Source organism: Clytia hemisphaerica, unplaced genomic scaffold, assembly GCF_902728285.1.
Source record: "Clytia hemisphaerica strain Z4C2 unplaced genomic scaffold, Clytia hemisphaerica genome assembly, whole genome shotgun sequence".
NCBI classification, from domain to species: Eukaryota; Metazoa; Cnidaria; class Hydrozoa; order Leptothecata; family Clytiidae; genus Clytia; species Clytia hemisphaerica.
Window position 1 is genome coordinate 299567 of NW_027103949.1, and position 121896 is coordinate 421462.

General features: G+C 35.0%; 10 protein-coding genes and 1 long non-coding RNA gene across 11 annotated transcripts; 4 read left to right on the plus strand and 7 right to left on the minus strand.

Annotated features, from left to right (window-relative positions):
• The first annotated feature begins 11450 nt into the window (after positions 1 to 11450).
• Positions 11451 to 14095, plus strand: LOC136810043 (uncharacterized). The gene has a single exon (XM_067066614.1). The coding sequence runs from the start codon at positions 12846 to 12848 to the stop codon at positions 13794 to 13796; it is 951 nt and encodes a 316-aa protein (XP_066922715.1). The 5' UTR covers positions 11451 to 12845; the 3' UTR covers positions 13797 to 14095.
• Positions 14096 to 14529: 434 nt separating this feature from the next.
• Positions 14530 to 17517, minus strand: LOC136810047 (uncharacterized). The gene is made up of 4 exons (XM_067066617.1): positions 16910 to 17517; positions 15748 to 15966; positions 15365 to 15430; positions 14530 to 14871 (listed from the first exon to the last, which is right to left on the minus strand). Exons 1-4 carry the CDS (start codon positions 17040 to 17042, stop codon positions 14672 to 14674), a joined length of 618 nt encoding a protein of 205 aa, XP_066922718.1. The 5' UTR covers positions 17043 to 17517; the 3' UTR covers positions 14530 to 14671.
• A 183-nt stretch (positions 17518 to 17700) lies between these two features.
• LOC136810045 (mevalonate kinase-like) lies at positions 17701 to 37396 on the minus strand. The gene is made up of 9 exons (XM_067066615.1): positions 37252 to 37396; positions 36418 to 36577; positions 36028 to 36181; positions 35186 to 35424; positions 34925 to 34976; positions 34318 to 34408; positions 20919 to 21003; positions 20594 to 20634; positions 17701 to 18437 (listed from the first exon to the last, which is right to left on the minus strand). The coding sequence occupies exons 1-9, from the start codon at positions 37321 to 37323 to the stop codon at positions 18156 to 18158; spliced, it is 1176 nt and encodes a 391-aa protein (XP_066922716.1). The 5' UTR covers positions 37324 to 37396; the 3' UTR covers positions 17701 to 18155.
• Positions 27712 to 29328, plus strand: LOC136810046 (fibrinogen-like protein A). The gene is made up of 2 exons (XM_067066616.1): positions 27712 to 28795; positions 29158 to 29328. The coding sequence occupies exon 1, from the start codon at positions 27819 to 27821 to the stop codon at positions 28773 to 28775; it is 957 nt and encodes a 318-aa protein (XP_066922717.1). The 5' UTR covers positions 27712 to 27818; the 3' UTR covers positions 28776 to 28795; positions 29158 to 29328.
• A 905-nt stretch (positions 37397 to 38301) lies between the features above and the next one.
• On the minus strand, positions 38302 to 38790 carry LOC136810073 (ribonuclease P/MRP protein subunit POP5-like). The gene has a single exon (XM_067066641.1). It carries the CDS (start codon positions 38788 to 38790, stop codon positions 38302 to 38304), a length of 489 nt encoding a protein of 162 aa, XP_066922742.1.
• Positions 38791 to 38996: 206 nt separating this feature from the next.
• On the minus strand, positions 38997 to 40571 carry LOC136810048 (glycogenin-1-like). Its single transcript, XM_067066619.1, has one exon. It carries the CDS (start codon positions 40518 to 40520, stop codon positions 39465 to 39467), a length of 1056 nt encoding a protein of 351 aa, XP_066922720.1. The 5' UTR covers positions 40521 to 40571; the 3' UTR covers positions 38997 to 39464.
• A 671-nt stretch (positions 40572 to 41242) lies between these two features.
• On the minus strand, positions 41243 to 42784 carry LOC136810049 (uncharacterized). The gene is made up of 4 exons (XM_067066620.1): positions 42452 to 42784; positions 42138 to 42191; positions 41946 to 42041; positions 41243 to 41776 (listed from the first exon to the last, which is right to left on the minus strand). The coding sequence occupies exons 1-4, from the start codon at positions 42713 to 42715 to the stop codon at positions 41729 to 41731; spliced, it is 462 nt and encodes a 153-aa protein (XP_066922721.1). The 5' UTR covers positions 42716 to 42784; the 3' UTR covers positions 41243 to 41728.
• A 15915-nt stretch (positions 42785 to 58699) lies between these two features.
• On the plus strand, positions 58700 to 63679 carry LOC136810050 (cyclin-Y-like protein 1). The gene is made up of 7 exons (XM_067066621.1): positions 58700 to 58998; positions 59486 to 59551; positions 59833 to 60206; positions 60670 to 60784; positions 61457 to 61508; positions 61840 to 62002; positions 62537 to 63679. The coding sequence occupies exons 1-7, from the start codon at positions 58854 to 58856 to the stop codon at positions 62648 to 62650; spliced, it is 1029 nt and encodes a 342-aa protein (XP_066922722.1). The 5' UTR covers positions 58700 to 58853; the 3' UTR covers positions 62651 to 63679.
• A 1453-nt stretch (positions 63680 to 65132) lies between these two features.
• LOC136810052 (uncharacterized) lies at positions 65133 to 102425 on the minus strand. The gene is made up of 3 exons (XR_010847050.1): positions 102123 to 102425; positions 82300 to 82391; positions 65133 to 65872 (listed from the first exon to the last, which is right to left on the minus strand). It is a non-coding gene; the product is annotated as an uncharacterized lncRNA (long non-coding RNA).
• LOC136810051 (protein Wnt-4-like) lies at positions 84235 to 89254 on the plus strand. Its single transcript, XM_067066622.1, has 4 exons — positions 84235 to 84717; positions 84986 to 85203; positions 87215 to 87531; positions 87925 to 89254. The coding sequence occupies exons 1-4, from the start codon at positions 84620 to 84622 to the stop codon at positions 88393 to 88395; spliced, it is 1104 nt and encodes a 367-aa protein (XP_066922723.1). The 5' UTR covers positions 84235 to 84619; the 3' UTR covers positions 88396 to 89254.
• Positions 102426 to 104209: 1784 nt separating the features above from the next.
• LOC136810053 (N-acetylneuraminate 9-O-acetyltransferase-like) lies at positions 104210 to 121535 on the minus strand. The gene is made up of 23 exons (XM_067066623.1): positions 121254 to 121535; positions 120942 to 121041; positions 118707 to 118827; positions 118036 to 118080; positions 117728 to 117790; positions 117168 to 117209; positions 116840 to 116885; positions 116039 to 116167; positions 115640 to 115730; positions 115193 to 115301; positions 114584 to 114708; positions 112659 to 112717; positions 111974 to 112109; positions 111417 to 111525; positions 110949 to 111038; positions 110695 to 110814; positions 110034 to 110190; positions 108125 to 108204; positions 107237 to 107341; positions 106810 to 106956; positions 106323 to 106400; positions 105968 to 106060; positions 104210 to 105547 (listed from the first exon to the last, which is right to left on the minus strand). Exons 1-23 carry the CDS (start codon positions 121495 to 121497, stop codon positions 105275 to 105277), a joined length of 2562 nt encoding a protein of 853 aa, XP_066922724.1. The 5' UTR covers positions 121498 to 121535; the 3' UTR covers positions 104210 to 105274.
• Positions 121536 to 121896: the final 361 nt, after the last annotated feature.

Here is a 121896-nt window from a genome sequence, read left to right on the forward strand (position 1 = left end):
ATCTTTTTCCTAAGGATTTTTGAAATTTTTGGATGCAATATTCTTTTTTCTTTTTTTTTTTTCTCCTAAAAGTGCCATACAGTGTGCTGGTGATTAAGGAAGCATTGATCACCAACAGTGTGAGTAAACAACAGTGCTTGATCACTAAAGAGGTACACGGCAAAAATATAAACCTTGTCTGCTTGAGCAGATTGATTTACATTCTCGACAAATAAAAGAAGTCGATAGAAAAACTATTGTCCGATATTTCAGGTTGACATATATTCTTGACAAAGAGGTCGATAGAATAAAGCATCTCTTCTTAAAGAAGTCATTGCCAAAAAAATGACAAAACGGTCACAATGCAATTGTTTGACCTTTGCCTTTATGATTCCAATAAAAACTGCTGATTTGGCCTATCCCATTTGTGCTGGTTTCCTTGATTTTTAACAAACTTAGCTTTACTGTTCTTTTGTTATACATTTTTTAATATACATTATATACATATATATATTAATATACATTTTGTGCTTAATCTGAGGTACATTCAGTGTAATTTTTAAAACACATGACTACAATAATATGCAACGTTCCTCACTTTGACATTTTCTTGTTATGAACCCTCGTTACGCTCTTTCTTTATAAGAACCATGAAATTTGAGTTAAGCCTAAGCTTGTTCTTATTTTTTCTATTGTCTAGAATAATAGACCTATTGTTTCAGTCTAAGCCTGATTGTTCTTATAAAAAAAGAGTGTATGCTGTTAACCCTTTCAGTACCGAGCCCTTTCTTCTATTTTTTTTAGCCTACACTTTTTTATAAGCGTATCGTAATCATTGAGTTTCAAGCCCGAAGGGCTAGAGGTTAATCTCTAACCTTTCTCAGGCAAGAAAAATTGAAGCCTTAAAATATGCGCCGTATTTTTGATGACGGATTGAATCTAGCAATTCCTTTGTTTTCGAGTGATATATTTTTCGAAATTAAGCGGTAAATTTTAGTTTCAATCTGTCATTTGTGTAAAAACCAGGCGGGTCGCTCATAGCCTGGGAATCCATGCTATGATTTCTTCTTTGATAAACTGATGTCGAAATGTATAGCATGGTATGGGTTGAGAGTTTGAATTTCACAGATCCTAATAACGGTTGAAAACATAGCCAATCAAATTTTGTTATTCTTTTACTGGTCACACTTTCTTAGAGAAAGCGCAACTTTCGAAATTTGGTTTTTATTTTAGTAAGTGAGGACAGCGCTAAATTCGAATTTCCCACTGTAAAAAATGTGAGTCCAATATTGGACTCACAGCTCGAACCTGTCTTGTGTACATCAAATTATAAAAAAACACACGACGGTTCTCCTGTCTAGGTCGCTCATGGCCGCGCAACTTTGGTAGGATTTGTTGGCTTCAAATCCTACCAAGGAGATTGACTTCTAGCCCTTCGGGCTTATACTTCATTGATCGTAATGCCCGAAGTTTTTATCATCTTATCCTGGAGATGAGCTTACTTTTTTAAATACAGTAGAGTCTCCATAACTCGAACCTCTACAATGCCGGACAAAAGGTTGTAGACAAATGAAATTTCAGTGAAAAATGATGAGAAATAGAGCAAAATGACTCTTCTATGTGTCTGAAAGGGGATGGAGGTTAAGAAAAACAATTTTGAAGTCGTTGCATTGCTTTTGAATTGCTTTTAAGGGAACCACAAGCAAAAAATCAGCGTTTTGATACTGGTGTAAGCCAGTTAATCAAGCCCTTGTGGTTTGCCCTTGCGGTTAGACTGCAGTGGGTGACTTTCAAAGACTTTTGGGAACTTGTTTTTGATCGATATTGAAGTATTTTGCAAATATTGCAGAAGTCTACCAACCTTTTGTCCAGCATTGTATTACTCGAACGTCTCCTTAACTCGAACAAATTCGTTGGCAGCATGAAAATCTACTAATAAACTCATATAAAAAAACCTCCATATATCGAATGTTCCCCTTTTTTGGCTCCATAACTCCAATTTTGTTTTCCTTTCCTGAACTTGAAAAATATAAGCAATCTGATTGGCTGAGAGACAAACCATATTTCTTTTTTGAAAATTTTGATTTTTGGGCCTTGGGTCGAGTTTTCATTTTTTTCAAAATCTTAAACTGCTACAATCAGACCTTTAAATAATAAATAATTCGAAAGTTACTGAAGTACGGCGCATTTTTAAGGCTTCACTTTTTCTTGCCTGAGAAAGGTTAGAGATTGAACTCTAGCCCTTCGGGCTTTAAACTCAATGAGTCCATCTGCAAGTGTAAGGGGGAAATATTTAGTCGCATTTGTGCGAATCTTGTTATACTAAAATCCATTTAATGCAGTACCTCTATCGTTTTTTTCCGAACTTCCGTTCGTGAAAGAAGGTTTTTTGTGAGAATTCTCCTTCATTCAACAGTTCATTATGGTATGCTTTTAGTATTGAGAGATTGGTATTCTTAATGATGGGTTGCTCTCAACTTGCTCGGTCCACTGCTTTCTGCATGTCCACGTTTGTAACTCAGTCAGAGAGTAAAAACTAAATTTGATCAATTTTCCGATTTCACGATGCTATGAAATTTTAATTACATAATCGGTTGTTTTCGGAAGCAAGGTTTGAATGATAATTTATTTGCTTTTACTTTAGTTAGTAACGAAGTGAATTAACTTTAGAAGAATGCCTTTATTTATCTTGCAGTGAAGAAACTTTGTATTTTGAATTTCCCGTGAAAATGAAAACCGCGTTAAATTCGGTTTGATGATAACAAAAAAAGTTTTGTAAACAGTGCTTCTAGCAGATCAAAATGTAAAAAGGTGTTGTCAAGTGACAGATATATGAAATTAGAGTCTATTGAGGGTTGCACGAGCGTTTGGTGTCGAATCAAGGTAAAGTTGGTTGATCTTAGAAATGTTTTGCTGATGAACTGGGTAGCTCAGAATAATTACACAAGCTGAGATGTTGGAAAAACCTTTGTGAACTCCTTTCTCACCAAAGTCATCCCAGGTAAGATCAAACGAATGACTTAAATCGGAAATTTTGTCGTCAAAAATCGACGGATAAATCGAAAATTTGGGTTTTTCGAATCCTTGTCCGACTTTTTCTGAAATTTAGCTATTTTAGGGACAGAAATCTATATTTTTCCGTTTTCTGTAGCCCTTTTTTTCTTTATAATATGGGTGACACAGTATACTAACGAACAAATAAAACGGTACACTAATGACAACAAAATAACCTCCCGCCTAGGCACTAAGTGATATCGCCAGAGGTGTGAGGCTACATAAAAGAAGGAAAACAACTGAAGTGACGATATCCACCTCACGAAGAGGGTGACAAAATGCGCCAAAAAATTTGAAATGAAATCCTAACCCTTTAGCTTAGAGCAGTGAAGTCAGTAAAATATATGGTCTGTACGCATATGTACTAATTAGCCTCGTTAGAGAAAATATGACAGCCCTAAGACAAATGTGTATTGTTAAACTCTCTATATAAATGGAAATAGGATTGATTTATAGATGTTATATAAAAAGTTTCGGTAATGGTAATACAAACATCCATTCATTAAGTTTGTAAGCTAAAGCTTCTCGTTTTAATTAACTTTTCATTAAAATTTGTCTATGTGACGAAAATATTTAATCCCATCTTAGCAAATGATTATTTGTTCTATGTTTGGGTGAGTTGGATCTTGTTAAGTGCCGGCAGAAGAGATTATATGTGACAAAGGAGTAAGATCAGAGTGTTGTCAAAGGGTGTCTGAAACTTTTTATAAAAACAGTGGAAATCTCCATAACTCGAATACGCACGGGGAACACAAATTTGTTTAATTTGCGGAAGTTTCAAGTTATGGAGTAAGGTTTGTAAGGCATTGTTAACTGAAGAAACGAGAAAACTTGCTCGAGTAAAGGAGATATTCGAGTTATAGAGGTATGCGTAAAGATGATAAATTTACTCTTGCGAATGGTTTATTTTTCAGAGACAGATGTTATATGATGTTATTCGATGATGCAAAATCCAGAAATTTCGTGAATACGATGATGCAGGAGTATTTCTTAATATTCATTCAATCGTTTATTCGTTTATAGTATTGTTTGAGATTGATGTCGCAGAGGGCTCAATGAAATCAGAGCCAAGTAAAATATTAAAAGATATCTTTCATCACAAAATAAAAAAGTACACTACTTCGAGTTTCGTGCTACTGCACTTTTCAAGAACAAAATAATTATCCGTTTATATGGAAATAACCGAAAACACTGTGCGTTCAACCGCATTCACGCAATTTCTGTTCACGCAAAGTTTCCCAGTCCACTCTCTTTTTGTGACTATGCATTCAAACAATTTTTTTTCAATTTCACGCATTCACGCAAGTGGGCCCCATGAATGAATTCATGAATTCAGAAATTTGTATCAACATCCTCAAAGTCTTCTTGTTGTTCTGGCAATCCCGATGAAAGGAGTTCGGTCTCCATAATGAGTTTTGTCGCTTCCTTTTGTCACATGCACAACATTACATGCCCAATTCTGGAGCGTTAAAAAAACGTGTTACTATATATTATGTCTGATACGAGAACTATAAGTAATTATATTAAAGTATTTAACCGCTTTAGGGGCCTTGTTTAGGAATCTACCCAGTTTGAAATAGAATTGATTAGAAAAGTCCCGTGTTTTTTGGACAAGTACTTTTATTCCCATTGTAGAATGTCAACAGTTCGAAGAGATTTTAGAGTTTAGCTATTTTGGCTTGTTCAATTTTCCAGCATGATCAAAGTAATATGGATATCATGCAGGAAATAATTGCAACTCTGGATCTCTGTAAAAAATTTTTAATCTTTTGGTGTTATTGGAACCCTTAGCGATGTGTTCGTTCAAAATTTGATGGGTTTTTTCCCATTTGCTCCAATTTCATTTTGAAATATTTAGAGGAAATTGAGCATGGGTACTTAGGGTTTTCAGGGTTTTTGAAACCCTAAGAGGCCTTTTAGACGTGTGCAAAAAAGGGTTTTTACCATTCTTATACATTCAGTTGCGCTTAACCCTTAGAAGCCAGAATACGTATATATACGTTTTGAAAAGGCCATTTTACCGATACACAGTCTTTTGGTCATAACTCCTGACCACTTGGGATTCAGAGAAAAAAATCGCTATTTTTTGTAGCTGAGAGAAGGAGCTTTCCAACGATACCAAAGTTGATACCTGAATTGTTTGTCCTGGTCGAGAAATTGCCTTTGAAAGAAAAAATTTCCAGAAAAAAATGATGAAATTTTTGGCCTTTTTCAAAAAAGTAAGCGGCTTTGAAAGGTTAACAAAATTTTTTTAAATCTTTAAAACTGGTTCAAACTGTCCAAAATGACTACTGATACTAAGAGAAAGTAGATAAAAGCATTTTAAATGAAAAATGAAAAACAATTGAGTCCATGTTAACCCTTAGAAGCCAGAATACGTATATATACGTTTTGAAAAGGCCATTTTACCGATACACAGTCTTTTGATCATAACTCCTGACCACTTGGGATTCAGAGAAAAAAAATCGCTATTTTTTGTAGCTGAGAGAAGGAGCTTTCCAACGATACCAAAGTTGATACCTGAATTGTTTGTCCTGGTCGAGAAATTGCCTTTGAAAGAAAAAATTTCCAGAAAAAAATGATGAAATGTTTGGCCTTTTTCAAAAAAGTACACGTTTTTTTTTTTTTAAGAAACACACTTTTAAGAAACATGAGGCTCAGAATGCCTAAAAACTAAGAAACATCTAAGAAACATGCTGAGGCTGAGAATGAGAAAATAGCATTTTTTAATTCGTTTTTTTAAGAACTTTCCAATCAAGGTTCCAGAAATATACATACATAACAGTTAGAAAAACTTGAGAAAGTCAGAAAATCTATATAGAAGATAGGCAAGTACCGTAGATTAGTCAATTAGACTATTGTATTATCGACATGCGTCCTTTAAGCTTGACAAAGTTTAGAAACATGTAAGAAACATTTAAGGCTCAAAAGGCCGATTTCTTAAGAAACATTGAGGCTGCTTGGTAAAACTAGTTTCTTAAAAAAAAAACGTGTAAGCGGCTTTGAAAGGTTAAGCACCCTTCCCCACATATTATCGACATGCGTCCTTTAAGCTTGACAAAGTTTAGAAACATGTAAGAAACATTTAAGGCTCAAAAGGCCGATTTCTTAAGAAACATTGAGGCTGCTTGGTAAAACTAGTTTCTTAAAAAAAAAAACGTGTAAGCGGCTTTGAAAGGTTAAGCACCCTTCCCCACAAGTCTGGGGGCTGATAAACGAAGAAGGAAGGACGTTGTCATTTTTAATCACATGTGACATGAGAACTTTATTAAATGGCTTTAGCGTGTTCATTCTAGTTTGAAAACAGTATGACTTTTAAAACTTAACCCTTCCGGTTTAAAAAACATAGCGTTTTTGATGCGATTAAATTTTGATACAAGCATAATCATGTTAAAGTTTGTTCGAAATTGTAGAATGGAGAGTTGGGAGTAGCGAACCTTTTTTCAATGAATGCAAAGTATACTGAATTTCTCCTACATCCTTTAAGTTAAAGTCAGCATCGAAGATTTGATAAACCTGTATCCCTCTTTGGTAGATACTTAGCTAAGCAGCAGTGCACTCTGAATGCATTTTGAAACTTTTGAATTTTTAATATTTTTAATATCAATTACATACGTTTAGAGTTAAATTCTGTAAACTTTTTATTTAATCGTGTGGAGCATATTTGTTTTTTCAGAAAATATTATCAAATATTTGAGAGTTTTCTGCTGATGGGTTATTGAAGGGATTGAAATTTTGACAGTTTGTGTCCAAATGAAATGTTGAAATATATTCAAGGTTTTGAAAAAGTATTTTTGTACAGAATAATTCATTTATTAATTTTTGATCAAATATTACCTAAAATTATTCGAATGGATGGAATTGGAATTGAATACATTGAGAAGCAATTAACTAAAATCATGGTCGAAACATATTGAGATTTTAGTGTATTTTGACGTTTTTCAGAATTTAAAGTTCGGGCGAGAATTGCTTTTTTAGCACTTCCACTTTCTTTCATCGAATATTTTGATTTTGGAGATGGTTCGGTTGCTTCCAGGCTATATCCCAAGCCTTATTGGAGCAAATTTGAGCTTTTAAATCCTAAGATCCTAAGGTCCTAACTTAAGTCTCATGTTAAAACTCAGAGTTAAAAATTTACTTCCCAAATTTCGCAGGGAAATCCCCTTTGTCTCAAATGTTTTGTCCATGATTGTACATAATCGACCGCCGGAGGCGGTTTCTTTCATAGTGGTACGCTAATCTCGTTTTGCCTTGGCTCATTACTTTGTCTACCATTTACTTTCGGTTTTTTTAACTAGATTACCCAGGTGTTTCTCTTTTTTTTCCCTGAATGTCTTTTATTCGGAATTGAATAATCGAGACATGAAAAATGACTATATTGTAATCTGTTTTCAATGAATAATCTAAAATGTACTGGAGATGACATGTTTATCTGGTACATGACATGTAAGCGTTAATAATGTGCGCGCGCTCTTTCGCGAGTGTGATGCGTGATTGCGTGATGGAAGGCGGTCGTTTCAGTGTGGTTTACATCCACACTGTGACCTAGTATTTATTAATTTCGCCTTAGCGAAAGTATTACGATAGGCATGGTGTGATATCGGACGAAAATTTAGAAAACGAAAGTACTTGATACGGTGGACAAACTCACTAAAATCAATTTACAAATTACACGCTCGTATAACCACGGAAGATCTTCGCAGGTTTTCTTTGGATTACGTCATTATATCTTTGCGTCTCTTTAGCTTCACAGTTTTGATTTTTCTTTATTTTCTTATAAGCATATACTTTATAAGAATCAAATCAATAACTCTTGATAGACGGTGATATACCTTTCGGTAATTAGTTCTTAGAAAGTAAACAAGGGATGGAGCACAATATGAGCATATTTATTTTTCTTATAAGCATATACTTTATAAGAATCAAATCAATAACTCTTGATAGACGGTGATATACCTTTCGGTAATTAGCTCTTACAAAGTAAACAAGAGATGGGGCACAATATGAGCATATTTATTTTTCTTATAAGCATTTACTTTATAAGAATCAAATCAATAACTCTTGATAGACGCTGATATACCTTCCGGTAATTAGTTCTTACAAAGTAAAAAAGGGTTGGTGTATAATGTGAGCATATTTATTTTTCTTATAAGCATATACTTTATAAGAATCAAATCAATAACTCTTGATATATGGTGACAAACCTTTCAGATTAGCTTCATCTACTTCTTGTTTTCCCATGTAGTTCAAATTCTAGGCGAAATTTTCGACTTCAAGTCGTCTTGTTGGAGTTTTGATTACCGTAGCTTGATTTGTACAGTAGATTGGGGAATCTTTTGAAATAAACTTACGAGATCTATATTGTTTACTCTCGACTCCTCGGATACAAAGCGAAAAGCGTTATTTAGAACGTATTGATTGTTGTTGAGGGGAGGGAGTTTGCAGTTGACGGAGCATTGAAATCGGACCTTTTTTCGAACAGAGTAGATTTAGACCTTGCGGAAAGAGGTCCAATTTCACAGATGGAAATTTGGCTGTTTTGTTAGTTCAGAAAATGAAATTTTGGAATTGGTGAGGAAAATTTTTGGCGAGGCTAGAAATTTCTGGTGGTGGGATTTGAGTACACGCTTTTTCTTTATAAGAATATGCTAAGAGTACCACCATCATGAAATTTGCAAACTAATTCTTTGCTTGAGTTAACCTAAGAATACTGTAAGAATATTTTGGGATGATTTCCCAAAAAGCTTAGAAATCCATGATGAAATTGAAAAACACCATTTTTATAAAAAAGCGTGTATGTTTCAATTTGGGTATACCAACGTATGACGAAAAAATGGACGAGATATGGTGGAAATTGATGAACTAGAACTAGAACTCCTTCTTTTTGAGTCTTGAAAGATAATCGGTGACGTGACAAAACAATGACTCCTCAAGACTTCAGACAGATTTAACACCTTTTAAAAACCAACAATCAGTCACTCGCATAAACAAGAAAACAAATATGACAATCAAACAAAGGATTTTCCCACTATGACAAATAAATAAAGAGAACCACCACGATACTTCCTCAAGAAATTTCTTATGAATCTCATGTTAGGACACGTTCCTCTTTAACGCTAAATTACTTACGAATTTTTGACTCTAAAACTTGAGATTTTCAACTACTTGCATGGAATAACACATTTTTGTGATTCTCACTTGATTTTTGTGACTTTTTGGGAAAATACTTTTCAATTTGAGAAAAATGGTTGGAAATTGGGTAAGCCGTGTTCGTACGCATACAGTATTCCAAAAGTGTGCCGTTTGTCGATCAAAGGAATAGTTTTTTTTTAAGAACTGTTAAGGAGTTGTTAAATTTGACGATAAGACTGCGTAGTAAAGATAGCTGGGAGACCCTGTTCTACTATGTTCGTGTGATTTCGAAGTATAGCATTAAGTTAAAACGAATAATAATATAAAAATAATAGAGTAGCCGGGTATTTTTGTAGATGCCAAATCTGGTCGCAGAATTCTATTGGCTGTTTTAACAACAATTGTTGAAATCACGTGACATTATTGTTTTGATTGGAAGTGCGCGAACCTGATTGGCTAATTTTATCAACGGCTTTTTTGGCATGAAATTCAAACCAAATGTAAACAAATTCAAGCTGGGTCAAAAATACCATACTCTCAATGAGTAGCTTCTGATGGGATTTTTGCTTATGCGGTGTAAGTTTGAATAGAGAGTATTTTAGACTATAGTAAAGAAGGCTTTGACATTTGAAATGTTATAAGCGGGGTTGAGTTCATCTGTGATGTAACTACATATGATGTTCACGCTTTCATCTTTAATTACTGGCTTTTTAGCGTAAGTCAGAAAACCGTAAGACGGTTCAGCACCGTAGTAATCAAAACATATGTATGACTTTTAAGAAGTTTTGAGAGTCACTCATAGGACGTTATACATATCACAGGACAAATTGACAGGAAATTACTGTGTATGGTGTGTGATCTTTTAATTAATAAAACGTTAAGATGACAAGTCTTTAAAAGTCTTATCAATAACATATAGCAACAGTGTTATATTTGAAAAAAAATATACACCTTTGCGGGGTATAGATTTCTTAAGAAACTTTTGTCATGTTCTAGAGCTTAAATTCGGATCAAGATAATTCAAGTTTGCCTTGAAATTGTTTTAAAAATAATCGAAATGAGATTAAAAGCCTAATTTAAATCGAGATTTTATGCTGTTATCTCAGTGTATTTTCAGATCAGCTCTATAATCTAAATTTTTAATCTTTGTGCTTAATATTAAACTTTGCTTCCTACTTAAAAATTTCTTAAAATGTACGTGAGAAATTTCCTGATAAAAAAAATTCATAAAAAAAGTCCTTTTCGCAAAATGACGCATCGATGACGTCACACAGTTGATTAGAATTACATTTCAAGGCAAAGTAGTAACGATTGAATAACAACAGATTCGTCACCACGATTAAGAAGAGTGTAGTAAGAGGGAAATATGTTACACACGGTAATAATCATTTCATTTCAAGGTTTGTTTTTCTTTGGGTGGCAAGGAAGTAAAGAACGACAATATCTTGATCGGAAAGTAATGAAATTTCAAAGATTGGTATCTAACGAATTCAGGAAAGATTTGAGAAATTGTGATTGGAAATTAATGGTTGCAAGATTGAAAATTTGTTGATTGATGTACGCTAGGTTTTGTTCTGTTGTATGGAATGTTCGTGGGTTTGTTGAGGTTAGTATGAAGAATTTTTTGAAAAAGAAAAAGTTCTAAAAAGTTGCTGGGTGGGCTACATGAGCAGAGCAAGAACAGAGAGGTCGGCAAAAGCAAATGAGTGGTAATTTATCGTTTTAATTTTCTAAAGGACAAATGAAAGCATGCTAATTTTTGAAAGTTGTGGGAAACTCTGTTACAATATCTGGAATTCTAAAAAAGCCTTTCTGTTTCATTCTGCTGTACTGAGTTAAATACTATGACTTATCTGATTGTTGACGTCAAAAAAATTGGAGAAAGTAATGAAATCCCAATGACTAAAGTTTTTTGTTTTAAGAGCCTGGATGTTATGATAGTCAGTATACAAGAAGAAGTACCCTCGCCAAAAGATTGACCATATAACAACAAATACTCATCACGTCATTTCTCATGACTGTGGTCACACTCACTTAACTTCTTCACTGAAGCCAAATCCCAGTCAAGTAGAAAATAACATCTCTTAGTGTGTCTGACCTCGGATCCGTGTTCTAACATGTAATATGTTTAGTCATCTATATTTGGTTTTATAAATGGAGAATTTCAATCTAAAAAACAAACACGCAAACAAAACATAAGATGCAATGAAAAGAACAACGAAAGATAAAGATATGGCATCATCTTGAACGTATGATATACGACAGGGTATTCTTAGTCTTAGCGTTTCAGGAGGCCCCAAGCAGTTTTGGTGATGACGTGATAGGGACTTTCTTCTAGCGTGATTACGTGGTTTGGAAATATTTTTTTCTTGATTGCGTGATGAGAGGTCAAAACGTGATCGTAATTTGAAAGATTTTTGAGCCGTGGTGCGTGATTTGGATATTTTCAAAGGGATGTGTGATTGTCCAAATTTTTTTCTGATTTTCGAGATCGTGATTGAAGACAAAAATTGCGTGGTATCGTAAAAAGACTTTACCGCTGGGGGGCCTCTTTCAGATTGAGAATATTGGTTAAGGTGGGCCGGCTGAAATTGTTATTGTCATCAAATTGTCCTTTACGTGAAGTATGTGAGGTATTTTGGAGATAAAAAGAACACCCATTGTCTCATCAAAATTATTCTAATAATTAACAGCATTTGTCTGGAATATCTGGAATATAGATTAAAATGTGGTTAAAATTATTTGAATATTTTTTTCTGTCGTTATCACGTAAGTTTAATTAATCCGAAATGTCTCAGGTCTGGATCATAGACGTTATAAATATTTGAAATGTGGGATTATTTTAACCGCTAGTGTTCCATGTTAACTTTCAGAGAGAATATATAGTTTACATGGTTAAAAGAGGTTTCAGTGAGTACCCGACATTCTTCAGAATATTGTCAGAATCTTAGGTAGGAACATGGTAGGAAACACTCAAAAGGTTAATCTCAAGGTATTACTTTTAAACATTAAATGAAACTTTACTTTCTATCTTTATCATTCCAGTGAAAAATACTTAAATCATCATCAAGAAGCTTGTTGAAAGCTCCACAGTGAAGTCACCTAGAGGTCACTGGCAATACCCCATCAAGTGTTAATCTTCAGAAATAACAAACAAAACTTCAGTGGAGAAGGTTTTACACTGGACAAAATCATAACCTCAAGAAGATTGTGAAAGCTGTACTAAAACTGATAAGCAGCAATCAACTTGAAGACTTTGAAAAGTAGTATAAACCTAATTGATTGAATAACAAAGGGTAGGGTTTTACTCTCACAAAATATAAAACCAAGAGCGTCATCAAAATCGCTACATCACGAACCTTACTTAAGAAATCGACTGTTTTTGTTGTTGTGAAAAAAGCCGTGGTTTTATGAGACGTAAGCTTTAAACCACTAAGTACTGATGTATGTGATAAGTTGTGTATAGAAATAGAAATTTGAACAAAAAATTGTGAAAACATTTTGAGAGATCACTTGTTACGGAAGAGTGGTTGGTTCACAAGACAGCTGGCAATATTTTGTTGAGTATTGAAAGTTTCAAATTTAACAGAAGCGACGAATTCATTAAAAGAGTTTAACCTGAAGTAGACAGAACAACAAAAAGAGCAAGAGAATTAAAAGAAAAGTATCGGAAAGCAACGATGCCCGGATCAAAACGATACAGTGTTTCAAAACAAGAGGAGATTCGAAACCGTCAAATGATGAGGTCGTGTTCCAAATCACGAAATCCGCCGTCACAAAACTCCACCACAAGTTTCTATCAAGTACTTTTCGTAAGCCTGCCCATCTTTGATGCTTTTGCCTTGATTACTACGCTTATAGTTTGTTATTTCAACACACGAAAAGCTGAACCATCGAGACTTTTATTCCCAAATGAATTGTCACGGACTGATCCAGAACGTATTGTATTCTCCATCGGGATTTCAATTAGCGCTTTTATATCCTTTCTAATCAGTTCACTAAAGTATAAGCAAATAACATCAATATTCGACGGTACGGTGAATCGCTTATCGTACATTTTTGGCATACTCGGCGCTCTATCACAATTCATATTAGCAAACATCCCTTTCGAAGGCAAGCTTGTGATCGTTAACATCGTAGCATCTGCTGGTTGTTTAATCTTTACCATCCTGTACTGTTGTTTACACGCGTACTTGACTCGCAACACACCTGTCATTTCAAGCAAACGTGTCTACATCACTCGTATCATTTTACTCGAATTCGCGCTCCTTTCCGGTGCCGTATTATCCGTCTTCCTCGTCCCAGACCTCTCCCATTGGAACCAATCACCGCAAAATATAGCTCAGATTGCTAGTTTCTGTTGTTTCTCATTCCTGGCAGCTTATAAACTGACTTTCATAAACGATTTAAAGCAAATGTATTTTCATATTCACATTTTGATTTCGTCATCACAAGCTGATGCACTTTACCGTGAGCCGATGAACCGACGTTTGTTGATCGATGATGACTCAGCATCTACCCGGATCTCAACCCGATCCAAAATAAGCCGGTCAAGTGTCAAATCAACCGGAACTATGTCGGAAACAAACACTGTTTTTAACTACCCGGCCACTCGGAAATCATCCGTTTGAATAATCAAATTTGCACAAGAACATTTTTATAATTTACACCAGAATATTTTAACATTAACATTTTTCATGTAAAATTTTCAATAGTTTTTTTCATTTCGTTTTTCGGAATATTATGTTTATTATTATTATTTATAAAATTGTGTTGATTAGAAATGTCAAAATATTTTGTTAGAATAAGAAAGTGTTCATAACCACAACCCATACCAAAATTCTTTGAAAGAGAACAATTGAATTACCTTGCACAAAAAGAGTAACGAGAAAAACGATCAAGATTTCGTGAATGAATCGAGATTTTCATATCATGGGTCTTCAACAAATTTGAGCAAAACTTCATGTGTCCGAAAAAAAAGAGAAATAGAGAAATAAAATCGAGATTTTACATAATGAACAAAAATCCCTAAATCTATAGATTTACCTTGTTTTAATTAACATTTTAAGCGAATGAACTTTAGGTTCAGTTACCAAATTTTATGATGATGTTTTCTTAGCATATTCTTCATTTTTTGGCCAATCTCGCCATTCATATTCTTACAGAGTACACTTTTTTTTATAAGAACATCCAAAATTTTTGAAGCCTTCGGATGTTTTTGACTTGTTCTTATTTCAACCATTTTGTGAATATTGTTGTCCATTTTTATAAGAAGTTTTTTGAGTCCATAAAGCCTTATAAAAAAACGTGTACTTCTCTAAGCTGCAAAAACCCTTTGAAAAACAAGTTGAACTTCCTGCAGGCTTACTGTTTTGTTCTAAATTGTTAATTTTTCATTCTACTCCCAATAAAATAATTGATTTATAGCGATTTTATTTCATACAAAGACTATACTGTTTTCCCCTGGACACACTATATACAAAGCCAGGGTGGAAAAATTGTTAGCTTAACCCCTGGGTCCAGCAGCTGCTTTAATGATTTCAAAAATAAAGTTGACGAAAACTTCAATCATTTTCTCTGTGACGTAGACGTAAGGCCAGAAAATGATTCTAAAGATCCGATACGTTGCGTTGGAAGCCACTTCGTTGATCTTGTTCAAAATTTCTTGAATCCTCGGGATCAAGTCAGGACGTTTTCTGTTAATATCTGTAGAAAGAAGTAGAAAACTTTTAATATTCTTCAGTCTTTTTTAATGTCGTTGGAGATCAAATAAGAGAACAGGGTATTTGAGCTTAATTGGTCAACTTGACAACAGATACAAAACAGTTGCACGTTTTTTATAAGAATAGTGTACTTTGGACGAGGGTCAAGTATTCTTAAGAAAGTGTTAAAATTGAGGGTGAAATATTCTTAACGCATTATTTCTTACTTTTTTAGACTTGACTTTTTTACAAATATGAGAAATGATCAATTTGAGAGTTTTGGACTTTTGAGTGAACATTTGGGTTAAAAATACATTTTTTTCCTCAAAGCTTCAAGCAGTTTTTTCTGTTAACCAAATACAAAATGACTGTATTCTTATCAAACTCTGTGAAATTCACCCTAGAGGGTATTCTTAGGGTATTCTTACGATTTGGCCAATTTTCACCCTGATATTCTTATAGAAGATATTCTTATAAAAAAAAGCGGGTATACTTACAATCAACAACTCTTTGTTTGAATTTCTCCAATCTGTTTTGCTTCGTTTTTTCATCAACATCTTCTTCTAAAAGCATAAAATACATATACACGCTGTTTTATAAGAATAAATAAGAACACGCTTTACGGACTCTAAAACCGCCAATCTCTTAGGACAATGGAGAAAAATACTCACAAAATGGTGAAATTAAGAACATGTTAAGAACATTTTCAGGCTTAAAACTCAAAATGTTAAGAATATCTTAAGGCTTCAAAAATTTTGTTATAATAAACGATCTTAAGGCGATTCTCTGACAAGATGGCAAAAGCCATGCTCTGTGACATTCTCTAAGTTATTTTTTTTTCTTGGAAAAAGGACCCCCATTATGAAAAAGTGAATTATACCTTGAAACTCGTCATAGAAAACATCATTGGCCATCATTTCATCATTTGCTTGTTGGCCAGTTTTCACCTTTTCGAACATTTCTCGGAAATTTTCTTTCACCTGTTCAAAATACTTCTTCAACTCTTGGACATCTTGTTTCTTTTCTTGTGCTTTTTTGATGATTGCTTCCTCGATACGTTTCAAGTTCTTCTGGAATTCGTAAAACGTTCCTTTGATATCTAGAAATAAACATTAATGAAGGTAAATAGGGCTCTTACGACAAAAAATTATAATAGTTAGGTCTTACATCAGATGGTGATAAAAACATGAAATTTGGCACAGATGATCCTTTGAGGGTCTAAAACTGAATTTTAAGCAGTAACACCAAATTTCGTCACCTGGCCAACTGCCAGATGTCGTCATCAGGTGACTGGGTAAAAAAATATTTTTTTGAAAATATTCAAAATCATATTGTACCAGCGGAAAGATCATGAAATTCTGATAAAAATTGAGGTATAAAACATGCCTTGAAAATCTTCCTATCAAAAGTTATTAGAGTTGAAAGTTTTGTGATGACTTCAAGACCCTCTAAGGATCATCTGTGCCATGGCTTTATCACCATCTGAAGTATTCTTACGTTTTTATGTACTAACAGACCTCGCATAAAGGAATAAAAATTCGTTTCAAAAAGTATAGGTATATAATACCTAAGGAAATTTAATTCTAATAGACATTTTTGATCACACTAAGTCCTGAAGAAGATATAAGTTATGTAAACTGAGTTTTAGGGGTGACTTCTTTGAAAATCTTTCAAACCAGCCCAGGAAGGGGGGGGTTTTCACTTTTACGGTACGACGGTATTGGGCCTTTTTTCCCCCGGTAAATCGGTATTACCAGAAAAAAACGACGGGATTACGGTATTTCATTTTCTACCGGTATCGGTATTTAGGTAATTAGGCTTCTTTTATCGACGGTATTACGGTATTTGACCCAAATTTTTGTCGGTATGACGGTATTTAAGACCCCTGAAACCCCCCCCCCAGGAACAATAAGAAACAAATGTCAGACCTTTTTGAAGTAAAACGTAACAGCAGCTTGACCAACAGTTTCTTACAGTCGCAAAGTTCAGATGACAATCTGAGCAAAAACAAAAAGTGTGAAACAGATATCTTTATTACTTACATGATTTCAAAGCCAGTTTCAGCAATTCAAGTCCAAAGTCCTTAGACTCGTCTTCATCTTGAGGCGAGACAGGGTTGGCAGAAACACTGATTGCCAACAAAGCAAAAGAAATTAACACAAAAGCTATCCTCATGTTGATGAAACAAAATGCAAGAACGATTTACTTCTCAACTTTCAGAAAAGAAGGCAGAAATAAAATGTTCGTTCAAGGTCCAACCCTTTATATTTGTAACTTTCATGACGTCATTTTACATACGGAAAGACCCAAAGAGACCGGGCGTTTGTTATTCCAGTCAAAATTTGTAGAAAACGATCAGCCTTTTCTGTGGACTGTCCATACATATTGAAGTCACGCTATGATGATTGGAAAGAAATTTTCAACAACACCTTGTTAAAAAGGGGGGTTTCATATTTTTAAAGGTCTAATATAAAGATAGCTCAAGGGCTACCCTTGTTCTCGAAGACTTACCCATATATTTATAAAGCCCGAAGGGCTAGATAGCGCACTTCAAGCTCTCCCAAGCAAAAAAAGTGAATATCGCAAAAAATATTGCTGCTATTGTTTTCGAAAACCTGCGAAGCTTCTGATTGGTCAAGCGCTGAAATTCTATTGTAGTTATTGTAATTTCACGTGACTTTGATAGGTTTTCCTACCTAACCTCAGCACACTTTTCAGCAAAAGCACTCTATCTAGCCCTTCGGGCTTTTATTAATCTATGGACTTACCCCCTGACAGTAACGACTGTTTTTTTTTAATGTATAAACCAAACAAATAATAGAACGGACAGAACGGTGTTTAATATATATTCAGGCTATGTCATGCTTACTGTGTTTGTACCATATAAATATCACCTGAAAATACTGAAAAGGCTAAAAAATTCATGTTAATACACCTTGCAATAAAACAACACAACACCTAGCAAATTATGTCGAATAAATCACGCGACTAGCCATAGAACCTTTACTGGGCCATTGGTTAAGTGTACAAGGCGATTATTTTTTGAAAAAAATATATATTGATATTTAGAAGAAAAACTAATCGTTTCTACAGTATTGCGATGTTATCTGAAAAAATGGATAATTTTTTTCGGACCAGCTACATCCGAACAATAGAGGGGAAATGTCATTGTATCACCTTTATAGAAATTCGGTTACCATTCAATAACTTTCAATAATCTTTAAGCGTTGGCAAGCCTCGCACTCTTCCCAGACCAAAACATTTCATACCTCCAACATAATTCACCTCCTACAGCCTCTTTGTCTCGTAGCTTTGCAGCTTGACTCCGTCTCCTCCTAGATAAGAAACCCAGGCTTCATAAGGGGAGTCATTGTTCATATTATCAACAAGCACCTTCAAATCATTTTCAGGGTAAGAAGGCGGAACCAGGGCAAAAAGACAGCCACCGCCACCCGCCCCAGTCAGTTTGGCGTGTAGATTGTGTGTTTTACATATTGAAACGATGTCTGTTATTGACGAATGGCCAACTCCGATTGAATCCAGTAAACTTTGGTTGATGTCGATTAATTCCTAAACGGATAGTTAAAATATTAAGTTTTTTTCTTTCGAGTATTTCTAGCAGGCTACAAGACAATAACAACGGAACTAAGTACTCTCGGGTACCTAATAGCCGGGGGGGGGGGGGTTGGGATAAGTGGGGGACTTGGAAAAAATCTCAAAACTTAATAAGCAGGGGGGATAGGAATAAAAATGTCCTGGGTGGAAAAATTAAAAAAACAAGTGATACTTTTATGGACCTACCTGGTTATGCATTTAACACATATATAATTGATATCTACGTGAGCGTGACCATTAAACAATCATTCAGAACACAAATAGTGACGATCAATTAAAATTAGTCGTTTGTTTCTTATAAAAAACCGTTTAGAAACCAAAATTTCATGCTCTATAAATATTCTTTCATATTCAAGACTTCGTGAGCAAAAAAAAACATCGATCTCATCAAAATATTGAGTAATTTGGCTAAGAACATTGATGTATGCTTATTAATAGTGATTCTTATAGATAAAGATGCGTTTTTTGAGCTGAAAAATTCGTTTTTTACAAAAATCTGCTTGAGCCATCTTTACCTATTTTCATTCAAAAAAATTAGAAAAAATTAATGATCCAATTTTTCACAAAGTCCAAAAAACCTGTTTTTTAGCCGTTTTTTGGCCCAAATTTGCCTAAAAAATTTTTTTTTCGAAAATCGGGCTCCGTCACATTCGAGGGTTTATAGTTATGCATCTTTGTGCAAAAAATCAGAAAAAACTAATGAGCCAATCTCGAGAAAAGCTGGTAACTAACGAACGGACGAACATACAACGGTTAATTTATAGGACCTCCACCGGGGTAGGTTCTCAAATTCCTAGCGAATTTTGTTTCATTTTGAGACTTCAGCCTCCCCACTTTAACGGTTGTTCCGCCGGGCCTGATAATTATCGACAGTCGAGTTTCTAGCCACCGAATTTATCCCTCATATGAGATTGGTTGAGCCATGCAAAAATACACTCACTTGTGAAGTGAATCACAACACTGAGTGGGAATCGAACTCCGATCACCTGTACGGTATTCATCAATGCTTACAAGACACTACAGCGCACTCTTTAGAGTACCAGAAACAAGCTAGATGCTGAATGGACCTACCTGATGATGAAAGTTAGATAGCAATAAGGAGAAAAATGAAAAAAATCAGTCAGAAAATATAGCGTTTAGCAAAAATGTATAACGCAATAAATTCATCATTGATTGTTGATGGGGGGACAGGGAAGGGTTGTAGGGAAAAAATAAATAGGAAGTTCTGGTCGCAAAAATCAGTTTTATTGACAATTGAATCATGCTTGATGGTGAGCATTGTTATCAATAATGTTTTTGCGTGAAAAACATAGAAATCTAAGGAAAAAGTCCAATGAAAATCTGCAAAAACGGCGATTTTCAACCGGGAAAATTTTTTTCTCAAAAATCGAACTCGGCCATGTTTTGAGCATTGCGAATACGCATCTTTCTGCAAAAAATGTCAAAAAACCGGTTTTTCTGGCATATCTTTTTTGAAAATCGGGCTCCGTCACATTTTAGGTATTGTCATTTTGCATCAGTGTGCAAAATTTCATAAAAAAATATAGAGTACAGCTCGAGAAATTCAAGAAATACTGTCTTTCCGGCGAAAATAGGTTATTCCGGCGATTTTTAAATAGTTCCGGCAATTTTATTGAAAATTGAAACATGTTCGATGGTGGGCATTGCTATTAATAATGTTTTTGAATGAAAGAACAACCAATTATAAGGAAAAAGTCCGATGAAAACCCAGAAAAACGGCGATTAACGGTATCTTTCAGGCATTTTCCGCCGGAAAAAAGTTTTTCTCAAAAATCGGACTCGGACATGTTTTAGGCATTGTTAATACGCTTCTTTGAGCAAAAAATTAGAAAAAACTAATGATAAATCCCCAAAAAAAGTCAAAAAATACAGGAGCCGGAAAATTTTTCGAAAATCGGGCTCCGTCGCAATTTGGGCATTGCCATTTTGCATCTTTGTGCCAAAAATCAGAAAAAACTAATGAGCCAATCTCGAGAAAAGCTGGTAACAGACGGACGAACGGACGAACGAACGAACGAACGGACGGACAAAGGTTAATTTATAGGACCTCCACCGGGGTACCCGGAGGTAGGTCCAATAAAAGTACCAACCTCAATATTTTGGTAGATTTCATCCCTTTCCTTGGCATTATCTGAAAGAGTAAAGTGAGATATTATCAAAATACAATTTATAATCAAACAAACCTTGGGCTTTAGTTTTCAAATTTCTTGAACTCTGGTAATTTTGGTATCTTGTCAATAACTTTATGAATGTAAAATAGATACCCGCCAAGACGTCACTGAACCTGATTTGTCAAGTAAAATATATGAAAATCACATTAAAAAACTTCAACAATTTATCACCTTCAAAATCAATCAGTATTGCAAAGTCCACGTATCAAAAATATATTTGTTTGCACAAAATTCATCTACTTACCACTTGAAAGCTCCATCAAATTGTGTTTGAATTTTTCTGTGACTTGTTCGATCGTATCCATAATATGAGGATAGATCTTCGGATACTGAAAAATAAAGATTGACAAATACAGCTCAAAGAACCTTAAGCAATTGTTTAATGTAAATAATCGATTTGGCATTAAACGAATTTATAAACACATAATCTCATTACAGATAGTCTATTCTACGCACACCACGCTATTCTCTAAAGAGGTGCAGTGAATTTATCGATTCAAAAACCGCCTTCAGCCAAAACAAAATCACGTTGCTTTTTTCCTGAAAGGGGAAGCGGCGGGGTTCTAATGCTTATGTTTACTTGACTTTTTCGCGATTCTTTTGCTCTGAATCGTGCCGCATTTAAAAGCTCATTTAATATTCATCTTGGTTAAAAAGTTATAGGCGATAATTTTTCCCAGGTCGCAAGTCCATCAAGAAATCGAGGCTTTTTGTTCACCGCCTTTTTTTTTCCTGTGTTGGTTAAAAAACTCTGTACTGGGATGGAGCACTTAGGCGAAAATGGGTGCGGGGAGGTGCTGTTGGGCACTATATTACGGTGGCCCATAAGGCTCACGAGACACTCCCAGTGTTCTTATAAAATTTGTGAACTGGAACTGTCTAGGCTCTCTATGGCGCAAAAGGCTCAACAGACACACGTGCATGTTTTAATTCATCCTAGGCTTTTAGGGGCGGTTCAGAACTGGGGGGGGGGGGGGCTTTCCTGTGCCACCCCTTAACTTTTGATCTAGTAGGTCTTTTTGGATGAAATTTGGCACAAAAGATCCTTGTCACATAAGGTAACTTTTGACAAAAAAATTTTTTGATGACGTCACTCATCATGCCCAAAGTGAGAAAAAACCGAAAGTTTCCTTTGTTCTTATAAATAGCTATTGTATTCTAACAAAGGCTTTAAAAAAGTTGCCTGAGTTTAAAATGCTTATTTTATCCTAAATAATCAATAAATTACGGTTTAAACGATATATTTGACATTAAAAATAACTTTGTATTGGAAAAGTGTCAATTTTTGTGACACCTTACTGTAAAAAATGTCATCATGCTCAAGGTGTGAAAATTTTTAGGTGTCAAATTTTATTTTATTTTGAAGGCAAATAAAAGTTAGAAATTTACAGAAAATTTTATGGCAAAAGCTTTCATCAGGAGTTATTACCAATAATTTGACCTCCGAACAGAAACAGCCCCCCCCCCTAGGCCGAATAGGGTTAAACTTTTAAACTTTCGGCGGCGAAATGAAAAATTTCAACTTTTGATTTTTAAAAGGAGAAAAATTTCAATTTTTGGTTAAAAATAGAACTTTCACCTTTATAAATTGCACTTCTCCTTCTCATCAAAAAGAAAGGAGAAATCTTGAACAATAAAATAAAATCGCTTTCAGAGCCATCGTACTACAATTGAATAAAAAATTACTTTCAAAAATGTTGAAAATCGAAAGAATGTCGACTTTTTTATCGTCTTACGATCGAGACGTCCCAGCCGGTTCACAGCACTGTTCAGGATTATCTACTGTGAAACGATTTAGGTATCCCATACTTTAAACCTATACTCATTTTTGCTCTCGAGTCAGTCATGTTGTCTTTTAGTGTATTTAGCAATTTATCGACCGCCAGAGGCGGTTTCTTTCATACTGGTACGCTAATCTCGTTTTGCCTTGGCTCATTACTTTTCGTTTTTTTAACTAGATTACCCAGGTGTTTCACTTTTTTTTCCCCTGAATGCCTTTTATTCGGAATTGAATAGTCGAGACATGAAAAATGACTATATTGTAATCTGTTTTCAATGAATAATCTAAAATGTACTGGAGATGACATGTAGGCGTTAATAATGTGCGCACGCTCTTTCGCGAGCCTGATGCGTGATGGAAGGCGGTCGTTTCAGTGTGGTTTACATCCACACTGTGATCTAGTATTTTTTATTTTGTAATTTCGTTTTCATTTTTTAGTCTGGATGGAAGAAAGAAAGTCTAGTAAATATTAAATAAATTAATTTTAAAAAGCTGACATGATTGGTGATTCTAATATTTAAAAACTGTACAACTATACTACGACAGGTCGAGCTTGGCATTTTTACAAAAATTAATTTCATTGGTGGATATTTATATAGTCTAAAAGCTAGAGTTCCAAGAAGCTAGTTTTACTATAAATGCCATATAACGGCTTCAGATTAAATCAGCTCTATTTTATGGTATAAACATACTAACATTTGAAATCAATATTAACTATTTGGTCTGCAATATGTGTTGGAACTCCTGTTAGAATATAAAACCTAAGAAAATCCAGGGGTATCGATCTATTCATTCTGCAGGCTATATTCTTATCATCGACGAAGTTTTTTCCGAGAAGTAGCCGTAAATTAAAAAACAAAGACCCCCGGTTCAATTAGGACATCCTAAAAGTATAAATCATTGAGAAAGAAGTTTAGTAAGATACACTTTCGATCGAAACGAAATTCGTCAGACATAAGCGAAGAATTCCTTTACGAGGAGAATGGAGATTTTTGTCTTGATATTCTATCTCCAATACTTGGTTTGTATTGGTGCAACGTCAAGTGCGTCTTCCAAGAGCGTGGGTAATTTGTTGGATCATTCTCTGGCAAATCTCAAACAAAGCGTAGAAGCTCTAAAGCAATCCAATCGAAAGCTGACAGCTGATTACCAAACACTTAAAAATCAAGTTGCGTTCTTGAAAAAACTTCACCCTAAGTGTGGTCCCTGCAGATCTTTTGGTGATAACAAATACTGTGATTGCACTGAAATTCAACCCAGACAGAATTGCTTGGAGTTTTACCAGGCTGGCTATAAAATCAGTGGAATTTATCGACTGCACGGATCTCGTTTCGGTGTACTGAATGTTTTTTGCGATCAGACCACGGACAACGGCGGCTGGATAACGTTTTTGAGAAGGACTGACGGCTCTGTTGACTTTACTCGCAACTGGAATGACTATAAACTTGGTTTTGGAAAGTTAACCGGTGAATTTTGGTTTGGGAATGAGAATGTTCATGACTTGACAAAGCCGGAAGTTGCACCAAAGAAATCCGAACTTTTGATTAACATGATCATGGTTGGACAAACAAAAATGGTTTATGCAAAATATGATATTTTTGAAGTCGGTGATGAAGCAAGCAAATATGTGTTGACAATCACTGGAGCTTCTGGAAATGTTACCACAAATCGATTTGATTATCACAATGGAAAGAAGTTTTCGACTCTGGACGCTGATAACGACAGATGGACTCCTAATTCATCTTCAGAAGATGGAAGTTGTGCAAAAGCATACGGCAAAGGTTGGTGGTATGGGCATTGTTATTATACTCTCCTGACTGGCGAATACAAATTCACTAAAGGCAAAACGATAGATGGAGAAATCACTTGGGATGACCAGCAAATTGACATGGATCCCGTCTTCGTAGAGATGAAGTTTCGAAGAAAGTTATAAATCAAGGTAAATGAAAGGTAATGAATATGTTTTTCTTTCTACATAGCCATGTTTACATGTTTCTAGCTGTACAAGAAATCGTTTTCTTTTTTCATCTTGATCGATAACTGAAAGTGAACCGACAAGAAGACGATGATTATCTCCCTGTAGACTTTATTCATTACCATTAAACCATGTACTAATGGACAAGCTGGTAGTTGGTATTTTCAAATTAAGGGGTCAAAATAAAAATTGTAAATCAAGGGCGAACAAAAAAACAAAGGGAAATTGAGAGTGTAAAAAGGGTGTTGGAAATTGCATCAAAATCATTATTTTCTTTCAAAATGTAGCCGATTATACAAGCCCGTTATGGTAATAAGTTTTGAGACCTCCGTAGGTAGATATAAGGATCAGTACAATTCATAAATTGATATTTTCCACAATTCTCTTATAGGTTTCATGAATCCAATTTGTTCATCTCAACGGAATCAGTGAAGAACAAGAAATGATTGGTAAATTGTTTTGTAATATCTTAAAATTGTAATTTCAAAACATTTTAAATTCTACTTTTCATTTACATGAACCTTAATTCAAACTTTAAAAAACAGTCTAGTTGAATTTCTTTCCCCTCCCTTCCCCTTGAAAAAATTAAGTACTCTTAAAGACCTAATAACTGAGACGTGCTGGGATAAATAGCTTAAAACAATTTAGACGAAAATGGGCTATTTAGGGCAAAATAATTAGAAACTCTTCTTTTACTTGAGAAACATGAAAGAACACTATGCATAACGAAGCTTCAACTGTTCCTGTTCCTGACCATAGTGAGAAGCTCGATTTTTGTAGTATTTAAAGAAAGCCTTTGTTTCGCATTTTGAACAAAATGCCTAAACATGAATATATAAAAGACCGGACGTCAATGTTTTTTTTGTATTTTTGTAAAAAGCTATGATAGCCTCGTTACCATCACGTTATAAAAATGTTCTTAACATGTTCTTATTTTCACCATTTATGAGAATCTTTCAAATTATGTTGATCTTATAACACAGGCTTTCAGCTTTGACAAGCCATTTTTTTCAAGCAAAAGAAAAATTTACTTTAGGCGTACAAACTTTTGCGAGCAGAAAATTTCGCGAGGTCAAAAAATCGCGAAATCTACGACATTTACTTTCGCGAATAAGACGAAAAAAATTTTTCGCGAGCATAAACTTTCGCAAATTAGGTATATTTTAAGTAGACTAGTAAACTAGTCGTTGAAAACAGACCCATATACAAAAAAATCAAGCTCCAAATAAAAAGAATCGAAGAGGTGAGGTTGCGTGTCTTTTCTGAATTTCAACGACTAGAAGCTTCTTCCCTCAAAAAACGTTGTTTAATTTTACAACCTTTTTTAGGTTTTTGAGACTCCATCCAACTTTTTTGACTAAATGATATTTCATAGTAACATTAAACATGGGAACATATAAATAAATGAGCATTTCCAAAAATGCAATAAACAGAAAGAAAAATAAATGCAATCCCGCGTATGTCTCTCCTTACGATTTTAGGTGAAGAAAAAAAGGCGTTGGAAGAAGCTTCTAGTCGGTTATTTTCCTTTTCTCTCACGCGCGCTGAATATTTAATTAGTGTTTACATTATTTGATTGACAGTTTTATTATAAGGTTATAAGTAATAACCGACTAGTTTACTAGTCTACCGCTTACCCAGTCCCCCAAAAGTCAACGCGGTCATATTTTTATACTAGAGAAATATAAAATATCGCAAATATCTCGATGCTCTCGACCAATCAAAACGCTGAGATTTTCTGGGTCGGCAATAACAGTGGATACCCCTTAAAACCTACAAAAACATAGCGATACCCTCAATCTGAAAATTTAGGGCTGAAACTTTATTGGGTTGAAAGTACGCTGTTTATGGTTTTCTTCCCTGGCGGTGATGTTTTGTAGAAACCAGTTTTCAGTTTGTCACGAGTAAGTGAAAAATGGCCTTTTTTTTAGCTATTTACCTCTTAAAAACTACAAAATATTTTCCTCGAAAAACTTTTTATAAAATAGTCCTTTTGGTCTCAAATTTTGAGCAGTGATTCGCTGCAAAGTTACTAATATTTCTAATTAGATTATTGATACCAGTGCCGTAGGAAGCATTTTCTTATTGGGGGGGGGGGCACCTACGCTCCGCTGCGCTCCGCTCGGTGGCAACTATAACACCTTAAAACGCACAAACATTGACCCCTTGCTCACAACTTACTGGAACTGTGAAATTGCAATTCAGGTGCTGAACCGTGATTCAATTGATCAAATACTAGAAAAAAAAGTTACAGCACTGTGAACTAGGTCGCTTTTGCTGTTTTTGATCATTTTTGGCCGTTTTAGTCCTACTTCAAAGGGATGTAACTTTTTATCCAAGAAAGATACCAAAAATCTGAACAATTTGGTATCATATTTGGAATCAGCAAGGTTTAAATTTTATAAATAGCCTATGTCACAATTTTTGAACCAGTAGAAAAAAATCTTCCTCTTTATTTTAATATTTTTTTCTTCATTTTTCAATTTTTCAAAAATATATTATCTTTTAGATTATCATCCTTGGAAATATCTTTCCAACTGTGTATAGCTTTCTAACATAGCATGAATGGTTGCTGAGAAAGGGTAAAAAAATGTCAATAGACTTTTTAGGCAGACCTTAGTACTTTCGGTTTTTCTGGACAATTTTGATCTCAATTAGTATATTTTGAACGTTTTAAGTCCCAACTACAATAGAAGGTTACATTTCACAGATTTAGAAGATAGGTGAAAGCTTTCTGCTACTTTATTAGTTTCATTACGCCAGTCCTTACGGAATGTGTTGGGGTCTGCAGCGGAAAAGGGCCAGCGTTAGATAGGTTAGTTTAAAATTGGCCATTTTTTTCAATTTAAACCTAGTAGTGGTATTGATTTCTGAACGATTTTACTCCGAAGAACACTTCCAATGAAATGGCCTTTGGTTGAGCAACCTCGACTTGTTTGACAATAAATAAAAAGTAAAGAGGTAATTTTATCCAAATATTTCAAAAGCTGAATCTAATAATATTGACGCAAAAAGACTATATTTGATTGGATTTTCTTACAACACATCTATCAATATTTGCGTGATGCTCCAGGAAAAAGAAATTGTTTTTATCCAAACGCGTGCTTAGAAAAACAACTTGCTTTTGCTTATTAAAATGTATGTACAATATTTGAAATTGCTGCAATGAAAGAAGAGACCTGATCAAAGTGAAAGTCAAACAAAGTTCTTGTCTCTGTTCAACAAATAAAAGTGGAGAGGACGAGACAGTTTGATCAGACAAAGACGAAAGGACGATAAAAGTCATAAAAGACGGAGAAGCACCAACAAATTATGGTCAAAGGATTTTAAAAATAAAGTAAGAAGAGGAAAAAGACTATACAAAAGATTTGGGAAAAGCTTCACTAATAATGAAGATTCTTGTCTTGACATTCTATCTCCAATACTTGGTTGGTATTGGTGCAACCTCAAGTGCATCTTCCAAGAGCGTTGGTAATTTGTTGGATCAATCTCTGGCAAATCTCAAACAAAGTGTAGAAGCTCTAAGGCAATCCAACCAAAAGCTGACAGCTGATTACCAAACACTGAAAAATCAAGTTACATTCTTGAGAGGTCTTCATGGAAAATGTGCTCCCTGCAAATCTGTCAAAGACAGTAAATATTGTGACTGCACTGAAATTCAACCCAGACAGGATTGCTTGGAGTTTTACCAGGCTGGCTATAAAATCAATGGAATTTATCGACTGCACGGACATCGTTTCAGTGTACTGAATACTTATTGCGATCAGACCACGGACAACGGCGGCTGGACAACGTTTCTTAGAAGGACTAACGGCTCTGTTAACTTTACTCGCAACTGGAATGACTATAAACTTGGTTTTGGAAAGTTAACTGGTGAATTTTGGTTTGGGAATGAGAATGTCCATGACTTGACAAAGCCAGAAGTTGCACCAAAGAAATCCGAACTTTTGATTAACATGATCATGGTTGGACAAACAAAAATGGTTTATGCAAAATACGATATTTTTGAAGTCGGTGATGAAGCAAGCAAATATATGTTGACAATCTCTGGAGCTTCTGGAAATGTTTCAAAACCAAATACTTTTGGCAACAAGCACAATGGAATGAAGTTTTCAACATTCGATTCTGATAATGACACAATGCCTCCCGATTCATCCGCACACGGTGGGAGTTGTGCAAAAGCATACGGCTCAGGTTGGTGGTATAATTATTGCTATGACACTCTCCTGACTGGCAAATACAATTTCACTAAAGGCAGCACGTTATATGCAGAAATCACTTGGGATGATGGCCAAATTGACATGGACCCCATCTTCGTAGAGATGAAGTTTCGAAGAAAAACATAAATGAAGATAAAAAATGAAAGGTAATGAATATGTTTTTGTTTCGGCATAGCCATGTTTTCTTTTTTCATTTTAATCGACAACTGAAAGTGAACCGACAATGGTTATCTCCCTGTGTACTTTATTCATTATTAAACCAAATGGACTAAGTTCGTAGGTGGTATTTTCAAATTAAGGGGTGAAAATAAAAATTGTAAATCAAGGTCGAACAAGAAAACAAAGGAAAAAGGGTGCAAAGCCTGGGAATCATATCAAAATCATTGTTTTCTTTCAAAATGGGGCCAATAATACAAGACCGTTATGGTAATAATTTTTGAGACCTCCGTAGGTAGATATAAGGATCAGTACAATTCATAAATTGATATTTTCCACAATTCTCTTATAGGTTTCATGAATCCAATTTGTTCATCTCAACGAACCAGTGAAGAACAAGAAATGATTGGTCGATGTCAAAGGATAAATTGTTTTGTAATATAATAAAATTGTAATTTCAAAACATTTCAATTCTACTTTTCATTTATATACATGAACCTTAATTCAAACTTTAAAAAACAATCCGGAAATTTTGACTATTGACTATTTGCGCCCGATCCCCCCCCCCCTTTATTTAGTCTAGTTGAACTGCTTTCGTTCCCCTTAACTCCTTTCTAACAAATTGAGAACTGTTGTAGTAGGGGTCATTTAAGTTTAGGACAAAATTTGACGTGTCAATCTAGCCTTGTTAACTAAGCCCGTATTCACACACGGCAATGACAATATAGCGTTTTCAGCGCTTTAAAGATTTTTTCGTATTTCCGGTTTTAAAGTTTGCCTTGGAATATCAGTTATTCAGTCAAAACTTAACATCAGATTTATCCTAGTGACTGAATCAAACTAGCTTAGCTTTCCAGGCTAATGTCAATCGTATTCTAATAAACTTTTCGCTCAGAACTTCATTCATTGAATGGTATAAAAAGGTCAACTTTGTGTCTATTCTTGAGGTTAGGAGTTTTGCCTGTAACCTGTAACGTAAGTTTTTTGCCCATAAAACTTTTGCCAGGCCTAATGCACGGGCCCCCTTTCAAAAAGTCTCAAAATAGTGCTGTCTACTCTCGAACCAATGACATGTTGTTGCGCCCCACCAAAGATGTTACCGATTCTAATGGCTATAAGGTGCCCAATAAACCGATAGGAATGGAATAAAGGGGAATACCCCTAAAAAAAGGCAATATAGACTAAATTCGGGCTATTTCAAAAGTTAAGTTTTGGAGCTTTTTTTGTCCGAAATTTCGGCTATTTGATTCCAATTCAAAAATTCCAACGACCGATTGTTGCCAAATTTCATGGCGTTCTAAATCTATTTACATTAAGATTTAGAACGCCATGCCAAATTCGGTATTTCCAGACGAAAACAGCCTAAGTTTCCGTCTACGAGAGTGGCAAAAAAAAGTAAATTCCGCTACTCTGCCAATCCACCCCCCTGAAGTGGTGTAAATAATTTTTGGTCACAACCCTCCGTCCGTTCGGCATTTTAGACACCTGGTAATTTAGCATCAACGGTGTGTGGGAAAACGAGTGAAGGTCACGTGTTATATCAACATTCAACAGACTGGTGTGGCCAGGAGGTCAGCATTAAATACCAAACAATTATGAGGACTAAAAGGGTTTTCAGTAATTTTTTGTATACACCCAAACCCATATTCTTCCATATCGTACTTCTTTTAACTATAAATACTCTAAGGGTGTCTAATTGAGTCAAAAGAAAAATTATTATATGGCAATGATTTTTCTTAACCCCTCCCCCGGACAACGGGTTTCACCATCGGACAAGCAGTCAACAGTTACCGACAATTTGATCATTCTTCAGTTCATACATTGTTTTAAATGTCTACATTCGAGTGATATTCTTTTTGAATGCAGTTCGATTTTTGTAGTTGGTGTTATCTTAGCGACCCAAAATTCTTAACGCCGAGATTTCGCACTGGGTCGAAAAGGGACACTGTTAAATAGGAACCTTCTCTTCCAAACACTCGAATACGAAAAAGAGACTGGGCGCCACTAATATAATTTTGGGGAGAAAGTAGTCCCAGAAAACGAAAAAATATTTTTTCTTTAAATCTGACACTTTTTTTTGATCCTCAAGCTGCCCCGAAATTTTTCACACGGACAAGCAGACAGATAGATAGCCAGAATGAAGAAAGATCTTTGTGTTCTGATTTATATTACGAAATTTTTAAAACATTCTCAGTCATAACTAGCCAATAGCCAAGCCATGATGCGCCCGTTGATGTGAGTTTCCAGGCGACGATCGACCTTTACCCTTTCTAAACCAGGAAAAAAATCCTGTTGAAAGTAAAAATGTAGAAGGGGGAGGAATTGACTTTTATCGCGGAAGGGCGATAGTTATCTGATATTTAGACCAATGGCGTGTCAGCCAGCCGAAGGTCAAATCTAGCTGTAGGTAGGAAATGTTATCTAAGTCACGTGACATTATAATAGAATTTTAACGCAAATACAGTATAGGCTAAAATCAGGCTGTTTAGAGGAAAATAAAGGACTTCTACTTTGAAAGCAGAAAATTTTCTTAAGAATTAATAATTGGGAGACTCCTTATCACAGGTTTTACCCTATTATAGAGATTTGTCAGTTTGCATTGCAATCAGTTGTTACGGATTTCAACTTTCGGTGTGAGTCGGTGGCTCAATGTATAAAGCGCTGGCGTCCGATTCCGAAAATCTACCTTTAGTGGTGGTTCAAATCCCACTCGGGGCTATGATTTTTTTTCTCTCTTCTCTTTTATCACCCAAAAAAAATAATGGTTATAACGTTTTTAAAGTTTACAATTACTACAGAAAAACAGAAAAAGAATCTAAGAAAATTAATATGATTGGTCGATATATGATTGACGTTGATTGACAGGTATCAAAACTTAGTCAGAGGATGCTTGTTTGTCAATCGAGGCATTTCCTAGCAATGCCTCGTAAAACAATCGAGACGAATTGCTTCGTAAAACAATCGAGACGAAAGCTTGACTCACCTCTTCGAGATATTCACGCAAAAAAGCTATTTGATGAAATTGAACAATTGAGGCAAGATTTCCGAGAACGAATTTTTCTGAGATTTTCCTTAGGTACTACTCATTAAGGCGCCTTTGACGGGCGCAAAAAGACAAAAATACAAAAAAAGCTAAGCCATCCATTGGTTTATACAGTCTGAAAAAAATGTTGAGCAGGATTGTCAAATATATCTTAAGACATAACAACCAAACCTTTATTCGATCGAACCATTGATGAAAACATTTTTAACAAATTTCCTCAGTCCAGCATTTAAAAAGCAATGAGCGATTGACTTGAATTGAAATACGAGAAAGGAGAATAATGTCAAAATGGTCAATGCTTTATAATGACGGTCAATGAATGAGGGTGCACAAAGCATTAGAATCCCTTTCACCAATAAGAAGATTGCTGGCTGGATAATGATGCTGGAGCATATTTTGACCGTCATCCAGATCAACCTGTCAGTTTGTTTGTTCATTGCACCGATATTGAGTTTAGAGCCGGCAACAAGATCAATTCGATTACGTTTTCGAATAATTTTGGATGTTTTATACGTCATGAATAAAATGAGAAAGGATGGTATGCAAATTTGGAAAAACAATGTTAGAATTGCTTTGGTTCCAGTCTCACGGTAAAACACTCGTCGTAAAGATGTATCGTTTATGTGATAATCTTGGGCAAAATTTGATAGGCATCTCCCGTCAACCAAAATAGGTCGCTCTTGAAAGAGCACCGAGCTTGCAAAAATTACAATGACTGCAATGCAACAAATCAAAGCCAACGTACGTCGTTTCAAAGGTTTCGCAAACGGATTTGCCAATTGCCGATATCTTACGCAAACCATAATACAAAGAATGCCACTTGAAATAAATGTTAGAGACATCGCAATGATATTAGAGTTTCGGCAAAGAAATTCACCAAGGTACCAATCGAAGTCCTTTTGCTGTAAAAGGTGTGGTATACCATAAAACAAAGTATTGTAGATTGATGCTAGTAAGTCACTTGTAGCGAATGTAATCAGCAAAAAACGACAATTTGGTTTCGTTGATTTATTTTTGAATTTGAAGAAGAAGATAACGAGTGTGTTTCCAACGACTCCGAAAAGACAAATCAAAATGTTGAAAGCTATGAGAGGAGAAATAAATTTGTTCGCCTCCACCATTTTGCTCGTAATGTAAGCTGAATTTTTCGCGTGAGTTGTTACTTTAATTGGAGATTCTTATTTTTGCCAAAAAATCTTTGTATGAGTTCGCATCACTTGAGCTAAACTACTTTATAATTTAGATTCCCTTTTTATAGAAATTTGATGAATAAGGCGGGGGACAGTCACGTACTGGCTGAGCTTTTTCTATTAGAATAAACCATATTGAACACTTGCATTCAGATTGTTTGTCAATTAAAATTCATAAAAGATTGAAAAATCGAATTCAAATAATATCAACTGTCAATAGTAGAAGGAGCCAGTGTAAGCTGACTGCGGTAAAAATATATTACCGCTACGAACGTGCTTATTCCTCATCAAGACTAAATACACTCCCACACAACCCTAACACTTTTCACGAAAATCCGTTACCAGGCTAAATTCTGATACAAGTCATTCCCGCCAGTCATTTTTATGAACTTGGTACCAATTCAGCGTAACACATTTTTCAGTGACCTGATTTCCCTCTTTCGTTTTCTATACTTCTTTTACATTTGTAAAAACATTTCGAATCTTTAAATATATTGAAATTGTAACACTTTGAAAATTTAATTTCTCAAGTTTTCAATTTCAATTTTCAACGAGCGAATTTTAACTTAAAAAGCAAATAATAAGGGGTAAAATTGAGCTCAATTTAAAAATTAAAATCTCAAGTTTATCTACTTTCTCATTCCTGACATTACTCAACCCAGCCGAGATTTTTGGTGAATCACCCGGTATTTTCATTCAAAAGTCCAAACGTTGATATCAAGTTTCATAAGAGAGCGAGAAAGAGCGAATATAATAATCCAGTGGAAGAGAAACGTAGGTTCCGAAACGATTTGGTCTCAAAACAAAATTAATGCGTTTCCGAACTTGGAATTGATACACAAATTCAATCAAACAAATGTCCATTCTCTATAAGTGTGCACTCTTTCTTTTTTGCTACAATGTGGAGTCCAAGTCAGCGTAATAACAGTACACGTAAAATGTAATAAAACCTAACCAAACTTAACCCTAATCGGCTTAAAAATCGAGTAAATTTATACTCTTATTTTTTAGGTGAGAAGAATAGTTACAGTAATAACTACAAATTTCCTTAAAAACTTATTAATATTTTTAAGCGAATTTCGTCAAGTTATCCGATTTTCAGACTGGGCATATTTTTATGATGTTCTTAAACTTTTTCAAAATTTCAGCCTATACATTCTTATAAACTGGGTATAAATAAAAAATAAAACGTGTATTTTCCTTGAGAGTGGTTTCCCCATGATACCGTATGGATAAAGGGAGCAGAAATTAAAAACAAAACAATACGTTGTAGAGATACCTTATCATTTCGTTGTCGGACACCAGTCACCAGAGCTTTCGTACTTCGACTTTTCTTCGTGTTGATCAACACAACTTTCAAATTCAACTCGCTGGAAAAAATACAAAACATGTACACGTTCAGAATCATCATAACATAATTGAAATATTCAAGACTTCTAAGAGAAGTAGTTTCAAGAATCCAAAAGAAGGAGATATAACATACGCCTTGGAAGTTGCTTCAAGAATCTAAAAGGAGGAGGTATACCAATTTTGACCTCTTATTTAGAAAACCTCATAACTCATAACCTCATAAAATATTAGTTTCTAACAATGAAATTTTCTGAAGTGCCCTGAAATAAGTTAAAGTTTACCCATACAAAAAGTCGATAGCACAATTAGAGCGCTCTACGGCAAAATTTGAAATTTATGGAAACTTTTTTTGGATCACCCGGTAACATAGCCTACGATGAAGCTTTATACAAAATCATGATTTTATGGACGGAATCAGACCAACTAAACTTTAGCATAATCCTTCAAATGAAAAATTTAGCTCTTTTCAGTATTAGTGACATTCCAACCACTTCGACATGAGGACTTTTTACCTTCCATATCAGGAATAAAGTTACCTAAAATTTTTCAGCCGCTCGATCTTCTTCGACTTGAAACTAACACATTGCCCTAGAAATGGAAAGTAAAGTCTTTTTATATGTTTTAATCCACGAGAACCCGAACGAGAAATATGCAGACCAGACTTCCATAAACTGACCTTTAAAGAGACTAAATTTGAACTTAAAAAAGACAAATACCAAGGCACCGCCCCCTCCCAGGATAAAAAAGAGAACAATATGGATAAAGTCGATATCTGTTTCAACTCTGAAATCACTTACCATATGTACTTATCGAATTATCGATTCCCGATGGAGTTCCATGCACAATGCGTTCTGATTGGTACGCCCAACCATTGATGACCTCATAATCTTTCTCTGTCCAATCTGATTGGTTGCTAGGTAAAACTCCAGTATAAACCAACATGGCAGACACGGTAGCGACAGCAAACGACGCAGACGAGCCAAGACCAGCACCGATCGGAAGGTCTGATTTGAAAGAAATACACAAACCAATCTTCCTAGAAAGATTATTATAATGTCAAATTGACAGTCGGTGTAACTCGGTGTAAATAAATAACCATTTATTGACAAAAATCAGTATTCTTAATATCATTTCATGGTTTTCACTTGAATGGTTTTTGGAAAAAGAAGCCTTGATCCTTTGATGCAAATTTGTTTTTTGCAAGAGATTCGAAAGTTTCAATTGACGTTAAAAAATCGAAATATAGCCCGAAAACTTTTGACTCCATAAATTCAAAAATGTCGCAAAGTGGAATACTACTACGAAGCCTAGTATGGGAAGGCTAGTAACTTCTTAATTTAGGATATTTTCGATATTCGGAAGTACTTCGCTGTGCAGAAACAGAAAGATTGCTATAGGTAGATAGATAGATAGACAGAGATAGAGTCGATATTTTACGTGGATAACCCAGTAATCTAGGACTTTTAGACAGTCTTTCGATTGTTTTCACGGGGTTCACGGCCAGCCGGCTCGGCTATCTATGAACTTTACGGAACATTGGAAGGAGCGGGGATTCGAACTGCGAATCCCTGGTTTGAGACCCTAACGCCTTTGACCACTTGGCCATCGCTCCATGATGCATACAAACGTACATACAAACCTTGGAGTAGTTTGCGAATGAGCGAGATGCATGTATAAAACCAAAATCAATTTGAGTGCAGCTTTTTTGGTTCCATCTATTTCTGGTGAAAGTAAACGTTCATAAATGTCTTCTTCATTCTCAAAGAGCTGACATGTTTGGACATCTCCAGAACCTTGAGAGAGAAAAAAAAAGTTTGTACAGAGTATTTACTTTACCAAAAGAAGACTTAAAGATCAGGGGCGCTTATACAGAAGTGGTTAACCAGAAATTTTATGTTTGCGTTTTTCCGAACAGCATATCATTGGTGAGTTCTTTGGTTGTAATTGTGATTCGTTTGAGCTTCTAATGAATCTGGACCCATCTCGAATTCATCCCGAAAGAATCAGAAATTGTAGAAACATTACAAACCTTTTTGCAGGCTATCACCATAAGCCTTTTCAAGATCTTCTCCATTGTACGTTTCATCAATTTGTAGATCTGGCACCTTGATTCTGATTTGAGAAGGGTTGTTCATGTTTTCTTTCAAGCAACATTGTGTAGTGGTGCTTAAGCTGAACGCTAAGGCTTCCTGGAAAATTGAAATATTGGATTGAACAAATTTTAGTATTCATTTAAAGGTTTTGTTTATAAATAAGAGTGATATCGTTTGCTTACTCATCAATTTTAATTCGCAAGCTTTTTCATATTGGATTGATACGGATGTGGAGCAAGATTAGTCAGAAAGAGGAAAAGAAAAACATTTGCTTATATCAGCATAATATAACAATATAACAATTTTTCTATATATTTATTTGCATAAATTCATTAGAACTACTTTCGCAAATGATGATGTCCTGATATGAAATATGTGTCTGATATGCAGACACTTAAAACCTTTAATCTTCTGGGAGCCCTGGTTTTTCACTCTAACGTCTTAAAATAGTTCAAAGTAAAAGATGCAGCCTTCCATACTGAATTTCAAGGATTTTAAAGATTTGATTTTTCACAATTGATTAAAATAATCGAAAATCGCAATAACATGGAATGAAGACTAAGTCTATTTGGCTACTACGTCATTATATTCACCTTCGTTTCCAGTGTAAACTCTTCTACTCTTATAAGAATAAGGTCTAAAAGCCTGGATATTGATATGTCTATTGTGTCAGAAAAGCTTTCTCCTAAATTTTTACGGACACAAGATAACAAGAGTAGTGGGGTTACGGCAAAGATGATTCCGGAAAGAAAATCCATAAAAAACCCTACCTTCCCATAGACAACAGCATGTTCGCCACATAGAATGATTTTGCCAGGTGCCGACGTCACAATCTCAACCATGGTTTCACGTACTATATCTAAATGACATTGCTTGAAATCATCCTATCTATTTTGAATATTTTTGTCACTGAAAAAATAATGGAAGATATTTGTACTACCCCTACGAAAATTTGCTAGAGCAGCAGAAAGTGTTGCTTTCCAAAAACAGTTTAGTAATTTATAAAAAAACTAAGTTCTAAGTAAAATCTCATTTTTTTGCTACATGATAAAGGACAATGGAAACTTGATTTCGATGCAAGAAATATCAAAATTTCCAATTGTGAACATCTCATAAAGGAACAGCCACATGTTTGGTTAGAAAGTGTCTTCTGAAAGCATCCTAACCAAGCGACGTTTTCTGCTTGTTTTGATTAAAAAAACTCTAGCCTAAAATACATAAAAATGGAAATTAAAAATCGTGACAAAATGCAAAATATTTTTTTCGCATCAGTAAAATTTGTCAGTATTCATTGGGCTATTCCATTTTATATCCATACAGGGGGTGGACGAACATTTCCAGAGGGTAATCTGAGAACAATTTCCAGGGGATGTTTTTTCATTTTTCCAAGGGGGTAAAAAGTTATTCTAAAATTTCCAGTGGTTTAAAGACTGATGTTAGTTCGTCCACCCTCGCTTTAAGGTATGAAAAGAATTTTTCCAAGGGTATTTTTTTGCAAATTTTTCCATTTTCCAGTTGTTCTCCACACATTTTCAATAATTTCTTTTTGACTTGAAAAGGTTCGTCCACCCCCTGTATGGTTTTTTATGGAACAGTCCATTTTTTAAAGATTGATAATTATTGATAGATACTGTAAAATATCTCTCCTGAAAGCTAACACAATCATAATGTCATTTTTAAAGGCGCTGACCATTAGTAGGGAAGTCATTTTATACATTGACCGATTCAGAAAAAAAAATGGTTCGTATAATTTGCTCTCTCATCCAGCAGAACATCATTTATGGTTCTCTGTTACATACAAATAGCAATAAGTGAATACGTCATTCTTCCATTTTCAATTCTTTACTATCAACAATACCAGGACCAGGTAAAACATCTGTCAAACCCAGTCCATTAATAATATCCAAAACTTTTTGCTTATCAACTGGATTAGAGCATCTCTCATACATCAGTCTCATTTTCTTGGTATTATAACCCAACAAATATCTTTCAGCAGATTTCAATGTCCCTGTCACATGTATACAAGATAAAACACAAAGTCTTTGTCGCAGCATTTTCACGAAAGATACACATGTTCGTACTTCACGGTGATAGTCTCTGGCTACTTGTAAGAAAAATATCCCAGTATATGGATTTGTGTATTTTACATACATCCCTTGAGTAAAAGTTGTTTGACCGTATTCTCCATAGAGTTCTTTTACAATGTTTTTGATCGTATTTTTTATGGTATCTTTGTCTAGATTAAGGTCGATTTTCTCATCCGCATACTGTATTTTGATGACCAAATATCTGTTCTTTTTCCGCACCATTTTGTATTAGTTTTGTCTTTGAGGTATCTGAAACTGGAAAAAAAATATCAGAGTCATATTACACTTTGATCATTAACAACAAAGTATTTTTGCAGCAAATTCTTATTAGATTTTATAAACCAAGCATGGATTTGGGTGATAGCTGGGTGATACCATCACTCAACTTGCACAGAAAATTTTCAAAAATATATTGACACAGATATACATCAAAGTTATTTCTCTATTTCGACAAATTTAACTAATTTTATTCGAAAAATTCCAATATTTACATCAATACGGGAAATTTCTGTGCTTCTCGAATTTTCTGATCTTGCAATGCCCTTTTGTAAAAATGTTTTAGAGAAAATTTATGTCCAACAAAGAGCAAAATAGGTCCTGTGATAATTAAACTGGGACCTCAAAATTTAATCGCACCAAAAATTTCCCTACTACTAAATAAAAAAGTGATGATTAATTGTAAATTGAGTATGATACTTCTTATTAATACGGTAGAAATTTGTAATAGCTATGGTTATACGTTATTATCCACATATAATTCAATTGAGGTTGAAAAAGCACACTTGTATCAAGCAAGAAGGGTGTTTATAAAAGAATGGTATAGGTGTCAGTAAAAAAACAATTATGAATTAAAATAATAAAAATACATAAACGGTATCCTCAAGTTGATTTGAAAGCTATATTTTGTTTTTGACATCATTATACCATTCGTTCAATTTATATTCATCTAGAGCTTGGTAAAAATATCTCCACCATAAGATGACCATATCCCATGGCTCCTTGAAAGGGCCTTTAAATTTAGCGACATCTTGACGTGTGGGTTTGTTTTTCACTTGCCAGGGCTTCTTGGTTAAGCAGCATGCGAAATGATAAATTTTCAACGGGTGATACAAATAACGGCGAACATTATAAGCGTATGGTAATTCATTCCACATATCATGATCCGCATAATAATGCCATAATAACACTTGGTCATTAGGACATTCTGTACCTTTTGTTAAATCACCCCATAAATTCATCAACCCATTATAATGCTTTGTGGACGGTTTAAACAAGATAATCCCTGCATTGAAACATGGATCAATAATACCAGGTCTGGCACAATAAGCAGCATTGAAATCGGTCTCCAAATCAAATAACTCATCAACACTGACTACAGGAACGACATCAGAATCTAGATACATAATTTTCTTATATTGGGTATAATTCCACGCATGAAATCTCATGAAAGTTCCTGGTAATCCTAAATTCCGCTCTTTCCTGCCCTTTTGTCGGTCCATCCAATTACAATCTAGTGCTTCAACAAGTTTAACTTCAAAGCCAACTTTTCTTAATGCTTCTCGTGTTCCTGGAGTCACACCATCAGAAACTAAAACAATCAATTTATGATAACAAGATAATTTTTTCAACATATGACCAAGTTGGATAGCACCTATTGCATAATTATCATTCAACATTGCGGTCAACCAAGCATAAGGTTCCTTGCCACGGTTATCTTCTTTACATTTCTGTTGGTAATACCTCATGTCCATTTCATGTAACTGGTATTCCATTTCCCAAGAGATTTCTTCAGCCCTCTTAACTCTTTCTTCATCCTTGCTAGCCATTGAAACAATCAGTCTCACATATTGAATCATGTATTGAAAAACAAGAGGGGCACATAAGCGGAACAGAGCAAAAAATAAAACAATGCCCACAAATGCTCTAAAATAGTTTGATTGATGGAATGCCATTATTTATTTTTTTCAGTTCATTGACATTTTTTTCGCTAAAAAAAATAATAAACATACAGATTGTTATAGCCAGAATAGTTAAAGTTTTTGACATGACAGACAGCAGTCAATTAAAGTTTAGGTAAAAACCGAGTCTTGATTGAGTCGAGTTGCCATTCCTGGAATGAAATTAGCAGTTAAAAAATTCAAAGTAAAAATTGTTTGCCATTAGTCACTAATGGATATATCATAGCTGTCAACTCTCCCGCATTGAGTGAAGACTCCCGCATTGAGTGAAGACTCCCGTGTATGCCAACAATTTTTCCCCCGTGAAAAAAATTCAGTCAAATCTCCCACATAATCTTTCATAGATTTCCTCCCAGTTTCTCCCTTATCTCCAAAAATTTTACTATTTCTTGAAAAATATATTCAGGTTTTGGAAAAACGAAATGGCAAAATTTCCCGAATTTGGAAAATTTGGACGAAAAATTAGCGATTTCCTTGATTTCACAAAAAAAATTCCGATAAAATTGGATTTTGCAAAAAGATATCCCTGATTTCCTGAAATTTTTTTTCTCAATAAAATTGAATTTCTCTGAAAAATTTCTCTGATTTCCCTATTTTCCAATTTTTAAAAATTGGATTCCAGGAGAAAATTTTCTGACTTTGAGCATTTTGGTGACGCAAAGTTGACAGCTATGGATATATTATCAACCAGTTTTATAGCATGCCAATTTGTTAGCATTGCTGCAAAATTTGTTATTTTTTCAAAACAACAACAAAAAATATTACAACCTCAACAAAATAAAAATAGCTTTTTAACAACAAATATATAGTGATAAAATTAGATTGCAAACGTAAGCAGCAAACTCTTGCAAGGAATAGTGAACGATCATGCCTGCCCTTGGTCCAACTATGTAGGGCAATCCCTATATGGAAATGCAAATAAAAATAATATAAATCTGGTTGGTTAAACAACAATATTGCTACAGTATTTACAGTGTATAAAGTATCTAAATAAAAACCTTTGATAATTAAAAAATGCCTTGAATTTTAAATCCCCAATCTGCCCTGCATTGATTTTTACGTTGTAGTTGAGCATTACAGCAATCCAGGACAGGGTTTAAAGTGCCTGTGTTTATATAGACATGGTGAAACCAGCAAAACCTAAAAAAATGAAAAAATCCTTTCTCTTCTTTGAAAGAAATCTTTTCAAAAATGTGTTGCTTTCACTCCTCCATTTCAACTTCCTGATTCATGATGTGATTGATGTGACCCTAAAAAATAACAAAGATTAGTATTTGAGAACTTGTTAGAATATGAAAGAGTGGAAAGAGATCTTGGAGCAGTTTAAAAAATGTTACAATAGATAGTAAATTATGATAAACAGTCTTTTTTCTCATATGTTTTGTTTAGAAAAATATTTTCAAAAAGAGAGCTACATACAGGTTCTCCATTCATACAGCGCACACAAGGTTTTGTTGATATCAGTGATTTCTCAGCAACTTGCATCTGTTGTTGATTTTGATTTTGTGATTGAGCCTAAAGAACAGAGATTTCGATTTGCTAAAATAGACCAGAAAACTATGATAAAAAAGTTTTGTTTTAAGTACTAAAAAAAATAAACAAAAGTTGTACCATTCGTGAAAAGTTTGCATTTCCATTTACTTGGACTTCATTGGATTTTGCACGCTGAAAATAAAATTTTGGTTCAATATAATTAGCAAACTTATTTTGATACGTGAATAGTCAGATAAAGAAATACAACACAATTATCTTTTGAATAACACATTCAAATAAAGTAGCCAAATACAGCCAGTAGCCAAAGCATAATTCCCATTGTATTTATAGTCATCCAGAGGATTTCCAATCATTGGTGTTATAACAAAATGCTATCTGTGTAGAATTTTCTCAAAGTAAATATATGGGAATTGATGGAAAACAAAAAATACTTTTCGCTGTTGATTCATGGTATTGCATCTTGCCCCTTGGCATTCCATATCTACATCGCCATTGTCATCCACTGAAGAAAAATTTCTCTTTTTACCCCCATTTGGTAGTGGTGTTACATTTTGGTGTTGATGATGATAATTTCCATTTATAAGCTCCTGTTGTTGACATCTGTTATGAACTTCCAAATGTTGAAGTTTTTGCGTTAAATTATTATGTTGTTGTTGTAAAGAATGGTAGCTGCAAAAACATTCATCCAGTAACATCCTCACAGTCTTGACTTTATTTCAAAGTGTTTGATTTACTCTGCTGTGTGCAAGAAAAGTATAATATGTATAATATCCATTATTTGACGCAATGGAGCATAAACTCCAGGAGGATGTCACCACACAAAGAAGCCTCTGTTGTCTTCAGTATTACAAGAAGGATGAGGAGAAAGAGAGCATTAACCCTTTAGGCCTAAGCAGGGTATTTTTTAAACCTAAAAATGGCGCCCCTAAGGAGTTGGAAATGACTTTAAACTTTCATATAAGCTTGTTGATATAGTTGTTTTTTTTAAACTCATTGCTACAGTGGGACGTTAAATGGCAAAGTCAGAAATTTAAAAAGTTATTTTTTGTGACTATTGTGATGCATTCTGCACTTAACTTTTAAAGGTCAAAGGTCCAATCTATTACAGAGGTTGAACTCTCCTGGGGTTTTGATTTGTACTACAGGCAAGATTATGTATAATGGCCATCTTTTGGTCTTTTCATGCCTGTAAATACCTCAAAATTATTGTAAATCTTTGCTTTTCATTTCACTGAATTTCATTAACATCAAAGTAAACCCATTTTTTGGTTGAAAATTGTATGCATGCAGCCCTAATAAACGAACCCTATGAATGGTCTTATTTTTTAATCAGAGTAATAACCTTTGCTTAATGGTCAATTTTGATTTGCAAGCTTTTCACATTGAATTGACACGGCTGTGGAGCAAGATTGGTCAGAAAGAGGAAAAATATATTTTTTTTGTTTATTCAACACAATATAAAAAGAGGATGACACCGGCCTGATATAAGACATGTGTCTGTTATGAAAGGGGGACACTTTATGTAAAACTAAAACCTTTAAGCCAATTTTATTTTAACATGCTTTTAAGGCCAATTTTGCAAGTCAAAAACTTTTAAACTAATAAACTCATGTGTGTCTGAAATGTTCAAAGAAGGAAGATTTTAATGATGTCCAAACAAAAAAATCTGCAGTTTTTTCAGTTTCATTTTTGGGATGAAAGGTATTTTTGAATTTCTGAATCTTTTCTTTCATAGATCTTAAAATCACTTTGAATTACTGCACCTTCAAATAAATACCTCCCCTCTAAGAGGGGCACAAGAGACAAACTTTTCAATGACACAGAGGGGTAAATTGATTATATATAGGTACCAAAAATAATAAGGGACCCAATAGTACTGTTCCTTGAGGTGCATCTGATTTCATTAGTGCTGATGGAGATGATTTAGGAACTCTGACTATGTCTTGTTAGGATCAATTACTTAAGACTGATTCAGGGTGTTTTTTGATTTATTTGAAATCAACTAGATAAAACGCTTTTGCAATGCTCTTTGAAAAATGACCGAAAACAACTCAAAACATCAAAATTTATGAAAATAGCATCAAAATTTATGAAAATAGCATCAAAATGGATAAAGATTAGCCTTTTGAAGCAGCCTCACCACCTCAAGCCTGCAAGAGCTGTCAGGATCACTTAACATGAAAAAAATGTAAAAGATCAGTTCATGAGTGCACACAGCTACCTCTATATCAACTACAAATATTTGTCAAATCCTATAATGATCATTACTTAAAGTTCAAATTGCGTATAAATAACAAAGAAAATGATTTTTTACGGCACTTTGTTGACAATCTAACTCTTGCATCAAATTCCCGCTTTCTTCAGTAAATTGAAGATGAGAAAAAACCTAAGCTTTAGGATCACGGATTGAAACAAATGTTATGAAGGGTGGGATTTTACAGCAGTCTGTCGTGCAAGGCACTGAGAGGCCACGGGTGCCAAAAAGAAGGGTCGTGTGAAATGCGGCAATCTCATTGGTGGAAATTTGATAAACAGCTGAGAAGGAGCGCCACAAAGCAATCAGTAGAAGAGACCACTTTCTTTTTTGTTGCAGCTTTCAATATAATATAAACTTCTCACAGAGATTATTCATCTTGTTGTGTCAACTTGTCAGACAAAGGCAAAGATAATAAAGGGGTAAAACTAGCCTAGTTTCTAATCCTGATATAGGAGTTTAAGTCTAGACTGCTAAAACAACTACCGTGAGTGGTCTTAAATCCGACAGCCCTGCCTAAATCCGACCTGCCTAAATCCGACCCCCCCAAATAACTGCTATGAAAAAAATTCTATGTTTACAAAGATTCCCTGTCCAAGTTGAACAATAAACTATAATTGCAAGAACTCCTTGAAACAAATATCTAACAAGATGACTAAAATGTCAAGATATCAATTAGGCAAATACTTTTTTATTTATTGGTTTACGGATCCGCCGACGTTATTTTTGCCAAAATAAAAAAAAAATAAAATAGAGATTTCAAAAAACTTTATTTGCTTTTTCTCCTCCGACCTTCAAAAAAGAAGAAACAAATTAAAAAACCTTTACTTAAACAGGAAAACAAAAGAAAAGAAGAGAAAGAGAGAGAGGGGGTTAAATTATCGAACACAGCTGTGCCCTATTCTGCCAATGTAAAGATACTTTGATTTTTCCCTTAATGTCAGGTAACTTCCCCATGGAATTTCCCTATCCACAAAAAACAAACTAAACTATATTAACTCTTTGTATACACAGTCAATTTTCTTTTATTTTTTAAAATTTTTTGTGATCGCTTTTATTTAAAGTCCTTTATGTGATTGTTAAAATTCAAGAGTAGATATAAAAATAGGCATACCAGAAAAGTGGGAGGAGGGAACCTATGTGGGAGCCCTAGTGGTAAACCCTAAATGGGAACCTTTGCCAGTCTTACATAAGTATACACATATCAGTCAATCTTTATGTGTACACTTTATATGTTTCAGTTTGTTTTTAATGTTTTTTATCCACAGATTCTATCTATAACAACATCTTCACTTTATTATTTTGTCTTTAAATCTAAAAAATTGTTACTTTAGGAAATTTAAAAATATTTTATTTTATTATTTCCTCCGATTTCAGATTTTTAAAAAGAAAAATTCAAAAATTTAAAATATCAATTTTATTTTTATTTTTTTTCCATCCTCCTGTCCAAAACTTTTCCCCATAATGTCCGTAAACCAGAAAATAAAAAAGTAATTGCCTTAATGTTAAATAAAAAAAGTGTGAGTTGTAAAAATAATTATCTCTATTATTCTGAATCCGTTGCTTGTGTTTAAAACATTAACAATTTTGTAATAAAAAATTATGTTTTGTATAAGAAGCAATTAATGTTTTGGTTCAATTGGTTCAGTGTATCAAATTTCTCAGTTTACTTGACACTTTGGTATCTTCATTGCGTCACAGCGAAAGGTTTGTTTTTATTTTAGTTTGTATCTTTGAAAGACCCCATCGGATTAGCAGGGCTGTCGGATTTAGGACCACTCACGGTATCGAAAATGAAACCACTGAAAACAAAAGTTAAATTGGCCTGCACACTACAAATCCCGTAAATACACCCGTAATTCACAAAACAGATGCGCGCGCATTATTTTGATGCTCTCCATCGTTTGGTCTCTGGAGGTAAACAAACCCCTTTTTGCCTGCGTTTCCTAAGGAAAAGTAGGTTTTTGAGCTTTTCATTCTTAAAAGTTCTATCGTTCAAAATTCCCTCAAATTTTAGTATGTTCCTTCTATTCATGGATATTATATCACCCTGAAATTTTTTTGCCAAAAAAATACCCCTATCAAAAGTTAGCAGCTTAAAACCCACTTTCCCTAACCCCACGCAGGAAAAAACGCGTTCATATTTACCTCTTAAACTATATTACATACAACGGTGGAGCACATATTTTCCCGGGCCATTTCCGCGCCGAGAAGTCTGATCTGGGAGTTTTGGTCTAAACCAGACGTAATTAATCGAACAGTTCGCTTACCGAACTAATCGAACTTTGTTGGACTTAATCGAACGACAAAAGTTCGATTAAATTCTATAATCGAACTTTCCAAGTCGCTAAAATTGTGAGTATGCGATTAAGTTCAACAAAACATATTAAGTTCGACAAAGTTCGACAACGAGAAATGTTCGACAAATTCGACAAAAAACTCCGTTCGATAAAGTTCAACAACAAGAAAGGTTCGACAAATTCGACAAAAAACTCCGTTCAAAAAAGTTTGAAAACAAGAAATGTTCGACAAATTCGACAACATAAAATGTTTGACAATGTTATGTTCGACAGTACAACAAATTGACGAAAGTTTTATTCGACAACAGACAGCTTTGACGGAAATCCCGCTAAGGTTCGAAATAAAGAAATAGCAAATTAGAAATCAATGTTTTGTTTTTTTTCTACTCAAACACAGTGCCGTTGCGTTCTATAAATATACGTACAAATAAAGTTTCTATGATGTGATATACTGATATGTTATGGGGTGTATGATAATGCGATAAAAAAATAGCAAAAACCGTAACGAAACCAACGTTTTATTTATTGGAAATTATCGTGTGTTGTCTTTTGCTCGAAAAAGTGCGATCGAAATACGCGCAAGTGGAGCGGCCTTCAGTTGCTCCCGGTTTTCTCAAATTTTGGTTCGATTAAACTTGACAAAGTTCGATTAAGTTCGATTAGTTTGATTAGGTTTGTTTAATGTAATCAAACTAATCGAACTATCGAGGTCTCTTTAATTGAGAGATTTGTGAGTATTTGATTAAAGTTCGACAACCGAACTTAGTCAACTATAATCGGCCAACAAAGTTCGATTAAGTTCGACAAAGTTCGATTAAGAATACCGTTCGATTGGTTCGATTAATTACGTCTGGTCTAAAGTGTACCGTGAGATCGGGTAACTTGCATCAGTGGAGGTCAGTGGAGGCTAACATGCATAGCCCTCAAATGAATGACCTGGCTGGTCATTAAAATGCAACTACGCAGCTCCGCTGTCCGCTCGCAGCTCTACTCTACCATTTTTGTTTTGATTTAACTTTGTATTTTAATGACCAGCCAGGTCTTTCATTTGAGGGCTATGCATGTTAGCCTCCACTGATGCAAGTTGTTACCCGATCTCACGATATATGACAGAGAATTATGTTCTGATTATTATGTTTAGACAAGATATGTTCCAGACCCCCGCGCTCGATAGGATCGATCATCGGAACGGCTCGATGACGGATCGATATGTGATCGATGGATTACTTATCGATCCGGATAGGAGATCGATGGAAGATTCAGCCATTAAAAAGTCTTGAGTATCGATCCTTCGTTGATCCATTATCGAGCTAGTATTTCAATAGAGTATATCGATTCGTCATCGATCGTTAATCGATTCGTCATCGATCGTTAAAGGGAATAGCGCTATACTTATAGTAGGGGTCGGGGTTGCTGGTAGTTCCATGGTATACTCTGAAATACATGCTGATGTCAGCTCGAAAGCTGATTGGCTTAACCGACTGTTATACGCGGTTTAAGAGTATAGCTAAAACTTTGTTATGTTTTCAACAGTAAACGAAAGTGAATGAAGACAAAATGTAAACAAAAAGATTGCAAAGACGTTTCCGAATAAATTCACAATAGAATGTCTTCATTTAAAAATAGAAACACTCGATTTCATTCAAAAGAAAAAGACATTCTTTTTTTCTTTCAGTTTTATGTAAGTCTTTTTGTGTTGTTGTTGAACATTATAGTAAATTATATTCACTTTTTTGAATATATTTTTTGGAATAAAGTCACTTTTGGTTTTTGTTATGATCCAGCACTCCTAAATACTCCTCCGTATGGATGTTTGTGCCAATGCTAGATCAGCATTTCATAAATATACCATGCGTCGTTCCCTTTAATCGATTCGTCATCGATCGTTAATCGATTCGTCATCGATCGTTAATCGATTCATCATCGATCGTTAATCGATTCATCATCGATCGTTAATCGATTCGTCATCGATCGTTAATCGATTCTTCATCGATTCGTCATCGATCGTTAATCGATTCGTCATCGATCGTTAATCGATTCGTCATCGATCGTTAATCGATTTGTCATCGATCGTTAATCGATTCGTCATCGATCGTTAATCGATTATGCATCATTTATAAATCGATTATGCATTGATTATAAAATTAATTAGCGGGTTGGGGACGCTTATTATATTAGGTACCCGAGAGTACCATATTGGCCATTTTTAAGCCGGGCCCCTCCGCTTTTTTAAGTTCGGAGCTAGGGCTCATGCGAAATTCTGTAATCTAAACCTTCCAGCAGATGTTGAAAGTTTCCCCGACCTTTTCCCAGAGCTTGCTTAGCATGTCGAAAGAAAATTTCAACACGGGTGCCAGATAAGTACCGATAAGTAAATACGGTTTGACGCCATTAGATCGATATCGTTTAATCGATATAAAAAAACGGTCGATATTTTGATTGGATCGATAGAGGTGTCGATAGGTAATCGATAGGTGTCGATAGGTGTCGATAGGTGTCGATAGGTAATCGATAGCGAGAAAGATCGATTAATATTAGAGCTCGATTTTTAGAAAGAGTCGATAGGGTCGATAAGATCGATAAAAGATCGATGATAGATCGATGATAGATCGATGATAGATCGATGATAGATCGATGATAGATCGATGATAGATCGATGATAGATCGATGATAGATCGATAACTAATCATAAGCTTAAAAAAATCTTGAGTATCGATCCTCTATCGATCTCCTATCCGGATCGATAAGTAATCCATCGATCACATATCGATCCATCATCGAGCCGTTCCGATGATCGATCCTATCGAGCGCGGGGGTCTGGTATGTTGTATGTTGGCATCTTTACACAAAGATACAGTGCCCAGAACTGATCACCCAAACTTATTTTCCCCTAAGCGCTTTAAACAATTAATGCCCATAAAATCTGTAGCTAAAATAAATAAGAAGTTTAAAAATATGTAGACTATACAGACTAATAGTAAAGTAGCTATCTATATATTCTGTAGATACCCCCGTCTTTAAAGCTCTAGGATAGCCATCTCAGAGACTAAAAGACCAGTAAGTTTTACATTTGTTGAAAAATCAAGCATCATTTTGTGTCATCATTAATCGTCAGTGCAGTGTGTGAGTGTGTGCAGTGCTGTGTAAACGATCAACCAAAAAAAAGTGGATCGAGGAAATCTAAATTCAAATATTCAAATTTGTGGTTTTAAGTAATGACATTTAGAAAAAAGTAAACAGTCAGGTTCAAGATCGATGTTTTCTTTATTTCTTAGTGATTTTTCAGCTTTTAATCATAAACTAATTAAGCAATGAATTGTTTTATTTCATATATAAAAAATAAGAAGATAAAAGTAGATAGTTTTCTGCCGATTTATTATCTTTTAGATATATTTTCTCAACAATTAGAATATTTAAAATCTACCTTGACCCCACTCGGCAAAGGATCGAGTTTTTCTTCTCGGTTTGGAACAAAAATTGCGGATATCTGGGCTTGTTTTTGCTGTTTATCTAGAGTTTGTTGTTACTGGTTTCTTGGTTGTATTCTTTATATATTTCTTTTACTCTCTTCTAAACTAAATTTTGGATTTCACCTCTTTGCCCACTGCATATTGCTCTGATATTTCTGTGTTTAGACTTTTAAAGGGGTTGGCGACTGTTCCATTTTCACAAAGCGAAGAAATTTCGACACAAACAAATGATTTTTGTAAGTCAAACCAATTTTATTGAACACAATCAAGATCTTGGAGGTCCTTTTTTAAATTAACCGATGTTTGTCTGTAGGTTAGTTACCAGTTTTTCTCAGGATTGGCTCATTAGTTTTTTTTTGCCAAAAAAAAAAGTGACAGCCCGATTTTTGAAAAAAATGCTGGAAATATGCCGGAAAACTATTTGCATTTTCTCAAGATTTAATCATAAGTTTTTCCTGACTTTTTGCACAAAGATGCGTATTAGCAATGCTCAAAATGTTAGTCCCGCTGCTGAGGTCGATAAATGTTTCATTTCGTGACACACATCTTAGAACTAACTTTTTTTGATGGAAACTCACGAATTAGTATATTTAGATTCCAATATCAAAAAGTTTCCACGATATTATCGTGCAAGTAGCGAGTAATTGGCGATTTTTTGCGTTTCCAGGGGCAAAATTGCAAGGCCTGAAAATTCATGATTTTGGGGGGGTCTTCAAATTAAAAAAAGACCTACGTATATCACATGATAGAGCTGATAGCAACTCCAGAAGATTTTTCAAGTTTTAATTTTTTTTTCAAAATCTATGCTATCTTGTAGAGCTTTGAAAAAGAAAGAAAATGAGGGGTCATAGGCCTCCAGAGGATTAGTGGTTGTAAAGATATTCAAATTTTAGTGTCAAAAATTTGACTAAAAATGTCAAAAAAAAGGTTAGGAAAATAGTTTGGAAAAATTCAAAAAATGTGTCAAAAAAGAAAAAAAGAAATTTTCCAGTCATGCTTCTTAAATTTTACCTATCTCTTTTTCTAGTGTAGCTAGAGACCTCAAATTTGGAGGGAGAATTCTTTGATGGTGTTAAAATATTATTATAAAATATAAAAATATTTGTAAAATATTTAGTATATTTATCAAAATAACGAAAGATATATCTTTTTTTGAAAAAAGAAGACATTGCATTGTTTTATTTTTGTTTTTGAAGAAAATAGCTTGGAAAAGGTTGAAATGGGTCAAAATAGGTGGTAGGACCCATTTTCAAGGGGCCTCTGGAAATGGAGGAACAAAAACTTATGAGTAAAGAATAAGTTTTTCTGAAAGGAGAATAACCCCAAATGAAAAGAAAATCCATTTCGGCAGAAATAAAAACTTTTTTTTGGGAAATTCCCATGCTAAAGAAATAAAAAAGTTAAAAAAAACTACATGAAAATGAAAGAACTAGAATTAGCGATTGTGATTTTTGAATTCCTCACTCTTTTTCTGATAAACATACAAAGTTTCAGCCTCCAAATACATTTTCCTCCGTTTCCAGACACATTCGTCCTTCGATAGTTGCAAATTTTTTTTCTCCCGTTGGCAAACAATTTTCAAAATGTTGCAAAACGTTCGGCATTTTACCAATTTGCCGTCTAGCCCGTGTCCACAGTGTTATATACCGCTGGAAAGCTAAGATCACGGGCTTTCATTTAGTAAAAACCGGAACGCTTTAGCATACATAGAAAAAAAGTTCCAAGGGTTCAAAGTTCACAGAAAAATGAAACATTTGGTTTGACGTCAACGAAAGTTGCATGACTTCTGGAGTCGCTAGAGCTGAGCAAAAAAGTGTATTACACCAAAGTCCCAACATCTCTAGACCAAAATTTATTGGCCTATTTGTGGTCAAAAACTGATGGAAAACAGGGAATTTCCCCACAATCTGCATTGATTTATGCAAAATTAAACACCTTTTTTGACCACAAATAGGCCCATAACTTTTGATCTAGAGAAGTTGGGACTTTGGTGTAATACACTTTTTTGCTCAGCTCTATCATGTGATATACGTAGGTCTTTTTTTAATTTGAAGACCCCCCAAAAATCATGAATTTCCAGGCCTTGCAATTTTGCCTGGAAACGCAAAAAATCGCCAATTACAGTACTCGTCATTTGCAAATTAATATCGTGGAAACTTTTTGATTTTGGAATCTACATGTACTAATTCGTGAGTTTCCACCAAAAAAGGTTTTCTAGCCACTTTTTTCGATCTGAGCAGCAGGACTATGTGATCAATTCAGTTTTTTGAGAAAAAAATTTTTTGCGGTCGAAAATGCCTAAGGCGAGGGGAATTGGATGTTCTGTTTACCGTAGACCGCCCGCATGCTCTTGAGCCGCCGCTCAAAAAAGTTCACTATTTCTTAAAAACTCATTATTTTCTTCTTTTCCTGTGCCAAGCTATCCAAAACACTCAAAGTGAATCAAAAATAACATCTTTGCTAACTAAATGTGTGCCTCGAGTAAAAAACATGGTTCCAATCACGTCCGCGAATGGGGCAGGCTTTGTTTTAAGCAGTGGGCAAGGGCGTTTTAGAAATTTGCGTTTTAGACCCTTTTCGAACGCGTTTGAATTTTTGGCGATTTGTCTGCACCGGAACTCTGGAACAAGATATCCGCGACATAATTACAATAGCGCTCGCTGTGCTAATCATTTGAAAACTAACTGTGCACGTGCGTGTATTTTTAAAAATCAGCCGACTCATATGGTAGTTTCGATATTTCGACCAGTGATGCTTTTGAATATAATGTGACAAATTCAATTTCATTAATGGCTAAACCATCATCCTCAAAGACTGTAAATATTTTATTTGTAACCATGTTTGAACGGTTTTTTAGAACATGTTAAAAATTACTTGCTCCAGAAGCACCGGAAGAGCTCCGGAACTTTACGGAGAGAGAAATAGTGTTTTTTAGCTACAAAACTCTGAGAAGTTTTTCGGAGCGCCAGGAGGGTCCTTAAAAACATTATTCATAACAATGCCCACCATCAAGCATGATTCAATTGTCAATAAAACTGATTCTTGAAGCTGGAGCTTTCTAATTGCCGGAAAACAGCTTCTCACCGTAAGACATCCCTCGTCTAATTAACATGAAAGTTTGAATCACTGATTGAAATTTCTTGAGCTGTACCGTAAGTTGATCTAATATCGACATCCATCGTCTAATTCCAACATCCTTCTTTAGAGCTGATCTCCCACATTTTGATGCCATGAGGTGGACATGTAATTATATTTGAGTAGTAGTGTGCCAAAAATTTTTTCTCTTGATAATTAATTCCTAGATAGCAGATTGGAGTCTCAGTGGGAATGGCTAATGATCTTTGAAACGTGTGAATATTTACTATGAGAGAGACACTCTGTCTTGCTTATAGAATAAACCAGCTGCTCTGGAAGGTCAGCCAGAAATATGTAGAAAGATTAAACGATTGATTAGAAGTTATCTAGTGGTATCAAATTTGCTAGATGGAGTGATACGTCTTTTCTCAAGATAAGGAATTTCAATAGAGAAAAAGGGTGTGAGTTGTTTTGCTCTAAAATGATCTTTTACACCTTGAAATTTGACCATATACCAGAAAGTGACTACTGAAATTGTAAAAAATTAGTCTGGAATTTTACCTTTTAAGACTTTTAGCTGATGTGAACAAGATGGATAAACGCTACAATTTTTTTAATTTATAATGCGCTTATAAATAGAAGGAAAACACTACCTTAAAAAGGTGAAGAAATTTTGGTGGGAATATAATTTGGCAGTAATTTGATTTGGTGGATATGTGAAGGATATTTTTGGCCAAAAAATGCTATTAAAATACAAAATTTTTTTAACTCTCATGATTTTCTATGCCCTCAGATACCCTGCAAAGATGGCGATCAAACAGTGGTAATTCAGTCTGTAAAACAGTTTTGTTCAGCTGTAAGAGTGCAGAGTGTAAAGTGCCATAAAGTATTAAAGAAAGTTTCAAAGCTTAAAAGGGTAACAAATATAAGCTTGGATATAGAGAAAGTTCTATGTAATGTTATAATTCAACACATGACGGTTACACAGCTGGTGCTACTATTATACTGTCCAGGGTTTCGGTAGCATGGGAAGATCTATCACACGACACCGAAATCCTGAAAGCAGACGGGTGATATATCAATCTAATTACCAGTAGTAGGTTTGTTTTGAAAAAAAAATTAAAAAAAAAAGGGAAAAGGAATATGAACAGCAAACAGGGTAAATAAAACCACAAACAGGGTAAACAAGGAAGGGGGATCCAAAGTGGACAGTTGTGGAAAGGAAATTTAAGTCGGTGCTGCTTGAGGAAGAGCTGAGAAAGTGTTCTTGGAGCAGATTGGGCTGCTTGAGAATGAATGGAGAGTAATTGCTTGAGCATATCTAGGAGCTGAGTTTAGAAGGTGTAATCGGAACAATGTTTTGAAGAAAAGAAGATGAGATTGTGATGGGCTTTGAACCAAGGTCTCATGGAAATGTCAGACGTGTATGTGAAATAAATCATAACATGGGGCTATGGGCCATAGAACAAACTTTGAAAAGATGAAGATGCTATTTTTGTGTCGGAGTGGAGACAAAGTCATGTGGCTGTCTAAGCTTTTTGAATGGCCGTAAAGGAATAGAGTTGTAGACGGTTGTCTAGACGAGAAGAAGAGGAAGCATTTAGGACTTCCCCTAGAGTTAGGTGTGCCGGCAGGAGTAAACACTCTTTGCTTTTCTAGAACCACCAACATTCTCTACCAAGAGACATGAAGTCGATCAGGCGTCATGTCTCTTCAACTTATACCTGTAGATGTAGAACATGACATATCAGTGGAGGGATTCAAAGACTGTTTGTTATGTGCCTGAGTGTGGCTGAGTGAAGCCTCCAGAGGAGAGTGAAAAGATTGAGAAAAAGAAAAAGAGATGTTGAAAGAAATAGGTATTTTGAAAGCAGTGGGGAAGATTAGATGGTGGGTAAATGAACATAGTAATATTCTTACATTCAGATGAAGCTTGAGTGATCTTGAGTAATCTTGAGTGCAGAATGCAGAGAGCATTCTCCTTTTTTTGAAATTTGGCGCTGTTGTAAACAACTTTATGTAACCCAGGAGACTACATTTCGATTGGTTCCTGTCCAGTGATTCTAACCAATCGGGTGAGAGGGGCGTATGTGGCGGATATGTAATGGGCGGGTCAAACGGGTGTGACGGAGGTAGATACTAACCAATGTTGGAAGTAGTACCAGTTTAGACAAAGGCAAATTAGAAAGTGGAGTGGAAGGAGAGGTCTTGAGGTGAAAAGAGTGGTGAAAGATAGGGAAAGAAGGAGGGAGATAGAGATTTTTTTTAAATTTTAAAATTTTAAGATAGAAAATAGCATCCTCTGGGGGTCGAACCTGGGTCATTGCGGCCTGGGGTAGGAGTGCTAGCAAAAAGCCATTGAAGCTGAACTGAACCCAAGAAGTGAAAAGAAAGATTTAGAGAGTAGTTTCTACTACAGAGTATGAAGGAGATAAAGGTGACAGAGCTACGAAGGTGTAATCAAATAGCAATTATCTCTGAAGTATGAAAAAAGAGGGGAAGTGGTGCCAATCAGTGAGCACGTTGGAAAAACAAATATGGTGAATCTTGAGTTAGAAATTGGGAAAATTAGAAATTGGGAAAAAGAATGAGAAGAGGATCCACAAAAGTTCATGTAGGAGGGTAAGTTTACGAAAAAGGAGATCCACAAGGAAGTTGATAAAATTGATCTGGAATCATTGTAGCTTATTTGGAATTATAGTCATAAGTTGTGGGTATATACTTAACTCCAATATAAGTTGGATAAAATGATAAAATTATTGAAATGGTGATGATACAAAGCTAGTATATAACGCTTTGAAATGGAATTATAATTAAGAAATTAAACAAGTATATATCCAAAAGATTTTCACTGAAGATTGGTGCCTGAGCACCATGAAACTCGGAGTTTGAAACAAAGATAGTGTGTCAACTCTTTGTTATATCCAAATGTTTAAAGGTTCTTGCTTGATGAGGGTGTTTTGTGACAGAAATGCTAGTTTTTGGTGTCTGTGGATGTGAGTTATTCCTAGGAAAATTACAATTCATTATGGACTGGTTTGCTTCCCCGCCCAACAAACGGTGTTGATTCCTTAGCTAGCTTAGGTGCCGGACCTTTGCCCCATTGCTCTCCAATTTTACGTCGTCTTTCTTTAGCTTCATAAAGCTTTGCTTTGCTCTTCGTTGATAAAACTTCAGACTTCTCCACCGCGCGAACATTTTCATAATCCTGCAACTTAACAACAACTTGATCATAAAGTTTTTGCCAGTTTGGAAGACAATTATAAGATAAATGAAATGAAATGAAATTCTTATTAAGTTTCAAAGGTTTGCCAAATCGATCTTATCTCAATATAGCCATTCTTACAGGCACATCCAAACATAAATCTCTGAAAAATGAAAGCGCCTGTACCTGTGTTTCGAAGCATTCAAGTGAAATTTGGGCGTGGGCGCGTAAGGTGTTGAGTCGCGTTGGTGCGTAGGCTGCGTAAGGCGCATGGGTATATATTATTAAGGTTCCGATGGTGGTGATATTTTTTTATACTGTGGTTGGTCGTGGGATGGCATTCAACAATTCCTCATCCTTTTTGCTAAAATAAGCTTTTAAATTGATCCAGAAGAGTTATTAGAGCTAAAGATATCAATGAGTGAAAATAAACAGAAAAGGATCACTTACAAGAGATTTTGACGCTGAGAACTTTGAAACATTCCACTTTCATTTTTCCACCTTCTCATTAAAATGAGCGTTTTGAAAAATGAGGCATTATTTTGGGTACTTATTTTTAATTTTTTTCAAACTGAATATATTTTTGCAGACTTGCTACAATAAAAACGAAATAGGAAATCACACGTGTATTCTGAATGGAGTAATAACTAATACACGCTTTTTTATATAAGAATACACTTTCAAAAAGAATAAACTTAATAAGAATGTCCATGATGAAAATGACCAAAAAATTAAGAATATGCTAAGAATATCACCATCATGGAATTTTGCTACTCAGGCTAAGAATGCCATTTTTAGAACATTTTCAATTATAAATTGTCAATTACCCCCAAGTAAGGCTCACTCCTTTCACAAAAATGCCATTTTATGTTTGTGACGTATGTACTAGATGTTAAATCTAGTCCAAATTAGAATCCTAACCTAAGAATGCTGTAAGACTGTGTAAGAATATTTTAGGATGATTTTCCCAAAAAAGTTAAGAATATCCATGATGAAATTGATTTACACCATTTTTATAAAAAAAAGCGTGTACTTGCTAAGGGCTAGCCACTAGCGATTTTGGGTTCTAGAATTCTGTTCAGGAATGTTTTTCCAAAACGAAGAAGAATCGAATTTAAACTTTTTAATCTTAACGACCACCACTCCACCACCATAACCAGGAAAAAAATCGTGGAAGGGATTAGAAGGGTCACCAGGGCTGACCAATTACAATTCAATGAAAAAAATTGTTTCGTGACATCAAACACAAGTTGCTTTGTTTTAAGTAGCCAGGGGGTCAATTAAACAGGACTTTAGTTAGATACCCTTTGCCTGCTTTTACTATGCAATGGAATTGAAACTTACTATGATCTGGTTAATTTGGTTTTGATGAATACATGAGTTCAAGCATTTTTTAATTGAGAAAATTTTTGAATTTGAAATAATTGAATTTTCCATTCCAAATGATGATTGGGTCTTTGAATATTTCAAGAAATTACTGAAGTGGAGCTTTTAGTGCGATGTGTAAGTCCAACTTTATTATTGTATTTATTTGGAAATCTCAATAAAAAGGATAACTTACTAACTTATATAATCATGTTTAACTTTGCCTCAACATGGTATCAGCCCCCCCCCAGAAATCTGAAGGGCACCTAGGCCAGGTTAGTAGAGGGGGGCTAATGCCTTGCAATTCTTTGGGGTTACCTATTCATTAAGGGTACCTAGCTGTCTTGATGGAGGCTCTTGGGGCTGGTTATATCTTCCAAATCGAATACACGCTTTTTTTTTTATAAGAATAGTGTACTTTGGTTGAGGGTAAGCATTATTCTTATTTTTCTATTGTTCTAAACAATAGGCCTATTGTTTTAAACCCGAAATCTCACCCTGATATTCTTATAGAAGTTATTCTTATAAAAGAAAAAGCGTGTATTTCGAAATATTTCAAATTATTGAATTTTTTTACCCCAGCACCTAGTTTCCCATCCAATTTTTCTTTCGTTTCCCATCACGCCATCTTTTGCTATATTTTTCTAATGTGATTGTTTTGATTTACAACTGCCATCTTTATAGCATAACAACAAAGCTTATTAGCAGGCGTTCATGCGTGAGCATGATTTTAGGAATGACAAAAGAACAAAAAGTGTTAATTCAAAGAAATTATCTGCTGAATAGGGGTACCTAACTCAAAGCAATTTTTCGAGGGGACCTAACTCGTTGGGGGCACCATGCTCAATGGGGGCACCTGAAAAGTGGGCTGAAACCATGCTCAAAATATATACAGACTCATGCTCACAATGTGTCATCTTAAAACATTTTTATTAGAATAGGGGACACTTTTTATCCCTAGGGCTCCTGTGTAAATTTTACACTCAATGACCAGGGGCGCACTCTATAATAGTTAATTAATTTGTCAAGTGCTTTGCATTTTAGATGTAAAAGAAAGTATCAAGCATCATTTTAGAATGTAGTGGTTTTAAATAATAATGCATCAAAAAATTCCTGGAGATTATCCAGTGTCAAGATTGTTTATTCTTTAAAGAAAGGTCAAGCATGGGCAACATTTGTTGTGCTGAAACATCGACCGACAGTTTCAAAACTAATGGGAAAGTCAAGAATAACTTTGATGAAGATGATCCATTACAGGGTTCGAACCAGGAACCCCTTGAACTACAGCATATAAGTGAAAGAGAATATGGTAAGAGCTCATTCATTCATTCATTCATCCATTCATTCATTCATTCCTCAATCCATTCATTCATTCATTCATTCATTCATTCATTCATTCATTCATTCATTCATTCATTCATTCATTCATTCATTCATTCATTCCTCAATCCATTCATTCATTCATTCATTCATCTTTTATTTGATGCTGTTAATGTGCTTCATCGGCCCTAATTCTAGAAAAACAGGGCATAGTCCGCTAGGGATCGTTGAAAAGGACATATTTTCTGCTGTTCCTTCATGGAAAAGGCTCTTCTTACCATTACTTTTACATAACTCAAGAAGAACAGAGACTGATTGAAATGTATGAAAAAGGGTCTGTGATTTTATCTATCCACTCTGTAATTTTCTGAATGAGTTTGATTTCTATGCTTGCTGAAGTTCAGATATGTATGCTAGTGGAAATTCAAGATGGTTCTATGACTTCATCCTAATCTTTCGTCTCTTATTCGTTTCAGAGCTTTCAGAAAACAAAGAAACTCTCTTTCTAAGAAGGTCAGAAGCTGAATCAGCTGCACGGCAGGGTAAATATGAAAAATTGTTTACCATGTCTATCAGGATGCTTGTTGGTTGTGAAGGAACTTTTACGATTTTAATCTTCAGCTCATATTTAGGCCCTATTACGGGAGCCCCATGGTTATTTTCAGTTTAAAAAATTTCCTTTCTAGTAATAGAGAGGTTGATAGTAGGTGCTTGAAAGCCTTCCATTTTAATATTTTATAGAGCATTTTTGATCTGAATGTTTTTAGTAAGCTTATAAAACACCATAATAAACTATTTCGTGCTTCAAATATTAATTTTCCAGCTCAAGAAGAAAAAAGGCGAAGACGGCACACTTTATATTCACCAGATCGTACAAGCGAAAATTCAATGAAAAAGACTAAATTGAAAAAATCGAATTCATGTTCGACAATATTTATAGACGATAATACTGCATCTCAACCGAACTTAAAAATGATGTTAAAATGTGTTTCCTTAGCTATTTATTACCACGTGAAAAACAGAGACTATGAAGTTCATTTATTAGATATTTTTGATGAGAAGCTTCATCCGTTATCGAAAGACCCCGTACCAGAAAATTATGGTCGAATTAATCCGGAACATAAACATATTTACCGGTTCCTTAAGACGTTATTCAGTGCTGCACAGTTGACGTCTGAATGCGCCATCATTACACTGGTTTGTACCATAGATTTATAAAGCCTGAAGGGCTAGATGTCGTGCTTTTGCTGAAAAGTGTGCCGAGGTTAGGTAGGAAATTCTACCTAGGTCACGTGACATTACAATAAAATTTCAGCGCTTAACCAATAAGAAACTTCGCAGGTTTTTGAAAACAATAGCAGCAATATTTCTTGCGATATTCACTTTTTTTTGCTGGGAAGAGCTTAACGCACGACATCTAGCCCTTTTTTATCACTGTCACGTCACTGTTTTTGATAATGACTCGGGAGAAGTATCTTCAACGTTACAAAATCATTCGGAAAAATTTCTACTCTACCCAACCCCAAATTTCTTAATTTTTGCTAAAAACACTGCAGTGAGTTATTGACAAATAGGCAAAATACTACAGCAAGTATCTTATAAGTATGAAAAACTTGTTACAGTGGTGACCCAACTGATTTTCTTTCTTGTTTCATTGTAGGTATATTTAGAACGACTGATAACCTATGCAGAATTAGACCTTCATCCGAGTAATTGGAAACGAATAGTTCTTGGTGCTGTCTTGTTAGCTTCCAAAGTATGGGACGACCAAGCAGGTCTGTCGTCGATATCTATTATACATTTAGATCTCATGGTTTCAGCTCATCTTTTGAAACTTTCATAACAATTGTCGAAAACTATGGTCTTAGAAATTTCAACATTTTACTCCAGCCCAATAACCTTTATCAGTAACCCAATAGGCCATTTCACAGTCAATGGATCATGGGTAATCAGGACTAATTACGCCCCGATAACAGTTTCCCGTTGGTTAGATGCAAAAATCTTTCATTTCAACAATCTTTTTAAATTTTTCAAAACATTAGACCAATAGGAGTCTGTTAAATTTTTTACATAAAAAACTCATCGACACGTTTGTAAGAGAACTTATACCTGAATGATGTACTAGTTTTGAGTACGAAATATTGTATTGTCACTTTGTTGTTTTTCATGTATTGAAAAGTCAAAATGAACATTTTCGGACTTTCTTTTATGTTATATTATTTGAAATTGTCAGCTGGATCTGGATTCTACAATATGAAAAGAGATGCAATTGTTTGAAGTTTGAAATACTATCAGGCCAAATACATTATCGGATTCTGTCAATATTGTATGAAACAGTAAATTCCCCTACTAGTGTTGATTTTGAGGAAAGGGAGGGAGGGGAAAGAATTTCTTCAGGAAAACGATATAAAGTATTTTAAACATTTTATATTTTCTTCCCTTTTTAGTTTGGAATGTAGATTACTGTCAAATTCTTCGAGATATCACAGTAGAAGACATGTAAGTCTTATTGATTACCATTTCTTGGGCGGAGATTTATTTGCATATTATGTTTCATCTTGGAAAGTGTCAGGGTTGAAAAGAAATTTCACGCAGATGGAAAATATACTCTTAACGATTTTTGAAGGATCTACTAAATGAAAAAATAGCCATTTTCGAATGAAAGATTAACTTGTAATATCCAAAAGCTCGATTACTACTAAACCGAATTACTCTTTCTCGCTGACACACAAAAGCCTCTTGCCCCCCTAAGACTCCTCTTTGGCACAACCTTGCAATCTAAAGCTTTTATAATTTCATGAAATTTTCTTTTTACCTTCTTATCCTGCAGGAATGAACTAGAGCGGATGTTTTTAGAGTTACTTCAATACAACATCAACGTCCCCTCCAGTGTGTACGCTAAATATTATTTCGATTTACGAGCGCTGGCTGAGAGGAATAACTTCCAATTACAAATGCAACCACTGGACCCTAAACGTGCTAGAAAATTAGAGGTTTGTAATGCAACTTTAACTTTGACATGGTATTAGCTTCCCCACAATTGAAAGTACAAAAAATCAACACGGTAGTTTTGTCAGGTTTTGTTGGCTACACCAAAGAAAAATGTTTATTTTGCACATGAAAAACATGACAAATAGCACCATAGTCTTTACACACATAGCTCTTGGCTTCTATTCTCTCAAAATTATTTTAGCAGATACTTTATCTGTGAAAATATTTCCTGTACGACTGAAGGATAATTTCAAACTTTTTTTTTTGACGTCACTTTTACCTTTCGAAGCTCCTGCAGTAGCAAAATAATCGAATTTACGTCAAAACACTTGAAAGGCTTCTATTTTATCGAAAATCGTCAAAGTGGAACTCACTAAGAAACGAGATGAAAAATCCCGGTTTTTAGTGAGGTGCTCGCTAGCAAGGGTAGTGCTATCACGGAATGATCGCCCGGCTCGCCCCTTACATCTCCGAGCTAAAGTAATCAGCCATATAATTTTATTCCTAAAGATTCTGCATTTCTTTTACCATTTCAGGCTATATCTCGATTTTGTGATGAGAAATTCACGTTACCATCAAGGCGTTTACACAGGTCGAACAGTGTGGATGATATGCGATCTAAAAGGCGAAGTATTGCTGTTATTTCTTAGATTTCCTATCCTAATGTTTTAGCATGAAAGGTTTCATTTACTTTGTGCTCGTAGAAATTAATGATTCCTTTATGTTTATAGATAAAAGCGAGAGCATTTTTTAGCATTGTTTCAGAGATTTCAATTTCAGCTGAAATTTTGACTTTTGAAAGTAAATTTATTTACAAACAAAATATGCTTTTCTGAAAGTCCTTGTCTGTACTTTTGGCATTAATCTCAATATTCTACGAGTCAGGTATACAATAGTTACTTTTCTTTCTGAAACCTTTCAAATTTCATCAATATTTTAAAATACTATCACCACACCCCTTTTAGTACTTATTTTATCGCAATATTTTGACACCATGTTATAATATTCCCCCATTGCCTTGTTCATGTCGTTTTTTAAGTCTTTAAATTAATATGAAAGATTTTATTAGTAGTTTAGTGTAATAATTTAAACAGCAGAATTTGAGGACTTGGAAATTTAAAATACAAAGCCTGGTCATGTTTATAAGATTTTTATGTTCTCGCAAGTTTGAAAAATTCTCATTGTTTTAGCTTTGAAAACTTTTTATAATCCATGATTTTTTATGATTCTTGTATTATTGCACGCTTCAAATTCATCAATAATCTGCAGTACTTTAGATGCAAGCATTCAAAGGCTTTTGTAATTTTTCAAGCATTAGGCTTATTTTATCCAAAAGACCCACTAAATACCTCTCCTGTATAATGCACGCTATTAATCGCCAATTGATGATAAGAATCAAGGGTCTACTTACCAAATATTAGCACCATTTCATATCTTTTTACGATGCAAGCCGATCTAGATCTAACCTTTTGTAAAAATCTTCAGTTAGTCTGTTCTCCATTTTTTTCTATTGTCAATAAAATTTAACATTCATTCGCCCTCTAATAGTATTTTTGTTTTTATCATGTTTATCACTTTTTTTTGAAATATTTTATATACTGTGTATTACTATTAATTGTTATTTAGATCTTTTTTTGTTCTCATTTTGCAAAAGCAAAGACCATTTTAAAATTATGAAACCTCCAACCTGTAGTTTGTCAATTAATCCTTGGTGTCTGATGATGTTTCCAATACTCGACCATTTGGCGAAACTGACGACCGCACAGGCTAGCTTTTGGCTAAGAGAAAATGATTTTGTGCCTAAGATGAGGCTTTATAAGATTTGTTGTTTTGCGGGGGTCATTTTGCTTATTAAGTAGAAATGTCATAAAATGGCAGAAATATAGTAAATTTGACAAAAATGCGAAATGGGAAATTAGAAGTAGTCCAGTAAAATTATGTAATTGGCTCAAATTTGGCAGAAAAGTTCTTTTAGGTCCTAGTACAATCAGGAAACCCGCAGCCAATTCAAAAGGTTTTTCGACCCATGGGACATCAAAGTAACAGCACCTGTCTTTCAAAATATATAATGTGCATAAGTATTAGTTGAAAAGTGAATGTTTGATATCACAAATTCAAACCCAAAACTTTTTTTTTCAATGCAAAGGCACCCCGATTGGATTTCAAAACCAGGTCACTGATACAGGCTATTAGGCTCCTCGTTAGTTTTTAAGGGACGAGATGGAGTTTTTACTAGGTCTTATTTGATTTGGTTGGTCGTTAAGATGTAATAAAAGAATCTTATTACTTTTTCTAAAGAACGCGTCATCTCTATCACTTTAAATGACCAATTAATGAAGTATCTTGTAAAAACGCCAAGGCATCTCTATTTGATTTGGTTGGTCGTCAACAAGTAATAAGACAATTTTTCTAAAGAACGCGTCATTTTTATTACTTCAAATGACCAATTATTAAAGTATATCTTATAAAAACTTTTTTTAACAACCCGCAAGGTTAGAGCATCATTTTTTGAACTAATTCCTTTAAGCAGGGAATAGTAAATTGGTAAATGAAATGACAAATGGAAAAAAATTACAAGAAAATGCGGCCTGTAATTATTTAGAATAATTTAATGTGTGGTAGAGAATTTAGAATGGGGGACAATGCAAATCAGATATCCCTAAAATAAGTCGCTTTACAAACATCGCTTTTGGAACCAAAATACCTTTAATAGGTCTTGCTGCATCATTCAAAGATCAAAGGCCATCAGGGGCCTCTCGATCGAACAAATGGCTGGGAAGTAATGACCAATCGATTCAATTTTGCATAAAAAATTCCTGATTACAATAACATGTTAAATATATTTTAAAACTTTTAATCAAAATAAATTATCACAAAAGTACACATTCAGCTTTTTAAAGGGAAAAACGTGGACTCTAAAACACCCATCTTCTTATAAAACTGAAGGGAAATCCTCACAAAATGGTGAGCATTTTTAGGCCTAAAATTCAACTTCAGTAAAGCCATCCAAAGGCTTAAAAATTTTGGGGTGTTCTTATAAAAAAACGTGTATTATAATTTCTATGAACAAGGTGAGTTTTTCCGGGGCCCGTGACCTAGCCAGGAGCCGTGACCCTGAATTGGACTGAAATACCAAAATTTTCTTAGAATTTTCCACTTTTTTCCCCGATTCCCACAAAAAGGTACCCAACGAGGGACTGATTTTTCTATTTTTGCGACTCCACCTGGGACTCATGGAGTTAAAAAAAGGTACTCTGACTAGCGACATATCTTCGTAACTTTTTTTGCCCAAGTACCCCTCCCCGAGGAGTTTTGTCCAATGAACCATCATACTTTTTCAGTTTGGAATAAGTTTCAGCTGAAATACAATCAAGAGTTATTTATAATATAAGATTGGGTCAGTTTAGTCTCTCATTCAATCCAATCCTGCCCTGCCAGGTTTCTTTGTCGCTAATCGTTTAATCGTTTAATCGTTTAATCGCATTAATAATTTGGAATCACGAATGGAATACAAGTCTTGTATCACCACGTCCACCGAATCTCAGGTTCCGTTTCTTTGTTAGACCTTATCGGAGTTTTTGATTTTTCTAAAACAGCGATGCATTGTGGGATTGTTTCGGGGGTATTACAATATAATTCCCTCGAGGAATTCCTAAGAGAAACAATCCCACAATGCATCGCGTTTTTAGAAAAATAAAAAACTCCGATAAGATCTATTTGGTAAAATTCACGAGTGGAATATAAGTCTTGTATTACGCCCACCGAACCCCAGTTTCCATTTAGCTGATCTGTTACAAAACTACCGGATGGGCTACCGAAGGGCTGGAAACGAAATTGCTAACGTCGCGGTTGCGGAGTCATCTATCCTCAATCTGAAAAGCAAACAAGAAATCAAACATGAGCATGGTTTTCGTATAAATTACTTATAGAGGCCCCCCAACGGACCTTCAATTCACGCATTGACGCAATGTTTTAATTCTCACGCATTCACGCAAGTGAAAAAGCCCATTCACACATTCACGCAAACCACTGGGCCCCCCTTATAGGGGAATCTAAATAAATCTCTCAGGATGGTCTAAGGGTCTACCGAGATAATCCGAGCAATTGTTACCTTAAAGCAAAAAATAGATCCTTTTTTACACGACTAGAAGAAAGTGTTATTCTCATATGGAAGGATGAAATTTTTTATAGGTCAACCTCTTCACATTATTATATTTATAAGAAGAAAATTTTAAATTGTATTTTTAAAGGAAAGCCAGCACTACTCCAAATAATCATTCTTAATATCATTTTCCACCCAGGCTCGGCGGAAGCGGGCGGACTTTTTCTCTCCAATTCCTGCAAATTATACCTCATTTCGATTCTTCAGTGCCTCCACTTTTACGGTTAATCCGCCGGGCCTGTCACCCTTCAGATTTTCAGGTTCAACTGGATATTGTTATAATAAGGGGTTGTTTTTTGTGACCCTACTGTAGAGATTTAAATTTGTAATCTGACCGTCCTCCTCGGTCAATCCAATAAACTTCACGAAATTGAAATTTGATTTTCAAAGCTTTAACTTGTGATGGTACCTTAAAGGAACTTATTTTGGATTGCGAGAACTAATTTTGGCGAAATTGGCGAGCGAACTCGAAATTCGCCAAATTTAGTTCTCGCCAAAATTAAAAATTTTGGTATTTTGCCTAAATAACTTCTTGAGTTCACAAAAAAAGCTTCAAATAAGGCAAAATAGAACAGAATTACGCTAATATCATTCGCCAAAATATGTTTTTGCCAAAATTTAAAAAATTCCTGGTTCACCAAAATTAGTTCTCGCCAAAAAAATTCCCTTAAGGTATCTTCTTGGTCATCTTCAATAAATTTTGATTCCATTTCGACGAGGAAGCAATATTGACATGAGGATGTGAGTTGTTTACACCATTATAGTGATGGTGCAATATGAATGATTTGATGGGTTTTCAAAAGTTTTCTCTTTTATTCTCGCATCAATTACGTTACTGTGTCTGAGAATCTTACCTTACTAGGAAAAATAATACCGAACCACCAAACTCATTAGAATAGTATTCATGTTAAAATAAATGTTTTTTATAAGCAAGCGTCTGTCCCTATATCAGGCTCGCATTATTATGCTTGGCATTCTTTTGTTCTCAAACAATAAAGCCATTGTTTAAGTACCAAAAACTGAGCCTGCATATGCTCATAAGCGTTATGCTTATAAAAGAAAAACATGTAAGACATCATTCCCTTCCATTTTAAAATTTAAGGAGTTTCTCTGATATACCGTTAAAAAAACAGAAGGTTACTCCACTCTCAGAGACACGAATTCTAATGGAAAATTTTTAACGGGCTCTTAAGAATTCGTGATACAAATAATATGTAGATCGAGATTTAAAAGGAAAAAAATACCCCAGACAATCCCTCACTAATTACCCCGAAAACAAACAAACAAGAAATAAACAAAACACAAATCTAATTTCAATTTCCAGAGGATTAAGAGTTATTATGATTATTTTCAAATTTAAAATGTGAGTGGGTAGAAATGTACAGTAATTGATCAATTAGCCCCAACATTTTAATGTTGATGCATTCTTTTCCAAAAATTACTACGGCCGCACTACAAATTTTGAAGAAAGCGTTCTGGAACGAAGGCCTCGTTAAGCGATGGAAAGGTAGTTGAGGCTAACTGTTAGCATCGAAAAAGAAATTAAGGTGAGAGACCACCAAAATACTTAGCTTTATTTTCGGACCAGCGGGAGCTTCAAAGTATTTTTTATAATATAGAAAAAGACGGGGCTCTCAGGAAGAGGAAAACATTGTCATTCTTTTGTATAAAAAATGCTGTGTCAGAAAATGGTAGGAGATAGCGATGTTCTTTGAGGGTTTGAGGGCCGTTTAATGGGTCGATAGGGTAGATTATTAAAGGACGGGAGATTTCTTTACTGAGTCACCTTACCATCCAAACACTGATATTTTCATGTTTTTAATAAATCCTGAAATTAATTACCTTGTAAATGAAAACGTCACAAAGCTGCTGTCATCGCATTGTTTTGCAAGGTAGAGATCATAGCTTGGCGGTGCAGAGCATTGACATACCTCTGTCTCACACCCCCGGTGGAACTTTTCCTCAAAGTGGTGATAAAAATTTCAATAAAAATCCCAATAGAGATAGATAGATATTCTATTGTTCCAAGCATATAATACCCAGTGGGGATGGTTTTTGTATGCAATTTTATACATTAAATTTCGAGTGGAAATAAAATCAAAGTAATATTACAATGGGGCGTAAATTGTAGGATATTTTTCCCACTGGGGACGAAATTTTGGCCAAATTTTCCAGTGAGGCTTGAGTCCTGGGGGGTCTGTGACACAGGGATGAATTGACTTCTTTTTAAGGGAAATGTATGAGTTCCAGATCATCCAGTTCAAGCTAGAGGCGAATCTTCAAGCTTTCCCAAGTAAGAAAAAGTGAAGCCTTAAAATTCAGCAGTGTTTCAGATGATGGATTGAATCTAGTGCTTTCTTTGTTTTCAAGTTTTACATTTCTTTTAATTCTGGCGGTAAATATTACTTCTAATCAAGCGTTTGTATAAAAACCTTCAAGTAGGAAATAAGTGGATTCAAATCCTACATATTCAGTTACAACTTATTGATCACTGCCCTGGATTTTAAAACCTATCATACTGGTGGAAACAAAACAAAAACGTCATACACAGTTTGTTGTTGTTCTGATGATCTCACATAAGTATAATTAATCAGGAAGAATCTAAAAAAGTGTTTATTTGTGAGATGGTTCTATGGATTAGAGGGTATGGTTTAATCCGCTATTTGCGTCAGGGAAAATAATACGACATCACTAATATAATTCGAATGAGATTAAGACTGAGCCACACCAAATTTTCCTACCTGGCCACCTGCCAGATGACGTCATCAGGTGGCTGGGCAAAAAAATAAGATAATTCAGAGCACTACAATTTTACGAAAAATAATTCCAAACATTTTTGAAGATATAGAAGAGAAAATGAACTTTTTATGCTCAAATTCTAGAAACTTCATTTTTGAAACCAAGGTACTTTGAAGCCTCCTACTCTAAGGTCTTTCCCCTGCTTAGAAATTTGAAAAGATTTTAGGACGCCCCACCCGTTCTTATAATGAACCCCCCGTTTATTTATTTTTGAAAATATTTTCAGCTGAAATTGCTCTAAATAGCCTGGTTTTAACTTATAAGTAACCCCACATTTTGGGGTTATCGGAGGTACAATTTCGGACCCACTCCCTTTTATTCACACTCCCCTATCATTCGGGACCTTGGAGTGCACATTTTCTTAAAGAAAGTACAAAACTTTTGAAGCCACTGGAAGTTCTTAATTTTTTAAATTTTAATCCTGTAATATTCTCAAAATGTTCTTGTTTTCACTATTTTGCCCATTTTCCTAAGAAAATACATAGGTGTTTTAGAGTCCGCAAAGCCTTAAAATATTCTTAACTTGTTCTTAATATTTTTACATAATTTGTTCTTTTAAAGAAATTTCAGAAATGCGATTATTTGTTAGAATAGACCTTTTCATAAATTACGTCACGAACATCACTTGCCTCGTTTTGAAATTATTGCTATCATCGCGCCGAATGGGGGTTCCTAATTTTGACGTTCGAATCATAAACGTCAAAAAGACGGGGGTAAAACGTTCGAAATCACGTCAGAATTGGCGCGCGGGTCATATTTAACGATTTAGCCCACTCTAATATCACTTTTTTAGGTGTTTATAATCACTTTTAACTATGAAATGTATATATTTCTGAAAAATACAATAATTTGTCTACCATTTGGTTTTTATTTGGACTCTTAACTCCAAAGATTTGTGTACTACTACAGCCTCTGAACTTCACTGACTTTTTTAACAAAAATCTGAAATTCTATCGTGTTCCAAGGTTTACAGTGAATCATGGCAGTTTTATCTTTTAATAGTGACAATCGTTTCTGAAAGTTCAGGCTTAGGGCTATTCAAAAATGTATAATAACAATATACTTTAAGGTCAACATTCTACAGAATTTTCGTTTTGAAAATGTTGCATGTTTTACGTCGAAAGCTTCAATGTTTGTTTACAAGTCAAGGGAAAACCCGCTTTTAGCCATATAGAATAATTAGAGTGACAAAACATTCGAAAAGTATAATCAAAGGGCTTTCCAAATATGTATAATGTTATGGGGTTTCCTTATGAGGAATGTGGTGGTTTTTGAACGAGAAGAGATGGCATGATAAAAGTTTTGTGTAACTTTTCTAAAATCTAGATTTTGACGTAAAGGACATAGGAAATTTTGGCATGAGTATTAGTTTTTAATTTTATAAAGAACTCAAAGCATTTACAAATCCAAAACATATTTTACATTGATCTACAAAGTAAATTATCCATCGAGCTGGGTTTGATTTTCAAACTAGCAGCTTAATTTTCAAATATTGTACTGTATAAAATAGTCTTACTGGAAGAAAAACTTCGAAAAAGGAATCCCTTTTTCGTACAAATGGCCGACAGTTCTTTCTAACTCAGCCTTTTTTTGCCATTTTTTTCATCTCCAAATTAAATAAAAACTTACTGGTCATCCTTGGGAGTTTTTGATATCCAAAATTGAATCACCATTTGATAAGAATAAAGTTGGGATAAATAATAAAGGCTACCTTCGAAAACTGAATTTCGAAGGCAGGAAAGTCTACAGCGAAAACTGAAGCAAACAAGGCATTCCATTTCTCTACATACATACCTCTTTCCAATCAAATCTCAACTTAATTAATTTTACAACTTTCCTTCATTCTCAGGTTTTATTTTTTAGAATGAGAGTAATAATTAATGGTTTTATTTTTTGAAAAGCTCAATGTGTTCTTTTCAAAAGCCATACTGACAAAGTCACAAATGGAAATTTTTGTTTTGATTTTGATTGCAACATTTTCGAATCTTTCGAATGCGTGACGCAATTTGATTGGCGCAAAATAGAACGCGCGCGAAAAAACAATGCAATGACTTCTTCTCTGAGATGACAAAAATCGCAACACCAATTTGGTGCGATGTGGTGATTAACTCCCAGCGGGTTTTATAAATTAAAACTACTTTCTATTTATAAAAAAATCATTTAATGTCTCAAGGGACACAATCACCATGGTAATTGTTTGAATACGAGGCAAGTGATGTTCGTGACGTAACTTATGAAAAGGTCTATTGAAGCATTTGTTGAAAGATAACAAGTAAAACAAGAAGCCCAAGAATAAGTGCACATTTAAATTAATCTTTAAAATCGTATCATTTCTGGCTAAGTTTTGTTCTTTTATCCATTTTCTACCAATGTCTTGAGGTTCCTTTGAAATTCTTAAATATTTCGACTTTACTGTGTGTGCGCATCGCTTTCTTGTGTCAGAATGGGCTCGGTGGATCACGTTCTCTAATTCGATTTTCAGGGGAATTGAGTAAAGCGTATCGAATAATAAAGCGTCGTTTGTGAGAGTTACTTGTGACTTTCAATATTCACGAATAATGAACGTATCAAATAGAAGAACCCCGAGAAGAACGTATCGAATAGTAGAACGTATTGAATAGTAGAACGTCAAATTAGAGAGCGTCAACTGAATAATATGGTGATTAAAAGTAAAAGAAAGAGACTTTGATTTATTGTTTAGAACTTAAAGTTTCATGCCGCCCGTATGGGCGACAATCATCAGCTATCAGCTATTAGCTAACCCCAACCCTAACAGCATTTCCCTTAGTTCTAAATTTTTGTAGGTGTTACGACTTAGAAAACAGTCTAGCTGAATAACGCATTCAAACAATATCGTACTAGCATGGCAGCATGCGTATGGACGACAATCATCAGCATGAAACTTAAAGTTCTGAAACAATAAATCAAATTCTTTCTTTTAATTTGAACAAGCTCTGATATCAGCCAGCACTCTCGGCAGAAAGAAGAAAATAGACTCGTATAATATGGTGATTAAATGACTCACAAGGCCACCTGCCTTGAGCAATTATCAGCGATTACTTATATATTATACGTTGCTCAGAAAAACGGAAAACCCTCATTTTAAGATCAAACAGTAGAAAAATTAGATTTGGCTTGGCGAAGGAAAAATCAAAAAAAATCAAATTTGCGAAATTGATACCTCGTTTGGTGTTTTGTAAAGACGGCGAGACAAATATTTTGAGTTGCCATGCCAACTGAAGCATAATGGTAGCAGAAACACATAAAAATTACGCAATCTTAAATATTTATAAGTAATTAACACCAAGTTATTTAGCAAGAGATAATGTTTAATTAATAGAGAAATAATTATTATATAACCCACAGCCTCATTAGCGAATTAATTTAGAATTTTCTTCCCGTTTATTTTGCATTTTTACGCGACATTTTAGAATTTCCTTTAAAAACCTCTCCACCTGCCTGTGTGCCTATTTATATAGGTATTTTGATGGGTCATTAAGCGCTGTTAACTATCTCAATTGTCCATTGTAATTTTCAACAATTTGGAAATTAGACCACAAGATTTTACTTTGTTTTGTTTTACTTCTGGTTGTGCGGTGCGGTGCGATGCGGCTCTTTTTTATATGTTACGCCACAAGAAAATTCCAAAAACATTCTCCGCAAATACTTCAGCGTGTTGCAACATAATCCATTTTCTCAACAGATAAATTATTTAGCCAATCTTATGGTTAAAATGTTTATGGTCAGAATGAAAATTGACTAAAGCTCTTGAGCTAGAATTCGTGATAATTTCGGAAAGATTCTATTGCTAGCTTTTGAGTTTATGTGCTTAGAAATTTCTGAAATGGCCCCATTTTGCTTTTGTGACCCAATCTTGGCCTGGTAGAGGTGAAAAACCCTTCCGGTGGCACACCCTGTACCTCTTTTTACACCCACCCATAGTTTACGCCAGGCCTTTATGTTTGTTGTCATGTTGCTAACATTAGGGAGGTTAAGTATCAAAGATAAATCAACGAGACGAACGAACGGGTTTTGACCCGCAACCTGCAGTAAACATGTGGACCTGCATTTTCTAGAATCCAGGCTAAAACAGCTCAAGAACGAAAAACCGTGAAAATCTTCGTTTTTGAACAAAGAAGATATAACATCTACTTTGCTACCCTTACAGCACAGTATTAAAATAATATAGACATGGTTTCTCTAAAAATTGGTCCGAGGATCTAGACGTGAATTGAAGAAACGTAAAAGTTAAGTAGATAGTAGTCGGCGTCAATGCCAAAAGTACTCGTCATTTATTTTATTAATTTCCATTGCATGTCGATCCACTAAGCCACCATGGCGTGTTTCTAAGAATCGACGTGAGAGACAAAAAGCGCGGTATATCGTTTATCATAATAAATTCGTATGTCAAAACAAAGTAGATTTTAATTAGTTTAAAGAGTATAAATCCATTTATAATCGACTTGTTTATTACACTTAAGTTTTGAGTCACCGGGTAAAATCAAAGATGGCAGATTGCGTCACTGAAGCTATGACGAAACTCAATAAATATACACAATTTTTTATAAGACTTTTTTAGAAAAGGTCTTTTATTTTCACCATTTTGTATTTATCTCCTTAAGAAATTGAGGTTAACTTGTCTTCTATATTTTTGTAATTGAAGACTCGTGTTCTTATAGAGATTGTTCTTATAAAAAATTGTGATCTGCTCCAAAGTCCGTTATCGCGAAATGTAATGTTACTAAGTTTAGCGTGGGAATGTTTTTGGCGATAGACATATATGGTGTAGAGGTATAAAAACGTCAAAATAGAGAAAGATAAAGATCTTTAGAATATCAGTTCCAAATCCCACCCACGCCTTTAATATAAGAACCAGTAAATTTTGGCTAAGGCTCAACAGAACAGTTATTCTTCAGAAGTTTCAATGCTTAACTGTTCTTAACATATTCCTAACATGTTCTTATTATGATTCATTTCATTTATACTCTGTTTACAAAGAACTTAAGATAGTTATGTATTAATCCAGCGTCAGCGAGCTTATATCGAAAAAAAATCATACTATCTTAAAACACCTTAAATTACTGTATAACAATAAACATGAACGTCTCTACTGCATCTAATTAGCGGACACGGATTATTGTTGCGATTACCGAAAAGCACCTGTCTCGAAAAAGGAATAAACAATCTATTTCATTTAATTGAAAAACGGGAAGAAGGATTGGGTGGCCATCTAAATGCCGGATAAAGCAACCATAGTCTATATTTTGTTGAGTGTAGACTAGCACGCCAGTCGGGCTGGAACGGTATTACGCGGGAAAAGTTAGATGAGCGTAGGAAGAAATTCTGTCGGCGGAAAGGACTGAAATCAGTACTGTTAATCAGCACTCTCTCACCAACTTTTGCTCGTTCTCCTACGCAGCTCATTTTTTAGTAAACGCCCGCCTCCTTTATGATCCCGCCCTCTGACATGATTAATTAACAGGCTAATTTGCTAGTCTATGTTGAGTGCTGCGCTGTGTTGAATTTTAAATGTTCGCAACAACAAACGAAAAGGCCTGGCGTAAACCATTGGCGGGTAAGAAGAGGTACGGGGTGTGTCGCAGGAAGGATCATTCAACAACATTCAACATTCAACAACACGAATAGGTCGCTAAAGCAAAAAAATATGTCCCTTGTACAATTTCCTTTTGTTAAGATTGGAAATAAAATTGAAAAAGTTTTGAGATTTAAGTACCGCTCTAGTGCCAGTCTCTTTCTCAAAAAGTTGCTGCAAACAAAAATTCAAAAAATGGGCCCGTGCGGAGGCTTCATTTTTCGAACCTCAGTGACACACCCCGCTGATCGGGTACAACTTATCTGATTATTCAATGCAATGCGCTTTGGAGTTAGTTTTATATGTTTGCTTTAATATTCTAAGATAATCGAATTAAATGGGACAGTACCTGTATTACATAAAATTAAGCTAGGTACTGTGGAACAACCGTAAAAGTGGGGAGGCTGAAGTCTCAAAATGAGATAAAATTTGCTAGGGATTTAAGAAAAAATCTCATTTGTTCAAAAGTGGGGAGGCTGAAGTCTCCCCAGTCTCCCTGCTTCCGCCCTAGTTTGAGAAGCTAACGATGAAAACTAATGAAAGCTTGCGTTTTTCAAGAGTTCTGACGAGATTTTTTTGACTTAATTTTTAATGATTTCATATCCACTAAACTATCAGCGTTACACAATGTATCTTGTCTTTGTAACTCAACTGTCAGGTGACACAACTCGTTTCAGCACAGTTGCAAAATGTAGATCCTCTTGAAGCAGGTCAAACTTCCGTTAAATCAATGATACGTGCTTTCCTGGTTATAAGCCCTTGAGAGAGGTTTTACGAAATCATTAAGCGCTATTTGAAGTAAACAAGCTATACATTTCTTGTTTTGATGTCGATTATTAAACCCTCTCACGAGTTTGTTAGTTCCTCATTTTCGAGTTCTTCATTTTTTTCTACTCTGAGTTTAAATTTGAGAGCATTCAAAATTAAAGGTGGAGAGTATTTCTTTTATCCATTCTCTTTATATGGGAATTCTCCTGTTTTCAATCTCCTTAGATTCATTATTGACTTTCTGATGAGATTGAATGATATTTCTTCTTCCTTCCTCCACTCAAGCACTTTATTCAAGCACGCAATATATCATCAACACTAATTGTATTCGATTCATTTTCTTTCATATGAAGTTATCTTCCATCGATTTCAAGGGCCGAGCAACAAAAGTGAAGCGTGCCATGAGGAGGTAAACTAGCCTTTGAGTTTTCGACTTTAAATAAGGGGAAAAGGAGACAGATAAATCGAAGAATCATATTCCTACTTAGCACTTAAGGTCATTTTATTGTCGTTCGCTCAAGGTTCTCAAAATAAAACGCGAGACTGACAAAGCTCAGAATCAGGTAACATCGAAAGGTCATCTTCTCAAGGCCACAAAATGACTTTCTTGTTTCCAACTTTCGATACTCCTTATTGTCTGTGGCAAGTCCCTTTGTTCCCTTTTTTATGATTCTTTCTATATTCTTCCTATCCTGAATTTTAATTAGCTTTTTCAGATATAAGAAATTTTTTTCACTAAAGGATAAGCAGAAGTCTATCACGAATCAAGTCCATCAGTAAAATCAACATAGTGTTGCAAGTGGCTCTGGGTACGGTTACGTCTGTGATTTAACTGGAAAAAACCTGTGTGACCTTGATTAATTGAAGATTTCTTTAATGTACATATTTGACCTCCCATCTCTCCAAATTCCCGAAAGGTTGTCATCTGAAATTCCGACCGGTGTAACCTTCTTAAGAGAATCCCAAAATTAAACACACACGCTGAATTTACACAAGATTTCAGTGGTGGCCGAGAGCTATATAAGGATTGGATTGAGATTAAAAAAAATCCTGATAGAGATTAAAATAACTCAATTAGAAGAATAAGTTGATAATCTGATAGTTTGAGGATCGGAAAAAGCGGGACCCGTAACATTTAATTACTTTAGATTAGTCGTAACATAAAACTTGTTGCAAAACAAAGCATATTTATCTTTCAAAAACGCTACTTGGCACAGGTGGTATATTATCGGACTCCTTAGATCTCGATACTTACTCCCACTTAACCAATTAAACAAACACTCTAAGCCGACATTACTTCAGGATCAATGGGGTGGCTATCAATCAGTTTTTGTTTCAGAGGCCCAGAAAACTTTTTTTTTCAAATACACCATACGAGATGTCACAATTCAAGACTTGAAAAGCATTGCAAATAGACCTAGCCGATTTGCCGACAACGAAATCCTCTTTCGTCGGTTCATTTCCAGAAATAAATCAAAATTATACTTTTAAAGACTCTAATAAAGATTGACTAATTGCGGGCGATACATTAAAATTCAAGAACAAAAAAAATCTGGCGAATTTACAAAATCCAAGAAAAGGCCCCCATACTCACACCCCTGTCTCATAGCCCCGGTGAAACTTTTTCCTACAGCGGGGATAAAAATATTGATTGAAATCTCAACGGGGATAAAAATTATATTGTTCCAAGGTTAAAAAATCCAATGGGGATGGTTTTGGAGTGCTATTTCTAAACAATGAATTTCGAATGGGGATGAAATCAAAGTCAATTTCTCAGTGGGGCTGAAATTCTAGGGTATTTTTCCAACCGGGGACGAAATTTTTGCCAAATTTTCCAGTGGGGCTGGGGCCCCAGCTGGTCTGTGACACAAGGGTGTATACTCAATTACAACGGTCCTTTAAACTTGAAAACAGTGACATTAAATGGTAAATGAGAAACATCTGATAGGATGGAAAGCGCAACATCACCATCGTCTCAATCACAATATCTGTAAAGGCGGACTCTTAATGTGTGGGCTTTTATTTCATGCTCTCGCATGGGTGGGCGTTGTCTAGGGTGGGCGTTGAGAAACTTGCCTTAAAATTGTTCGGAAATTACTTAAAAAACCGGAGAATTCTCTTTTTGATATGATGTAAGTTGTTTCCACCCTTATGTAAAGTTATTTTCCATTTCGCCAGGAACTCGTTCAGGAGAGCCAACCAATTATCTAATACTACTTGAGGAACATTTTGCATGAAAAGACACCCATTTAATTACTTTGTATTTCCTTGTAGTGTTAGAAACGGATTACATCGGAAATGTCTGAGAGAGCTGCTTAATCTCAGAAGGATACATGCTTTGTTGAGGCCAATTAATATTAGAATTCCTCTTTAGGAATTTGGAATTTTATTGATTGAATCACCGCTTCCATGAATAAATACACTCTATTACTTTATAAGACCAGTAAATTTTTCTGAGGCTCAGCTATACTTATTTTTTGGCACTTTAAGCCTAAATTGTTCTTAACCTATTCTTATTTTAGGACAAAAGTTAAATTTTTTTAGGTTTGATACTCTGGCTTTAGAAATCCGATCCTATAACTTGCTTGAAATTCAGTTGTCCTAGACTCTTCATTCTTCTTAAATTATTCTTAACTTTTGGCATTTTTGAGCCTCATTGTCACATAAAATTTATAGAATTGTTTTCATAAAAAAGAGTGAGGTAACGAAAAGATTATTACATTGTAAAGAAAGGAATATCAAGTCATGAGGTTAGAACAACAATCTTTTATTCGCCTTCATCCTGAACAACTATGACCCACTACCGCCATTTTGCTACTTTTTATTTGCTACTATTGACTTAAGTCCCCAGATCGTGCCTTATGAAAGCAAGGGTACATGATAATAGCATGAAACAAAATCTCAATTTTTCTAGAAAAAAGGCCGATTGGTAGTGTGAAGGTTTCGATCACAGACTTGCATCGCAATGGACTGTGCTCGAATTCCAAGCACTTCCAGGCAGGGTGTTATATGAAATATGTGATAGACTTTCTACCTTTACTCATATGAAAGAAAGATCAATCAAATTATAGTTTAAAAAAACAGTCACCTCATGAAAAAACGGAACTTTTTGACAGTGCCGTGTGAAAATGTCGATTTAAATAGGGGAAAGACAGTACCGAACAAAATATTGCCCAATTTCTCTTCTCTCTCCCCTTAATGATTAGTCATCATTAGCATCTAAGTGATTATTGTTTAATTAATTCTTTGTTTTGAATTTAACCTTGTTTTTAATACCGCGCTATATGCTGTTTGCATCATGGGCAAGGGCGTGTTTTTCTCAAGAGAGGGGTATTAAGATACTCAAAATTCTTCAAGAAGACACATTTCTTTTATAAGAGCATCCATTTTGAAGCCTTCGGACGTTCTTGACTTTTTTAGTGTTAACTCCTATAAATGTTCTTACATTTCATCGTTTTGTGAGTACTTTCTAAGTAATGGCTGAATCAAACTACACGTTTTTTTTTTTTTTTAAAGAACGTCAAAAATTTCCGAAGCCTTCGGATGTTCTTAGTTTTTTGGATTTGAAGCCTAGAAATGTTCTTGAAATATTCTTATTTTCAGCATTTTTTGAGCATTTTGATGTAATTTCTTAAGAAATTGCATGTTTTTAAGTCTCCAAAGCATTAGTATGTTCTTAGAACGTTCTTAAATTTTTGGGCCTCAAAGCCTTATGTTCTTATATAGTTTGTTCTTATGAAAGAAAAAAACGTGTATTCACGATAAGTGTGCACTCTTTTTTCTTTTACCTATAACTTTTGAAGGAATTCTTCAATCTTTATAAATTTGGTATCATTTGAGAGATATTAGTGAGTGGGTCGATTTGAAATAAGAAAATCTTTAAAAAAATTCTAAAAATGAAGATGAAAATGAAGAAGAAAAAAATGAGGATCTTGTAGAAAAGTGCTATAACTTTCATTTTCACTGGAGAGATTCTTTGATCTTAGGAGGTCATCACTGTGAAAATATTTTACTAAAATATTTATTCAATATAAAGTTATGATACAAAGTTAATAAGTGATTGACCCCAAAAAACAGCAGAAAAACAGCGAGTCCATGAAGTCTTATGTTATCAAATAGTTTGTTCTTATAATAAACGTGTATTTCTTCCATTATCAAGTGCGCCATTTTGCTACTTATTTTTTCAATCAATGCAAAGTAAGTGTAACCCATTGTAAAACATTAGCAAGGTACAGAGCAGTACAATGGTCAAGGGAGTATGTAAAATCATGTCGCTCTTAACGAGCAACCTCACCCTTGCTTAAGGTTGACAGAAGGTACCTAACATCGGCAACTTATCATGAAGCTTTAAATTCTGTCACAAATTTTATACCATGCTAGGAGACTAACTCAGACAAAAATAATTGAAGAAACAAATTGTAATTTATACAAACTGATATTATCCTATAACAACTATCGTATTATCATGTTACACCCATTACCGTGTTACATGGATTATAAGCAACTCCAGTCTATAAATTCACCTTTTAAGTTCTACCAATGTTTAGGGAACCAATATTATAAACGGGGTAACAATAATACCAAATCAGAATCATCAACTTTTATTACCTTTAGTCATTGTCCAACTGTCTCCTCCAGCCCCCTCAGGCTTATTAGACTTAATTAAGAAAATGATAAAAATAAAATCTTAAACTCATGAGTGTTTTTTAAACCAATCACAATTGACGTAAAAAGGCTATTTAACGGTATTAGCCAATCAGGATACACTACTTTAATGATAAATCCAGCCGATTTGATATTACACATGGATTTTGTATAAGAACACATGTTTTTGTAGCAATTCTAACTAAAGTTTCAGTATCAAATCTTAGCCCAAGGAACCCGGTTTTTGTCAATTTATTACTTATTGATACTATTGAGTGTGGCAGAATTTCCAAAAAGCACCCAAAAACTACATTATACGAACAAATAGCAGAATAACTTCTGGCAAACGATTTTTCTTACAAAAAACATTTCCTGATGATGTCTTATTATTAAAATGTCTTTTTACGCGAACGTTACTTAAACTAGGGTGTGGTGATCATCGGAAAGGAGACAAAGCTATCGAGACAATGACGTCATGTCTGACCATCTTCCTATTATTCACAATGGCATGGCTTCAAGTATCAAACCTTGTCAAACCAGATCGAAAACAAAAATTGTGGCTTATTTGCTTAAAATTTGCCAATACCTGCCTTCATGCATACTAAGTATCAGAAGTAGGAAGCATGTATCTCACAAATGATGAAGAACCCACCTCATTGGACGGATGTTATACCAGTCGATGCTATCGTCCGCTAGAGGGATGGTAAACGCGGGAAAATATATACACGCAGAGTCAGGGCGTCAGCAAGGTTTACGGAAAATATAGTGGCGGTAAAGTTTGGAACAAACTGTAAATACCCCCGTCACTGCTTACTCCGCCCCGGGCTGGCGGATTTATCCCACCTCCTAAACTATTCCCTTTTTAGTGATCTTGTATAGGCGATAGGATCGTCTAATCTTATACCAGAGAAAAAGAAACTAGAATCACATTTTTATTGACAGGCTAGGCAGAACAGGGCATTCAAATGTGCAGTTAAGCTTACAAGCCATTTAATTGCTTCATAGAGTCTATTAAACAGCCTCCAACCTAACAATTGGAAGTCTCGTGAATTCAATCGCGGAAGCAAACCAAATCGATCGAAATACAAGACGAGCCTTTATTACTACAAGACCTTGTGGATTTCAAGAATTCACCCCCACCAAATTCAAGGGAAGTTATATGTGACGCAAGCAATAGTAATTTTTCTATGTCTGTGTAAAGTTTTTGTGTAAGGACTTAACATAGTTATGTTTATGCGCTGAGTCAGGGATTAACCAGACAACACGGAAATGACCGAAAAACTGTTTATGCAACTTTTCAAAGAGGATAAGATAAGGAAAATAAAACTATTTCAATTATTATTGCTGATTCAGCAAACTCAATTCTATATCGATTTTATTGGTAATTTTATCGGTAAAAAAAGACGATAGGTTGATAGCGGCGCGGGTTTCTGGTGGACCCAAAAGATTATTTTTCGAAGAAGTTTAACGTGAAAGCTTTGAAGAAGGAGAAGTGTAAACAAATTGAACACGGGTTTACAGAACAGTACATCAACCCTGGCATATTCAGTAATATCTACCCTCTTTGAAATATTGTATATAAAGGTTTTTGTAAGCTTGCGACGACCCTTTTCCAGGTGGATGAATCTGAACTGTGTTGCAGGGGCAAAGTTTTCACAGGTTTGTCTGCCATTATATCCTGGACGGATAGAACTAGACTTAGAATTAGAACTGTATCTTTATCTCGGCAATTTTTTTTCCGTAAGCGGCCGAAGCCCTGTTTTAGAGGCCCATAGACCAAGGAAACTTCGCAAGGATAGTCGCAAAGTTTCCCAAGTCTTGGGCCGCTAGTTCAGGTCTTGGGATGATAAATCAGGGCTTGGGTCGCTTACGGAAAAAAGTTTTGCTTTGTCTCGAGCGTCTATGGTCAACCCAATGTGCCTACCCCTTTGACGCGAAAGCGCAGTCGCTACACCGCAATTCCGTACAATGTAGACGTAGAAAAATGACGTCGAAAATCATCACACTACGTTTCTCAAATAAAAACTCACACACAGTGAAGGTACAATATCACTTTAATATGACGTTTGACAAATTATGGAAAAGATTGGCAAGACGATTTACCTACAGTGCAATTAGCATTACAGTGCTACTCTGAGGGATCAATTTAGGTCCATAGTAATTAATACGAATTGTGATTTTGTTGAAAGAAAACTGGATAGGATACGGTGGCTACCCAGCCGGAACACAACGTTGTTACGACGTCCATCTAATGTTCACAACGTCCATATAACGTTACATGAACGTTGAAACAACGTTGTGTGCCAGCTGGGTAGAAATGAATTTATTCTTACCTGAAAAATTCAGCAATCGGGAACAAATTTTGAGTACGGTTTGATGATGTACAGTTTGATGTACAGAATATGATGGTGAAATCGTGTGTTTACTGCCGTTGAACATGAAAAAAGAATACAATACCATAATTTATGAAATAAATCTCCGTCATCTTGGACACTAAACAAAAAATCACTACTTAAAAATTAGGAACCGAGAAAAAAGAAAATGTTAAAGGCCTAAAGAGAGTTTACAGCGGTAAAACTTTCGAAAGTCTAATTTACAAAATCCTTCCAAATACTGACATTATTAGACTAGAGTCTACTTCTGGTTGAACTTTGCTTTCTAATAATTTTGATGACAGTGAAGTAGACAAGGAGCGTTTAGCGAAATAAACAAATAACCAAAAAACTACTTGGAGTTGAACGATATAATCAAAAATTGGAAACAATTTGCAATCCCTTATTCTCAAATAAAAGCATTGCTCATACTGTTTTTACCTGGCAAAAACAACGAAAATCCGGCGGACTGTAAAACTTAGCAAAAGCATACAATCATGGACAAAAGGTTTGTAGACTTCTGCAATATTTGCAAAATACTTCAATATCGATCCAAAACAAGTTCCCAAGAGGTTCTGAGTGCTTTCCAAACCCATTCAAAGCTGTTCAAGGTCAAAGTCTTTCAAAGTCACCCACTGCAGTCTAACCACAAGGGCAAACCACAAGGGCTTGATTCACTGGCTTACACCAGTATCAAAGCGCTGATTTTTTGCTTGTGGTTGCCTCAAAAGCAATTCAAAAGCAATGCAACGACTTCGAAAGTGTTTTTTTTTAACTTCCCTCCTTTTTCAGACGCATCGAAGAGTCATTTTGCTCTATTTCTCACCATTTTTCACTGAAATTTCATTTGTCTACAACCTTTTGTCCATGATTGTATTACCATATACTACCGGGCCACTTAATCGCTCCATCCAGTCTATAAAAAAGCTTTAAGTGGACCCCGGGCTACTGCCATTGTCGGCTGTACGTTTTTCATCGTATCTTTAACAAACGTTTTCCGATCACAATGTTCTAACTCTCGATGAAGCTCGATAATAGATTGTATAACTGTCTTCAATAGGCAAGTTTCGCGAGGCATTTTAGGTAAACATGAAGCTACCTTTCGATAGCTGTCTACCTTCCTCGACCCTTGGCCTTTCTCCTACTTATCGAGTGAAAGAAACATCATGAACCACTTTTCATAGTAGTATATGTTTAAGACTTGGTCGGGGTAGAACCCACAGCCTCACACACCGTAGCCTAAAGTTCCCTCTCTATTATTTCCAACGTTTAACAAAGTACCAAGTAGTTTGGTTGTTCTTACAAAATTCTACAACTATCTGACAACATGACAAAGGGAAATATGTAAATAACCTTCAAACAAAAGGGTGGCCAAAAAAATTGACAAAAATAAAAAAATCAATTTCTATTATTTATGCTTTTGGTGATAATTGCTCTTGACGCTGCGAAGGACCCATCGCATGATAAATGACCGTATTAATTATAGCTCCATATAGCTAAGAAACCGGATGTTTTGAATTCTTGTTTGCACGCGCGCGTGTGCTCTCTAGAGAATTGAGCGGCCGCATATTATAAAAAGAGCGCGATTTTTAAAAGAGAATTTATGGTAAGCAAATGTGAAAATAAAAGTTGTAAATGGAAAAGAAAAAATATCGCACAATGTTTTTGTTTTAAGATAATTTTTTCCCAAGTCTCTTTAATTAACCCCCCTTTCATTAAAGTTCAGTCAGTCAACTCGACACAAAATGTAGTTTTCTTTTTTTTTCTCTACTATTCATGATCAATTAAGTATAGATCTCTTTGTGGTGACATGCCGCTACTTTAAAGTTATTGTTCGAAACAAATCGATGTCGTCATCCAACAGTATAAAAAGAAAAGCTAAGCATCGTTGTACTCATATTTAAGTAAAAGAGCATAGTAGTGCAACGCGAGAGGGTATAAGGGTACTAACACAGTGGGACAGCGAACCCTACAAAAAAGACTAACCATCAATTGATATTCTCGCATAAAGAAGTACATACTACATACACAAAAGAAACAACATTTTGATTTTGAATACACACGACAGACTGAGTGGACAAGGAAGCTTCATTTTACGTGATACATTTTGAACTACAAGGATTATTAGACCAACAAAATAATAATCGAGACGAGACAAAATCTGAAGAGCTTGAAGGATTTATGTATGGTTTTTTATCGCGCAAGATTACTATCACATCTTAAATCTTGATTTTACTATTAACATCATCTTTCGAACCTTAAAATCTTTAAACTAAAAAAAATGATTGGCTTTGGAATGAAAACGAGGTTGGCAATCATCTACTGCGCATGCGTTCTATTCTCTTTATTTGGTGCATGCTCCAACGTCGAATTAAAAATGTAAGTCCTGCATGTCTGGTTAAATTTTCATCATATTTTTAATACCTGTCAAAATTTGACCGCAGGTTCGTTTGTATATTATATCATTAAGGTTTACATGATTTTGCGTAATTAGCGCACTTTTGTTTGTAATTATTTCAGGGATGGTCGTGGTGTTAAATAATAGAATTGACTGAAAGCTGACCAGGAAAGGGGAGATTAGGCTCATAAAGCACCTTAAAACATCTGATCGAAATCATCAAAATTCAAATATTTTTGTTTTTTACAGGAACGATATTGAATCAATGAACCCATACGTTCTCTGTAGTTCCATTCCAAAATACATCAAGAAAGGAACGAATCTCAAATGTTCAATGGAGAAACAAAAATTGACCAACGTTTACCGTGGTATTCGAGTTGCAGCCAAAGAATGTCGATATCAATTTCAGATGAGACCGTGGAATTGTTCAGCTGCTTTCGAATCTGCACCAAGGATCACCTATTATCGTGAGTACAGACATTTTTTTGAGTTCTTAAAATCTTTCTCAAACATCGGCGTAGATACAAGTAAACCAAACTAAAACCATTTGGTAGAATGTGACTAGTAGGATTTGAGGTTCCTTGCACTTCCCGTGGAACCTGAAAAAAATGTCATATTTTTTGGTTTTCTGTAAATCGAAGGCTTTTAGGAAGAATTAATCAAACAATACTAAATCACTCCATTGTATCTAAACTTCAAGAAGTGAGACATTTTCGCGCCGGAATGTTGTTTTTCGTCTAAGCATGAGGACTGAAATCTAATTAACCCGGGGATGTTATCGGAATTGCGGCAACAGTAATTCAGTACGAAGGAATTCAAAAATTTTATAGGAAGGATGTAAGCCCATCTGTACAATTTGGTGAAAACAATCGAAAACTCTTCGCCTTAGCGACTATGAAGCAAATAAGCAGGAAAACAACACAAAAAGGAGAGAATAGAGAAATAGTTTGAAAATTGAGCAAAATTTGTTCTATTTCCGCGCAACTAATTTCCCATCTCATTTACTAATTTGAAAATATGTGAAGTTAAGTGGTAGACTAATTTCAAATTAAAAGAAAAATTAATTAAGAGTAATTTATGCGATAATTACCCTCATTGATAGAGCGTTTACCAATTGCCAACAGAAATCCACAACTTAATATCTGTATACACCAAAAGCTTAACACTCATATTGAATTCTTAAAACCATACAATTAAAGGGTATCAGCTCAGATATAGTTAACCTGTTTCGAAGGATTTAATGATCCTATTATTGGATTAAGCACTGAGTCAAAATCTTCTACAACTTGTTAAGGAAACTCAACCTTTGATACAACTTCTAAATCGTCTCCAATACGGGAAGTCAACAATCGAACTGTGATTCTTCCCAACTAACCAGATTCCACCAAACCCAAAACCTTCACCGCTTTTATGCCAGCAAATGATAAGATACAGATGACCTAAACTAGATGCTTGTTAGACTAGTAACCCTACTGTGGCGTTCGTAAAACAAGAGGATTAGGGAAATAGGCTATTTATAATTGAAAAGACATAAACGAATAATAAAGATTATCCTTATTGAGAATTTTGTAAACAGAATTTTTTAAAGAATTTGAATATGACCAGCTTAAGCTTACACAGCTAGCCAGCTATAAACATTGCATCGTTTCGCAATAAATTTTTAGTAAACTTGACACTGAGAATAAGTCAGTTTAAAAATCAATTTGATAAAAACTCTTTATCATATATCTTTAAGATTAATAATCTTAATTCGACATTTCAAGTCATGTTTTAAAAACTATAGATTTGAAATGTATATTACGTCATCAAAACTGGCGTCAAATATATAAGTGCTCCTCCCTTCAGCAGGAAAACTTTGAGAAGCTCAAAAGTGGGGATCACAGAATGACCCACCTATAACTTGAAACATCTGTTAACGCTACAAGACGCTATTAGAAAAAAAAATCGAAGAAAAAAATAAGCCTGAGAAAATTTTAATGTTTTATGCTGAGGTTTGCAAAAAATGGTTTGACACACCTGAAAGGCTATATCCCTGTATCGTATGTAAAATCGATTCATTAAGTATGTCAGAGAGAGGATCAGCATGAAAATCGCCTCCTCCTTCTAAAGACAGCAGAGCGAGAAAAAAAACTGGAAATTTCTCCTACGCAGCAAAATTTCACCCAAATTTGTCACAGTCAGGCTTTTAAAAATTCATAGTATCATTCATGACCATTTAAGTATAAAAATCACATGCTATGTTCAACAGGTCACAGAACTGAGATAAGAAAGTAGCATTTTGTTGATGAACAGGGATTTATTGACCACCTACAGAGCTTTCTTGTACCTACAAAACAGATTTAAAAACATTTTGGACAGATTCCAAAATGATTCAATACTCTAAGCTTTCACTTTAACTAATGGCTAGATTGTACACATTATAACATGTTATGTATATTTATCCTCCAAACTAACAAACATTCAATTTCATATTTACAGCTATCCCTGAAACTGCATTCTTGTATGCCATCAATTCAGCCGGCATCGCTTACTCCTTGGCGTGGGCGTGTTACGAAGGCAAAACAAAAGACTGTATGTGTGAAAAACAAAAATCGGTAAACATCACAACCGAAACATTACTTAAACATCAAGCCAATCAGAAATCCCCGGAACAACCGCATATAATGGAGGACCGTAAATGCGCGAAACACAGTTTACAATATGGAATTGAAGAATCAATGCAATTGTTGGAAAACAAACATGAGAACGATATCCGATGGCGAATGGATAACCATAATAAACAAGCTGGACGATTGGTGAGTTTCTTTTCCCATAATTCAATGCGCTGAATGGGATAGGATTCTGGGTAATAAGCAAAGAGTGATACATCTAGTTAAAGGCAATATCAGAGAGTTGAGGATATTTCTTTCCTTAGTTCTTAACGAGATGTCGAAATATTTTCATAATTACTTAGAAATTTGTATAACTGCCATATTTTATCAAACAGGGGTAATTAAATATTTTGGTTTTAAGTCCAGCCCAGAAAATTAGATTGTTGTTATACAGTCATTGTGGAAATCTAAACAGTTCTCTATCTATCAAATTAACTGATGCTAGACGTTCCAGAAATATTGTTTTGTCTAGAAAGTTCACGATAGCAAATCTTGTTGGAAATACCATATATAATGATTTTTTTCTCGTGTGTTTAGGCTCTTATCGATGGACCAATCAACAAGAATCGAGTATGCAGCTGTCACGGTGTATCTGGAGCTTGTACTATTTCAAAATGTACATTGAAATTACCGAAATTTGGTGATGTTTCAGATTATCTAATGGAGAAATATAAATCAGCCGTCCGAATGGGTTCCAATAACCATGGACACTTGATCCCACATCGAGACACTTTGAACAAAAAACCAACAGAGAATGATTTAGTCTACTTACAAGAGAGTCCAAGTTTTTGCTCTAAGGACAAAAAATATGGTATTCTGGGCACCAAAGATCGTGTTTGCGACCCGAAGAGTAAAGGACCTCAAGGTTGTGATGTCTTGTGTTGCAATCGTGGGTCAGAGAAAATTGTAGAAGTTGAAAAACGACAATGTAAATGTAAATTTAAGTATTGCTGTGAAGTGAAATGTCAAACATGTGAAAAACGAGTAGAATTAGATGTCTGCAAATAGGTGACGAGATTGAGTAAAGATGGCGGAGAAGTTGTGAATCCAAGATGCGGGATGAAGTAGCGAAGTGATAGCAAAGACTTCACTAACAAGTAAATCATTGAACGGGAATCATTTCGGATGCAGCTCTCTATAAAACTCAAGAACGTGTTTTTGAAGAATTTTATCATACCGTTCAATGTCAATTCATTGGGTAAATGAAGACTCGGGCGTTGGGCGTACAAAACAAAGAAAAGGACATGTAATCATAGCTTTATCAGAAAAAAGAAGTTTATATTATTTATTACAGAAACAAATTATTATTTTTTTAATTGATATTTATAATTTTGATATTTTATATGGAATATTTTTATCATACCCACAAAGCTTAAATTGCTTAAATCAGCGCGAAGCTTTCGAAAATTAAAATAGAAATTGCATCATGGCATTACTTATTTTGATTTAATAAAATCCAAAATTAATCGTGATTTTGATGAGAGATTTTAGCATCTTTTTGTGAACAATAATACCGACTTTTTCACGTATTAATTCAAATTAGATTTTTTAGTGCATCAGCAACAATCTCATAAAATTTAGTAAAACTCTCAAAACAAAAAATCTACTTCAACCCGATGTTTTGATTTAGGAAGCTATGCTTTTTAAACTTATTAAGGACTTGAGGTTTTCTGGTTAAGAAAATGTCCTTAACACGCAGGATTTAGTTTAGACTGGGTAAGAAGAATGAAGTCTTTGTAAACAAAAACTTATACCGAAAAAAGAGCTTTTAATTTAATTTATAACCCAAGAACTGTAAAAAAGATATTTTATTAATATTGACCGTGTAGTATTTATTGAATAGAACAAAAACAAAAATAAAATCATACATCGTTATGTCGTCAATGAATTCTGCATAGAAATCGTTGCGTGGCGCTAACTCGTACCTAGTCCCTTAGTCTTTTTATTTATATTCAAATACGCAACGCTCATGGAAGGTACTACACCCATCAGCTAAAAATTACTGTAAGTTTTAAGGGTATGAAGACCCGGGGGAGCACTCATATGGTCCGACCCATGGAATGTGCCGCCCTTAGGGGCAGGTTAACCGAGACCCTCAAATGCATTGTAAGGGTGTACCTTTGATAGAGTGCACTACAAGGGTTTTCTTTTAGCTAGAGACACCGTAAGAGTGTGTTTAGGGAATGCTGAATTGCAGGTTTGTCAGTAAAAATTTGATTAATCTTTAGTAGTTTTGACTCGCACTCATTTTGATTTGTTTTGCACATTGTATCGACATTTCAAGTTCATTTTCAGGTGGTTTCAGCAAAATAGGACATTAAATCAAACTACACTGTAAGGGTCAGAAAATTTCGATAAAAAGCACTGTAAGGGTACCTTTCACTGCTCACGGGCTGCGCTGTAAGGGTCAGATTTTGAAAGCTATTTTTTGGTCGTTTAGAAATCGGTGCCCCCCCCCCCGGGTATGAAGAGTACCAAAATGGAGTGATGGTTTTCTATTGTCTACTCCCAGGGGCCCAATGAAAGAAGAGTCAAAATAAAATAAAAGGTTTTAAATGGACCCGGAAAAGATTTGTCTATTCCAAAAGCTCTTAATAAAGATTAAGGCTAAAGTAGATTTATCTGAAGAAGGTCTCTCCCTTTGCAGGTAGAGAGAATATTGAGTGTCCTTAAAGGGTAAAATCTCATAATAAATCGTCCAATGAAAGTGAAAGCCATTTGATTCTAATGTATTGCTTTTGTTTGATGCATTATTCATCCAAAATTTAGAGTTGAAATTTTGAAATGGGGAAATGGTACTTCCAAGATCTTCTTAAAAAGACCTTGCACAGTAAGATCTGTTCAGGAATTAATTAAGGTCGAATAAATCAGCCGGCGAGAGTTGAGGTTGTTATTTATGTATCAGCTGAGAGCGATTTTTTGTTCATAACATGAGCTAGACGAACCAGAAAGGTTGCTGCCCAGCAAGTTTCAAACCCGAAGAGCTAGAGGCAAAACTTATCAGGCAAGAGAAATTGAAGCCACTTATTTCCAATCCAAAACGCACATAGAACGCGCCGTAATAATGGCGACGGATTGTATCTAGTGGCTAGTGAAGGACTACATTTTTTGAAATCTAGCGATAGATTTTAGTTTCAATCCGGCGTTTGTGTAAAAACTACGCGCGGGCGTTATGGATGGAAAATAAGTGGTTTCATTTCCAATCCAGGAGTCTCGCTTTTAGCCTTTCGGGCTTGAAATTCAATGTCGCTGTCGTCTAGTTTCTGGTTTACCAAGCAATAAAGATTAAGCTCAACGCAATTAAAAAATTGGTCATTAATTTCAGGGAATGGTACTAGAAAATGACCATCCAATATTAATTGCACTTTATATTGACCATTATTGAATTAGAGGTTATAAATTAAATATCATATGACCACTAAAGTGATTAAAACGCGAAAATCTAATTGTCCCATTTTTCACATAGAAAATACCAGACAAAAGATTCATAGACAGAACATGACTTATTCTCCCGCATACATGAACACATCATTTTCGCCATTAAAAAACAGAAACATCATAATATTCCTGGTTCAACGGGCTCCATCCCCACTTAATTTCCCTCTAGAGATAAAATTTATATTTTCTTAACCCAAAAAGAACAAGTGGGATGGTTTTAGAGCATGGCGTTCTAAATCTCCAGGCCTAGCAAGCGCGTGCAGCGACTTCGATTTTGTGGCGGCTCAATTTTTCGAGAATGCTCTTCGATAAGACGTTTTCAGTACAAAAATGAATTTTTCTTTTGTTTCGGTGACTTTTCTCAAGCCTGAGCGTTAACCTGTGTTTGCACTAACTACATCTCCATTGTAAGATTGTTGAATGTTTAAAGGCCCCTGTCCAATCAGTGTTCAGAACGCCATGTTTTAGAAGGTTATTTTTCAAAACTCTTTATCAATGTGGATCTTCCAATCAAGATGAAATGAAGTGCGAGTTATGTTTTACACTTGGATTTTTATATCAAAATTTAAAGTGTAGATGGTGTTTTATTGGGGTCTGTGACACACGGGTAGAAAAGAAGGACAATTTAGTTTGTTCAAGTGAGATTGATTTTCATATTATATTGGTTTCTAACGGACAATGAGATAGATATTGCCGCTGGCAAGGATGTGTTACGGTAAAGCATCCATATAACAGGCTCTTTATAACAAATCATTTATCATATACCTGAGCTGCCTTGCAGACCGAATGTTACCACCGAACCTCATGATCCTGGACTAAGCTATATCCGCCATCTTTCATTGGAGTTTTTGAAAGGGGTATCCACAAAGACGCCAGCTCAGTGTTGAAACTTTGACTAACATCTAACGGCGCTAGATCACAAGTGTTCAAGGAAAACTAATAGATCTAGCGTCCTTGATGCAAAACATCTACATCGAGTAGTGGTATCAGTTTCAAGATCTCTGATTAAATCATTTGCTTGGCTAGGATTGAGAGACTACCACCAGAGTTTATATTTAAGCTCAGCGAATGAAATAATCATTTATGGATGGTATATTGGGCTTTTCCAGAAAAAAATCGTGCACCCCCTGTTGAGGAGGTCCATTTCCATTCCAAGGGGGTAAGGTTTGAAATGCAGTGGAATTCCATAAGGGTAGACAAAAATCCGTCAAAAATAAACGGAATTCCAAGGGGGTAATGATTGAAATTTTGTAAAAGTTCGGAATTCCAGAGGTGTATGATACTAAAATTGCCTGGAACTCCAAGGGGGTAGGGCACAAAAGGTTGGACCTCCTCAACAGGGGGTACACGGTTTTTTTCTGGAAAAGCCCATTTCAACAAAAGTGTTGTCTGGAAATCTGGTTGTTTGTTTCTGGATATTACATAAGCTGAAGTACTAACATACAGTATCGAAACTCGATGATCAGAAAATTTTTCTCATTCTCAGAGAAATCTAAAACAAGAGAAGGTCGTTAATTAAGTCTGTCATTTTGATTGTCCGGGCGCCGACAAATAATGTCCGGGAAAGACAACAAATTATTGATGTCAGAGTTTGTTTTCATAAATTTGATGTTGTATAAGGACCTTCCAGTGGTCGATTTTTTTGATTTAGCTATTATTTAACTTATACAATCTCCAATCCCGTACCCAGAGCTACTCGTACCACTTTTCGATTGTACTGATGGACCTGATACAATCATGAGTGCTATCCAGAATCATAAAAAGTGCCCTCGTCTGTAAGAAATACATAAGAACATTTTGAGAAGTTTTTTTTGTTCTTCTCAGAGAAAAAAGAAGAAAGTTTCGGATGATAAGGAAGCACCCTGTTTTGTTTCACTTTGGGTTGATCGGAAAACTCTCCATAACAAAAAAAGGAATTGTTGATTTGTAAAAGTTGGTACTTCCCTTGCACCGCCCATTGCTTCTTGTTTTTCGAAAACAAACCTTCTTGTTTTCCCTTCGTTTTGTAATGTTTTGGCGTTGTTACGCTATGAGATACGACGATTTTTGTCGAAGTAATTATTTACGTCACAAGAATTCTACTTTACTAGTTTGAGTCAAGAAAACGATTTAAGTTAATTTCATACTCAAAGTTTCATTCCATTCAGGATGGCAATCTTCAGTGAAATCCTCCACTGAATTGAAAGAATTCCACTTTATTTAAGCCACGAATTTACACCTGTAGAGCCGAATGTCTTCAAGTATTTGTATTGGAGGGGGAGGGAGGGGGTAATTAGATGAAATGAGCGAGCCACCCTTGAAAGTCTCTTACAGGTAACCATAAAACAGCAATTGAGTCTCTGACAGGGTCTCAAATAAACATCAGAAACAGGGTCATAAATGCTCGTAATTTCGACCAAAATTTAAAATTCTGAATTTAGGCTCTCAAAAAAGGGTCATAAAAATGTCCAAACTTTTTGGATTACTACCTAGCCACTATACTACGAACAAATATTATCTATCCCTCTCTCCTACTTTGTGTGAGGTAAAACCTCTTTCAAAAACAAAGAAATTTTCATTTGAAACCACACACGAGTCATAGATTGACTTCCTTAGTTCAAAGTTGAAAATAGATATTTTTCGGATATTGGTGGATCAAGGATGTTTAGAAGGATGGCCAATAGTAATCTCGGATCACGTTTTGTGTTTTGTAATTTTATTCTTACTACCTAGGTCATGCTGAAATTGAATTTAAGATTCATCACTAAACACTTTCTTATAAGAACATAAGAGAGGCTCAAAATTTAACAACAAGTTAAGAACAACAATTTGTTTTATTGAACAACCAATACTTATACACAAATATGTATGGTGAATTGCCGCAAAAATTTATAACAAACTTTTATTTAACCGTATTGCTCCTATTCTTGACCCCCTCCTTAGGAGAAACCAAAACGGTTTCCGGAAGGGCAGGAGCACACTCTCTCAAATTTTATCTATCAGACGAATTCTGGAAGAAATGAGGAAACTCAATAAAGATGCTTTTATATGTTTTGTTGATTTCAAAAAGGCCTTCGACTCGATCAGTCGAGAAAAAATGTTTCAAATTCTAGGTCTCTATGGTATCCCTGAGAAAATTATAAATGCCATTCAAGCATTGTATACTTCTTCCAAAGCAAAGGTTGTATCGCCTGATGGGGATACAGATATTTTTAATATTCAAGCAGGAGTTCTTCAAGGAGACACTCTTGCTCCTTTTCTTTTTATAGTTGTTTTGGATTATGTTTTAAGAATTTCTGTTGATACTTTTAACAAAAAGGGAATTCAAATTAAAACGCCCCAGGGCACACGTGACCCTGGCTTGTTTGTGACTGATCTGGATTTTGCTGATGACCTCGCACTTGTTGCAGAAAGTATTCAAAATCTCGAAATTCTACTCCATTCTTTAGAAACTGCAGCAAGTCAGGTCGGTCTTTACTGTAACGAGAAAAAAACAGAATATCTTTGCTCCTCTGAAAACTTTCTCCCTTTATTTTCTTTGAAAGGTGTTGACATTAAAAAAGTAATCGATTTCAACTACTTAGGCTCTCTTATCAACAGTTCTGATAGCGACTTTAAAACCAGGAAAGCACTTGCGTGGAAAGCTTGTAATAAGCTCAACAAAATCTGGCAATGTGATCTTGACAATAACCTCAAGCTGAAAATTTTCAAGTGTCTTGTGGAGCCCATTCTTCTTTATGGTTCTGAAACCTGGACCATGACAAAATCTATGGAGAAAAGTCTTGATGGGTGTTATACCAATCTCCTAAAAAGGGTTCAAAATCTTGATTGGAGAGATCATCCCAACCTCGCCCAAATCTACCAAGGTCTCCCTAGAATCTCTTCTGTTCTTTTTTCCAGGAGGCTAACTTTCTCCGGCCATTGTTTCAGAGCAAAATCTGAAATCATTTCAGATATCTTATTGTGGTGCCCTACTGGTCCTAGACGCTCAAGGAAGCGAACTCTCCTCGACAATTTGAGGCGGGAAACAGGGCTCGAGTTAGAAGAACTGAAAACAGTTATGTCAGACCGTGAGCTGTGGAAAGAGAGATACTCGGTATTTCCGACCTAACGGTCGAAGGATGATGATGATGATGGTGAATTGAAGGACCTAAGAATACCAGCATCCCTCGTTTGTTTTAAAATAGACAAGGTGGACATGGACATCGCCGATGAAACAGCGTTTAATCGCATCGATATGATGTTCATATCATTTCATTGCTGAGGTGTTTCATTGTTTCATATAGTCTTGAAGATGAAATTCATAAAATAAAAATTGTATAACACATTTCCAGGTCCTAGCGGAGAAAGTTGAATTTTTCGGTGTTGGAATTTTGGCGTGATGGTAATCGAAAATGAAATTGACTAAGACTCCTGAAAAGTAAAAAAATTGCGACTACAGTCTAAGGCGGTGGTTACACGTAAACGGGTGAAATTCACTCCGGTCTATAAAGAAAACACTGTTTCTGTATAAACGTGTTTAGGCGGAGCGAAATCGTTTTTTGGCGGGTTGGGCTCACCCCGCGGCTACGTGTAACCACCGCCTAACTAAACAGCAAATTAGCGAAGCAATTTTGAATAAAGATCAACGATCGTCCTTTGGAATTTGCTTTATGACACATGGAAAGAGGAATTAAAGTACGGGTGAAGAAATAAACAAATCCAATCTTCAATAGTATGATTATATCCTGGTTAGGATGTTAGTTTTTGACAAGTTTCACACAAAACTGCTGAGCTTTAATATGTGTCTTCTACTTCTTCTTTTTGATTACGTAATTGGAAAGACTACTTAGAACTTTCGGTCGCTGATACCGAAAAGACTCGCAATTTCATTCGTTAATTAAGACTGATTCTTCCTATATGTCGAGGAAGATTAAACATGTTACAGTCGAGTCTCTAGAACTTGAACCTCTATAATTCGAATGTCTTAATTCTAACAAATTTTCTTGTGCCTTACTCTTTTCTTACTACTCTTGTCTCCCGAATAGACGTCCCCCCGCTAGTTGTTAAGAGAAAGAAATCTTTCCCCCCCGCTCTTATTAAGACTCCCCCGCTAATTAAATTCGAATAATTCAATATTTTATTACAGTGTAGATAGACCTTAAACTTGTTAAAGTTTTCCTTTTTGTTAGAATTGGTTCTTATTTTAAGTGTTCATTTGTTACAGTATGTGGCCCCCAAAACGGCGATCAAATTTGAAATTTCTCTCAAATCTAAAGGAAAAGAGATTTTACAAAGATTTTTGCTGCATGAAAACCTTTAACATCTCTACTTTTTCAGAATTTTCAATTTCAACAATATTTTTCAATCGCTTAAAGATAGGTAGCTTTTTTCTAATGGCCCCCAAAACGGAGGTTTGAAATTTTAGCGATTTCTCGAGATATCTTTAAGATATGAATACAAAATTTTGACCATAGTTTCGAAATGTGATTTAGAGGGTTTTGGGAATAAATTTGTTTGATAAATTTTTTACAGTATACCCCTGGTTGTCAAAACGGAGGTTTGGGGCCCCCAAAACGTAGGTGTAGTTAAAATCAAATTATTAAGCCCAGTGGTAATAGGGGGAGAAACTATGAACATATTTGTGTTTTCCCTTAAATTTACGACCCGATTGATGTAAAATTTATGATTTTTATTAAATATTTCAAGATTTTCGATGATGCAAAGTCCAAACTGAAAATTTAGAAATTTTCAAAATGACATTTTGATTTAACAACGTCTTAATCAAGTTTCTGAAAACCAATCTCTTTTGAAAATAGTTGATTCATGTATGGAATATGCTGTGAAAATTTTAGAAAAACAGCTTATAACTGAAACTGAAAATATTAAGCTTTAAAGGTATTTTTCTCCTACATTTTGCAAAAAATTGACAGAATTTGCCGTTTTTGCTGATTCAGCGAAAATTTTTATATGTAATATTAAATTTTTGTTATAAACTATTATTTCAAGCTGATAGGAATGGAATTCCAAGATTTTTTGCTGTTTCTCATATTTAGAATTTTCGCTTTTATCAATACTGGTTCTAGGACCCCAAAATACTGGTTGACCTTTAAGATGCTATATCTTTTACCCATCCTCTAAAGTCACAGATGTATCTGCATTTTCTGGAAGGCATTAGGTGTAGAAAGTTTCCTATACCCCATTTTCATAACTTATTTTCACTATCCAAGGAGCTAGAGTGAGTTATATGCAATTTTTATCTACTTTTGGTGTTGAAATATGTCCTTCAGACGCAAATATGTTATTTTGAAGCTGTCTCAAACCAGCAAAAACATGCTCATTTTTAAGTATGACCATCATTCTTTCAAAATAAAAAAAAAATCGTTTAATTTTGATAAATCTACAGGTCAAAATCCTCATTTTAATGACGACCTCCGTTTTGGGGGCCGTCTCCGTTTTGGGGGCCATATACTGTAAAGTTTCTTTCTTGTTGTTGAAATTGATATCAGTTAAAAAAAATTATGTCTTCAAATTACCCCCCTCTTATTCCATCCCCCGCTTATTAGAATTTAGAAAATTTTCCTACCTCCTGCTTATTCGGGCCCCCGTTTATTTGGGAGACAAGAGTAAGTCCCTTTATATCTCGACCATTTGTGGTAAAATTTGGTTATTCCTTAAGAAGGAGGCCTATGATGTAATGCCAGAAGACGTTTCAATGATGCAGGATCACCACGACCCAAGCAAGTCATTTGATAGGGCTTATAGTATAGAATGCTTTTCAAACTGTAAGATTTTAGACCCAAAGCAGATATTGGAGACTAGTTGAAGGGCTATAGGGCCATAAGAGAGCCCAAGACAGTTTTCTTGGAGAGCCTAACAAATAAACACCTTCTAAAACACCTGATAAATTAGTATCAAAAGAAAAGTATCGAATGGGTGTTTAATTAAGTTTTAGATTACACTTAATGAGCTATTCGACATTTGATTTCACAACAGGTGTTAGATTTCGAACATTATTGTGTGTCCGGAAGGAAAGCCACTCACTTTAAAAAATGTCCGGCATATTCACTGCTTGATGGTTGGTTTAATTTGACAGGTGTCAGGGTATTTATATGTAAGGAAGGGAAGAGATTTCTGACAGCTTCTTGAATATTGTTGATAAACAAATGAATTTGATTTAATTAATGAGATTATTCAAAAAACGTGTTTCAAATCCTAAAATATTCTGTATTACATTTACGAAACTTGACCGGAGAGTAAGCGATAATTTTTCGTGTAGATCCGATAAGACACCTCAAATGTGAAAGCCCAAGGTTCAGACCTCTAACAAAATCGTGTGTTGAGATAGTTATAAATTTACCTCGGTCAACAATCATAGCATGGTATCGAGTCCACTCTTCTATCTCCATCTCAAAAGCCACTGTCCCCTGGAAGCAGCTGGAAGCGGTTTTTACATTGCAGTAAAAAAGAGTGCATAAACTTAAAGCTAATGGACTTAAGTTGATTTTAGATTTTTTTATTCTTCAACTTCAATATGTAAAATGTTTGCACTAACATGATGCTATTGATGATTGGGTTAATAGGGAAAATTAGAGCCCATTGGCATTCTACACTATAAATATGTGTAGTGTACTGGTTATTGATCTTGACAGCCGTCCAGGAGGTCAGGGTTCGATTCCCGTTCCGTGCTGTGATTCACCACCACTTGGCAAGTGAATACAGCTTCACCCGGGCCATTCCTTGCTATGCGAGGGGTATTGGGTGGATAGCAACTCAGTGAGGTGAAAGTTCGCGGACCTTGTTCCCTAGTGGTTCACGCTGGATTGCCACACTTGATCTTAAAAAACTGTGTGTAAGTAAGTAACAAGCTGGCAGGTAGTATATACTACAGTATAAGACAGTTGTTCTAACGAGGCGACTCATAGACCACTCAATACAGAACCAGGCATCATTATGATCAGATGTACAGCGCAAGGAGCTCAAGAAAAAGACTTTCCAAAGTAAAAGTCTTTTTTAAGCCTGGAAACTAGCCAAGTTTCCCCTCATTTTATGTTCAGTTATTAATACAATAATGACCGGTTAGTGAGGGCTGTACTGAGAAATATTGCCCGAGGTCAAGTAACGACCGAGCTTGCGAGGTTGTTGCGTTGACCGAGGGCAATATTTTCAGTACAGCCCGAAAAAAACCGGTCATTATTGTATTTGTTAACCGTTTCCTTCAGCTTCGATTGATTTTGAGCACTTTATCCAGGAAAAATAGCGAAATAAAGCAGAAAAAACAAGCGAAAAGAGATAAAAAATTGCTATAATTTCTGACGTCAGAAATAAAAAATGAGAGAAATGATGTCAACGCATTGTTCATTTTCCTTTGAAAAAGTGACGTCACAATGAATTTTCCTAACGACGGGCAACTCTGGACAATGTAGGCCCGTTGTCATGGGAAAAGAACCAATTGCATTGCGCAAAAAGTCATGTAGCCCGCTTCGAAAAAGTAACCGGTTAGCAAAACAATAATAAAGCTTGATTACTGCTTCAAGTCTAAGGCACGTGTGAAAGTTAATTGTAGAAAGACGTCAATGAAGAATCTTAGAGCGGTTGTGGAACACACGGAGCTTGCTACCGACAAACGCAAACATGTATTTAAGGGAGAGAAAAATTCTTCAAATCACAAAACCCAATATTAAAAATAAGGAAAAAACATTAAGCCACAACAGTTAAAGTCTAATTAATGATCTTTAAATGAGTATTGATTTTTTTTCGGCTTTTCAGAAAATAAATCCGAGAAAAAAACTTAGCTAAGTATGAAAGTATACTTTAAAGACAAACCGACCAGGAACAGATTTAAATGAAAGCGAAGCGCTCAATTTAAAAATTTCTGGAAATCCGGAAGAACTTATCAACATAACGGGAAAGAAGAAAAGATAATTCTGCTATAGAAGAAGTAATTTCATAAGACCGCCCATTGCCTGTCGGGCGAGAAATTGAAAAACTGAGTACTTAGACTATTTTGGATTTGCTCCTTTATTTAATCTTGCCGATAGAACAGAACAGAGGCATTTTAAATATGAAAGGAAGTAGGCATTTATTCAGTGAAACATCTAAATATATGTTTTAAATTTTATTCAAATAAAATGAAAACGCTTCTGTGCTTGAACTTCACGTTGAAAATATTCAGGAGAATCAATCAATTTAATTTATTCAGTGGTATTGAAATCCTCTCCAGTAAAATGAAGTGTACTACCTACATTAGTCAAAAGCTATTTTGAAGAAAAAAAATCAAAATTGACCTGCCACTGTGGACGTTCTGTTATTCGAATCTTTCTATGATTTTATGTATCCGTCAAGGGCAAACCCTTGTAAAAAAACTCCCTGCAATTCGAATCTTCATCTAATTCAAGCAAATTTTTCGTTCGAGTTCGAGATAATGAGGTTTGGCCAATAAGAAACCCTTGTTAAAGACTCCCTGCATTTCGAATCTCCCTCTAATTCAAGTTAAACTCCCCGTTCGAGTTCGAAATAGTGAGCTTTGTCACTGTATTATCATGCGGGGAAGACCAAAAACAAAACACACAAAATATCTCTGCTTAACGACATGTGTTAATTTTCTCCTTTTTACAGGGCAGCCTGTACATTTCTAGTAAATACACATTTTGTTCCTTTATTACAATGAATAAAAGGGAACGCCCCGAAGCTTCATACAAGATGGTTAAACAAAGGGAAGCAGAAAGCAGTAAACTCCACTTAGCCAAATGCGCACAGCACGGGTCCTGAAGATCTTATTTGATGTCTTTTCCAGGCAGATGGGCAAGATCAATCGAGGAGTGAGACCACAGAAACCGGCAATCAAGCCGACAATCGTATTCATCAGGTCAAACCCGAAGGATTACATAAAGAAACCACAGAAACTGATGGATGATGCAACTTGGAAATGCAAATGGAAGATTGCTGCAGACCTGCCACGATGTGTCGCTGTGATTCCTACTCCATGGTGGGTAGGACCCATTTCGATGCATTGGAGGGCATTTCTATCTATCTATCTATCTGCCAGGATGTGAACGTTTCTTCCCTATTCCAACAGCATTAAAACCGGACATTGTGATATGGTCAGAAGAGAGAAAAGTCTTCTACTGATCGGGCTGACTGTTCCACACGAGGACAACATTGACGCGGCGCAGATCAGAAAAGACGATCGTTATGCGCAAACCTCTTGACAAAATGCGAAGAAAATGGTTGGATGGCAAACGCTTCTCGATCGAAGTTGGATGTCGCGGGTTTATTGAAAACAGACTATAGAGACCTCCTCCACTTCATCGGAATCAAAAAAGCAGAGATGAGAGAGATAATGAAAAAGACTGAAGAGAATGTCAAGAAGGCGATGAGCTATTGGTAATAAACGTCGTAGACTTCTTAGCCCGGGGCCACTTATAGCTTTTTGATAGACTGGATGGCGCTGATAAGTAGCCCGGCGTAATTTGGCAGGCTTCATATTTTGGCGATATCCTCTAGTCTTCTTTACTGGACTCAGCGCCATCAAAATCATCAAAAAGCAAAGTTCAGTCATAAGTAGACTCTAGTCTATACACTTCTCTCCTGATGGTCCACGAAGCCTGAGTTCCATATGCACTACTATTTTTCTTTATAAGCTGATCACCTTGTGAAGCTTTTTGACACCACTCAACATTCAACAGACAATACTATTAGAGGGAAGGGGTTTGGTACATGCCAAAACCACCCCCTTGGGTGCTCTTCCACGTCTTTACGATACTTAGTTGCACAGCTAGGGCTTGGTCTGGGACAGAATACAGTTGACCCGAACGTGAATTCGAATTCGTTGAATAAAGGTTTCTCCTTGATAGGGACTAAAAATGATTACGAACTATAGGCAGATTCGAATAATAGTCAAAATTGGCGGAGAGCGAACAAACTTAAAATCCTCAAAAAACAATTTTGTTCGCTGTTTTGAAAGTGTCCGCTGTTTTGAGTTGTCCGCAAATCTATGATTCAATTGTTACATTGAGCGAGCGGATTTCCGCAGTTTTTTTCCCAAAGGAATATAACGTGTACGTGACAAATTTACTAGTCTACAATTTGTCTGCAGTTATGGCAGATAGAGGATATTAAAGCGTTGTTATTTTAGAGTAGAAGAGTGGTTTGGCTTTACGTGTGTGTAACTAAGGCCTGTGTGAAAAGATCCGAGTAATTATAAAAAAAAGAAAGAAGTAGACCTCATTAGCCAAAAGTTAAATAGGGGCATCATTAACCAAATTAATAGCCTCATTGTCATCCTATATAAAGAATTCAAGAAATAGTAGTATGGAGAGAAACTAGATATTTCTTACCGCCTGCGACCATCCGCTGAAATTCCAAACAAGTGTCAAGGTTTCCGGGCATTTTTTACAAAGAGAAGACCGCGACCGCAATTAATCATTGTATAGTTCCTGTATTGATTGGCATCTATTCTCTCTTCATGTCTTCTTGTAGTCCACAATGGGTGTCCAATGACGAGTAGAGGATTTTGGGATATTTGGCACGGATTTTCGTCATCATCTGTTGTTTGGTAGTCTGTTTTGTTATCCATGTTTTGTTCTGCATTGTCTAGTGTCTATTCTGTCTTTTTTTTTAAGTTTCTTATTTTCTCTCTGTAATCTGTAAAAAAAAAGTACACGTTTTTTATAAGAACAAACTATACAAGAATACAAGGCAAAAATATTAAGAGCAACATTTTCAGCCTTCATGGACTCTTTAAAACGTCCAATTTCTTAGGAAAATAAACAAAACTAATCACAAAATGGTGAAAATAAGAACATTTCAAGAACATTCTTAGCCTTAAAACTCAAAAAGTTAAGAACACCCAAAGGCTTCAAAATTTTGGATATTCTTATAAAAAAAAGAAAATCAAAATAAGAAGCATCTTCCGACTAGTTAGAAAGAGGCTGACCATTAGGCTCCCTTTCTGTTCTGAGGGCGGGAAGGGTGGCAATTCATTCCCTGGCTGGTCAATTATCAATTTAACTTTCTCATAAAGTCATTCAGCGACAGCTATTACAAGACCCATTGAAAGATAACCAAGTCCAAGACTTAAATTAAAAGCAAACAGTGAATACACGTTTTTATAAGAAAAACTAAAATTTTTGAAGCCTTCGGATATTCTTAAGTTTTGGAATTTTAAGCTTGTAAATATTCTGAACGTGATCTTATTTTCGACATTTTGTGAGTATTTTAATTTTTGTCTTTTTCCTATCAAATCGGATGTTTTAGAGTCTGTGAAATGTTGTTCTTTCTTGTTCTTAATATTTTGGTCATTGAACAACGGAAAACTCACAATAGCTTAAGGGCTCTGACCATAGTGAATTTTTCATAATTGCCGTGTTTAAAATGTGTTTTCTGACTGATGTAACCAACAAAACTATGGCATGTTATACATTTTCTGTTAGACAAACTATTCCTAAATCTGAAAATTCAAAAATTGCATTGAAAAAATTTGATGAAGAAGAAAATGAAGACTTTTGCGAGGAAGAGTATTTCAACTTTGAAGAGCTTAGTTTCGGCGAAGAAAAAACATTTTGAAAATTTTTTCGCAGTACATGGTGTATCTTTTACCGAAAAATGAAAATCTTTGCGGAAAATTATTGTGAATGCTTCTTTGTCTCGAAATCTTCAAAATAGTAGTTTTTCATCAATTTTTCATCTGGATTTTGCTTAAAAAAAACAGTCATAACTTTTGACACATTTTTTTAGAAAAATTTTCCGCAAAATTGAAAATAGTTCAATTATTTGCGATTATTTGTAAAGAAATTTTGAAACAAAAAAGTTAATTACCCATTAAAACTAAGCACTTTTTGTAAAAGAGGGTGATGCAACATATTATAAACATATTTTTAAAGTTTATAACGTCATTTTTGCAATTAAATTCTTAATTACTCTTAAGAGATTCGATTAAAAAGCAATTTATAAAGGCAATTCTTTGTTAAAAGTGTTAAGGAACCTGAAATATAACTTTTATGTTCAAATACCAAAATCAATTTTTGGACTATGGTCAGAGCCCTTAACTTAGTCATGGATACCCTGAGCACCAGATGCCGAGCTTTCAAAGAAAATATCAACCTCTGACGACCAAGTGTAGAAATTCTTATGATTCCCTATCGACTCTTTTTTAAAAGCGTCGATGACATTTTTAAGTTGTCTTTTCAACGACGCGAATAAAAATACCAACTTTGAACCTAATCAAAGATCTTGTATTGGTGTCATGGTTACTTTTCTTTGCGTTGATTGCGCGCTGAATAGAATCGCAATTGGTCGGCACAAGTCGGAATATGATTTCGTGATGAACAGTTTAACTGTTAAGTACTTTCCGAAAACAAGCTTTTATGCCTTTTATGCCTTAAATTCGCGGAGTTAAATCAATAGAAATTCTAATCGAGGTAAATTTAAATTTAACACAAAAATTAAATCGTCTATTTCATTTAAAAATCTACAAAAAAAAAAACACAAAATAACTATAGTTCATTAACAATGAAAATTAAAAAGTAATTTAATTGTTACGTACGCAATACACAATTGCATCTTTGTATTTACATGTGAATAAAATTCTGCATTTTGAATAATAAAATGATTTGCCAATTCAAACATAAAACATAACAGTACATGGCTCTCAGAATGAATGAATATAGGGTTGACATTTTTGTCTATTCTAAGTTGAAAACGGACGAAAAGTGGTTTTTAAAAAATAAAAGGAATTTGACTTCATGATGTGACGAGGGATAGCTATTTTACAGAGTTTTTTTAGTCATTAAATGGTAGTTCCTTGCTTCACACTTTTTCGCCATGCACTGCCATGAACAGGATAAGACTTAATTTTATCTAGGGACTTTTCCTCAAAAGAAATTGACAATATCTGAACAATCTACATCAGAGGCACGTCGGGACTTTTCCCCAACGAAGCTTTGCCCTTACTACCCGTAGTTAAAATGCGAATCTTTCAAAACTAGGTATCGGTTTTAGTTGAGTAACATTTCCAAGTCAAGGACCATAAAATCCACGAGTATTTTCAAAATATTTTTATCAATCATTCTGAAGGGGACTAGGTTTGAATCTACAAGGGTCAAATTTTCACATTTTCGGGAAAGATAAGTTGGGATATATCCCGGTTGTGAAGAACTTCAGTCAAACTTCTCAAAAACTAAAAAACGTAATCGATAATTACAGTAAGGTATTGTCACGTCAATACAATGACTTCACAAATTTAAGCATGATTGATAGACTCGAGCCCAAACTAATCATAGTAGTGTTAACTCTGTTTATTAGACAGGCCACTTTTCACCTTACCTCTTGAATTAAAGTGGAGAGAAAGTTGGCTGTCTAAAGTCAATGCATTGCCCTCTTTTGTCGTCAATTCAATCTTTCTTTCAATCTTTTTTAATTAAAGACTGTCAACTTTCTGCCCACGTCTAAGCCAGAGAATAAGATTGAAACGAACCAACCAACCAAATCATCAAACGTAAAATACGGGTTTCTTTTCATGTGTTTTATGCCACCAAACAATAAACATTAAAATGATGAAAATGATAAGCCTTCTCAGCATGATCCGGACATCCTTTGTGACCAACAAGTCAGCAAGTGTTGAGCAGAGTTGTTTGACTTCGTGTATCGTACACACGAATGTGAACGTGGTAACGATGGCGTTGAGTGTGGGAAAACCAGGGATGAGAACGTGAACACCGAATCCATCATTGCTCAACCAAATATGGTACTGACCAATGAAAAGCTAAGAAAAATAATAACACATTTATCAGAAAAAATCTCGTGAGCAGGGAAGAAATGTTATTGTAGAAATGTGAATATCGAATGATTAAGATTTCAAAGTTAAACTACAGTTGAAAAGAAAAAATTCTAAAAAAAAGGTTTTCAAGATAAAACATCTTCGCCTTTGCAGGTGAAAAGAAAACTAAACACCGATACCACTTTCAAGAATCCTCCCTTGTATATTGTAATGATTAAGTATACACATGGGCAGTTCATTTGGCAGATCTGTCGTATCATAGGTTGAAAGAAAGTTGTTCCTCGTCCAATACTTAATATCATTTCGCTCATTCATTATGTTACCCTCTACCAAGTAAGTAACACTACATCACGGATAAAGGGGCAGATATAAAACTTATTCTAAAGACGAAAGTGTTTCACTTACTTCGAGTGACATGTCACCAATCCAGGCGAAAAGTAAACTGTATCTTGTCCTCAGAAAACCTGGTAAATTTCTAAGCAACACAAATGCCAAAATCTAAAAGATTCGAATAGAATATTGATGAAAAAAAATTGATGCTGCATTTTGCCAACAGTTCATTTTTCATTGTCAAATTAACACGTTATCCATGGAGACTAAATTTGATACTGAAAAACTCAGAGAAATGAATTTTAGAACCCCTAGGTCAACAGTTCTAAAAGGACCTTAATACTGAAACAAAGTATTAGTAGAAATAAGCAGAAAAAGCGAACAAGGTCAAACAATATAGATTTCACCTTACTAAAGAACAATAACCTACCGGCACACAAGATGCTATGGAGTGAGTGTGATCACAAAGGCTTTTTGAATGACATGTAAAAGCTTGTATCTCATAACCCTAAAAGTTGAAAGACATAGATTTATTTTCAAAGAACTCAAAAAGTGTGTACTAGTACTAATTCTTCCCAGTGAGGGCCTTCACAAAGTTTTACGAGGGATCTGACAATGAAGCTCAAAACGTAACAGGAACCAGTCATTTGTACTTTGAAAGGCAAAAAGCATTTTTCGAAAAAGGTAAGAAATGAAAACAACAAAAGCTACTATCTAATAGCACTGGTGATGGTTATACACCGAAAAGCTTTTACTTAAAAAGTTACAAATGTTGTTCTCATTTTTCCCTTCAACATTGAAATGGCTCTTAATAGAAATTTAACTTTTCAGTTTTCGAATGTACTAAAAATCAAGAGATGACGAGTTGATTTCCTTCTTGTTAGAAACGTTCAGAGAAAAAGGCTGCACAAACTCACCAGGAGGGCGCACAGTGCCACAACCATGGTTGCAATAGTATACTTAGTTGACGGTAATATATTGCCATCATTATCAGTATCTTTGATCAGGTCTAATCTCTTCAGATTGACATATATGTATCCGCAAAGCATACCGAATATTACAGCCTGGAAATTACAAAAATAAGGTAAAAATGTTTATCGATTACAAGAGCAAGGCACTTGTGATTGATTTAACTTGAAATATAATTTTTTTTCAGTTATGTTTTGAAATTATAAGGATAAGTTATAACCAAGAGGCATGAAATTCGCTTAAAATTCTGAATATTTTTCAAAAAAGTGCAAAAAAAGTGCAAAACTGAAAAAAGACTCACATTTTGATGAAAATAGGTAAGATCAGGGACTTTTCCCTGAACGTTGAAAATTCTTTCTTTGAAAGGAAACTTACATATCGGTGGAGACCTGAATGGATACGCCATTTTTCAACAGATCCATTGACATCTACAAAGAGCTCTTTGATGACAATTCTCGAAAACAACCAATCGCAAACATTCTTCAAAATGAAACAAAGAAATTATCAGAGAATGGATTTACAAAGCCGAAAGTTGATTATGAAGGTTTGAAAAAAAAACAATCGGAATTTTCTCCTTCAAAACGTTTCTCAAGGGCAAATGGAATCTTTTTCCAGTGTTGTATCGTTGTGTTTCGAACCTCTTATAAAGGTTTTTCATATTTGGTTAAGTTCCGCAATTATGGAAGCAAACGTTCTCTGTAGAGGCGACCCCTTACGCAAATCGAACCTTTGCTTTCATAATAGCGAGTTTATGTATATGCACTTTTGAGGACGGTAAAGTGACTAAAGCGATTAGGAATAACCCGCAGTTCTGACCCGCAAAATCGAGGACGGTAAAAATACTGATTTACCTTCGTCCTCGGCTGGGTAGGATATAGACAAATTAGAACCTTACCGTCTCCATCGCTAAAAAAGACACATACATAAACTCGGCAATAGCGAGATTATGTATCGGAGATATTCTACGGCTACGGTTGCGGGGCTTTCCGTACGGGTCGTCACCAAAGGCGACATGTCGTTGTCTACTTTGCTTTGTACGGGAAAAACGCCAAAAAACCGTAGAAGCAAAGTCGACATAATGTCGTACGTCAAATATCGAACTTGCTTTCACCCGCCATTACTTGCCTTACTCGCCATTACCCTCGCCACTTCAACCGTAGCCGTAGAGAATTCCAGATACATAATCTCGCTAGTGTTGAGAGCTACGTGACATGAAAAACCTGAGGTCTGCAACGTAACCTTTAAATTGAAAAGGAATCATACCTCGTGTGCCCAAACAACAAAAACAAATACAAAGAGAATGACCAATTTTCCGGCCATCAAAAACAACCGCTTTGGATTCTCTGAAAAAAGAAGAAACAAAAGTCTAGAAATCACTTATCAAGAATTTAGAATACTACACCATTTAAAAACAGCCACCTGTGAAATGGAGACAGGAGAACACTAACGAGTACAGAAAACCTGTCTTGGGCTACACTTCAGTAAGTAAAAAGATTAGTAAGACATATGTATCTGTTTTTTTAGGACGATGGAGTGACTGACGATTTAGAATAACCCGCAGTTTTGATCTGCAAAACCGCTAGGCTCAATCGGTCACGTCTAGACAAATTTAAAACAAACTGTCTCCGCTTCAGAAAGATTAGTAAAATAGACTTAATAAATAAACATTAAGGCTATACAAGTTCGCAGGCGAGCACATGGGGCTCTATGAACCGCTCTTTGTTCGGTTTACAATTTTTAGACTTGAATTCGCTATTACGTCAGTGGGTAAGATAGGTTATAAAACAGCACATAAAAACAAACAAGCAACATGCTGAATGGACCTACCTAATGATTAACATCAGATGAAAATAAGAAAAAATTGACAATAATTGTACAAAAATTCAGAATGGAAAAATAAAGCTTGTGTGTTGAATAATGTAAAATGGTAAAAAGGAATGTCCCCAAATACGAAAATCACTTAAACCATTCAGACCCAAAAAACCATTTAAGCTGTTTTTGGCCCAAATTTGCCCAAAAAAATTTTCCTTGAAAATCTGGCTCCGTCCCATTTTGGGCATTGTCATTTTGCATCATTGTGCAAGAGTGTGATTTTGTTCGTGCCTTTCGTGCCTTCGTGCCCTTCGTGCCTTTGAAAAAAAAGTTCGTGCCTTTTGAAAAAAAGTTCGTGCTGTCATTTTGCATCATTGTGCAAAAAATCAGAAAAAAATTATGAGTCAACATTGAGAAAAGCTATATTTTCTTATTTGGAAAGGGAATTTCCTCAAAATACGAAAATCCGTCTTTTAGGGCGAATAAGAATTTTCCAGGAAAAACCACTTCAGCCATTCTTTAAAGAATCTTGCCCTCCATCTTTGTACAAAAAATCAGAAAAAAGTAATGACAGGATTTTGCACAAAGTCCAAAAAACCTATTTTTAGGCAGTTTTTGGCCCAAATTTGCCCAAATATATATTTTTTCGAAAATCGGGCTCCGACACATTTTAGGCATTGCCATTTTGCATCATTGTGCAAAAAATCAAAAAAAAATAACGAGTCAACATTGAGAAAAGCTATATTTTCTTATTTGGTTAAAGGAAATTTCCCCCAAAATACGAAAATCCGTTTTTTAAGGCGAATAAGAATTTTCCGGGAAAAACCACTTCAGCCATTCTTTAGAGAATCTTGCCCTCCATCTTTGTACAAAAAATCAGAAAAAAGATATGACAGGATTTTGTAGAAAGTCCAAAAAACCCTATTTTTAGGTAGTTTTTGGCCAAAATTTGCCCAAATAAATTTTCTCTCAAAAATCGGGCTCCGTCACGTTCTGGGCATTGCCATTTTGCATCATTGTGCAAAAAATCAGAAAAAACTAATGAGCCAATCCTGAGAAAAGCTGGTAACAGACAGACGGACGAACGAACGAACGAACGGACATGGGTTAATTTATAGAACCTCCACCGGGGCACCCGGAGGTAGGTCCAAAAATGCGTACAGGGGGAAGTGGAGATTGTCGGGGAAAAGTAATAAAACTTTTAACCAAGAAGTTTCTTAGGCGAAAACACTTTCTGGTCAACTTCAAGGAAACTGTGACAAAGATTTTCAAAAGAGTGACAAAGAATTAAATTTTAAACGACGAAGAATTCTCCACGAATAAGTTTTCCTGTTTTAAAAGTAACAGATGAAGTATGTACCTTCGACGATATTGCTGGTAACCCTTGGAAACAATGCCATGGTGACGTAGACCACAAAGAACCAAAAAGTGACGAGTGGCGTCAGAAAATAATATTGATAAGAATGCCCCATCGCCAAACATAATAACACACAAAATACGTTCAAATGCGCCAAAATCTGAAAAAAAAGAATGACATCAAATTTTAGAGTGGGTGGATAAGTAATGCAGTACCAGATGACCCAGAAAAAAAGTTCAAGGGATCAAGCTGACAGTGTCCAAAATAATATATTTTTTCACTAAATTCTTTGACCGTAGAAAATTCAAAAAGCTTATAAAAACAAAGTTTGGAATTTTAAAAAATCTAGTCAAAATCCACATTATTTCATAACACAGTTAGCCATTTCATTTACACTATTCGCAAAATAGTTGATTTAAAACATGAGGCCTTCAAAGATTAGCGAGTTAATGTACTTGCGCTTTTGAGGACGTTAAAGTGACTGAAGCGATTAGGAATAACCCGCAGTGTCGACCCGCAAAATCGAGGACAGTAAAAGTGCTGATTTACCGTCGTCCTCAGTCAGTCAAGATCTAGTAAAATTAGAACCTTACCGTCTCCGTCGCAGAAAAACACACATACATAAACTACAGTACGCAACGTGGAACTAGATGTGAAAACGTACTTTACAGACGTTGTACAACCTAAAGTCACCAGAGTACCAGAACTTGGTGAAATGTCCGAAGCCAACCATGAACAAAAATGAAAACACCAACAAGCGGATATTGACGAAGATGGGCAAAATCTAAAAAACAAAATATTCTAATGAATGAAATTATAAAACACTCCCCTGCATTTAAAAGAAAAATCCTAAGGCCAGTTGCCCCAAAATTATGACAGAACTACAACATCAACAAATCCGATGACGGGCGGACATACCTGTTGGGCGTCAGTGTAATTATAAAGCATGAGAACGGTGATCATCCAACCTTTCCATTCCAACATCTGATCCTCATTCAACACCTCTGTCTTCAAAACAAAAGAAATATTGGAAAGTAATAAACAAATCATTGAGAGTTTGAAAGCTTCAAAAGAGCCTCTTCTTCTCTTTTGAAATTTTTAAAAATATTCTAGTCTTTCCCCACCCTTTATTATAAGGGCACAGAAACCATAGTACGCTATTAGTTTCTACATATGGGATACCCGATCAGGCCAATCAGTACATTATAATAATGTTACTTTTCGGAATCATGATATTCATGACGTGATGTTTTTTATGTAAACAAGCCCAGTTTTTGCCAGTAGTAAATTTAAGAAGTTAAGCGAGAGAAAAATTGTTTAAAATTTGTTACTGGCAAAAACTGTTTTTTTCCATATAATCATAAAGTAATGAAAATGATGAATTACATTCTTGGTGGAGCCTCTTGTCAACAAAGCAACGATGAAAATGATGACCAAAGGAACGAAAAACGCGGCGTGAGAATAAGTCTTGTGTTCTTTGTCGTACAAAAGCGAGCTGTGGTAAAAAGCAAAAATTCTGTGTTGGTTCTACACGCTTTTTTATAAGAACGTCCAAAATTTTCCAAGCCTTCGGATGTTCTTTACTTGCTCTTATTTGGTCATCGAAGCCTTCTGTTCTTATATACATGTAGTTTGTTATTATAAAAAATAGAATCGTGAAGACTTTAGGGATTGGGTCTTTCCCATTATGCTCTAAACTTGACTTTTGGGGTTCTCATTATTTGTCTCGATCTACATTAAGAAAAATTAGTTCTCGCCAAAATTAAAAAGTTTGACCCTTCGTCAAAATAAGTTCTCACCAATATCAAAAATATTCAAAATTTTTTCTGCTCCCCAAAAAAAGCTCCCTTAATGTAGCCAATATCTATCACAATATTATGACTATTTCGAAAACATTAATAAACGCTAAAAATAACACTTTCGATTGTAACAGTAATCTGTACCTGTCAGCCAAGAAGATGTAGAGAATGATGAAAGCCAGTTTGGCCATTGCTTTGATACCAGTATACATGTGCTCGCTGTGCATCCAAGGAAACATGGAGCTTGCGTCATATCGCTCTAATTCTGATGATGACAGACCTAGATATAGTAAATAGTTAAACTAAATTAGTTTCCGCGTGAAACCCCTCTCAGTGAACAGTTAAATTACACTGATAGTTTCTTCATGGTTAGTAAAACAAAAAAGAGTGCGCACTTTAAAGCGAATAGACTTTAGTTCGATAGGTAGCATTTAACTACTATACAGGAGACATCTAACTACTGTACAAGTTCTGAAAAACTTATTATTAGATTCTTAAATCTATGTTTCTGATGCGGTCAGGTCTACAGGGATAGATAGCATTGACTTCCAAGCCCGAAGGGCTAGACTTATTTCCGATCCAGAACGCCCGCGCGTGGTTTTTACACAAACGCCAGATTGAAAGTAAAATCTATCGCTAGATATTTCAAAAAATGCAAAAACAAAGGAACCACTAGATACAATCCGTCGTCATAATTGCGGCGCGTTTTAGGCATGTTCTACATGGGAAATAAGTGGCTTTACTTTTACTTGCATGGGAAATGTTAGAGATTCTACTCTCTAGCCCTTCAGGCTTTAAACTCAATGATAGAAAGCATACAAACACTTACTCTGAACAACTTTATCTCTTCTTTTGCGGCAGATGAACATGAGGAACCAAAGTATAACACTAAAAAAAACAAAGGATCAACATTTAGTTTTTGCATCTCTTCTTCTTTTAAAAACCTTTTAGATTATTTTGTGATCGTCGGAATATTGTCTATCGGAGAATGATAAGATAAGAGTTTTACAACAATCTCCTTAGGCGAGGATCCAAGAGAAATACACCGAAGGCCTTGATGCTCATGAGACGCATAGCAACTTTAAATGTTATTGATTTTCAAGATGTCATCTTTCATATTTGTCTGATATTCCGATGGCGGATTGGCGGCCGCCCACGCTAAAGCTCTAAAGGAGCGGTCCAACTTTTCATCGGAGAGGAAAAGTTGTCAGCCTTTGATGTGCCACATCCCCAGTTCGATTCAACAGCCCTTGCGCGTAAGCCTGAAAATATTTTGGGTGGACCCCACAACCCCCGAAAACGAGGACTGGGGTCAGGCCTCCAACTGCAAAATCCTTGACGCAGTTTAGCAAAATTCCGTAATCTAAACCTTCCAGTTGTTGAAAATTTTCCAAACCTTCAGAGCTTTAACGTGTCGGAAGAAAATTTCTACATCGATTACCAGATAACTTTCATATGGAAACACTCGAAAAAAACAGGCGTTTAACCCAAAGGACTACAAATTAGGGTTTTCAAGATGTCATCTTGATCATATTATGGAAGCAATCGAAAATACCAGGCGTTTAAAAATGAAACTACAGTTGACTCTCTCTAATTCGATCTTCAAGGGACCAAAAATTTTCTTCGAATTAGAGAAACATTAAAATTACAGAATGAATTTAAAGTCTGTCCAGATATAATTGGCAGTGGAAACAAGAATGCCTGTAACTTTTGATAGTCAAATATAATTATGGAATTTTTATTTGCTTGTTTCAGAGAATCAAAAGCGCTATATTTGAATGTATTTTTGGTTAAAAAATTCGCGATTTTAGCGGTTAAATTTGCGATTGTAAAAATTGAGCTTTTTTTCTACTTATGCTATAACGTTCATTTTTACACCAGTGGTAGTTCAACCTTAGGTTAAGAATTTTGTTAAATTTCAAGGCGAACAGAAAAGTCCTTCGGAAGATATGGGACCCGAAATACCCCTTGGTAGCACTTTTCTGTGAAATATCGTATCTCCAACTTATTACTAAAAACGGGGGTTATGTTATCTTTTTTGAACAGTGCAATTAAAAGTTGGAAAGTGTTGAGTGTTGGTGCATTGGTATTATTGGTATCATTGATTATTTCGAAACGAAGTGAAATCACAGTATAATTGTTTTTATTGAAAAGATAAGCATGAACTTATATTGCCTTTGCTATTTTTAAGGCATTAAAGAACTTTGCTAATTCCTAAAACACTAAACACAGTTTGGCTATGAGGTCATTAAAGAGATCGTAAAATTTGTTATGATCGAAAAACTGGGGTATTTCGGGTCCCATATCTTCCGAAGGACTTTTCTGTTCGCCTTGAAATTTAACAAACTTCTTAACCTAAGGTTGAACTACCACTGGTGTAAAAATGAACGTTATAGCATAAGTAGAAAAAAAGCTCAATTTTTGTAATCGCAAATTTAACCGCTAAAAATCGCGAATTTTTCAACCAAAAATACATTCAAATATAGCGCTTTTGATTCTCTGAAACAAGCAAAAAAAATTTCCATAATTATATTTGACTATCAAAAGTTACAGGCATTCTTGTTTCCACTGCCAATTATATCTGGACAGACTTTAATATTAAATTCTAGCTGAGGGAACCAATATTTTAGTTCGAATTATAGAAAGATTCGAATAGTAGAGGTTCGAATTAGAGAGAGTTGACTGTAGTGGGAGAACTACTGTGATTCCTTATAAATGATAATGCCTCAGGAATATTTTCGAAAAAAAAGATACCAAGTTGAAAGCATAGCGAAAGTGTTGAACTGCAGTTGCGTGACGTGGTCTAAATCACGACAACACGAAGCATCATCAGGGTACACAAAGTCGTTACAAAATGAATTCAATATCGCATCCAGTTTCTGTAAATGGCAAAAAACATAGATTAATCAAAGTTAAATCAAAATTAAAATCTTTAAAAGTACCCATTACTTTAAGCTCATGTATTAATGCTATGTAAAGCAGATACGCCACTTTTAATGACAAAGCAAAATCAACTAATTTTTTTTTAAAATGCTGTGTATAAGCAAATGATAGAAGATACGTTAAACGAGGATTTTTGAAAGTTCAGTTTACATTTGGGTAATTTTGAAATGATAATAAGCTAGAAGGGAATTCACGATTCTTAAGCTTAAGATAAAACGAGACAGACTAGACACACTAGAGGCTCTGATTTGTAGAGAAAAAAATTCTTCTTTAGAATGGCAATAAATTAGGGTCGGTCGGATGACGGCAAACCAACAAATCCAGCCTGGTGCCGAAAAATCGTTTAAAAGCACACAATTCTGATTATCCATCACAAATAGTGGAGACTGTAAAAGAGCCTATTCAACATGAAGATCTTACATTTTTGATGATGAAAGAGTCGTAATGAAGGCCATCATTTGAATGATCTGGTTTTCCTGCAGCCATGAGAGTTGTCGCATTCATAATATGCACAAAAGGTGACGGGTCTCTGAAAAAGACGAAAAATTACAGTGATCATTTCAGAGATGTCATACAAGAAAGCGAGTGTTTTTGATGAGCTCTGGTTGTGCAAGCTTAAGATTCTAATACACTTTTTCGACCGTAGTCGCGCGGCCAGGTGCGTGCCACTTTTATCCCACTAAACTCGATCCAATCCTTTTTTGACACATTTTTCTATTGTCTATATGTGCGAAAAAAAGAATTGGGACGGTTTTAGTGGGATAAAGCGGACAAAAAATGCTCGCACGGCAATTGGCGGCTACGGTCGAAAAGGTAAAATAAAATAAAAACAACCAAAGTTATCGATCGAGTAAAGGAAAGTCTTACAAGGATTTTTTGGCAGCATAATTATAGAGCTCAATTTGGATATTTGTGATAGCCTTTCGCTCGATACTCAACCGGTCCTCAATGACTGGATCTATAAAATAAAAGTTTATGCGAAAATAGAGAAAGCTTTGCTATCACCTTAATTTTTTGAGTTATTAAACTCGGTCATTTTAGGTGCAACTTAAATTTTCGAGTTACATAACTCGGTTTTTCTAAGGTGCACCTAAAATGGCCGAGTTGATTTTTCACACAACCAACCCAATTGGTCAATGTAAAATTTTTATACACAGTGGAGGGATCAAATATATATTAAATGAACAGTCAGTTTGTTTCTTTGGGACACTGTATAACAGATGAAGCATGGGTTGGAAGGGGTAGGTCACAAAAAGTTGAACCTACCTTGCATTAACCAAATAAATTGAGGTTCGTGGTGAAAACGTGTTTTGGAATTGGCAATAGTGAAAAGCTTTTGGAGGGTCAAGTTTCTACCAATGTGATTCAGTGATGGAGAAAGTGATTTCAGTTGCTCTAAAATTAATCGTTATGAGGATTTATTATTTCACTTACGTGTGATATTAAGAAATTAAGAACAAACTTACAATTGCTATTTCAAAATAAATTTTAAATCTACAATAACAATTAGGTGGCTTGAATCACCAGGAATTTTCTTGAGTATTTTTTATCCAACTTTTTACCTTGAGTGTATTAATTTTGGTGTGTACTTAATTTGGTGAATTGGTCAAAATGCAATTTTTGACGGGTTTTTAGTTTGGTGGATGACAGAATTTGTATAATTTGGCGAGGATTTAGTTTGGTGGATTGGAAAATTTTAGGTAACTTGTAAATCAATAGCTACTTGGTATGTAAATAGTTTTTATTTAAAATGCTGATTTTAGATAGAACTTCTAGCCAAGAAAGATTTTATTAAAGTTAGTGGGTATTTTCAAATTTGCAAAATTTAGACTGGTACTTAATTTGGCGGTTTCAACCAGAAACCAACAAATTTAATCCCTGCCAAAATCAATACACTTGAGGTATTTCACTTTCCTTGCTTCAACTTTGTAAAAAGGAAAAGCTTCTTAATATTCAAGATTTAAAAAAAATCAACCAAAGGTCTTCAAAACCATCTGTCAAGAGATTAAGAATATTTTTTTCTAAGTAAGTTTTGAACTGTTTGACAAACAAAATGGAAAGTTATACCTTGATAATCAACTACGGCGGTATGTTTGGAATTCTTGATTGTCCACTGAAGACGAAAAAAGAAGAAAATTCTCATACCTGAACAGCATGTGCGTGTTTCATTTGCTCAGATTAAAAAATTTGATACTAAAAAAAATATGTGGTATCCAGAAAAAAAGTACAAGACTGAAAAAGTTCTTAAACCTGTCTTATGTTGACCTTTTTGCAAGTATTTTTTGCAATTTCTAAGAATTGATTGTTTTAGAAGCCTTAAAACATTCTGAGCTTTAACTTGATCTTAATATTTTGGCCATTGATTACTCACAAAATGTGCTTTGATTTTACTTACTGTTCCCAGTCCCATTATGATAAGATGTGGAATTTTGCCAGACTAAATGAAAACAAAAAAATATTTCTTTCTAAGACATTACATTCATTTCTTATGATATACAAAGCAATCAAATCTCTGAGAGAAATTAAGAACAATTTCAGGCTAATTTGCCTAATAATCTAGGTCACAGAATGTAGCACGTCATCTACGTCTAAAGATTCTCGCTTAGGAAGTGTTAAAATTTTGTTTAAAGTCAATTCAATTTGACTTTATTGAGGTCCGTAACTCTAAGCTTGTAAAAGACCATTGCAGTTGTTATAGAGATGATGCGGTGTTAATTGAACAATTGAATTGTTTTTTAATACCGTCAAATTATTACGAATGAATGTTCCAAGCATTTATTAGCTTTTGGGTTTTTTATGAGAAGTGTTTATTTGAGGGGATGTTTAAAAGAAGAGGGCGTTTATTAAAAAAATTTCTAGCCATGGTTACTTTAATAAAGTGAACAGAAACATTTTTGCATGTTTTAATATTTAGTACAAATATGTCACTGTAGGGGTGTACACTCAATAAATTACCTCAATCCAACTTTTAAACAATGTTCCACTTTCCTGGTCCAATTCAGGCATCCAATAAAATGTCTAAGAAAAATAAACAAATTATAGTTAAAGCTCAAGTCCGAATTCCCAATACATACCCACAAACTCTTCTGAAGTCTTTGTGAAAATTGGATCCAATTCAATCTGATCAGAAGAGCAAATAATTTTGAAAGCATTTCTTCAACCTGGGGATCTTGGATCTGGCTCTTGTCCATGAAGTACTAGCTTTCAAAAGAAAAATGTAATTTCTACTGCAAACTGTAGATCAATACAAAATTGAGTCTTACAATGGTCAAGTTGTATTTTTTGTCTCTGTAGTAAAGGTTTTCATGCTAAAATGAATAATAAAAAAGAAAAATTATTGTATTACGAGGCAATGCTAATAGAAATGAAACAACTGACTTTGATTTGAATATATATTTTAATGCCTTTTAATGCCCATTTTTCTCATCCCCGTCGTTTTAGGACAAACTTCCAAATTAAAGGGTGAAATAAATGTTAATGATACATACAACTAATTATATACAGCCTTCATTATTAATAAGGTCATTACTTTTAATTTAAGCCAGTTTATTGAGAATTAAATTGCTTAAAACTCATCAGTTATTCAGTTATGAATTTTGGCTGGTTTCATTTTGATGTCCTGATGGAAATCATTGCATGTAAGCAAGAAAGCTGTGAGTCAATTTTTTTGAAAATAACATTCAAAATCAAAACTTTCTTAGAGTAAAAAATCGGTATAACAAAGGCTGTTTATCATAAACTTACCAAACGTTTGTAAAAAAAATAGAATCAAAAATGAAAGAGTGCCATATGTCATCACAAGCGCCTTTAGAACACAAAAATGGAACATTCCAGTGAAAAGAACTATACTGAACATTCCAAGACGTTACATTAGAAAACGTTCTCTTTATTTCAAATAAGGAATGCTTTAAAACGCTCAGGAACGACGAAATACCTTTTTGCCAGATTTTACTGGTTCCTCACTAACAGTATCAGCGAGATGAAAATAAATTGATCGCATTCGAGAGTCTCCGATAATAGCCACTTCTTGATGTTGAAGACATGTTTGAACTTCCCTAGAAATATTATGATTTAATATACAGTGTTGCAACTAGTTTTTGTGAATATGGACGGAAACCTTAGGATTAGATGGTCATTTGAACCAAAAACCCTCTTACTGGCAAGACGGAAATTATATATTTGTATCTCAACTGGACGGATATCTGTCTACAGACGGAAAAGTTGCAACACTGAATATAATATCTATGCAATAACAACAATGACAAACAATAATGAAATATCTCAAATCAAGTGTGCTTCAATTTACTTTTTGTTAACAAATGTTAACTTTTTGATCGAAAAGGTAACTTAAAGGGGCAATCCGCCACCACATAACACGGTTTGTTATTGTTTTTCTAAAACTCGATTACTTTTAGGGTGCATAGGGGAATTTCCAATCGAGGCGGAGTGATCGAGATAAAAATATCACGTGACTTTTGACGGAAAAAAATCAAAACAAACTTATGAGAACTGATAAGGCACAAAAAAATTATCTTCCTTTTTCAGAAAAAAGCTATCATTTTGTTTCAGCTGAAGGCTTCATATAAGATTTTTATAATTACTCCTAGTTATCTCAAATTATCTAAATCTCCCTTGGCAGTAGCAATTCAATATGATTTGATTTATAGGTAAAAAAGAAATGGGAAAAACAAAGAGCAGATTATTTTTAAAAGTAGATATATAAAGATGTTACTTTTTTATTGAAACATAAAAGTGTCTGAAATGTTACAAGAAAATCTATGAAAATTTTAGATTATAAATTTAGAATTTTAAGTGTTATAAAGGTTTCTCAAAGCTTGGAAATAGTAGCTCCAAAAACAAAGGTTCCTGTCTTCTCTTTAAAATTATATAAAGTTAAGGAAAGAAAGTACTTATAGAATGTCGTCTTTGGCGGGCTTTGACACGTTTTGACGAAACATGGAAACCTCGAAACAATGCTTTCTTGGACAAACTATCACATAAACACTACTGAAATTCTATGAAATAAACACAAATTAATTGATAAAAATTGAAATTGAAATAACCTATCTACATTGGAGCACTAAAAGATAACACTTCAACAATCCAAACAAGAAACAATGTCGCAGTTATAAAACATTAAAAAATATACTCCAAGCCAAGATGGAATATGTTTATCAATTACACTTTCACAGTATCTCTAGTCAGGGGTAACAATCACATATTCAAAAGTGTCTTTTTAGTCAGGCAGGAAAACAACCAAAACAATCACACAAGTTTCAAAAGTTTAGAAAATCCACAAAGCCTCTGACGTCATGAATGTAAGAACCAAGCATTAAAGAGTTTGTTTTGGGGTCACTTGGTAAACAAATCCCATATAACTTGCTCCAGAGGTATTGTCCATATATAAGAGTTTGTATTCCAAAGCAAATATTTCTCGTACTGCCCATTTTTTCTCATCAATTCTTCAAGTTGAACCAGTTTCACATCTCAACAGAATGTTAATTTTACCATTTTTCCAATCATTAATAAGTGGTAGATCAATTCATAAAAGGAAATAAAGATAAGAACCACAAAAATTTAAATTTCCAACTTTGCATCATTGTAGCTCATTACATCAAATTTGACTCTGTAATGTATATCCAGCAATATCTTGACAATCCCATCGAAATATACTCTCAAACTTGGTAAAAAAGTCCAATATATATTGCTGATTCGATTCACACAAATATCCAATCCCATATCGAAAGGAAATGATATGTTATTTCCAAAAGAAATGCAGTCTTTTTTAAAGACACTCTAGTTGAATTTTGGCCGCCATTTGCAATGTTTTGATTCTGAGATTTTTGACTTGATATTCCGCGCCTTGCTAAGCGAGTGCCACAATTTCATCTTGGGCTATCAAGACAAATGAAAACAAAAACAAACCGCGTAATGTGGTGGCGGATTGCCCCTTTAAAGCACTCAAATATCTAAAGTATAAAAATATTTCATTCCTGGGTTAAATTTGACCCAGCATCATGTAAAAACAACTTTAAAAGTATATATTAGAATATACAAATGTGATGTTAAAAAAAACTTTTCCTACCTGCACAAAAATATTGACAGGAAAACACAGACGTTATGCTAAAGAGTAAATCCAAAAAAATGTAATCCAATCATTTCAACTTACAATGGTTCATACTCATGAATCATACAACCATCTGGTTGCCATTTATCTTGAATCCATCTACCAGACTCAAAAAGCAATGGACATGTTTGGCCACCTTTTTCTGAAAAGTAAATAATACGTAACCAATAAGTTGCTAATCAAATACTGGTTAATTCAAAACTGTTTTTGTGTTCATAATAATATCATGGTAATCTTTTAGTTTGAAAACCTTTGTATATTTTGTAATAACTGTAAACGGACCAAATTGCACTGAATGTGTTCAAAATATCTTTGTTAAAATAACAAAAGATAAGATAGCAAAAAGGTATTTACCATATCTAAAAAGTCGATAAAAATGGAAGGTGGCTGATAAGATTATAATAAAAGTAGCAATCAGTTTGCATATCTTTTCTGCTTTTTCCAAGCTAGTTGTTTTTGTTGTTGTTTTTGTTGGAGTTTCTTTGTTGGGCATGCTTGTCTTCTTCAAACTGGACAGCTCTTCCTCGTAATCAAGAGAGACAGTGTGTGAAACATCACCTCTCAATTTTGTGTTGACAGCTTTATTTTTTGTTGGCATCTTACTATATATTAGTATATATAAATGGATTAATTCAAAAAGGGTATTCAGTGTTGCAGCCAGATTTTGTGAATTTGGAGGGAAATCATGATAGATCTTTAGTTTGAGTAGTCATTGGAAATAAATTCCTATAACAACTGGCAAGAGGATTAACATGGTTAACAACATTTGTAGAAGAGAGGTCTGCCTAAACATGACTAACCTCTCAATCAAAATGTGTACCAACAGACAGGAACAGGTTTTTGAATCAACATACCAGGTTTCAGTCACTTGGGAAATTCAAAAAATAAGCTACCCTCCATAACACTTGGCTGCAGCCATCCCCTCTGATATGTTTTGATATAGGGTATATATGTGCTTTTAGTTTTAGAAACTTCATTAGCTTGATTAGTACAATCT

Bases quoted from the DNA above. Each gene is read 5' to 3' on its own strand.
- LOC136810048 (XM_067066619.1), bottom strand. From the start codon at position 40,520: ATGGCATTCCATCAATCAAACTATTTTAGAGCATTTGTGGGCATTGTT.
- LOC136810046 (XM_067066616.1), top strand. From the start codon at position 27,819: ATGAAGATTCTTGTCTTGACATTCTATCTCCAATACTTGGTTGGTATT.
- LOC136810047 (XM_067066617.1), bottom strand. From the start codon at position 17,042: ATGAGGATAGCTTTTGTGTTAATTTCTTTTGCTTTGTTGGCAATCAGT. The intron at 15,967-16,909 runs GTAAGTAATAAA...GTTTATTTCTAG, and splicing joins GAAACTGGCTTTGAAATCAT to ATATCAAAGGAACGTTTTAC. The intron at 15,431-15,747 runs GTATAATTCACT...TTATGCTTTTAG, and splicing joins TTTCTATGACGAGTTTCAAG to AAGAAGATGTTGATGAAAAA.
- LOC136810053 (XM_067066623.1), bottom strand. From the start codon at position 121,497: ATGCCAACAAAAAATAAAGCTGTCAACACAAAATTGAGAGGTGATGTT. The intron at 117,791-118,035 runs GTAAGACTCAAT...TATTTTTCTTAG, and splicing joins AAAAATACAACTTGACCATT to ACATTTTATTGGATGCCTGA. The intron at 107,342-108,124 runs GTATGATTCCTT...TTCATTTTGAAG, and splicing joins TTGTTGTTTGGGCACACGAG to AATGTTTGCGATTGGTTGTT.
- LOC136810045 (XM_067066615.1), bottom strand. From the start codon at position 37,323: ATGGTTGAGATTGTGACGTCGGCACCTGGCAAAATCATTCTATGTGGC. The intron at 36,182-36,417 runs GTTTGTAATGTT...TTCTCTCTCAAG, and splicing joins TGGTGATAGCCTGCAAAAAG to GTTCTGGAGATGTCCAAACA. The intron at 34,977-35,185 runs GTAAGTGATTTC...TTCCATTTCTAG, and splicing joins TAATTCGATAAGTACATATG to GGCAATGTGTTAGTTTCAAG.
- LOC136810049 (XM_067066620.1), bottom strand. From the start codon at position 42,715: ATGTTACTGGATGAATGTTTTTGCAGCTACCATTCTTTACAACAACAA. The intron at 42,192-42,451 runs GTATTTTTTGTT...TTTTATTTTCAG, and splicing joins CCATGAATCAACAGCGAAAA to CGTGCAAAATCCAATGAAGT. The intron at 41,777-41,945 runs GTATGTAGCTCT...GTTATTTTTTAG, and splicing joins GCTGTATGAATGGAGAACCT to GGTCACATCAATCACATCAT.
- LOC136810050 (XM_067066621.1), top strand. From the start codon at position 58,854: ATGGGCAACATTTGTTGTGCTGAAACATCGACCGACAGTTTCAAAACT. The intron at 59,552-59,832 runs GTAAATATGAAA...TTAATTTTCCAG, and splicing joins TGAATCAGCTGCACGGCAGG to CTCAAGAAGAAAAAAGGCGA. The intron at 61,509-61,839 runs GTAAGTCTTATT...CTTATCCTGCAG, and splicing joins GATATCACAGTAGAAGACAT to GAATGAACTAGAGCGGATGT.
- LOC136810043 (XM_067066614.1), top strand. From the start codon at position 12,846: ATGCCCGGATCAAAACGATACAGTGTTTCAAAACAAGAGGAGATTCGA.
- LOC136810051 (XM_067066622.1), top strand. From the start codon at position 84,620: ATGATTGGCTTTGGAATGAAAACGAGGTTGGCAATCATCTACTGCGCA. The intron at 84,718-84,985 runs GTAAGTCCTGCA...TGTTTTTTACAG, and splicing joins TCCAACGTCGAATTAAAAAT to GAACGATATTGAATCAATGA. The intron at 85,204-87,214 runs GTGAGTACAGAC...TCATATTTACAG, and splicing joins ACCAAGGATCACCTATTATC to CTATCCCTGAAACTGCATTC.
- LOC136810073 (XM_067066641.1), bottom strand. From the start codon at position 38,790: ATGGTGCGGAAAAAGAACAGATATTTGGTCATCAAAATACAGTATGCG.